The sequence below is a fragment of the Cervus canadensis genome, chromosome 24, assembly GCF_019320065.1.
Source record: "Cervus canadensis isolate Bull #8, Minnesota chromosome 24, ASM1932006v1, whole genome shotgun sequence".
Classification (NCBI taxonomy): Eukaryota; Metazoa; Chordata; class Mammalia; order Artiodactyla; family Cervidae; genus Cervus; species Cervus canadensis.
The window spans coordinates 30,033,139-30,177,317 of record NC_057409.1 but is presented as its reverse complement, the minus strand read 5'-3'; the positions used below and the strand labels follow the sequence as shown (position 1 = coordinate 30,177,317).

The 144,179-nt window shown below is 45.8% G+C and overlaps 2 protein-coding genes and 1 long non-coding RNA gene across 4 annotated transcripts; all 3 read right to left on the bottom strand.

Annotated features, from left to right (window-relative positions):
• Positions 1-26,965: 26,965 nt before the first annotated feature.
• On the bottom strand, positions 26,966-46,859 carry LOC122426119. Of its 2 annotated transcripts, none has more exons than XR_006265124.1 (4): positions 46,757-46,859; positions 36,061-36,169; positions 35,292-35,466; positions 26,966-28,586 (listed from the first exon to the last, which is right to left on the bottom strand). It is a non-coding gene; the product is annotated as an uncharacterized LOC122426119 (long non-coding RNA). The 2 variants fall into 2 exon arrangements; XR_006265123.1 differs by lacking the exon at positions 46,757-46,859 and adding an exon at positions 36,452-38,051.
• A 9,480-nt stretch (positions 46,860-56,339) lies between these two features.
• On the bottom strand, positions 56,340-58,668 carry RPL37A (ribosomal protein L37a). Its single transcript, XM_043444774.1, has 4 exons — positions 58,594-58,668; positions 58,098-58,226; positions 57,462-57,544; positions 56,340-56,464 (listed from the first exon to the last, which is right to left on the bottom strand). Exons 1-4 carry the CDS (start codon positions 58,594-58,596, stop codon positions 56,401-56,403), a joined length of 279 nt encoding a protein of 92 aa, XP_043300709.1. The 5' UTR covers positions 58,597-58,668; the 3' UTR covers positions 56,340-56,400.
• An 11,887-nt stretch (positions 58,669-70,555) lies between these two features.
• SMARCAL1 (SWI/SNF related, matrix associated, actin dependent regulator of chromatin, subfamily a like 1) lies at positions 70,556-121,785 on the bottom strand. The gene is made up of 18 exons (XM_043444773.1): positions 121,546-121,785; positions 119,772-119,807; positions 118,529-119,367; positions 117,865-117,915; positions 113,959-114,198; positions 111,317-111,367; positions 103,730-103,916; positions 101,169-101,319; positions 100,083-100,241; positions 98,383-98,448; positions 89,893-90,033; positions 86,344-86,562; positions 81,584-81,654; positions 77,599-77,701; positions 76,110-76,292; positions 75,005-75,105; positions 73,946-74,042; positions 70,556-70,831 (listed from the first exon to the last, which is right to left on the bottom strand). Exons 3-18 carry the CDS (start codon positions 119,307-119,309, stop codon positions 70,619-70,621), a joined length of 2,814 nt encoding a protein of 937 aa, XP_043300708.1. The 5' UTR covers positions 119,310-119,367; positions 119,772-119,807; positions 121,546-121,785; the 3' UTR covers positions 70,556-70,618.
• Positions 121,786-144,179: the final 22,394 nt, after the last annotated feature.

Sequence of the window (144,179 nt, the reverse complement as noted above, 5' to 3'; positions counted from 1 at the left end):
TGGATGTGATGGAATTCCAATTGAGCTATTTCAAATCCTGAAAGATGATGCTGTGAAAGTGCTGCACTCAATATGCCAGCAAATTTGGAAAACTCAGCGTGGCCACAGGACTGGAAAAGGTCAGTTTTCATTCCAATCCCTAAGAAAGGCAATCTGAAAGAATGCTCAAACTACCGCACAATTGAACTCATCTCACACACTAGTAAAGTAATGCTCAAAATTCTCCAAGCCAATCTCCAGCAATACGTGAACTGTGAACTTCCAGATGTTCAAGCTGGTTTTAGAAAAGGCAGAGGAACCAGAGATCAAATTGCCAATATCCGCTGGATCATCGAAAAAGCAAGAGAGTTCCAGAAAAACATCTATTTCTGCTTCATTGACTATGCCAACGCCTTCGACTGTGTGGATCACAATAAACTGTGGAAAATTCTGAAAGAGATGGAATACCAGACCACCTGACCTGCCTCTTGAGAAACCTGTATGCAGGTCAGGAAGCAACAGTTAGAACTGGACATGGAACAACAGACTGGTTCCAAATAGAAAAAGGAGTATGTCAAGGCTGTATATTGTCATCCTGCTTCTTTAACTTATATGCAGAGACATCATGAGAAATGCTGGGCTGGATGAATCACAAGCTGGAATCAAAGATTGCTGGGAGAAATATCAAATAACTCAGATATGCAGATGACACCACCCTAATGGCAGAAAGTGAAGAAGAACTGAAGAGCCTCTTGATGAAAGTGAAAAGAGGAGAGTGAAAGTTGGCTTAAAGCTTCAACTCGTGCTAGAGAATAGAGAGTGCATTCTTTTCAAAAATTTTCTTTTTATTTTTTTTTTTCAGATAATTTTCAAGAAAACTTAAGATCATGGCATCTGGTGCCAAGCGTCACTTCATGGGAAATAGATGGGGAAACAGTGGAAGCAGTGGCTGGCTTTACTTTTTTGGGCTCCAAAATCACTGCAGATGGTGATTGCAGCCATGAAATTAAAAGACGCTTACTCCTTGGAAGGAAGTTATGACCAACCTAGATAGCATATTAAAAAGCAGAGACATTACTTTGTCCACAAAGGTACGTCTAGTCAAGGTTATGGTTTTTCCAGTAGTCATGTATGGATGTGAGCGTTGGACTATAAAGAAAGCTAAGTGCAGAAGAACTGATGCTTTTGACCTGTGGTGTTAGAAAAGACTCTTGAGAGTCCCTTGGACTGCAAGCAGATCCAACCAGTCCATCCTAGAGGAGATCAGTCCTGGGTGTTCATTGGAAGGACTGATGTTGAAGCTGAAACTTCAATACTTTGGTCACATCATGTGAAGAGCTGACTCATTTGAAAAGACCCTGATGCTGGGAAAGGTTGAGGGCAGGAGAAGAGGACGACAGAGGATGAGATGATTGAATGGCATCACCAATTCAATGGACATGGGTTTGGGTAGACTCCGGGAGTTGGTGATGGACAGGGAGGCCTGGCGTGCTGCAGTTCATGTATATTGAACCCTGTATGGGGTCACAAAGAGTTGGACACGACTGAGAGACTGAACTGATCTGAACTGTGAAAACAACTTCTTGGATTCCTGTAGCGCCTTTCTCTAGGAACCCAAATGGCTCTCACCTATGGGGTCTCCCTGAGCCTTGCGATAGTCCTGAGAGGGACTTAATAGCAGCTCTAGATGCCGTTATGAGAAAAGAAAGAGTACAATCCTGGAAAACTAAGAGGTTTTGTTTTTTTTTTTCCCCTAAAATCACACCATCAGGTAGAACCAGGACTAACTGTTCCGTCCAGTGCAATATATCAGGAAAGTCTGCCAACTCGTATTTTATAAACATTCTTACAATGTTTACAAGATGTAAACACCTTACAATGTTTACAGAAGAGATTCAGATGAGATAGAAGGAGGAAGAGCTGTCTGTTCTATCTGTGACCAGCCACCAAAGGGAGTTACACAATCCTCTGTGAGGCTGAAGGATCTAGGGATGCTCATCATGCCAAGAGTGCTCCCACTGGAACAATAATATGTCTACTGCCACACCATAACTCTAACCAAATGATGTAATCAATTTCAGTGTTAGAGTCATCAGATATGATTATTAGCAAGGACAGCATTATGAAATATTTACAGTGAAGCCATTAAAAACAATGGGGCATATCTATCTATGTGTACTGAAATACAGTTTACTAAAAAAGTGCAGAGCAATGAAAAAATGGGAAGATCTGGCAATATTAAACCTGCATCTGTCTCCTCAGGCCAATAATGTATAAAGCACAATGCTTGCCTTAAAGAGGCATCCATGCTTCGGTGACCGAGAGGTAACAAATCCACCTACCAATGCAGGAGACATAGGAGAATTCGATCCCTGGGCCAGGAAGATCCCCTGGAGAAGGAAATGGCAAACCCCACCCTCAGCCAGTATTCTTGCCTGGAAAATCCCATGGACAAATGAGCCTGGAGGGCTGCAGTCCATGGGGTCACAAAGAATCGGACACGACTGAGTGACTGACCACACACAATGCTTCTGTTTGCCCACCTCCCCTTACTGTTCTTTTTTAAAAGTAAAGTTTAAATAGTAGAAGTACTGTATCCACAGATTTTAAAGTACCACTGTACCAATGGGGATACAGTGAAAAGTCTCCTTTCAGCTTCTATCCCACAGCCAAATAGCTCCCCTCTTTTATAGCCTTCCAGAGATATACTATACACAGACAACCAAATACACACACACATATGTACTATACTCTGTTTTGCTTTTCTTTATGATAAGTCACTAAACTTCCTTTGATAACTCAAGGAAGTTATCTAAACTTCTATGAAGATAACTAAACTTCTGTGATAACTCAAGAAACTTCCTTTCTTTATGATAACTCACTAAACTTCCTGCTCTTTACCTTGCATTTTCTCTTAACATTGTCTCTTGGAGATTAGTTCATATCTGTATAAAAAAGAGCTTTCTCATAGCTTTTTCTGTTGTTTTTGTTTGTTTGGTTTGGCTGGAGGTGGGATTGTTTTTGGTTTTTTTTTAACTGCTGGGTAGAATTCCTTTCTATGGATATGTCATAGTGTATTTAACCAACACTCTCCTGATGGACTTCAGGGATATTTCTAATTATTTGCTATTATAAACAATTCCATAACAAATAATCATATGCAAGTGGTATCTCACACATAAATAAGAATAAATTCTAGCAGTAGAATTTCAGGGTCAAAAGTCTGATGTTAAAATGAAGCTTTTATAATTATTTACTTATTTGGCTGCACTGGGTCTTAGTCACAGATGTGAAGTCTTAGTTGTAGCATGCAATATCTATTTCCCTGACCAGGGATCGAACCTGGGTCCCCTGTATTGGGAGTGTGGAGTCTTAGCTACTGGATCACCAAGGAAGTCTCTAAAATGAATCTTTTCATTGCAGAGGACAAACCATGGTATCAGAAAGATTAAAGATGGCTCTTGCTACACTTGCCACACTATACTAACTGACCCATATTGATGTCTTGTATTATCTTTTCCACCAGACCATAAGTTCAAGTAAGACAAGAATCTGTCTTACTTATCACTGTGTCTTAGAACGTAGTGTCAGTAAATAGTTGCTAAAGGAAGGAAGAGGGGAATAAAGAGTTATTCTAAATGGAGGCTAGTCCTTGGGTATGGTGGCCTCAGAAAGGTCCTGCTTACCCAAAGGCACTGATTTTTATGACCTAATCAAGTAAGAAGCCACCAGGCTCCCTAAAACAGTCTCCAAAGTACACTAGAGGGAAAAATAAGAGAAACTCAACACCAAGGTCAGACTGAAGGAGAGTGAACATATTTCCTTCTGAGACAAGGAGCTAGTTAGATGCTGCTCTCCTAGCTGGCCGGAGTGAGAACAATATTGTGGACGCCAGACTCTATTCCAGGAAGGGAAAAGTTGAGCCGAAGATAGAAAGATGGTCCATCAGGGGAAAAGATAATCAACCCTCTGGCCTCATTTTAGTTTTAACTAGATCCACATTTGCTCCCCAGCTTGGCAGACTGATGTTGACAAATGCCTTCTGTTTTCATTCAGATATTCCCCAGATGGTTTCAGGAGTCCCTGAGAGGTATGTTTTGGCACAAATCTACCCATAGGATCTTCAAGAAATCTCATCCCTAAGCAAATTCAATACAGTAAGTCCCCTACATATGAACCTACAAGTTGTAAACTTTCAAAGATGCATGCGTGCATTCACATGTCCAATCATGTAAGATAGTTCACATGTCTGACATACATTGTCATGTGCATGCGTTCCCTACAAGTGGTTGTGATTTGTGTACTTCGCTGTTTAATACTGTATAAACTACAATAGTACAGTGTCTTTATTTCAAGCCCAGCATGTCCAGAAGCAAAACGGCAGATAGAATGGAACCCAGCAAGGAACCAGAAGCCATGCCATCAATGTAATCAGGTACGAGTGAAATTGCATCTTGCCCTCCACCTTCTGTTGCTGATGATCCTTCAGCTCTACCATCTCCCACCTCTTCTCCCTTCTCCAGGCAGTAACACCTGTTGCCTGTTCACTTGAGGCCAGCCCCTGTATGGCAGCTGTTGTTCTGTACTACTGTACTCTTCAAGGTACTGGACTGTAAGATTTAAAATGTTTCCTATTTTGTGTGTTTGTTTTTTATGTATCATTTGTGTGAAAAGTATTATAAACCTATCACAGTACAGTACTATATCACCAACTCTGCTAGTTGGATACCTAGGCTAACGTTATTGGACTTAACAGCGCACTCCCAGAATGGAACTCATTTGTATGTAGGGGACTTACTGTAAAAGAAAATTAACAAGTCCATGGTGCTAGCTAGAATTTTCTCCAAACCTCATGTTGAGGCCTGACGCATTTTTCAAAAACAGAAGTCATCAGTAGGCCCGCAGTAAAATTTGTTGAATCCTATGAAAGGATGAAGGCAGAGCATTGAAGGTGTCAGAAGATGACTAAGGGTTTGAGAACCTCCTCCCTCCAAACCCAATAAAACCACGCTTGGGAGGAGGAAGAAGAAGAAGGACCAGGGAGAGAGGTGGCAGGAGAGAGATGGCTCTGACTGGAGAAGGTGGATGAGCCTGGAAGGGAAGTGGGAGAGCCGTGAGGCAGAAGCTTTCCACACTGTGGTTCAGAGAGTGAGAGAGAGGAAGGGAAGGCAGGAGATGGGAGAAGATGAGAGAAGAAGAGGGCAGAAGACGGAGGAAAAGAGGGAAGAAAGGGAGAGGAGAGGAGAGCTGGGGACACATGAAGACCTGCTGGGCTCCCCGGTACCATCTCCCCAAGCTGGGACGAGTGAACATCTAAATCTTCATGGAGTCTGTGAGAGGCTGCCTCCTGGGAGGTTATGGAAACAGGGGCTGCGGGCAGGCCAACTGGAGAGGCGTTTCGGCGACGGTTTGCCCTGGTATGTGAAAAATTTTTCCTGCTTAGATAGTTGGCAAACATTTTAGAGGCAAAATGGAATTTATTAACAGAAAATATTTGTCGAGGATTGTTCCGATTGTTTCTTCCCCCCCTCTATGTTCTATTCTTTCTTTCCTTTCTCTCTCTCTCTTCCTCTTCTCAGGGTGGAGGACTTCAACTAGATTCTTTCATCTTCGTTGGCAGTTTTGATCTTTCAGCCTGGCTCGCAGGGAGAGAGAGTTGGCTTTAAGGGACATGCTCACCTCCCCACCCCTAACAAGACAGCTTTCTTCTCTATAGGCAGGTGTTCACCTTTCTGCCCTGGAAGAGCTTGAGCTGATGTGGAATTGTCTTTCTGGAGGAATTCCTTCTGTTACCCCTGACATGGGCTTGGAGTCCCCCAAGAACTGGGTCTGAATCTATAATTGCTATTAGTGCTGTGGCTTTCATCTTTTTGAGCCTCCGTTTCCTTAGAAATAAAATGGGGTAGGGGGTGGAAATAATCCTTAGCTCTTGCCACTGTTGAGAAGACAAAATGGGAAAGTGTTTATTTTATTAAGTGTCTGGTACAGGGTCTGGCCCAGAGTAAAACCTCAGTACATGTTAGTTCTGCTCCTTCAATACAGGACAGACATCGTGGTAGTAAACTGCTCACAGGGTTAATCAATTTCAGCTTAGAAGATGGCACTTTGGGTATCAGTCAATAAAGGAGAGAGACCCAGCCGTGATGAAACCTTTACATTTAACCCGAGGCAGCAAAAATGGACAATGTTCATTGAGAGTTTACTAACAACCAAGTGTTCTAAAAACTTTATGGTGTTATTTCACCCACCCAAGTACCCTCCTATTTTACCAAGGCTTATGGTATAAAAGCGACTGAACCAGCATTGAACCCAGACCGTCTGCTTCCCCAGCCCACTTCCTTAACCATCATGGACGCTCCATTGCTGCAGCAAATGAGAGGGAAATGTGGAGTCATATTCTTGTGGATTGTACAGGCTTGGAGATCAGCTTTTCCAGATCTGTTCTGAGGAGGAGGGAAACGAAGCCCAGAGACAGGAAATTCTCCCTCAGGGGCCATGGAGCTGGTGATGCTGGAGCCAGGACCGGAAGCCTGGCTTCTGGAATTTCGGGTCAGTGCCTGCCACCTAGAAAGAGAGGACCAGCTGAATCTGCTGCGGGGGAGAGCCAGCTGGTTGGTCACATTGTCCTTGAGGGTGGTGGGTCTTGACTGAGAGCCCCAGATGGGAATGTAAAACTTATTTAACCCACCCCAGACCAAATGTTTTCCCAAGCACCTTGGCTGGGTGCTTGCCATGAGGGAGGCACGTGGGACTGCAGACACCACGGAGGAGACTGAGGTGGAGGAATCCTCACTTGGGGAGCTTTGGTCCACGTTACGCTCATCTCTGATGAGCTGGAATGTTGCAGCTGCAGGAACATGACTCCAGAAACCGTTGTTGGGCTCTGGGTGAAGATGCACAGGAGGAGGAGCCTACGGGGAAGAAGGGTCAGGAAAGACTCATTTGCAATGACCGTAAGGAACCATGGGCAGGGTTTCATTGTCTCCCATCTAAGCCATACCTGTACACACAGGAACAGCCACACCAGTTCTCAAAATATTGAAAATGTCATGTACCACTTGGTAAACAGCCAATGCCCTGAGCCCCACTAGTGTCTCAGGCCACAGTACTCTCTCTCCCAGCAACTTCATACCTCCCTCAGGTCCAGTAACTAAAGACTTTGTGTTTGCCCCACCAGAGGTCCTCGGAGAGTGGACTCCTGCCTTCGGAGCTGGCCATCTGTGAAGACTGGTCTAGGACTAAACTCATTCTTGGTGGTGGTTTAGTCACTAAGTCATGTCCAATTCTTGCAACCACATGGACTGTAGCCCGCCAGGCTCCTCTGTCCATGGAATTTTCTAGGCAAGAATACTGGAGTGGGTAGCCATTCCCTTCTCCAGAGGATCTTCCATACCCAGGGACTGAACTCGGGTCTCCTGCATTGCGGGCAGTCTCTTGCATAGCAGGCAGATTCTTTACTGCCTAAACTCATTCTTACTGTTTTTAAATAGTTCGAATGTCCTTCTCCAGATGAAACTACCCAAATGGAATGAGACATCTAAACAGAGCCACATGGGGTCCATCTGGGGTGGCTCCCTGGAGGACAAATCTTGCAAAGGAAATCTGAAGGGGTAAGAGATGCAGTTTACTGGCGGGGAGAGTAAGGGTTTGGACAAAAGCTCTGATTAAGAGGCAATCCTTCTGCGCATGCCGGGGTTTAAACACAGGCTTCAGGCACCCCATACACCCTTATACCCTCAGCTACCCTCTGGGCCCCTCCCCTGCGACAGACCCTGTGGGCAAGCCTAGCAGCCGGTGGCCATATTATTAATACTCCTTGATCTGCCCGACTCCCCGTGGCTTCCCTGCCAGCGGCGCCCTCCCTCCCCTCTTTGCTCCTAGACAACATGTGCTGGAAGAATGCAGGTCCGAAGAGCCACAGAGGGCTCCCCAGCAACTCCTGAAATTCCCTGCCTGGCAGGGTCCTCCAGAGGTTGTCCAGGCAGGGCTATGGGTAGGAGGCTTTCACCAGGATACAGAGATTTTGCATGGAAAGAGGTTCAGTAACTTCTGGGTGATGGTGTCCTACATCTTGTGACAGTTGGAATGGGTTCCTTAAGGCTTCATCTCAGTCCCTTCTATTCAGAGGGAGAAAGAGTGAACTGGAACAGGGAAGAAGGGAGAGGCGGGGAGGGCCAAAGCCATGGCCTCTCCCTCTCTTGCTATGATGGGCCAGGTGGGCAGTTGAGTTGCCTGGCTGTGGAGCTGGGCAGCCCTGGGCTCACATCCGGGCTGTCCCCTTACCAGCGGTCTGATTCCCACATGTTCTCTAACCTCCCAGAGCCCAGGTCCTTTTCTTTCGGTTGTGCTGGGTCTTTGTTGCTGCACAGGCTTTTCTTGAGTTGCAGCAAGCAGGGGTTAATCTCTGATTGCGGTGTGCAGGCTTCTTGCTCATCGCAGTGGCCTCTCCTGTTGTGGAGTATGGGTTCCAGGGCATGCAGCCTTCGGTAGTCGCGGCACATGGGCCCAGTAGTTTCGGCTCCAGGGCTCAATCGTTGCGGTGCTCGGGCTTAGTTGCTCCACAGCATGTGGGATCTTCCTGGACCAAGGATTGAACTGCATTGGCGGGGAGTGTCTCCTGCATTGGCAGGCAGATTCTTTACCAATGAGCCACCAGGGAAGCCCCCCAGAGCCCAGTTTCTTAATCCATGAAATTGGAATAATAACTCAGGATCCTCGTAAGGATGAAATGAGGTAATGGATGGAAGGCATCTACCCATGGGACTGTTGTTAGTTCCCTTTTCTTCCTTCCTCGTATCAAGTTGGGTAAGAAAACTCTTCCAAGCCATTCAAATATTCATGAAATAAGCTAAGGAGTTTCTCCTGCTATACTTTAGAACAGAGTTCCAAAACTCTGTAGTTTTTTCTACATACTTTCTCGCATGCATATCTTCACCTGGTCTTTTCTTTCCTTGGGTTCACCCTCCCTGCTCCTCTCTTGGGAATAAAAGAATAAGAGATGCCCAATAGTGAGCAGACGGTTCCTGAAGCCAAGCAGAAATTTCAGAAGGGATGGTTTCTACCTTTTTGTACTGCATATCAGAAGCCTCTCCAATGTTTATAGTGTTCTACCTGGAACTTGACTTCTGGGAATCAAAGTAAAAATATTTGAAGATCTAAAAGGTTCAAAGATTTAGAGATTTATGTTTAAGCATATGAGATGTGTGTGTATATACACACACACACGTCTGACATACATAATCATTTGACATTTAAATTGCGATATACATATAATATGATATATAAAAATAAGCTAAAAGTCAAGTAAAGGCTGAACAATTTAAATAATAGTACTTATTTATTTATGCTAGGACATTATCTAGCCATTAAAAATTAGGTCTGGTGCACCCCAAAGTTCATAAAAGTATGACTTACACTAGTCAAGATATGGAAGCAACATAAGGATCCACCAATAGATGAATAGATAAAGAAGATGTGATATATATATACAATGGACTATTACTCAGCCACAAAAAGAACGAAATTCCACCATCTGCAACAACATGGATGGACTTGGAGGGTATTATGTTTGGGGAAATAAGTCAGACAAAGAAAGAAAAATACTGAATGATATCATGCATATATGGAATCTAAAAAACACAACAAACTAGTGAATATAACAAAAAATAAACAGACTCACAGATTTAAAGAACAAACTAGTGGTTACCAATAGGGAGAGAGAAGAGGGTAGGGACAATATCAAGGGTAGGGAATTAAGAGGTAAAAACTACTATGTATAAAATAAATAAACTACAGGGATATATTGTACAGTACAGAGAACACATCCACTATTTTATAATAACTGTAAGTGGAGTATAACCTTTAAAAATTGTGAATCACTATGTTGTACACCTGAAACTTATATATATTGTATTAAATATATTATTATATAATATATTATATATATAATAATAAATATATAATACTATATTAAATACAATATTATATATAATGTATATAATACTGTAAATCAACTGTACCTCGGGCTTCCCAAGTGGCTCAACAGGTAAAGAATCTGCCTGCAATGCAGGAGATGCAGGTGACATGGGTTTGATCCCTGGGTCAGGAAGATCCCTTGGAAGAGGAAATGGCAACCCACTCCAGTATTCTTGCCTGGGAAATCCCATGGACAGAGAAGCCTGGTGGACTATAGTCCAGGGGGTTGCAAAGAGTCAAACATGACTGAGCGATGGAGCACACACACACACATTATAACTCAATTTTTAAAAAAGGAAAAAAATACACTGGAGTGAAAACAAAATAGGTTTGGGAAAATATTTAGTGAGAGAGAGAGAGACTCTTAAAATAGAAAGTACAGTGAAAAGTCAGAATACAAACTGTATTCATGGCATGATATCAAATATTCAATAGATACTGAGTACAGACAAAAGGCTGGAAGGAAATGCACCGGAATATAAATTCTGGTCAATTCTGAGTGTTGGAATTAAAAGTGAGTTTTATTTCCTTCATTATACACGTTATCCATGTCATTGTGTTAACAGAAAATTTGAAAAATGCAGAATGGGATCACCAGAAAGGGTTGATTTGCACTTTTAAGTATCTTTTAAAAAGAATGGGTGGTTTCTAACAGACCCACCAAAACCATCAGTGATCAAAATGATCAGCTCCTCTACCACCTGCTACTTACCTCCAATGTTTGTAACACCATCCTCCATACACACCTACACACATACAAACATGCGCCGACCCCTGCCTACACACGCGTGTGTGCTCATTCACTCAGTCATAGCCAACACTTCGTGACGCCATGGACTGTAATCTGCCAGGCTCCTCTGTACATGGGATTCTCCAGGCAAGAATACTAGAGGGGGTTGCCGTTTCCTTCTCCAAGGGATCTTTCCAACAGTACGTGCACGCATGTGTGCGTGCACACACACACACACACACACACACACACACAAAGAAACCAAGGATATGCCCACCTTAATCTCTTGGGGTTATTGTAGGAACCCTAGGCTGAGGATAAGGCATCTGCTGGAAGGATGGAAGAGAAAAAATAAGAGGGTGGGACGTGCGGCTTGTGAGAGAGGAGTGAAATGAGAAGGGTGGGAGAGTGGACTTCTAAAATAAAATTCCTGCAAATCACCATCTTCGTTTAGAAAAATGAGCTGAGGTTTTTCCAAAGAAAAGGGAGTCAACAGGATGCTTGGGGTGGCAGCTGTTTTTTTGCAAAAGTAGAAGCAAGGCAGGTTGATTGTCTAGAAGGATTTGAGGGGCTTGCTCCCTAGCACCAGGAACACTAGTGTTCTACTGCCTGACAACAAACCACCCCACGACTTGGTGGCTGTAACAGCAACAAGCTTTATCGTGCTCAGGTACCCTCGATTTGGGCGGGGTCTGATGGGGGCAGCTGACCCCTGCTCTGTACCGTTGGCTGGACTGGCTGGACTGGGGGCTCCAGGACGGCTCGCTCATGGGGCCGGCACCTTGGCTCTGGGTGTTCAGCCTGGGCCACGGGCTCAGAGCATCGGTTCCTCCCCACGTGGGTCTCTCCTCTTCACAGACTGCTCTGGCTTTCCGTTGGCACAGTGGCCGGCTTCCAAGAACCAGCGTCCCAGGAGACAGGAAGTGGCAGCTGCCAGTTTCTGAAGACCTGGACCCAGATATGGGCACAGCGCCTTGTCTACTGTATTCATTTGCCAAATAGTCACAAGGCCAGATTCAAGGGGAAGGGAGACAGATCCTGCTTCTCAGGAAGAGGAGGGTCAAAGAATTTGGGGACCATGTTTTAAAACTGCCACTGAGAAGAACAGGCAAGATTAGTTTTCAGGGGGTCCATCCAGACTAAGCTGTTTATATTATAATGTCAGGGCACTCATAAGGGTGGATGGGATAAGAATCTGTAGGGTGAGCAACGTTGCATCATATCCATAAAGAAGCAGTCTGCTCTGGCCTGGAAAAAGCAAGCAGAGTCTCTCTTTTTGGTCTACTTCCCAGCCCCCACCGCACACATCGCTTCAGTCTCTGGTCTCCTTTTACTTTCCCACGCACCCTGACGACTTTGGACAACCTCACGATGGTCCCCAGGGCTGTGACTCCTCAGATCCAGCTCTGGGAGCCAGAGAATGTCAGGGACCACTCAGGTGTCCCTGGCGGGAGAAGAAGAGACCACGTCCTCTCCGTGGGCAGGAGGAGGGGTCCCGGCGAGAGGTAGGAAGGCGCTGATGGTGCTTCGTCCAATCAGTGTGCAGCCCGAGAGGCCCGCTCTTCTCGTGAGACTTTAATTCCCATAAGCCTCTGAGAAGGGACCTCACCAATGGAGTCTGGTTCCTCGTCCTCAGAGGACACTGAAGCTTAGGGCAGGGCAGAGAGTGCCCGGAAAAGCAGGACTAGAACCCAGTTCTCCAGACCCCGAGCACAGCGCCCTCTCCACCAGCCCACCTCTTATGGCATTTTCATCCCCTACTATGGAGTTTCTACTGTAAGCGAGGCACTCACGCGCCAAGGGGCTCATTTTTGTTGAGAAGATGTTTCCAATTCAGCATCTCCATCCAGCAACCCCTAGTAGGGCATCTAAAGATTTCCTCTAAAGAGGCCAGGAGCTCAGGAAAGAGCTGCAAAGCCAAGGCATCTGCTTCCCATCCTAAGCTTACCACCCCCACCCAATCCACCAAGAGTGAGACTTCTCTATAGTCACAGCGCCATCTTCAAGGTGGGAACCATACTTTCTATGACACGATGTAGTCAAGGCCGATACCCAGTAACAGCCATGCTTCCAGGAAATTAGGTAAAAAGGATGATAGTTTTATAGCAGAGTCCTCAAGTCCCCTTCCACACCACACACACACACACACCCACCCATGTCCCATGCTCTGGGTAAGATGCACAGCCTCAGTGAGAATGTCGCTGTCTCATTTGAGTATTGTGGCTGGCACAGTGGTGGGAAGACTGGCACCTGAATCTGGGCATCTGGGCACGAAATCCAGGAGTGTTAAGAGTTCTCCTCCAGCCATATCGCACACCCACTTGGTCACCCCACAGGCTGTACAAGTCGTAACCTGCCTCAGGACGCCCAGAGGAAGGGACAAAAGTGAAGGCTGAAGCTCCGCTGGGGACTGACTTGCCCAGACATGCCGCTGCAGGCAGCAAGGCCCTGTGCCCCTCACCCTTCCCCTGGCAGAATCCACCTTCCCAATATTTTTGGTTTAATAAACCATTTAACAAATATTTATTGAATATCAATCATGTTCTGGGGACTGTTACAGTCGCTGGGAATGAAATGAAAAGACCAGGCAAACAGAATCTCTGCCTTTGTGAAGCTGGTGCCTCTGAGAGAAGACAGGAGGGAGTCAGAGGTGGAGAGTGCTATCAAAACGGCGATATGGAGGAGACAGAGGTTGCTGGGGGCGCTGCTCTAGATACCTGGTCTGGGAAGATCTCCCCGCGGAGGTAACTTTGAGCTGGGACCTGAATGAAGTCTTGCAGCCATGAGACATGGTGGCAGCAAGACCTGAGCTGAGGGGACAGCAGGCATTGATGCCCCAAGATGGGGTGGGGGGGGACATGTAAGGGTTGGTATTCGAGGCTGGCATGAGGTGAATAAAGGGAAGAGAAGTAGGAAATGAACCTGCAGAAGTAACAAGGGCAGGACTTCCCTGGTGGTCCAGTGGTTAAGACTTCGCCTTCCAAGGCAGGAGGTGTGTATTTGATCCCTGATCAGGGAGCTAAGATGCTACATGCCTTGAGTCCAAAAAACCAAAACAGAAGCAATATTGTAACAAATTCAATAAAGACTTTAAAATGGTCCACAATAACAACAACAAAATCTTAAAAAAGAAAATCGTTGGAAAAAAAAGAGAAAAAAAGAACAAGGGCTCCTACTGCTCTCTCTATGCTGGTGAAGAGGTAATGCACTTGTGTAGGGCTGACTGTGTGGCAGGCACCTGTCTTGCTCAACTCCCAAAACCGCCCCAGGTGGGCACATTCAGAAACCCCCAAGAGGACATCTAAACATCTCCTTTAGAGAGGCCAGGGCCTTCCCTCATGGCTCAGATGGTAAAGAATCTGCCTGCCATGCAGGAGACCTGGGTTTGATCCCTGGGTCAGGGAGATCCCCTGGAGAAGGGAATGGCAACCCACTCCAGTATTCTTGCATGGAGAATCCCATGGACAGAGGAGCCTGGCAGGCTACAGTCTATGGGGTCTCAAAGAGTCGGACATGACTGAATGACTAACCACAACAACAGCAGAGCCAGGAGCCAAGGAGAGATCTGCAAAGCCAAGGCAAACTGCTTGCCATCCCCCAGCTCACCACCCCTACTGGACACACCAGGAGTGAGGCTTCTCCAGTCACAGTGGCAGCTTTGGTAAAGGTGGGAACTGTGCTTTTTGTGCCGTGATGTAGCCAAGGCTGATAGACCATAGCCGTCCAGCCTAAATCCCCAAGCACCAGACTGTGTCCTCACCCTGTCGGGACATGAGAAAAGGTTTGGGGAGCATTGCCACTTAAGACAAAATTTGCTTTCCCTTCCAGTTTTGAAGATTCAAAGTGCATTTTCCATCCATTTAGTAGAGAAAACCTTCTACTGAGCTTTCCAGCCTTCCTCTCTTCCTCTTGTTCTTCTGTTGTTTCCTTTTTTCTTTACTATCTTCCTCATCTATGCTTGAGTGCTCTCTCTCTCTCTCTCTCTCTGTCTCTCTCTCTCTTTCTCTATCTCACACATCTTTACAAGATCTAATAGAATGAAATACTCTTCTTAGGGGGTCATGGGAGAATTTCTGACATCTGGGAACCTGAATAGAGTATGTGTATTTACACTATATATATTGAGTTTTATCTCAAGAATTTGCTGTTCCTTTGGTTACCACCTAATTGGATGCAAGGTCAGGAACACTTTCTGCTGTGGCACTGGACTTGATAGACACACTTCTAGCTATCACAGCCTCCTCCCTGGTTATTCAGTTCAGACATGACATCAGACGTCCTTGGACTATTTCTAAGTAAAATTTTAGAAGAACCATGCTTCTGAAAACTAAGATCATAGCATCCAGCCCCATCACTTCATGGCAAATAGAAGCGGAAAAAGTGGAAGCAGTGACAGATTTTATTTTCTTGGGCTTCAAAATCACTGTGGATGGTGACTGCAGCCATGAAATTAAAAGATGCTTACTCCTGGGAAGGAAAGCTATGACAAACCTGGACAGTGTATTAAAAAGCAAAGATAGCACTTTGCCAACAAAGTGAAAAGTGAAAGCTATGGTTTTTCTAGTAGTCAGGTATAGATGTGAGAGTTGGACCATAAAGAAAGCTAAGCACCGAAGAATTGATGCTTTTGAACTGTGGTGTTGGAGAAGACTCTTGAGAGTCCCTTGGACAGCACGGAGATCCAACCAGTTCATCCTAAAGGAGATCAACCCTGAACATTCATTGGAAGGACTGCTGCTGAAGCTGAAGCTCCAATACTTTGGCCACGTGATGCGAAGAGTCAACTCACTGGAAAAGATCCTGATGCTGGGAGAGATTGAAGGCAAAAGGCAAAAAGGGCAGCAGAGGCTGAAATGGTTAGATACCATCACTGACTCAATGGCGACATGAATTTGAGCAAACTCAGGGAGATAGTGAAGGACAGGGGAAGCCTGGTGTGCTGCAGTCCATGGGGTTGCAAAGAGTCGGACATGCTGAGTGACTGAACAACAACAAATGCTTCTGAAAAAAATAGGACATTTTAAAAAAGACATCAATCATAAAACTTGCTCCTACCTTCTTTGAAAAAGATTAGCATTGGAATAGATCAACCTGGGATTTCAGTTTTCAGGGTGGGGTTAAAAGAAACACATGTATGGTGTCAGTGCTATCAGTGATTCTAAACACACATCAGTTTCATGTGTCGAATGTTTTTTCTGATTCCATGCATTTATGAGTGCTCTATGCCCCACCTTAGAACAGAGACATAGAGTCATGGAAGATGCTTCATTATCAGGCAACGCTGGTTTTGAATCCTGACTCAGCCACTTACCAGCTCTAGTGTAAAAATACTTCTCTGAGCTTCAGTTTCCTCATCTATAAAATAAGAGAAAAAAAATATCCAATTCTTAGGGTTGAAAAGATTTGATGAGATAATGTCTAAAAGCCCTGGATACATGTTAATTTTCCTCATTCCCACATCCTTGCCTTGGGAGCAGAGAGATGATTCAAACAGGTATTACCACACCCTTACCATCAAGACGATTACAACGTTGTTGGAGAAGACAACGCTTAGTAATACAAAATAGACGGCCAAATTGGTGCAAAGTTGGAAATAATCAACACAGAGACAGTAAGGGCATAAAGAGGGTGACTCGATAGAGAATGCTTCACAGAAAAGAGGGGACTTGAAAAGCTGATAGTTTGAGGGACTTCCCTGATGGTCCAGGGGATAAGACTCTGTGCTCCCAATGCAGGAAGCCAGGGTTTGATCCCCGGTCAATGAACTCGACCACACATGTGGCAATTAAGAGTATGCATGCCGCAACAAAGATCCACAGGCTGCAACTAAGACCCGGTGCAGGCAAATAAAGAATTTTTTTTAAAAAAAAAGAAAAGAATCGGTTGTCTGGAGCAGAACTAAAACTGGCACTTCAGACCCGGGTGCAGAGGGAAGAATCAGACTAACATGTTTGAGGTAGAGGAGGTGAAGACAAGACTGAGCAGAGGAGAGAAGCCATGGAAGGGAGCCGTGAAAAATGATCAGGCAGCAGAGGGGCAGGGGCAGGACTCGGAGATGCTGGGAAGCCAGGCAGAGGCAGGTGGGCATGACTTCATTGGAAACGGGGGTAATTGCAGGTTCTGCTATCATGAGGTCAGCTTGATGGAAGGGGTGCCTCAAGGCCTCCCGTATCCCCAGACAAGGGGCCTGCAGGAGGAGAGTCATCCACCGCGGAAGGGATGGGAGGTTCACCATGGCAGAGACGTCCGGGGCACAGGGGGGGAGGAGCAGGGAGGACCCCTGGAGTGAGTCAGGGCAGCAGCGAGAGTATGCTGACCACACGGAAACTGAGAAGTTAAGGAGGAGGGGCCAGAAGGAGAAAGCCCTGCCATCAACGTTGGACAAGTCGATGCAAGAGCCCTCATGTGGATGTCTCTGGGGCCAGGTCCCACTTGCTGCCCCTTCTCTCACTTCCTTCCAGCATCACGTTTTCTTTCTTTCTTTCTTTTTTTTTTTTACTTTTTATTTTGTATTGGGTTTAGCTGATTAACAAACAATGTTGTGATAGTTTCAGGGGAACAGTGAAGGGACTCAGTCACACATATACCTGGTACCCATTCTCCCCCAAACTTCCCTCCCATCCAGGCTGCTACATAACACTGGGCAGAGTTCCCTGTGCTATAAAGCAGGTCCTTTTTAGTTATCCACTTTAAATATAGCAGTGCGTACATGTCCATCCCAGACTCCCAAACTGTTCCTTCCCCCCTTCTTTCCCTCCTCCCTCTCCCACCGGCAACCATAAGTTCCTTCTGTAAGTCTCTGAGTCTCTGTTTTGTAAGTACGTCCATTTGTATCATTTCTTTTTAGATTCCACATGTAAGGGCTGTCATGCGAATATTTCTCCTCTCTGTCTGACATATTTCACTCAGTATGACAATATCTAGGTCCATCCATGTTGCCACAAATGGCATGATTTCATTCTTTTTAATGGCTGAGTAACAGCATCACGTTTTCTAAAACCTCAACTGAATTCATCACTAGGTCTGCCTGGAGGCAGGAAGGTATATAAGCTGTCCAGAGGAAGACAGAGATGTGCTCAGTCAGTCAGTTCAGTCGCTCAGTCATGTCCAACTCTTTGCAACCCCATGAACCACAGCACGCCAGGCCTCCCTGTCCATCACCAACTCCCGGAGTCCACCCAAACCCATGTCCATTGAGTCGGTGATGCCATCCAACCATCTCATCCTCTGTCGTCCCATTCTCAACACACATCTAAATCTTGGTTGGATCCCTGACCTATGCAGCTCTCGGTCCCCCTAGTCGTGTTCAGACTCCCTCCCCTTTTGGCAGAAGAAAAATCAGAGTTTCTGGAAAGGATGTGACTGCATGTCAGGCAAAAATCTCATGACTCAGAGAGAGTCAATGCCATAGAGGATATTAGAATCCTAAGGTGACATTGTTATTCAGTCACTCAGTCATGTCCAACTCTCTATGACCCCATGGACGGCAGTACGCCAGGCTTCCCTGTCCTTCACCATCTCCTGGAGTTTGCTCAGATTCATGTCCATTGAGTCGGTGATGCTATCTAACCATTTCATCCTGTATCTTAGAATCCCAAGGTGACTTGGAGCTGATCTTTATGGGCTCTTGATACTCTCCTTCCTTGATTATGTGCATTCCAACTTCCTCCTCTCAGCTAGCTGTAGCTCATCTTTTCTCTTTCTGTGAGGTACCCTTTGATGAATGGTCAGAGCTCGCTTGCACGGATCCTCTGGCCCTTGCATCCTGCCCCCAGGGAAGCCCACCCTTATCAGCTGCTGCAGCTCCCCGTGGCTTCTGCTGGCAGAGCTCTGTGGGATTCTGGGCACCGGAATAGCAAGCAGGCCTGGAGGCAGCCAGCATCAGGAATCGAGGAAGGGAGTTCCAGATGGAAGCAACAGAGTGTGAAGATGCTTGACTGCAGGCCAGCCCTGGGGTGGGGGGAGGTGCGGGGGCTTGGAATGCCCTAAAAGGTTCCAGACCAGTGGAGAGAGGCTGCTAGGAAAGGCTGAGAGCATCGGCACGCAGACCCAAAGGAACGTCTGGTATTCAGCCCCTGTGTTAATAAGATTTGGGGAATTACAGACTCCCCAGGATTGAAATCACCCTCACCCTAAGATTCTCATGTCCACCCTTGAGCCTCCTGCCAAGATGACCAAAGTGGTGCTTTTCAAACAGAGGTGGAAATCTGCCACAACTCTAATGGGTCTTTCATTCAAGATCCCCCAGTACTTCTGCTGCTGTCTATGAAATGTCGAGAAGGATAGGAAATCCAACTTCAGATTTTTCTGGACAGCTAGAAGGAAACAGGTGAACACAGAGGAAATGATTTACATCCATTACAAAGAAATGAATCAAAGCTAGAGAACAGAAAGAACTTCTCAGGAGTCTGAGAGGGTGTGAGGTACAGACGATAGCCTCAAAAGCAAGTTTGCATGTTCTTTTACGGAAGAGACAAGCATGCTGGGCCTCAGACCCCTCATCGATAACTTGGGGAGACTATTCCTTGCCTTTATTACTTGATATCACAGAGAGTAAAGTCCACTTTGGATGCTATGGAACTTGACGTCTTCAAACGAATTTTCTCATAACTTCTGCAAAGTAGAGGCTTATGATTCATGAGGTAATCCAGCCAAGGACAAAGAAAAATGAGGGCCCTTCAGTCGTAGATCATCTTACAGAAGCACTAGATGGGTAAATGGGGCCAGAACCATCTGTAAAATGCTACCAGACCGGGCTTATCCTGTCAGCTGCCAACACCTCTGCTTTCAGAGGATAACTTGCTTCCTCCTCACCAAAGCAATCATGATTTGACCACTCCCAGGACTTGGTGAATCCAAGTACTCCAAGACCACCTCCTACTAGCCTCCATCAGAGCTCCCAGGTGGCAGGTACAGACTGCTTCCGGCAGCAGCGACCAGCCTCGTGCCCAAATGGAGGCAAAGCGAGAACAGAAGGAAAGCCTGAGACACCAGCTCAACCTGAGGGTTTCAGCCACAGCTGAGGGAGCCGCACAGCCCTCGTGAGGTGCCCCAGTGGTGGGAGGGAGTCGGGGTAGGCTAGGACTAGTGTAGCGTCTCCTATCCCTACCTCAACCACAGTAGCTCCGATGTCCTTGGTCTTACACACTGGGATTCCATATATGCTTTTGTTTACTAAGGGGGTTCTGAAACTCTAAAAATGTTGAAACAACTCTGTCTGCACTAATATATTCTATAGGTAAAGAAACCAAAGCCTCGAAGTGTAAATGAACAGTACTCCAGACTTCTTTAGAATCAGATACCAAATCCAGCAGAAGAATTCTGCTGGGGTAAGTGCCCACGCTGCTGACCCCAAACTAATGTAACATGCACATAAAGCCCATTTAGCCTTATATTCTTGCTGTTTCTTCAGTTCTCTGTCTCCTCAATTCCTAAGTACTTCTAGGACAGGTAGAGATGCCATTTAGGAAAACGTCCCCTGTGCTCCCTCTGGGGCACTGCAGACACTCCTTCAGTTCTGTTTTGTGAATCCTGCATGATGAAAGCACTATACTGTGGGTAGATCTAGGCTATGTACATCTTGAGGGCAGGGACCGGGTCTAATTCCAAAAGTCTGTATAGTCTACACATTGAGGACAGTGCCACTAACTCAGGAGAGGCTCAGTAGATGTGGTTGTTGGAAGGAAGGAATATACTCTGCACAGACAATCTTTCCATTTCTCTTCCCTTAGCAAGCTAACCTCCATAGTTTCATCTTTTTTTTTTTTTCCTTCTTCTTCTTTTTCCAGGTTACAGAGGGCAAATGCTGTAAATTCTCTCTAAGGGAATAACTGGGCAGATGTACTTGGGAACATTTAAAAAACTAGGTTGGCATCGGAAAGGAAACAGCCAATATATTTAGCTACCCATGGCATGCCAAGGCCTTATTGAGACAGAAATAAGCACCGTAGGAGGAATCTCAATTAAATATTTTTCTAAGCAGTCAGTTCTGGGGCTTTGCCTGAACATGGATATAGAGCTGGGGCAAAGTACAGGACAGAGAGCCCAGAGGATTTTGAGGGGGGGCTTCAGAATCGTTTGGGGGCTGGGGTGCTTGCTAGTGACCCCAGGACCCCAGGGGTACGGGGCCGACCTACTTCCCTGGTCCAGAGAGCAAGATACCCTCCTTTCAGGCATTTTCCAGACTCCTACATGGAAGGGACGCATCGCCTATTCTTAAGTGGCATTGTACCTCTGAAACAGTCTATGAGCGCTAGAGTCTTTCCAAAGCTTTTTCCATTAGTTAGCTCTCCCTTAGGGTGTTGCCTTATCGAGAGATAAGTTTCCTGGAATGACCTGAGGGGAAACAATGACACTTTGGGCGCAGAGCTCCACACACATCCTGCTTATCTTTGTTCAAATATGCACTACTTCAATCCAGTGGCTCAGAATCGACCGGCCCCAGATGGCCTGGGGTGTGGGGACACCGGGAGGGGAGCGGAGGAAAAGAGGGTACCTGGTGGGGGCACCGGCCATAGGCAATCCAGTACAGAAGCCGTATCCATTCGTCTGCCAGAGTACACACATGTGAATAATAACACATATCTTTCCTTTTTCATATTTGGGATCATACTGTTTTGCAAACAGCTTTTCTCACTTAAAAACGTATCATCAACATTTTCCCATGTCATTGAGTGTTCTCCTACGGAGCGATTTTTAACATCTATATTGCAGGCTCTCATTTGGAAGTCAGACTTGATCTAGCCAGCCTCCAGCTGTGAGGCATTTAGATTGTTTCCTGTTCTTTTAATGCGAAAATGAACACCCCCAGGGCGCAGCCTTGTGTTCATTTCTGGTCATTTCAAGAGGCAGAATGGCCCAGTGGTTAAGAAGGGCCTCACAGCTGTTGTCCTTGAATATCAACCCTTTGCTCACATGATAGAATCTCTCTGGGCTTCATCTTCTTTATTTGTAAAATGAAAACTTATTGTAAAAAGGACAAATAGTACTGGCCTTATAAGATTGTCCTGAGGGGTAATTAAATTCATGAATATAAAGTGCTGATCAAAGAAAACTGCTCCTTGTTACATGGCAGCCTGGATGGGAGTGGAGCTTGGGGGAGAATGGATACAAGTGTATGTATGTCTGAGTCCCTTTGCTGTCCACCTGAAACTATCACAACACTGTTAAACAGCTCAGCCAGTTCAGTCACTCAGTCGTGTCTGACTTTTCGACCCCATGGACTGCAGCACACCAGGCCTCCCTGTCCATCACCAACTCCCGGAGTCTACCCAAACTCATGTGAGTCGGTGATGCCATCCAACCATCTCATCTTCTGTCATCCCCTTCTCCTCCTACCCTCAATCTTTCTCAGCATCAGGGTGTTTTCAAATAAATCAGCTCTTCGCATCAAGTGGCCAAAGTACTGGAGTTTCAGCTTCGGCATCAGTCCTTCCAATGAATATCCAGAACTGACTTCCTTTAGGAGGGACTGGTTGGATCTCCTTGCAGTGCAAGGGATTCTCAAGAGTCTTCTCCAACACCACAGTTCAAAAGCATCAATTAATCGGCTCTCAGCTTTCTTTATAGTCCAACTCTCACATCCATACATGACTACTGGAAAAACCATTGCCTTGACTAGATGGACCTTTGTTGGCAAAATAATGTCTCTGCTCTTTAATACGCTGTCTAGGTTGGTCGTACTTTTCTTCCAAGGAGCGTCTTTTAATTTCATGGCTGCAATCACCATCTGTAGTGATTTTGGAGCCCCCCAAAATAAAGTCTCTCACTGTTTCCACTGTTTCCCCATCTATTTGCCATGAAGTGATGGGACTGGATGCCATGATCTTAGTTGTCTGAATGTTGAGTTTTAAGCCAACTTTTTCACTATCCTCTTTCACTTTCATCAAGAGGCTCTTTAGTTCTTCTTCACTTTCTGCCATAAAGGTGATGTCATCTGCATATCTGAGGTTACTGATATTTCTCCTGGCAATCTTGATTCCAACTTGTGCTTCCTCCAGCCCAGCGTTCCTCATGATGTACTCTGCATATAAGTTAAATAAGCAGAGTGACAATATACAGTCTTGACATACTCCTTTTCCTATTTGGAACCAGTCTGTTGTTCCATATCCAGTTCTGACTGTTGCTTGCTGATCTGCATATAGGTTTCTCAACAGGCAGGTCAGGTGGTCTGGTATTCCCATCTCTTTAATTGGCCATGTGCATGCTAAGTCTCTTCAGTCTTACCCAACTGTTTGCAACCCTATGGACTGTAGCCTGCCAGGCTCCTCAGTCCATGGGATTCTCCAGGAAAAGTACTGGAGTAGGTTGCCATGCCCTCCTCCAGGGGATCTTCCTGACCCAGGGATCAAACTGGAGTCTCTCACGTCTCCTGCACTGGCAGGCAGTTTCTCTACCACCAGCGCCACCTGGGAAGTGGGCTATACACCAGTATAAAATTAAAATTTTTTTAAAGTGTAAGGTACTAAAAAAATGTTATCCTTAGCACAAAGAACTCTGCTCACTATTCTGGAATAACCTAAACCGGAAAAAATTTTGAAAAAGAATAGACATATGTACAAGTATAGCAGAATCACTTTGCTGTCCACCTGAAGTTGATTGTTAATCAACTCCAATACAAAACAAAAAAAAATTTTTTTTGAGAAAAAAAAAATGCTATCATTGACACTGTGTTGTTGGTTGAGAAAGTACTCAGTAAACTTCTGTATTACGTCTTTTGGGTTATATTCTTCAACAAGGAATTTCTGCATCAGCAATTTTATAATGTTTAGGCCTTTCCTCTATGTCTTTTGCAGCATCCCCTCCCATGGGACCAGGTAATGCTAAATGTTTCCTCAGGTCCAGACCTCAGTAGCCACCTTCCCTTTCACCATATCCTTGCTCTCAGAGGTCTCCACCCCCTCAGCTTTCTGACACCTGTGGTTCTCACTCATCACTAACATGCCAATCATGTCTCCACATGGGTGTCCCACCATCTCAAATCTCCAAGTCCGACACCAAAGCCACCACATCCTGCTCCCTCTCCTCCACCTCCCCAAGGTTGCTGGTTTCCATCTTCCTGTCATCAAAGCTTGAAAATTCAAAGACACCCTGAGTTGCTTATCTTCTGATGTCTAAGCAGTCATCAGACCCACACATCATTTTTTCTCAGTATCTCCTGCAGTATCTTTCCCATTGCATTTCCAACACTATCACCCTTAGTCAAACTTTTATCATAAGGCAGATCCTCTTGCCAATCAGCTCTCTCCTCCCGCATACTCCTCCTTTGATCAACTTCAGGATGTATCTCTAGATACCCAGCCACACCCCTATTCAAGGATCCTCTGCAGTCCTCACTGCCTGAGTGAAGCCCACAGGCCTCCACTTGGTGTCCAAGGACCTCAAAGACCTGTTCTATATTTCCAGCGCTGTGTTCTGGACATTTTCTTGTCCAATTTTCTTTGCCTGGAATATCCATTTGCTCTAAATCTTATCCATCCTTCAGATGATTCTCTTCCCTGAGGGCTTTTCCAGCCCACAATAATAAGTTGTTTTACTTGGGACAGTTGATCTACAGGCAATAGTTTGAGAAACACTCAAGGATATTTTCTAGCTCTCCTCAAAGGAAATCTATGGGCAGAGTTGCCAACAGGGTCGACAGTAGCAAACACTGTTGCTAACCAACATCTATTTCTTTCTTCGTATGTCCTAACTGAACTTCAGTATTATTCAAGTCCCCACCTCTCCTTCACTCAGCCATGCGCTCTAGGGAGGCCGACCTCGTTTCTTTTTTTTTTTAACACCAAAAACATTTTTGTATTGGGGTATAGCCAATTAACAATGTTGTGATAGGTTCAGGTGAAAAGTGAAGGGACTCAGCCATACACATACATGTATCCATTCTCCCCCAAACCCCCCACCTCTCTGACCTCATTTCTTAACTGGAGGAAGTAGTGATTAAGGACACAGGCCTTGGGGCCTGAGTTCAAAGCTTAGTTCTGCCACTTCCTAGCTGCGTGGCCCCTGGGCAAATTATTCTAACTCTGTGTTTCAATGCCCTCAGGTATAAAATGAAGATACTAACAGTACTTCTCCTAGGGCTTTTTTTTTTCTTTTTTTGACCATGTGGCACAGCTTAGAGGATCTTAGTTCCTCAACCAGGGATCAAACCAGGCCCGGGCGGTGAAAGCAGAGTCCTAACCACTGGACGACCAAGGAATACCCTCTTAGAGCATTATGATACAGGTTTAGCACTTAGCACAGTACCTGGCACATAATGAAAGTTGTAGGTATAGAGTACTTGCTGTTTTCAGCCCAACTAAGATGATCGGGCCAGCATAGCATTCCCAGGCCACTTGTCCTTGCCTGCTTTGGGGTAGCCATGGAATCCCAAAAAGTGCTGGCCAAAAAGTCATGAGGGTGTCTGCTGGAGATCTTCTGGGGGAGATTATCCTAACTCTTAAGACACAAGATTTTTTGACCCTTTATCCCCTGCACTACAGCCATGTCTGAAGTCTAGGATGAACAGTCTCAGGAGGGTGGGCCTCTGTTGACTGAACGATGTCCTCAGGGACCCAGACTCTCTCCTCTCTCTGTGCATCCTCTTCCATACACCGGTTTCTTCCGAAGAGCCAATTAGTCGTAGCAGCCCACTCACCACGTTCCAGGCACAGTGACAACCAGAGAACTAGCGAGATTTCCCTTTTTCCTGGCTCATTAGGAGAAACAGAAGCTTTCCCGTGGGCTGCCCAGCAGCGCCCCTTGCCCCCGCCTCTGCCCCCCTTCCCTGCCTCATTAGCTGGAATTGTGTCACGTGCCCCTTTCTTGAAACAACCAATGGCAAAAGAAAGAAGCCGTTTTGTTGCCCAATCAGGGCAAGCCTAGACCTGGGGGCGGGGTCATCAGCCACAGACTATAATGCCGCTTCTGGCAGCATCTCTACTGGCTCCTTCTTATCCACTGGCAGTGGTGTCAAGGTGATGGACTTCCGGGTGAGTTTCGGGAGGCCTGACTTCCGGCCTGGCACTCTTGCTAGCTAGCTGGTTGACTTTGAACACGTCACTGCACTTCTCTGGGGCAGTGTGCTCAATGGTAAAGCCTAACCCTGCCTTCTTGTTCTAAGAATCCAAGAAGAATATGAAGACAGCACTTTGTGAGCTTAAAGCTGTTCTATAAATGTAAATAAAGTGTGAATCTTAAGGGGCAGTTTTCCTTCTTCATGAATCCATTCCCTTAGGTAACAGATCTCTACAGCCTGCAACCAGCTCAGGGAGTTGGAATCTGTCTCCCTCCTCCTCTTGGCTGCTCTCTAGGAGCTGCCTCGGCTTGGACCCCACTGTTGTATCAGCAGCCCCATCACAGGTCAGCTGTCTATCTCCACCACCATAACCACAGGTCTTCTTTGGACTGAAGCGTCTTTATTTTTTGGCCATGCCACTCTGTATGTAGGATCTTAGTTCCCTGACCAAAGATTGAAATCATGTCCTCTGCAGTGGAAACGTGCAGTCTTAACCACTGGACCTGCAGGGAAGTCCCTGGACGGGAAAGTCTTTAGGGAAGAAAACTCCTGGCTCTTTCAGTTATCCAGGTCTATGTGCCGCAAATCTCACTGCCAGAAAGGCTGGGATGTTGCCTTTCCATCTAGAAGCTCTAGGCCGTCTTCCTCTTGAACCAGTCTCCTGAGACCTGAGAAGGCCAGACAGGAAGGTTTTAGAAAGTAGCTGTTAAAAGCATGGGCTCCAGGGACGTCATTGGTGGTCCAATGGCTAAGACTCCTTGCTTCCAGTGCAGGGGGCCTGGGTTTGATCCCTGGTCAGAGAACTAGACCCCGTATATTGAAACTAAGAGTTTGCATGCTGCAACTGAAAGATCCCACATGCTGCTTTGAAGATGGAGGATTCTGTGTGCTGAACTGGACCCAGTGTAGCCAAATGAATTTTTTTTTTCTTTAAAAAAGCATGGGTTCCAGAATCAGGCAGTTTCTCAGTTAGAATCTAGATCTCGATGCTCAGTGACTAGTTGATCTAAGCAAATCATTTAGCCTCTGAACTTCAGTTTCTCCATCTTTAAAATGAGTGTCTGCTTCATAAGGCTGCTCTTAGATAAGATGAAATATGTAAACCACTTAGCCCTGGTTTGTGCCTGGCATGTAGCAAGAACTCAACAAGCAGCAGCTAGGCTTTCTAGTCTATTTATGACAATTGTTGGGGAAAATGAATCCTAGCTTCTCTCTGGTCCTTGAGAAGGTGGGAGCCTTGGGAAGAGGAGAAGGAGATGTAGGTTCCAGTCCTGGTGCTACAACCATGAACAGTGTGGCCTAGGTCACCCCATTTCTCTCTCAGCTTCTGTTTCTTGATCCCTAAAGTGTTGGGAGTTGATTGGAGCAACTCTCAGGCTCTGTCTGAGAGCTTATGTCTGTGACTTCCGAGTTTTTCCATGACAAGACTTTTAAAGTCTCCTTCTGTCCATCTGACTTTCCGAATTGGCTCCCAGGATGGTGTCCAGACATTGGTTCCTGGCACTCCTCACCATTTTCGGACACGGACACTGCTTCTCCAGATCAGTGCTGCTGCTGCCCTTTCACCTTCATCCAGGGCTCCGCTTGGGTTTCTTGGAGGAGACGCTATCCTCACCCGCCACCCCCACCCCAGGCCACCGTGTCCTTTCACTTTCTTGTCTCCTGCCAAAATTCCTGGCTCCCTAAGCCAGGTAGGAAAGCGGTTTAGTTCGACCCAATCTGGCATTTTCTCAGAACCTCCCCTGCCTCTGGCACATTCCTTGTGTTTGGGCAGAACCCAGAGAGCTAGAGAATTCCTCTCCCTCCTTAGCGTGGGTCCCTGTGTTGGCATGCCAACAGCCCCAAATATTTAAAGCAATCATGAAAATGAGCTCAGAGTCCCATGCCAGAGCCTTGAAAGGAATTAGGCTAAAAACAGGACAAAGGAAGAGGTGAGGCCAAACGGAAAATGCCATGAAAGGCACTGCCCAGTGTGGCCGGGGCCCAGAGCCCTCCTCACTGGCTTCATTCATCTGCAGCCAGACCCTGTGCTGGGCACCAGTGATGCAGAGTTAAATGCATCATCACTCCTGCCCTCGAGGAGCAACTAGTTCAGCCAGGGAAGATATTCACACAGAGTGCAGAGTGGCGAGTAGAGACAAGACGCTACCAGAGGCACAGCAGAGCCACCAAGGAAGGGGGCATTGTCTCAGCCCAGGAGGTCAGCAAGGCATCTGACGCGAGCCTGACTTAGGACAGCCATTCTCCAGGAGACAAGGCAGGAGATGTACTTTCAGGCAGAGGGGAAACGTGCTGGAGCCTGAGATAGGGTGGAGGAGAGAGAGAAAGTGCTCAAGCGTAACTGCTTTGTAAAGACCGGGTGTCTCCAGCAGGCATGTTTATGTACAGGCAGTGTGCAGGACAGAGAACAAAAGTAGCCTTACTATTTAAGATTTTTTAAAAATGTTGAGATGGACACCTGGACGCACACAAACAGAAGGAAAGTCTTGAGCAGAAAGGCTGTATCAGAAGGGCCTTCGAGTGCGAGCCGAGCATGGTGCCTGTGTCGGGAGCTGTGCCCTCAGAGCAGCACCTTTCCTGCGATCAGTCCAGGGAGACTGAGCTCCTGCTGGGGGGGAGGTGGGGTTTCCCAGGTCACTCGTGTGATAGAAGAGAGGCAGCTTGGCAGACGGGAAGAACTGGCGGTCCTCCAGACACCAGGCCCCGCCGCGCAGGGAAGGCGCCGAGGTCAAAAGCAGATGCCCGAGTGAGCTGTGATGAAGAGAGCTCCAGCAGGGGATGGGAGAGATGGGGCAGGCCCAGTGCCTCTTCCTGCAGGAGTGCTTCCAAGTCCTCACAGCAGGGGTGGAGAGCAGCTTTGATCTGAATCTTGGGCAACCAGTGTGCCGGGCAGTCACGGAGAAGCTTCTTTTGGAAAGAAATGAACAAAAAAAAAAAAAAAAATGAACAAAATGAAAATGACATACGTGAAATGACCACTAGCTGCTGTAAAAAAGGAAAGTTATGACCAAGACATCTGCTAATAACAGTGGTGCTGTCAGCAGCAGCAGCATCTTTATTTAAGTGGCTCTAACATTTACTCTGTGGGAGCTAAGTCCCTCAGTCGCGTTCTCTGCGATCCCGTGGACTATAGTCTGCCAGGCTTCCCTGTCCATGGAGTTCTCCAGGCAAGAATACTGGAGTGTTGTGCGTTGCCATTCACTTCTGCAGGGGGTCTTCCCGACCCAGGGATCAAACTGTGGTCTCCTGCATTGCAGGCGGATTCTTTTACCATCTCAGCCACCAGGGAAGCCCAACATTTACTAAGCATCTACTATAATGCTTCATAGCACTTAATCTTCACAGCAACTTCAAGATATCACTATCCTTACTAACTCCATTTTACAGAGGAGGACATATCTCCTCAGAAACCTCAGTGAAGGTCCAGAATGCCCTAAAACCAGGCAGTATGCAGTTAAAAAGTAGAAAGTGTTGCAGGCTGACTTATGTCTTACCCTCTAAATTCATATGTTGAAGTCCTAGCCCCTAGTGGTTCAGAATGTAACTGTATTTGGAGAAGGGGTCTTTAAAGAAGTAATTAAGTTCAAATGGGATCAAGATGGACTCATTCAATACGACTGATGCCTGATGAGAAGGGGAGATGAGGACACAGGCAGGCACAAAAGGGAAAATCATCTGAAGATACAGGGGAGCAGATGGCCATCTATAAGCTCGAGAGAGAGGCCTCAGAAAAAACCAAACCTGTCAACACGCTGTTCTTGGACTTCCAGCCTCCAGAATTGCAAGAAAATAAATTTCCATTGTTTAAGCCTCCCAGGCTGTAGTGTTTGTCATGGCAGCCCAAGCAGACTAATAGAGGGAGCAGGAGCCCAGGCGTGCCTTAGAGAAACCAGGTGGCTCAAGTCTGCAGGGGCACTGACCGCCACAAGCCTTTGCCTTGTCCTTGGCTGAGGACCTCTTAGCATCCTCAGCTGGGCACTGGGGGTCTGCAGTGGCACGGCAACAGTGCATTGATGGGTGTCTTCCTTGACAATATCAGGGCTTGAAATCAATGGGATGAGAACTGAGCTTTAAAGAGACTAAAATACTAGCTCTACAACAAAGCAAAGCCATCATAATCTTCCCTTTATACACCAGACCTCCATGAGAGGGTCAGGGGAGCAGACTGATGTTTCCATTTGCTTGAAAAGCAAAACTGGCACCATGAAGGAATTCATGTTCTCACCTGCAATAGACCAGAAGAGCCCAGAGGCTGGACCCTCATGAGAAACATGACTAGGATTGGTTAGTAACTAGGTCAGCAGTCACTGTGTCTGGGTTCTTGAATTCTTCGAAGCAAGTTAATCATTAAAGGGAAGAGGTAAAAATATAGTCTTCAAGTTTGGTTAAACTAAAATTGGTCTAGTCGAGAAAGGGAGGGGGGAAGAGGGTTTCAGGAGTTCAATCAGCCCCTGATACAGGTGCTGTGGATACTCAGGTTGCTCTGGAATCTGCAGTCAATCTGGAAATTACCAGCAGTACAGAAGGCTCTAGCTTATAGGACAGTGGGACATGGAGGTGGAGGAGTGAGGGAAAGGAGTCCAAAACTTTAAGAAAGCTGGATTTCTGGGTTGAGAGTAGACTTTAAAGTAGGCACAGACTACTTAGACAAAGAGAAAGCTAGCCAAAGAAATAAGGAGGGGATGTCCTGGAGGAGGTGCTCTGTGAGCTGGGGTCTGGAGGAATAAGGATATGGAGCTTAAAGGGCAGAGGAAGATGCTTTTTCTCATAGGAAGTGTGAGAGAGAAACTCAAGAAGGTTCAGCTTTAGGAAATCCTCAACAAAGCATTTAAAAAGAGAAGCGGGGGCTTCCCTGGGAGCTCACTGGTAAAGAATCTGCTGCCAATGCAGGAGACACGGGTTTGATCCCTGATCTGGGAAGATCCCACACGCTGCAGGGCAACTAAGCCTGGCCCCACCACAACTACTGAACCTGTGCTCCAGAGCCCAGGCACCACAATCTTGGAGCCCGAGCACCCTAGAGCCCGTGCTCCACAAGAAGAGAAACCACCGCAATGAGAGGCCCTCGCACGGTAAAGAGTAGCCCCTGCTCACCACAACTAGAGAAAAAGCCTGCCGCACAGCAACAAAGACCCGACGCAGCCATAAATAAATAAATAAAACCACATTAAAAAAAAAAAAAAAAAACTAGAAGAGGATGGGATTTCCCTGGTGATCCAGCAGCTAAGACTCTGCACTCCCAGTGCAGGGGACCTGGGTTCAATCTTGGGTCAGGGAACTAGATCCCACATGCAGCAACAGACATCTGACACAGCCAACTAAATAAAGAAATAAACAAACAACTGATCAGGACCTTGGAGGTGTGTGTGTGTGTGTGTGTGTGTGTGTGTGTCTGTGCACGCGAGCTGGGATTTTTTTTTTTTGCTGTGCCACATGGTATGTGGGATCTTAGTCCCCAGACCAGGGATCAAACCCACGTCCCCCGCAGTGGAAGAGCCGAGTCCCAACCACTGGACAGTTGGGGAAGTCCTTGTGTCCGGGGACTTTAACGGGGAGGACCACTTGGTCAAATGTCACTGGTGAGAAATGGCGCTAACAGGGCCAGAGATGATGACTGTGAGGTTTGCAGAGAGCTGAGCTAAGGGCGAGCAGAAATAAAAGGTCTTGAAAGAGGCCTGCTGGATTTCCAATCAGACCTGGAGTGTCAAGTTGCAGCCCCAGTGATAGTCTAACGTCTCGTATTTCTATTTGATCACTTCCACACTTAACTTCCTGCGAGCCGAGCACGCCATCTGCACAATGTTGGGCCAAAGAAATAAAACCCGGGAGGAAATTGCACTCTGGTGCAGCATAATCAGCCCGATATGCCTGGGATATTAGTTGAGACATGTGTGTCTTCACTCATCTAAGTATTAACATCCTGACTGTTTCGAAGCAGGATGTTTCCCATTTGGTCTGGCCCAGAGGCGGCTCCAAAATCAGCCGTGAAGTGGCAGCTTTCCGGTCTCTCCGTGCTCCTCTCCCCGGCTCCTAAATCGTATTTCTCCCAGGTCGCTGCCGACGATTCCCATGTGTTGACAGGTTATGCGATTCAAGGCAAGACACCAGCAGGAGTCCGGGTCTGAGCAAGAACCAGGCATGCGGCAGGGAGGCAACGTGACACGAATGTTAAGTGACGGGGCAGGAGGTGACCTGCCCACTCTTCCAGCCGGCTCTCTTCTTGGCCTTGCTGACATGTCCTCTGCAGCCCATAGGGGCAGTGGCCTATCTCGAACAAGTTATGCGAACTCTGCAAACCTTAGTTTCTTCCTAAGGCTTTCTCTAGTTGCAGCGTGAGGGCTCCTCACTGCAGTGGCTTCTCTTGCTGCGAATCATGGGCTCTAGGCATATGGGCTCAGTGACTGGGGCACCCGGGCTTAGCTGCCCCTCAGCATGTGGGATCTTGCCAGACCTGGGATTGAACCTGTGTCCCCTGCATCAGCAAGTGGATTCTTAACCACTGCACTACCAGGGAAGTCCCAGGAATGATCTTCATTTACAAGACAGATTTAACCCTTCACAACCCTATAAGGCAAATTCCATTTTTATCTCCACTTCATAGAGGAGGAGGCTAAGGCACAGAGAGGTTGTGTAATTTGCCTGTGGTCACAGGGCTAGTAGATCTGGGAATCCAACTCAGGCAGCCCGACTCCAGAGTCTAGGTGTGAATACATAAAGGGTGAATTAAAAAGCTGGTCTATTGGTGAACGGACAGACCGAGGACATGGATCCCAACAAGCTTCAGGAAGGTGCTTCAGGAAGGTTTTCTAAGCAGCACATTGATGACTTGAGTGCTGGAAGTTCTCATCCCAGCCCCACAGTGCCCAGTAACCTCAGTTATAATCTAATATTGCTGTGCAGTGGCCTAGCCACTCCGAGCTAGAGGTGAAAGCTGTCTCCCTTACTGAAAGAGGCACAGTGTAAGCTATAATTTGGAAAGTTAGAACTGGAAAAGACCCAGAGGTTGCCTAATCCCTAATTGTACATTTGCAGGAACTGAGGCAAGAAGCAGGAAGTGATGGAACCAGGGCCCACAGTACCTGCTGAGACAGAAACCGCATCCCTGCCCAGCACCGTTTTCGCTACCATGTGGCCTCTGCTTCAGGCCAGGAGAGAGTCCTATTTGAAAGTCAGAAGAGCAGTTACAGACAAAAAATGCAAGGTTTTTTTTTGAAGAAGAAGAAGAGTTGAATACATGAATACATGGCAGAGTGTTTTACAACAGGAGGTCTTCCTTTTTTGCAAGAAGTTCCTACAATACACGAGTTTGGTGAAGTCATCAGGCTTCATGTGTCCTCCTGCCTGAAGCCTCAGGTTGATGCATGGATGCATAGAGTGGGCAGGACCCTTGTGTGCACCCTCCTTGGCCAAATGGGCTACTTGCTGTTCCCTAACCGTCACGGTCAAGAGTGAAGTTTCTGGACTTGGGGTACTTTAGACCAATGGGTCAAGTTCTGGCTCCCATGTTAGTCAGACCTGAAAGTGAGTCTCCATCCTCCTCTGATCAGGGTGCGACCTCTGGCAAGTCCCTTAACAGTCTCCCTGGCTCCACTTTCCATTTATCAAGTGAGGAAATAATCTCCTGCTGGGGTGTTATATACATGAGATTAACATATGTACAGAAAGACTGTAGCAGAGGGCCTGACACTCAGTAAATGGAAACAGGACTGCCTCCCTCGGAGGTCTTATTCTGCATGCTGATTTGATTTATGGTTGTTTGGGTTTACTTCTTATCTCCATCTTATCTTACTGGCAGGAATTAGGCCAAGTTCATCTCTCCATGCCTACCTCACCCTGAGCCCCACACAAAATTGGTGCTCAGTGAGCATGCATTCAACTGGAGTGGCCTGGACACACAAATACGATGAGTTCATTGTAACCAGAAGCAAGGGTTATAGCTTTTGTAAAAAGCCTATGGTGACTGCCTTTATAAATAGGCTTCAAGAGGTTCTGGGTAGAAATGGAGAGTGGGGCATTGCTCGTGCTGACAGAAAAAATATGCACAACCTAAAAACCAAGTTGTGCTTTATTCAGCGGGGCATTTTGAGGCCTTCAAGCCCAGAACACAGCATCTCAGATAATGCTGAGCAAACTGTTCCGAAGAGGCAAGGGCGGAGCCAGGATATACAGGAATTTTTGCAACAAATGACCAAGTATTTGGAACGTGAAAAACTTACTGCTAATCAAAGAAAACTAGACATCTTAAGATGCAAAGAATGAGATGTCTAGTTTCAGACATTTAGAATGAGAAGATGCAAAGTCTGGGCTCACTGAAATCATTCCTTTGACTTGCACCTCAGCTGCCTGGGGCCAGTATTCTGTGCTTTCTCATCCCGAGTTTCCTTGGGGCTCTCCATCAGGACAGCTGTAACGCGGCGGCTGGATGGCTGCATCATCCTTGGTTTACTGATACGGCTGGCAGTAGTTTAGTTCACACTCACAATTCTCGGTACTAGTTTTCTTATGGGTGATGAACACGATAATGGCAACCCCCACCGACAGAGGACTTCAAATAGTCCACTTCTTCACCCCCTCAACCTCATGTCATGCTCACTGAGCTAGACATCGTTATCCTTATTTGAGGAAAAGGAAACTGAGGCTCAGAGAGACAATGTCATCTGCCACAGGTCAGATGCCAAAGGTTAGAGCCACGGTTTGATCCCAATCCTGACTCCCAAGTCCATGTTCTCCCTGTCTGCCCTCCCATGTCTGCCCCTGTGCCTGTTTCTCTATGGCCATCATGCAAAGAAGGGATTTTAGATTTTTAAGCTGTTGGGGAAAAAAATCAAAAGGAGACTAGTATTTGTGACACATGAAGATTATATGTTATTCCAATTTCTGTGTCCATAAATACAACTTCATTAGAATACAGCCACATCTTTTTGTGTATGTATTGTCTGTCTGCCTTTGTTCTAAAATAAAAGTATTGGAATATTTTCAGGAGAGACTGTTGTTCCCTAAAGCCTAAAATATTTACTACCTGGCTCTTTACAGGAAGAGTTTGTTGACCCCTGCTCAATGCCATGCTACCTCTTCAAGATAAACCTCCTACAAAGAAAGTGTCCCTTTCCATAGACATGTCACTACAGAAAGAACACTGACCCTGTAGCTATCAATATTGGTCCTAGATCCTGCCTTTCCCAGTGCATGCCAAGCCAGCCCTGGATTCTCACAGCCATCACCCAGCTCCTGGTGCGATTCAAAAGGCAGAGCTGGGGGCAGCCTCCGGACCCTGCCGGGCAGGGACAGGCTGGAGCAAGCCCGGAAGGAGAAAGAAAGGGATTTAGACCCAGAAGTCAGCCCGACTTCTTTAATACCTTCGTCCCCTTGATTCATGGTTTCCTGCCACATCTTGTTCACCTGTGAACGTGCCCGGGCCCCAAGCGGGGACAGGCAAGCCAGAACCGATGAAAGCACAGGGCCCGTGCCCCACGACGTTTCTTCAGCTCCCCCCCTGGAGCTGGATGGAGGCCTGGCTCAGAAGAGCCTGTCTCAGGGGGGCCTCAGGCTGTTCCCTCCCTGTCCTCATTTGTGAAATGAGAGCTTGGCTTGGCTGCTCTGTCCCCCACCTACCTGACGCACCTGCAAGAAGCAGGCCTGTCCTTCACGTTGCATAACCACTTTGGGAGAGTCCACAACACCCTCTGCCTTTCCACTGCACCCTGGGGGAGAGTTCCAAACAGCAGATTTTGCTCTCTGCAGCACTCCTTCATTTAGCAGGAATTTTGAGCACCGGCTGCATCCAGCTCTGTAGGGATAGGAAGGAAGTAAAAGTAATGGAGAAGCTTTCTGTTGGTTCCAGGACACAAGATGCACCAGATGGAGAAGCTACATGACAATCCCAGCAAATTCAGATGCCTCATACAAAAGCTGAGGGCCAGTTTTATATTTGGCATGCTCCGAGTACTTTCACATCCATGCTTTCACTTAAACCACAAAACACTCCTGTGGGCCAGGCATCCTTAGATCCATATTAGAGATGAGGAAACTGAGGTCAAATGGCTGCTAAGAGGTGAAGCTAGGCTTTCCATGCAGGTCTCACTGGTTCTAAAACCTGTGCATCTTTGATAAACGGAGCTATCCACACAGGGAGAAGTTGGGTGCCTGAGTGGGTACAGCATGGCAATGTTAAGACAAATTCCTTAGAGAAAAAAGTCTTAACTGTGCCCTTACAGAGCAGTGAAAGAGCACCGAGACAGCAATCAAAATTCTTCCAGACCCAGCTCTGCCTTTTAATGAGCCCTTGGGTGAGATTTTTTTTTTCATCCTTGGGGCTCAGTCTCCCCTTCTGTGAAACTGCAGTGGGGAAGCTGAAGCAAATAATCTCAAAAATACTACCCACCTTCACTGCTCTCTGTACCTGCTTCACAGGTGCTGCGCTTCAGCCCAAAGTTCATCCTTCAGCTATGGCCCTGAACCACAGGGCTCAATCCGACGGCCAGTATCAGAACCTTAAAAAGACAGAGAAGGCCTCGTAAAACTCAGATAGGTGAGCTACATGGGCCCATCTTGCCATGAGAAGGGAGTGGAAACCGGGTAATGGGGACGGGGCAGGGGACAGAATTCTGTCTTCTTCTATTGCTTAAACTTCTCCCCCCCACCCCGCCTTCCCCCACCCCCACCTTTTACATTTTTGAGTCATGTAAAGGTGGTACTCATTCAAAATATAAATAAATATATACAAATAGAAAAAAGAAAAGGAGACTGTTTACAGAAAATTATTAAATACTAACGAGGTGATACGTGGATATAGCAGCAGTCATGAAGGTGCTGTGCAAATGATGGGCACAGAGGTCTGCTGTCCTATGTCGCACATGCATGTGTTCTAAGTCACTTCAGTCGTGGCCGACTCTGCAACCCGACGGAGCATAGCCCGCCAGGCTCCTCTGTCCATGGGATTCTCCAGGCATAAACTTTAGAGTGGGTTGCCATTTCTTCCTCCAAGAGATCTTCCTGACCCAGGGATCGAACCTTAGTCTCTTCTCCTACATTGGTGGGTGGGCTCTTTACCACTAGCGGCACCCGGGAAGCCGCGCTCTGCCAACTGCCTGCTAGTGGCACCTTGTTCTGTTTCCTAGTATTTGACTGATTGATTGTTGATCACCCTTTAAGTCTTATGGAGTGAAAAACAAAGTGGCGAGAGAAGAAAACTAAGCAGCAAGACAATTCACAGAGTTTTAGATGGAGAAGAAACGGAGAGGGCTTCTAATTCAATGCCCTCACCAAACAAAAAGAAAGTCCTGGGGAACGAAGGAGGGCTTGAGGCTTGTCAAGGCTCGTCTGCAGGACGGCAGAACTAAGACCTCCCTAAGCTCTGGGCCCATGTTCTTCTGGAGGCTCTATCTCCTGTCAAGCATGTCCAAATGCACTCACATTGAATAAATTTTGTTCCTATAATTGCTAAAGCATAATTCTAATTTTGCTTTTGAAGTGGTTGGACTGTTAGTAACATAAAATTTATGGTTGCTTATGATTCCTGAGTATTTGAATAATTGTGTTCCTTGGGATTCCTGCGAAATGTGAAAACCTCAACTAAAAGTTGCTTTCCTAGGAAAATTCTAAATGCTAAAGTCTATAGTTACTGAAGGTAACATATGAAGACGTTCTAATTAAACATAATAACTTTGACTTTGGCATTTCCTTTGGTATCTTCTTTTTTCGGGACTTAAAAGTTCCCTAATGCCTCCAAAGCTCCTAAGTAAGAGGGGTTGTGAGCTGATGGCAGCAGAGGTAGGAACCCGCGCCCTCTACCTCCCGAGCCAACGCCCCCTTTGAGAACACCGGTCCTCAGCAGGGAAGAGGGACGCAGCCCCCCTCCACGGCCACTGGCACCGTCAGACAGTCAGTTTCCTGCCCACTCCCACCTACACAGATAACGATGATGGTAGGGGTTATGGCAGCCCAGAGGGTCGTCCCCCCACCCCCCCCCCGCCTCCATTCCTGAAATAACCGGCTGTGGAAGAGGCTGCCCCTCCCTCTTTCAGCGCCTCCCTCCCATTAGCCCTTCCGGCAACTCCATAAATCATCCAGGCGCTGTACAAAACCCCTTTCCAAGGTTTCCCAGAAAGAACCACTATTAAGTAAAACAAACGGGGGGAGGGGGGCGGGGAGGGTGGTGCTTCTCAGAGGCTGACCCAGGCCCGAGGAGAAAGAAACCAAGAATGTAAGCTGGAGGCTGCACGCTGATGCCGACCAGACCTTGGTTTTTCAATGACAGCGCTCGGGGTTGCCTCGCTTTCATTTCCATTTGAAGTTGTGGGGCGGGGAAGGAGGAGGAGGAAGGCTTTGGAGTGGGGGTCAGTGTGGGGAATAATACATACAGATGAGGGTGAGTCAAGGCTGGAAGCATCCAGATGACCAGGATGAAACGGTTGCTGCTCGTAGAGCCACAACTTCTCTGCTCTTTAGGGACCCAAGAGATGACTGCAGAGACATGAAGTCCGAATCTGTCTGTGTTTTATAGGATGTGGCCCCACAGGCATAGCTATGTAACCTCTCTTACCCCTATACCTCAGAGAGCACACAGGAGACCGGATCACCCGATCAGACATGGACTTACTCTCCTCGGTATGTACAAGTGTCAATGCATTTTTCCATCGAGGGCATCTTCTACCCATTTAATTAGAGCCTGTACTTCCTTAGTGCTTAGCGTATGTCCTCTGTGAGGTCCCAGAAAGCACTGGCCTTAGCTTACTTCATGTAAATACAAGGAAATAGCATCAACAGCTAACATTCATGGGCTCCTTTCTTGTGCCGGGTATTTTTGCTGAGCACTCCATTCTTGTCTCATTTCAGTCTCAGAGCAGCACATTGAGTCAGGGTTTGTCATTATCTCCATTTTACAGATGGGGAAACTGAGGTTTGGAGAAATTAAATATCTCCCAAGTGCCAAACAGCTAGGGTCTGGAGAAGCCCAGGTGGTCTGGCTCAAGCCTACCCTTTGTACCAGTCCCCTTCACGGCCTTGTTACCTGACTTCTGACTGCTATTTCAGGTTTGGAGGTGACATGTTCTCATAGTCCCCTGTGGGCTAAGATGAAAAACCCTCCGCAGGGGAATTCCTTGAAGGACTAGGGGTTAGGACTCCACACTTTCATTGCTGAGGGCCCAGGTTCAATTCCTCGTCGTGGACCTAAAACCCACAAGCCACATGGGGCAGCCAACCAAGAAAACACTGCACGGGACTCAGAGTGGTCATTCTAAAAGCACCGTCCTCAGGGCCTCTACGTCTCCACTCTGACTCCACCCCACTCCCCCATGGCACTTTCCTACCATGCAGCTGGCACCAGCTTAGCTTGACACACCCTCTGTACTTTGAGCCTCACATCTACCCTGTGAGGTGTACGGGCAGGGCAGGCCTTTTATCCCCACTCAACACAGGGAACTCAACGTGACAGGGTTGGAGCATTTGGTAGAGCTGGAATTCTAGCCCAGTTTTCCAGGGGCAACACCATCCCCTATTGCTGATTCTACATCTCAGGGTCATGACAGGGAAGGTGAGGAGACTCCCCATGGTCCTTGGGTCTAAGGCTTGCCCTCCTCTCACCAGAGGTCAGCAAACCATTCTCTGGGATTCTCCAGAATGACTGACAATGGTAATTTCTTCCCAACCAATTCGCTTCCCTTATTTATCTGTTCCTTGGTCTTACACTCAAACCACAAATGTGCCCTTGGGGAGAGTAACACACTAACTGCCTAATTCTTTCATGTTGAGAGAGTTCCCCTCCCTTTGTGATAGATAGGAGTCCACTGAGCTAAAAGAGGCCAGGCCACAGGGGTCTGGAGACAGCAGAAGGGAGGTGGGGACTGTAAGCCATAGAAAACTCCTTTATAATTGTGCCAAAGTTGGTCCAGCACACTCCAGACAGCTTGCTGAGTGGAAGAACGAGGACTCCATCTTCTCTTTGAGCTTCTCTCTCTCCCTCTCACACTCATTCTTGCTGACCTAGCAGTGTTAAAGCATGCCAGGATTCAAGAGGGGGTTCAGGAGATCGGGGTGGGGTTCATTGGGGCTTTCCTGAAGAAAAGCCAGAGACAGTCTAGTTATTAAGGAGGTAAACCATTCACCAGGGTCTTAGGAGTCAAGGAAATAATTCCAAAGACTACATTCTCAAAGTTCATCATTTTTTAGCAGAGCTGGGTTGTTGTTCAGTTGCTCAGTCATGTCTGACTCTTTGCAACCCCATGGACTGCAGCATGCTAGGCTTCCCTGTCCTTCACTATCTCCTGGAGTTTGCTCAAACTCACGTCCATTGAGTCGATGATACCATCCAACCACCTCATCCTCTGTCGACCCCTACTCCTCCTGCCCTCAATCTTTCCCAGCATCAGGGTCTTTTCCAATGAGTTGCTCTTCAAATCAGGTGGCCAAAGTATTGGAGCTTCAGCTTCAGCATCAGTCCTTGTAGTGAATATTCAGGATTGGTTGCCTTTAGGATTGACTGGTTTGACCTCCTTGCAGCCCAAGGGACTCTGAAGAGTCTTCTCCAGCACCACAGTTCAAAAGCATCAATTCTTTGGCACTCAGCTTTATTTATGGTCCAATTCTCACATCTGTACATGACTACTGGCTTACCAGCTACCTTATGTGACTGTGGGCAGATGGCCTATTCTCTCCAAACTGTTTCCTCAATTGCAAAATGAGGCTATAAGAGGCCTACCTTCTCAAGATTAGGTAAAGATCAAATGAAAGAAAGAGAAAGTGTTAGTGCTTAGTTGTGTCCAACTCTTTTCGACCCCATGGACCATAACCTGCCAGGCTCCTCCGTCCATGGAATTCTTCAGGCACGAATACTGGAGTGGGTTGCCAGTCCCTTCTCCTGGGGATTTTCCCAACTCGGGGATCAAACCCAGGTCTCTTTACCATCTGAGCCACCAGGGAAGATCAAATGAGATCATATAAATTCTTTGTCAACTCTAAGCCATCATTATTCCTCATTCACTGATCACCTTTACCCCTAATTGGCTGCCGTACACAAAGTAAGTACCAGCATCTGCCATTAAATTGTTTTACTGAAAGAGATAAAAAGGCAACACAAATTGAAAAAATAGTTAGCATAAGAGAGCAAACTTGGAGAGACAGTTCTGGATGGAAGTCAACAGCAGCCTTGACAAAGAAATGCCAAGTTCTCTAACCTTTGCACTATACCTCAAAGGGCATTGGCCCCTGACTCACAGGTAACACAAATATTTTTTACTCCAATGTATTTCTTCATTCAACACACTCATCGCATTCTCCCTGGGTCCTCTCCATGTTTATCAATATTATGACTGCCTTTTAAACAGAAACCCAAGTGTGATAAAAATATCACAGGCTCTTATTTAAAATACCAGTTTCTGGGGTCCATACCTAGAGACTCTGGGGTGAGCCTCACAAGTTTGCACTTCTGGGCAACCCCAGACCCATCCTTTCAGACCCTCTGCACTGGTTAAGCCCCAGAGGGGATGGGCTGTGGTCATTAACTACCCAGTATATTGTTAATGCCCAGCACTCAGAAAAGATGCTTGCTAATAAACTAGACACGCCAGGAAGTCTGAACACTTGCTTCTTAGAGAAGGTCACACTTTGTCCCCAGTATCATTTCACAACTTCAACCAGTTGCATAACTCCTACCCCTCCTTAAGAAAGAAATTCCAGCCACATCAGTTTTCCCATCGTGAACTTTTCTGACACCCCCAGGCTGGATTAAGTGAACCTCGTTGTGGTTCCACAGATCCCAGACCAGACCAGCACTTACTTTATATTCTATTTGTCAACCTCACTGCTAGTCTTTCCCCCACTAGCAAGGAGTTTGCTCTCTTCCTAAGGACAGGGCTGTGTTTCCTTCTCTTTTGCATTTCCACCATCTAGACCAGCGACCGGCACTAAATCAGCCGTGATTAATGAAATGAACCATTTTGTTCAATGGAATAGGATGGGACAGGTTGATAAACACTTTGGGGTAGAAGAGAGACAAGACCCTCTGTATGTTCTAGTACAAGGACCCTCTCCTACTGGGATGAGCCACATGATGTATGTGGCTGGTTTTCAAGGAATGGAGGTTTTGTTCTCATCTGTGGTTTAAGGATTTCAAGAAATTATTTCAAGGAATAGGGCATCAAGAGATGCTCCTTTTAATGCTGTGGATGTGTCTCTTAGTTTTTCATACCAATTTTCACACCTTGAAGCAGGTGTTACAATCAGCTCATGTCAGAGGACCACTCACACTAAGATTATATTTGTTTATATAGGAAATCATTATATACTGTGCTACTCTTTACCCATATCTGGTCATCTCCCATAAGGGGGTTATGCCTACCCACATTGTGGAACTCCATATGGCCATGTGACTTACTCTGGCCAAGAACTGTGGGCAGAGGTGATCAGACTCACCCCCAGAGGGAGGCTGTATTGTAAAAGCAGGTCCCAGAACAAAGAAGATAATGATAGAAGCAGAGCACCAACTGACCCACAATGGATACAGAGTGTGGGCAAGAAATGAACATGTTTTTGCCATAAGCACTGGCATTTAGGAGTTGTTGCTGCCATGTAACTTGGCCTTTCTTAGCAGATGCCCACATGCTCCCTTTTTTAATCAATGAAAATGTTCACACACAACTAGGCTCATTTTGTGATTTTAAGAAATATAATTCTTTGTTTTTCCTTTCTGGCCATGTTGCACAGTTTACAGGATCTTAGTTCCCCAACCAGAGACTTAACTGGTGAGAATGCTGAGTCCCAACCATTGGACTGCCAGGGAAGTCCCAGAAAATATATTTCTTAACATACACCTCTGCGGGCCTCAGTTCCCATGTCTGTAACATACCAGAAAGAAGAATAACATAATATCAATTGTTAGTTAAATGTTTATCATGCATCAGGCTGTTCTTTGAAAAAGTATCCCATTTTATCCTTACAACAACCCAGTGAGGTAGGTGTTATCATCCTCATTATACAGACAAAGGAGCAGAGGTTAGGAAACTTGCCCAAGGATATAAAACACTGAGACTAGTTAATGATGGAATGCAAATAATCTGGCACCAGAGTCTGGTCTCCTGACTTCTGTGATACATCTGTGGGCTCATCTCTAAGATCCAGTCTGTCTGGGACCCATGAAGGCTCTGTGACGTTGCCATATGGTAACAACTGCCCTAGGTCTTCAATTTTGAAACCAAGACCCATTTCACCACTGCCCTTCTCTTGTAGGTTTAGGAGATCATTTGTGATGTGCTTTGAACGTCTTGGAGGAAGGCAGCAGAGGCATGGGGGTGTGGGGTGGAGTGGGATGGCGGCGGGCCGGGGGGGCGGGGGGGGGTTTGCCCCGGAGGATGCGCCGCCCCCACGGGGGCAGGGTCCACTCCAGTTATTTTCCAAAGTCGCAGTCTTACTGCATGAGAAATGTGCTGCCAAGGCAGAAGGCCGTCCTGCTCCTGCCGGGAGACTTTGATATACACGTGGAAATGGCTCACTGGAGAAGCAGGAGCCGGGGAGGGGAAGCTTCCCTTGGGGGAGGTGGGGATGAGGGGTGCGGGCTCGTCGCGTGGCTCTGGATTCAGGTCTGCAGCTTCAGGTCGCAGGGAATTTGGTTCATTTAATCCTAATAAACCTCACAACAGGCACACCTCAGCCCCCTAAGAAAGGAGGAAGGCATGAGTGGGAGGCCAGCTCCTTTCACAGAAGGACACTGGTGGAAAACACACAGACTGCCCATATCTTGAGGCCAGTTAGACCCTGCAAGGAACCTACATCCATCTCCCTTCTTCTGCTATTTTGAGAAGACATTTCCATTCTCTGTGGTCCTCTCTCCTGATGACCTGGCTCTAGAGGGTGATAAAAGCTCGAGTCCAGTTGACCTGAAAAGAAACTGGTTCCTTCAGAGGGACTGAAATGCCAAACCAAGGGCCTTCAGAGTCTCTCAGCTCAAGGGCAGTAATGAAGCTCTCTCCCATTAACCTGCGCCCCAAACAACCCTGAGCTCCTTGCAAAGCTCTTGCAGATTCAATCCTGGGTTCTCGTCAGGGACAGAGCCCTGAATTAGACTTCTGGCTCTGTCGTCATCTAGTTGTATGACTGAGGGCAAGCCACTTTGCTTCTCTGAATCTGCACCTCCGTCTCTTTGAAATGATGGAGTTGGAGGAGACAAGCTCTAAGGATGTGCTCCTAGCAGTGTGTGAGTCTAGGATGCCACGAGGTCTGCGGTTCTGGGACCAGATTGGCATAGCTGTCTTGCCTGACCATTAGCAAGAATAGCAACATTGGTTTACCCTCTCCCATACACTCCATCTTCCCTAAGCGTTATTGGAAGGCTAGTGACTCAATTTCTGTCCCTCGTCTACCTTCCAGCCACATGTAACTCTCCTCCTGTCTCCACTACCAGTGTGTACTGCCTGTACAGATGGATGCCACCAAACGTCCTCAGCCACTTTGTTTTGACCCTCAGCAGCTCTGGCAAAGGACATGATAGAATTGCTGTTGGCATGTATATGAGAGTTTCACTCACCTGCCTTCACCTCACCTGTTAGCTGAGTTCATGGATATTTGGTTTCCATTTTGGTATCTAAAAGAGTAGAGCTGAAGTACAAGAGGGACAATCTGGATATTTTAAGGGCCCCAAGGAATATGATTTGAGTAATCCCTGTGTTTTTCTACAAGAAAGTGTTCTACCAACCCCTGATGGTCAGCAACATCAACAAATCCACCCTCTGCTCAGGCTCCTCTGATCACAATCCCAGTGCCCCCCATTCAGCTGCTCCTCACCGCGCCTTCCTTTGGGCAACTAAGTGCTCACTCCCTTCCCTGCAGGGGAGCGTCCTGCGGTACTGCCCCCTACCCCCAGCCGATCTTGGCCCTGACTCGACTCATTGGTGCTGACTCAAAGAAAAGAAAAGCAGACCCCTCAGGCAGCTGGAGGGTGGACCTGGGCCAGAGCCTGCAGGAGTGGGCGGGAGGGCCAGCAGAGGCGGGGAAGCCATCAATCAGCCTGTCACCGGGTCTTCGCTGGGCCCCTCCCCCACTCCCTACCGGGCCTTGGTCCCAGGCCCAGCAGCACAGCGGGGTCCCAGAAAAGGAAGGGGAGAAGACAGGCGTCTTTATTTTGTAGCAATTAAAGATGTGAAGATGGAGCTCATTCCTTTTGGGGGTCCTTCCCCCAGTGAGGTAGCCCACCATCGCTCACAGGAGCACGGTCTGAGCACCGCCAGGACAGGCCACCGCGGTGAAGCTGAGGGAAAGGGGCAGCCAGGGTAGAGTTCTGAAGCTGTATTTGCAGATTCAGACAAAAGACTAAGATAGTGTCAGCTGTTCATAAAAAAGAGAGAAGGCAAATGGAAATTATGAGGAGAGTGTAATGCCCCCAAATCCACTCCCTAGGTACCACCATTGCCTTCACCACCCCCCACATTCCTCTCCTATACGCTTGCCTTGCTGGGTACAGGGCGACCGACTCCTTTGAGTTAAAGCACTGTGTTTTTAAAATGTCCCTACTAAAACGATGCTACTCTAAGAGTGTCATTTTAACCCTCTTAGAACCCAGGAGTGCATTTGCAGAGAAGGGATACAGGCCTATAAAACATTCAGGGACACAGAAAAGTGACTTGAGGATGAGGAGGCCAAACTTTAGAAATCCAGAGATCCCTAAGAACGAGACTCCTGACTCAGCTGCTTACCGGCGTGTAACTGAATTGGGGGCAGTGAGTTCCACAGTGAGTCCCGCAGGGCTTGGTTTCCCTGCCTAGTGAAGAGGAGTAAAGCCAGAGCCACACAGGGCCTCGTGAGAGGAGGCACACGGCTGCACTGCACAGGCACTTCTGTCTGGGAAATGATACATGGCTCTGAGTGAAAAATGGGAAGAAATGAGCTCGTGGTGAAGGAGCACCAGAGAAGCCGGCACTTTCTCACTGTCTCCTGCTGAGTCCAGGCTTGATGAGCAAAACTTACCAAGCGCTCCCTCTGCTGTCCATCCTTACACGCACCTTCCTGCATCAAACATGATATGCCCGCAGTCCTGAGTCTGAGGCTTGGAATGTGCCCGTGACCTAATTTAATCGGTGGAGTCCTGTTCGCAGTTTATTAACATTACTTCTTGAAAACCTCCTTTCCTTTCCATTCTGTTGTTCCCTCCCTAACTTTATGCCTTTGTCTCAGGCCTAGGCCTCCCACCACCAAAATCCCTCATGGTGCGACATGCTCAGGAAACCTCAATCTTTTATCTGTAAAAGTTTTCTCTGAGGTTCAAGTCACTAAAATAACAGAGCTAAAGCTGGAAAACAAAACTTCTAGGTCCAAAGTTCATCCTTTTTCCACATTCCTATCTCTCTCTGAAGTGTGTGACCTTAGACATAACATTTAACTTTTCTAAGCTGCTTTTTCCTTGCCTGGGAAATGGAGGAAAGAACTGTATTAATCCCATGAGTCTGGTGAGAAGAGAAAGGGAGACAACACAGGAGCAAAGGAGAGTCAACAACAGAGAGAGCGTGACCAATACTTGCTATGATCTTCCAGCACGATGCAAGTTCAGTGCTCAGAGTGGAAACCGAACGTGAAAACAGATAAGACTGGAAAGGTAAACAGGAGTCCAGTCCAGAAAAGCCTTGAAAAATATGGCCCCACAGTCGCTTGGTGCAGGCTGCCTCGAGGATTGCATGAGCTCACACAGGTCAACAGTCAGACTCCCAGCAAGGCCACGTGTTAGGTATTCCTGATAAAACTCTCCTGCTGCTAGTCACAACTTGAAAACGCAAGCAGGGAAATTTATAAGCAGGACAGCCTTGAGTCGATGAGTTAAGGAATAGTGGTTTGGGAGGGAAGAAAGACTTAGAAAAAAAGAACATCAGGAAAGAGAAGTGAAGCCCCACATCAACCCTGTAACACTGGCCTTTGGATCTTAACAAATGACACCACTTCATGTGCACACCCAGGCACACACACAGCTCTCTCATCAGAGATGAGCCCCTCATACTGGCTCCCTTTTCAGTCATACCTCCCCTGAGCAACCCACTGGCTCTGCCCCGTGGTGGAGCCACGAGGGCATCCCCCTGCATCAGGGTAACCTTTTGACTTACTCTGGGGGCTACTGGTTTGTGTCTTCATTGCTTTAGTTACTCAGTTGGAGAGTCCAGGGTTGTGACAGTGTATTTAATACGTTCCTCCTGTACTGACCTTTTTAAAAGAGAAAAAAAAAATTCTTGAAGAGTCTGAAAATGTGGTCAAGAGACCTGCACACCTTAAGTTTGAGAAATGCTTCATAAACAAAACCTTATTCAATTAAATATATTTCAAAGATGAATTAACACTACAAAAGAGTTGTATTTACAACTGGTAAAAATAACTTTATTATTAATGAAAATACTAAATTAAAACTTTCTCTTCAAACTAGCAAACCCTAGAAAATACATCCAAGTTCATTTTAATTATAAGCAGTTTGTTTGTCCCAAAAGACCTAAAATTATTAAATCCTTCGGTTTCTTTCCTTACTTAGGCTGCTTGATATTATGGAAATTTTAAAATAACTTAATACTTACTACACTGTAATTTCATACAAGCTCCTAACCATTTGATATATGCCCTCCAGATGAATCTTCCAAACCTTACACTTCATCGCCAGGCTATGTTACTTTCTTCTGGTTATCCTGTATCACCCCCTAGCGTCATATATGTTGCTTGCAGCCAAAACATGATGACAAATCTCTGCTGTGTTGAAGGAATGAGTATCTGTAAATAACTACTTTCTTGATTTACAGATTAGGTTCCCAAAGAATAGATATAAACCCATCAGGTTCCAAGGCCAAAGTCACTATATACTTGCGTGCTGTGCTTAGTCATTCAGTCGTGTCCGACTCTTTGTGACCCCATGGACTGTGCCCCACCAGGCTCCTCTGTCCATGGGATTCTCCAGGCAAGAATACTGGAGTGGGTTGCCATGCCCTCCTCCAGGGCATCTTCCCAACTCAGGGATCAAACCCCAGGTCTCCAACATTGCAAGCGGATTCTTTACCAGTTGAGCTACCAGGGAAGCTAAACCTTCAAAAACATCTAGAGAACTAGTGACCATACCATGCCACCTTATGAAATCTGTTCCCAAAGTCACAAAACAAATGGTGAATATAGTGATATACACTCAACAATGATTACTCCTGTTTTCCCCTGCTGACATTTCTAGAGATATATCAGTGTTTAATGCCGTCCAGGAAAATGGAGCAGCAGGCTTCAGTAACAGAGAACAAAACCATAGACAGAGCAATGGCTCTAGTCTCTTAAAAAGTTAACTTTCTAGAAAATGATTAGCATCTATTACATCTTGAGCTGCTGAAATATTTCTTGGTATTTTTTTAGTTTTTGCTTCATAGAATTATTATTTAGAAACTAACTAATTAACATCTTTTCTAGCTTATGACGACTCCAACTTGCTGGGTCTTCTTGCTCCTTGGCATTGACTTTGTAGAACTTATCAGTTCCCCCTATTTCCTCCTGGTTCTTCAGTTAATTGTTCAGTATGCTCCTCAGGAACATCTTCAGAGCCTACTTATCTAGTATTTCGTATCTTCATCAGTGGCCCAGAAATGCTAAAAAATTATGCACACATTTCTTTTTGTTTAATGATATAAATGTCCCTCTTTGCTTCTAGCAATGCTTTCCTGCCTCAAAGTCCACCTTGTTAAATAATAATACTGCTTTCACTTCATGGATTAGTGTTTTCAGGTTATAACTTTATCCTTTTACTTTAAACCTCTCTGTATCTTCATGTTTTTAATGTCTGTATCCTTAAATTTTATAATTTATATCTGATTCTTTAGGTCTTTCTTTAATCTTTTCCTATTCCTTTTAATTGCTTTTTAATTCTATTTCCACTGTGTTAATTTGTTAGTTATACATTATTTTCGATCCATTAAATGATTCCAGAGATTACAACATATACTTGATTTGTAGTTTGACCTCTTGCCAAACGATCCAAGAACCTTGGAACATTTTATTACTGTTTATCCTTTCTCAACCTATATGCTGTTGCTATATTTTAGTATTACCCCAAATTTATTAGTGCAGTCTATATTTACTTATACAGTCTATATTCACTTGTATTTACTTACCTATTTCCCCTTTTTTGCTGACTCTCGTTATTTCCTGCATCTTCAAGTCTTCTCACTTTCTGTCCAATAGGTGGATCTGCAATCATAAACTCTGTCTTGTTTGAAGTTGTCTTTCTTTCACTTTCGTATTTTAAGAATACAGCCACTGAGTATAGAATTTGAAGAAATTTGAAGATACAAATCTATCATCTTGCAGAGTCTGTTGTTAAGAAGCCAGCTGCCTTAGTGCTGCTCTGTTTCTGCTGCTGCTGCTGCTAAGTCACTTCAGTCATGTCCGACTCTGTGAGACCCCTGGACGGCAGCCACCAGACTCCCCCATCCCTGGGATTCTCCAGGCAAGAACACTGGAGTGGGTTGCCATTGCCTTCTCTGCCATTTTTGCTACTAGCGCTTTTAAGATATTCCTTTTGTCTTTGGTATTCATAATACTATGAGATTCTTAGGTGTGACTGTCTTTGTGTTTATTTTGCCTAAGGCTTACAGGGAGATTCTTGAATCTGTGGCTTGATATATTTTTATTGATTTGGGACAATTTTTACCCATTATCATCCCTCCTCTTTCTCCTTTTGGAACTTGTTACACACGTATTAGAACTCTTCATTTTAGCTCCTGTCTCTTATACTTTTTTGTTTCCTTTCCCTTGTTTTTGGTGCTCCTGGATATGTTTTTTATTTTTCTAGCCACTGATTCTGTCCCAACCTGTATATAATTTGTTGGTAAATTCATCTATGGAGTTCTAATTTTAGCTAGTAAAATTTTCAGTACAAGAATTGTCTTATTTTCGGTTATAATATTCTTAGTCTTGCCTTTTATTACCTTGTTCACATTAAGTAGTTACTTTTAAGTTAGTATCTGCAACTCTACTGTTTGGATACCCTCTGGATCTGTTCCCATTGTCTATTGTTTGTCTTGGTTTTTTTAATCAAATTCTCATTTCCTTGTACACTTGGTTGTTTTTACTTGCATTCCAGGTATCATATATTAAAAAGCATAGAGATAATTTGAAGTTCAGAATATCTTTTCTTTTTTCAGAGAATATTTACATTTGCTTCCCATAGGCAGCTAAGGCAATTCTAAACTAACTAATCCAATCATGGATTAAGATGATTCAGAGCTCATCTGGCTAGTTTATTTCTTGCTGTCTTCTACTCCCAGTGTGTAGCCTGCTGGAGTTTTACTCCATACTGGGATCTCATCCAATCAAAGGAAGAACCTGGGCAACTTCAGGAAATCTTAGAGGCAGAAATTCATGATCTGCCTTTACTTCCACCAAGAGACTCAGTTCCAAATAAACCTGTGTCTGACTGCCCAATTTACAAATTCCCAGAAGAAATCAGGTTTGATCAGTTCTATCAGTTTGTATCATGTGACCAAGGGAGAGGATCCTGCTATTAGTAACCCCACCATAAACAAATGGAAAGAAGGTAAGTTGCTCAAAGGAAAAGATTTGGGAAGACAAAAATGTTTTATTACAGAACATTAGGAAGAGGGAATCACAGAGAGATGGCAAAAGACAGGGAACAATTTTGGAGGAAAATATGATTTCTGCTCTAGATACGTCAAAACAGATTACTGTGAAACATCTGATTTGATCAGGGCCGCAGCAGGAAGCAGATGGGACTCTATAATGGGGTAACTGAGGAGAGCTGAACAAAACAACTGAGGTCAACAACTTGGGTGGGGTTAAGGGAAAGCAACAACGGATGAAGCCTCCCAGGAGTAGTTAACAAGGGGAGGAGTCATTACTACACTAGGCCTCCAGCAATAAAGGGGAGAGAGTGGGTACTAAATCTCAGAGCAGCTGTAAATACAGGGAAGAGCCACTGAAGAGAGCTGAAGCCTTCAGCAGGATGGTCCACTGTGAAGCAACTCTGCAAGGAGGAACAGGGGAGATAAACATCATGACTCCCCTTTCTTCTCGTCCGCCAAGTCTTCTCCTGTTGCCTCCTATTTACTGAGCCTAACCAGAAGGCAGAGAACAAGTCAACACACTGCTACAGCCTGTGAGGAAGAGAATCTCCTGGAGCAGAACTGGGTGGTAGAGATGATGTATCTGGAGAGATTCCCTTTTCTGCTTGTTGCTTCAGTGGCACAAAGAACTCAAAATGATCAAAGAACTGCCTCAAGACTTCAATTTAAATAGAACTAAGACTGTGTTCCCTGGAAGAATATTTCTTCCTCAGGGGCATTAAGACCTTGAAACCCATAAAATTCAAGGTCACAAAGCAAGAGAAACAAAAAATGCCTTCAGCGGGTCAACTGGTGTAATCCTCAGTGGTGTGAGTTCCACTTCAATCCACTGACTGACCCATGCATCCTATAAGGGAGAAAGCACCGTATACTGTTAGATTTAAGGCATATACTGTATCTTGTACAACAGTGCCTAGCCTCACAGAAAGTTAACTCCCAGCTGGTCCTATAACTGAGCCTTTGGCAAGCTATCAAAAGTCTATTAAGCAAACTATCTCTAGGTAATGGGACACATGGTAAAACACATGACCTCCATGCGTGCGAGTCAATTGCAGCAATTCCTTCACTTTCTTCACTGTCAGAGACACCGTATAGGTATCACAGTGATGAATTAGGTGTTCTCAAAGCCTATCTACACTGATGCTGGGCAGACATGTTGTAGGCAACAAAGACAAATCCATACCCATAATACCTGTCTATCTCTAAGACAAACTGCGGTCCTTTGCACGACGGAAGTCATCCGGTATAATCACTTGGCCAAGCGGCACCCCCTAGGGAATGGTGAGTGTCATTGTAGCTCAGCATTGGCCTCTTGTTGCAATATGCCACTGAGCAGAGCCAACAGCCAGGTCATCCTTGATAAGGAGAGGTCCATCTTTTTGAGCTGACACACAGGCTCAATCCCCACTATCGTGATTGTTTTGTTCATAGACTACTGAACAAGCCCCAAGGTAGTAGCTGGTGAAAACTGCTGACATCCACAGAATGGGCTATCTTATTTATCTGCTTAGTGAAAACAATATCCACAGTGAATGCTTTTTGTAGGCATTCACATAGGATCTAAATATAAAGATATATCTACAAACTTATCCCTGCAACATCCTTGTCACCAGTCTTTTTTTTTTTTTTTTAAAGTATTTATTCATTTGGCTGCACCAGGTCTTAGTTGCAGCATGTGGGATCTAGTTCCCTGACCGGGGATCGAACCTGGGCCCCCTGCATTGGGAGCTCAGAGCAGGGAAGTCCCACCAGTCTTTCTTATTTAACTCCTGGACCAGCTGCTAACCGAGCTGGTTAAGTCTAAGACATTGGAGCAGGTTTAAGTTGTGGTCCAAATCACTCTTGACATTTAAGTTTCTACAACCTAGCAAAGTGAACATTCCATTCTAGAAGTCTGCTGCACACATCTGATTTTATAATTTTACAGAACACGTAACAGATGGGCAGTTTCAGATGCATAGAAACTTTATGTTCAGGCATTCTACCAGTAGCAAACAAGAGCTACTTTTCCAGTGAATAATAGATGGTAGGAATGTCTAGCTCCAACCCTATTGCCTGTGATTCTTCTTTGGAGCATCACTGAGCAGCTCTACCCCTGGCACGTGCAAGGTCACAGATGAAATGGCAGAGTAACCTGGACAATGACTTGGACCTGTTCCAAAGTCCTTTCTCCAGTCTCCACTCAAAACGGATTGCCTTACAGGTTTCTCAGTAAATGGGACAGGTAAGCACTCAAATGTGACTTGTTTTGCCCTCCAAATCCAAACAAGTCCAATAAATATTATGCTTTCTTAATTAGGGGTGGCCTAAAGTGAAGAAACTTGCTCATCACTTAAGACAGGCAGTGTTATCTCAATTACATGTCAAAGGCATGTAAGGTTCACAATACTTTCTGATTACACTTTGGTCCAGTTATTTCATCAGTGTAATGGATTACGACCTGTTTGAGACACCAACATGATCAAGACCCATCAGAATTATGACAGAATGTGAACTGATAGCCTTGAAGTAAAGAATGTATACTGCTATCCCAGTAATGTGAAGGCAAATTCTGATTACTTTGCATATAGGGATGAGGGGAAACATTTGTCAGGTTAATACCACACCAGGGTCAGAGGTGTTGCTTTCCTCCAATATAGTACTACATTTGTTATCAGAGCGGAGATTGATTATGACCAAGAACACTGCTCATGACAATTTCAGTTGTTTGGTGATTATCATTCATCAGATTCCTCATGTATTCCTTTTACTATCTTGGGGTGTGTTTGAGGTGCATGGGGAGTGGAGGAGCAGAGGAGTACAATTCTAGGTTTGTGCTTGACCTTTCCAAAACCTAACAGCCATCCCTCCATTGGCCAAGGAATGAAAGAAAGGACTTCACCAGTTACTAAGTATACTTAGTCCCATCCTACATTCTGGGAACGAGATAAAAACCTTAAGGTGGGAGGCAGCATTCCACATACCCAATGATGATTTGACCCAATATACCATCTGACTTCCATAAGCTCATATTCTGACCATGGTCAACGGCTTTCAGATTTCCACAATTTACAGCCGGTACTTGTAGCCTAGTTGTAATGGTCTACAGTGAGTTGCAATTTACAAGGTGGTTTGAGGGACAGATTTAAATTAGGGACAAATGTTAAATTAGGTAAGTTAATAAATTAAGTTTGATGTTACAGATACTTGACCTTAATTATAGCCAATCTGATTCCTCTGAGAATTTTTCCAGTCATGTATAGTTCTGATGAGACTGTCTACTAAGATGCCAAGGGTCAGAAATGCAACCCCAGTTAAGCCACTTGGGATAATGCTCAAAAGACATTAATATTTTGCCTCAGTTCCTCCACTGCTGTGAAAACTGCCTTGGTTTCTTCATCTTACAATCCTAGTCCTTTTCTTTCTGCCTGTGAAGCACTCAATTATCCTCCAATAAATATCCCCTTTGCTTTAGTTAGTTCAAGTCCGTCTCTTACAATCAAAAAATTCAAAACTTAAACAGGTAGGAATTGGGGCAGCTCTGTAACCTTGGCAGGAGTCCATGAACTTTTTCCAAAGCTTAGCATTATCTCGGTTATCATTTTATTCAGATTCTCTAAAAAGCAATGATGGCTCCACTTAGCCTATTATGTGTCCAGCCCTTTTCAATAGTGCTTAGGGAAATTCTTTCATGACTCATGTGCAAAAGCAGCCAAACTGTAACTTGTTTTCTCCAGATTGGAGTAAGCTAAAGTGACTAATGTACAATTAGAAAATACTAAGCGAAGCTCCTGAAAGTTATTATTACTTGATCCTAATACACGTCCTAGAACTTAACCCTTGACAGATTGACATGACTTCATACAGGTTAACACAACCACAGGTAGACACAATGCAGTAGAGTAAAACACATCTTCTCCTTACAGGAAACACACAAAAAGCCCCAAGAATTTTAACTGTAGTGTGCTCCAGATTATGGGCATGCCATATGGTTGTATGCAGGCAGACACACCCCCACACCCACAAACCGAGCATGTTAGCTTCCTGTATCAAAAAATCTTGCTTTAGCCCCTCTATCCCCCCCCTTGCATCAAATGTACCTTGTAACACTCTTCCTGGTTCCCCACACCATAACTCACTCTTCTGTCACAAGCAGTTTCCCTCTTGATTCCACCCGAAGGGAGATATGCTGGAGATACAGCACCACTACCTCCAAACTTGACACTCTCTCTCCAATATCCACACCATTATTGAGTGTTGTGAGGCCAAACTGACCTAACTTGTTGAGGGGATAACCACTATATCCTTCCACAGGTGAGAAAACTGAAGAAAGACTAAACATGTCCAAAGGTCACTAGCTAGAAACTTAAATCCCTACTATTGACTCTAGAACCCATCTTTTTAACCACTATGATACACTTTCTTGTTTTTGTCTTTTCTGATTTTGTTGTTTCCAAATAAATTTTGGGAATGTGCTCGAGTTCAGGTAAAGAAAAATTAGATTAAGACTGAAATTGCCTTATATAGAGAATTACCTTGGAACACTTTTACCACATAGTTTTCCAAACCAGAGCTGACTGTAGCGTGACATTCACTTGACCCCTGACTCATTTTGACTCCTGTATCCCAAAACATATGATCAATGTTTCCCTTCCCTGTTGTTGAATTTTGGCCCATAGTACTATCAACAAAATGGCTTTTGGTTTTTCAGAGGAAGATAGTTAACATGAATCACAGCTTTCCTCCCAAAATTCGTTCTCAGCCCAGTTTTGGGTTCCAAAATTATCTCTAGTACTCATCTCTTACTGATAATCCTTTAAAACAAAGCTCAAGTATCCCCAGCTCTCACCTCCACACTCAAAACAAAACATGCACTTAGCTGTGTTCATGTTTCTGGCAACCTGTATACATGAACAATATTTAGGGTACAATCAGATGGCCTGTAAACGTAGAATCTAGTGAGGAACACAAGCATTAGTCTTTATATCCTGATGCAAAGTCAATTAAACAACTTAAAAGGCTCAGAAAACTGCTATAGAAACAAGCTAGAGGGTGAGGAAGCAGATTAAGGGACACACTCCTGAGCTCATAAAACACAAGGCAGAGTATAGTGATAAAGCAAGCATCAGGAGTCAAAAGCCTAAATTCCAGCCCTACCCCCACCAGCTGCCTCCTATAGTCTTGGAAAAGTCACTTTTAAGCTACAAAAATATTTACTATTTCAACAGCCTTCTAGTTGGTCTCTATCTCCAACTATCATCAAAAAAAAAAAAAAAGAAAGAAACCCACAAATGTATCCAGGATTATCAGCTCTGGAGTCAAGAATGCATGACTGTTGAAATACCAGCTTCATGATTCACAAGTCATATAACTTTGTCATGTGTAAATGAAGTTATTATCTACACTTCATTAATTTGTCATATTAAATGATACTCCTTGCTTAGAATACCCAGACACGACGTAAAATGTTACCTCACCACTTACAAAATTCTAATTCTCTACTACGTACTTAATCACACCCAAATTCCAAGCCAAGTTAACACAAAAGCCTTCAGTTATAAGACTCCAAATTAGAAATCCCAGCTTCCACCATATACTCCATTCCACTATCACGCACTGCTCAGCAAACTGAAGCAGAACAGGTTAACCATACACCTACCCAGGCAGTTTGGTGGAACTGGCGCCTCTTAACCACAGCCAAAGAAGCCTTATTCACCTTCCTATGCTAATCCAAAATCCCATTCCTGAAGGCCCGTGTCAAACATTTCAAACAAGGGCAAGGTATGATCAGACAAAACACCACAAGTTAACAGGCAGTATATGTCATCTTAACCTTTAAAATACTAAAAAATATGTATTAACTGTGATTTAAAAGTTGCATTTTTGGGACCAATCTACCTCAAAGAAGTCTATCAAGAACAGACCCAGGCTCATAATCTTATGTCATGCATCATTTGACTACCGAAAAAAAAGCAACTGGATTACAACCCACCTCAGCATACTTTCCCCAAGAAAAATTTAAAGGATTTTAATTAAGTCCTTATTTTAGAAAGCAAAAATAATGCAATGCAAATAAGAATGTCTAACCAATAAAATTAACAAGCCAAAGTAATTTTGTTACATAAATTAACCCATTTATTATAGGCTAGCAACATTATCAAATGGTGGTGCTTCTACTGGTCCTTCAATTCCTTCAGTCTTCTGATGGCAGACTTTACTGTGACAGCAGAAGTGGTGCTGTAAAGAAAAACAAATTTGGTTCCAAAACTAGTTAACATGCAGAATGGCAAATGAGAATATGCCTCATTTTTACATTACAATCCTAACGATGACATCTACTGGCAATCCCATACATCTGACTTCTCACAGACAGTAGAGCATGAAATTAACAGGAAGGAAAGATTGGGAGAGGCTGACTAAACTCATTAAAAAGGAACGGACAGAATGTCAGAAGTAACTAAAATTACAAGATGGTACAATGAGAGATAGCAAGAAAACAATGTCTAAGGCGGCAAAGCTGACTAAAGCACACTGTGGAAGTGACAAAACAATGTTTTACTACAACACTCAGGCACTGTACCTGAAAAACATAACCACTCCATCTCATGTGGTAGATCAAAGCTAATTCATTTATCCATCACAAACAAGAGCACTCTCCATTTTCCCTTTTGTCCACACAGAACCCCAACAAGGTGCTTATATATATATATATATGTCCACATTATCAACATTTTCCAGTATTTTACACTGTTTCAACTTTAACAAAAACCAAAAATTTCAATACACTAGCCAAATCATTTTACTATGTGACTAATGTACTGGACAGCATGAGTTTACAAACTGGTTAAAGGGAAACCATGTCAGCCTTCAGGTTCAGCAATTAATCTCCTAGAGGCCTTCAAGGATGGCTTGAATTTCCAGAATTGGATAAAGTCCAATATAATCAATAACCAACACAGTAGGTACGTCTGCAATTATCACTTGGCCATTGTGAGTCACAAAGCTGAAGAAGCACAACCAATACTGTTTAGAATAGCAAAGGTGTGTTGGCCAGATGGCCTCATATGTACAGCAATAAGCTGACTTCTTAATTTTTACAAAAACAGCCTGCCATACAAGCGATGTTCATTAGTCAGCCCAACTAGCAGATCTGTTAAAATTAGCCCATCCAGCGATAGACCTGAATTTTGACATGGCCCACACACTTTCAAACACCTAAAAGAAATGGACTCACTTGTAGGTCCAGGCACCACCAGCTACTGTTTTCATGCAGGAACCACAGTGCCAAATGCCCACAGCTCTTCTCTTCATCTTGGTCTGTAAAAGATAATCGATTTTTCCTATGACCAAAGAAAAGCCTTTTATATTACAAACATCCAGGAGTCTAATAACACAAGGAAACCAGAACTGGTGTACTTTGTGAGGTTATTTATATATATATATATATATATATATATTCTAATTTCAGGGTCTCTGGTGCAAAATTTGCATTCACCATGGTGACAGAGCCAAGGACGTGAATGACCCGCCCTCTTCCCCCCACCTCCAAAAACAGTATTTCTACACACAGTGAACAAAAATCTCTAGCAACACCAGCAGACAAAAGTTGACAAAACCATGTTCCACAAGGAGGTTTGACTTAGGCTGGGGCTGTCAAATAATTTTTCCTCCTTTAGCTCCCAAATGGTTTTCTTTAAAGGAAAAGTGTTTGACAAAACCCGAAGATATAAACACTCTTATCTCAGAACGAGTCACCAACGGTGTGCGCAGCGAACTGCTCAACAACTTAGAACCAGCAAACTATTTATAAACTTCCTTCAGGAGAGGACCCGTTTCGGAAGGAAACCATCCCGTCCTCAGACCATCTTACTTTGCCACAGAAAGAGCAGGTATACTTGGCGTGCTGGCTGATTTCAATTTTCTTCACCATTTTCCTGAGGGAGGCACCATAACGGGTCCCGTATTTGCCCACGATTCCGACCTTCTTGGTGCGTTTCGCCTGTTAAGAACGAGTTAAGACAGAAAACAGAAATATTAGAACCCAGGAACGGGGACTTCGCCACTCCATCAAGTTCCGGCGCCTCCACACGCCATTCTTCCATCTGCCCACCTAGCTCTCCCCCTCCCACCCCATCCCCGTAAACCCAGGGCCCACGGTGGGCCCGGGGGCACCCGGTGAACTCAGACTAGACGCGCCAGCCCCCGCCAAACCGCTCCAATCTGCGTCCCAGAGGACAGGCGAGGGTACGCAGGCCAGGGCCACGGGACAGAGCGGGCGAGCAGAGGCAAATTAGGGCAAAGAAACCAAAAAAAGGGGGCAGATGCAAGCGGATAGACGTTTAGGCCTCATCCTGACCAACACTCACCATGTTAACGCAACCTAGACCCGAGCCCAAGAGGAAGATGGGAAGTGCGCAGGCGCGGTTTTAGGCCGACAACAGGAAGTGGTGGATGGGAGGCCCATATAGGAACTGAACTCTATGGTCTGGAGGTTTTCTCGCTCCAGTGCCTTCAGGGTAGTTTGGCGAGAGGCGTCTCCGACAGGTTTACAGTCATTTAGAAATTGTAGCGACAAACTGTAGCAGAAGCTCTTTCACACATCGACATTATCGTACATATATCTCACGATGTCCTGCAAAGGAGGTAAGATTTCCTCCATTTATAGACAAGATTCAGATTTTTAAGTAATTTGCTCACTCATTGGCACTTAAAGAGAAGTGCTTAAAATATGATTTCAGATCTCACTGCTTTCTACATTATGCCTTCTAAAAGCGGCAGGCCCTGTGGTTGTGGGTAGTGGGGATATTTAAACTGAGTTTTGTCTTTATATATTTCTGCATTTTCTAATTATTTCTTAAAATGAGTATGTATTTATAACTGGAAAAAAAATTTAAGTCCATTAGAAATGTTTACACCTCACACTCAGATCTTGGTTTCTAATATCATTCTACAATGAAAGGAGCCAGGACTCCTTGGAGAAATGACGATTCCAGGACTGCTGAAGGACATATGCAAGATGAGCCTGGAGTGCTGTTGTGCCAGAAAGTAAGGAAGTGCTTAAAAACCAAAACAAAAAACCCTACTGTGATGAAGCTATGTCAAAGAGACAAGGTAACCAACTGAAAGAACTCCCACTGGATAAGTCTGGAAATTTTTGAGCAAAAAAATCAAGTTTTGTTGATTTTTAACCCAGAGTAGAAAATAAATGTCCATGAGCCCATGCGGATGTGAATAAATGATTGAATAAATAAATAAATGGGGGAGAAGAGGCAACTCACTCTTGCAGAAGAATTCTAAATAATTTATGTGCATTCTCTGCTCTCTAAGAAGGGGGATATAACTCCTCACTCCTTAACTGTGGGCTGTGTAGAGTGATTCCTTCCAAAGAGCACAATATGGGAAAGCGAGGAAAGAGGAACCACACAGTGGAGAAACCTGCCAAACACTAGCAAAGCCGAGTCAAGGTCAGTATCAACAGTTATAAATCATGGCGATAGCGTGTCCCCCTGATATGGTGCGATGACAGTGGCACTTTACTTTTGTGATCTTCCTCCAAACCCATAACCGAAGTCCAATCATGGGAAAAAGAAAAATCAGACAAATGTGAAGTGTCCTACAAAATTAATATCATAAAAAAATAGAGAGTCAGAAATTGTCACAGTCAAGGGGAGCTTAAGGAGACATGAATGTAAATGTAAAATGGGATCCTGGAACAGAAAAAGACATTAGGTAAAAACTAAAGAGCTCTGAATAAACTGTGGACTTTAGTTAATAATAATATATGAATATTGGTTCATTGGGGGCTTTCCAGATGGTGCTATTGGTAAAGAATCCACCTGCCAGTGCATGAGACATAAGAGACGTGGGTTTAATCCCTGGGTCAGGAAGATCCCCTGGAGGAGGGTGTGGCAATCCACTCCAGTATTCTTGCCTGGAAAATCCCATGCACAGAGGAGCTTGGCAAGCTCTGTCCATAGGGTCGCAAAGAGTCAGACACGACTGAAGTGACTTAGCACGCATGCACATATTGGTTCATTGATTATAATAAATGTACCATACTAATGTAAGATGTTATAACAGAGGAAACTGGGTTTTTTAAAAGTATATGAGCACTGTCTACAATCTCTTAAATTTTTTTTTTTAGGCCATGCTACACTGGCATTTGAGATCTTAGTTGCCCAACCAAGGATCAGACTGGTGCCCCCTTCAGTCGGAGCATGAATTTTTTTTTTTTCCTTCGCTTCACTAACAAAGATTTATTATTTTTGTCTTTCTTTTTAATTTAGTTATTTTTAATTGAAGGATAATTGTTGTATACTGTGTTGGTTTCTACCATATATCAACATAAATCAGCCATAGGTATACATATACCCACCCTCCCTCTTGAACCTTCCTTCCACCTCCCACTGGGAGCAAGAAGTCTTAACTACTGCCATTGAAGTTTCTCTTCATTTTTTTAAAAAAAATATACTTATTTATTTATTTGGGTGTACCAGTCTTAGTTTCGGCATGTGGGATCTAGTTCCCTGGCCAGGGATCAAACCTGGGCCTCCTACACTGGGAGCATGGAGTCTTAGCCGCTGGACCCAGGGAGGCCCCATTTTTTTTTTTCTTTTTATAGATCTTAAACTTTTCTAAAAAATAAAGTCTATTTGAAAAAAAAAAAAAAAACGCAAGCCAAGATCACCACAAGATCAACTCCATGAAAACAGAGCCTCAGTTGTCCACCTTTGCATCCCAGGACTGAGCACGGAGCCTGGTGTGACAGTGCTAATGGATACATGTTGCGTAGGGAGATGGTACCTTGCATGGTATAATGTTGATGATGAGTTTTTAAGGGGACTTTTATTTGTCTGGGCTTCTCTGCATTTCAAGGTCAATCCACTTATGTTAGAACTAAAAAAGGCTTTAATATAGCCCCAAGTGGAAACTGAGGTCCAGAGAGGTCCACGTACTTGCCCAAGGTCATAGAGCTAATGAATGACTTCCAGACCAGTGCTCTTTCTACTGTGTCACAAGATCTGAGCTGTTTCCTCAGCTGCAAAATGAGTATACCATAACTTTTAAGGTTCTTAAAAAACGAAAGTGTTAGTCACTCAGTCATGTCCAACTTTTTGTGATCCCATGGACTGTATGTAGCCCGCCAGGCTCCTCTGTTCGTGGAATTTTCCAGGTAAGAATACTGGCATGGGTAGCCATTCCCTTCTCCAGGAAATCTTCCAGACCCAGGGATCAAACCTGGGTCTCCTGCATTGGAGGCAGATTATTTACCGTCTGAGCCACCAGAGAAGCTTAAATAACTTCTATGAAGTGCCTAGTGAGCATTTCTAAATGATGGTTATTATTGTTGAGATGATGATACCTGATTTCAATATCTCTTGATGCTTTATCAGTCCTATTTTCTGTTCTCCCACACTCAGGGAACTACAACAGATTTGTTTTCTACTTTTACCTTAAAAATATGCCCATCTGTTTTCTCTTTAATTTCTCTAGCTTGAATACAATGAGACTATTAAAGTCTTGGCTATTGCTACCTGCCTCATGGGTACCACTGATGGAGTGGGGTGTGCTCAGCATCCCTCAGTTTCACCAGAGGCTCCATTCACATATTCTCTGTGCCTCGAGGATGAAGGATGGCAGGGGGCCAAGGGAATAAGTTTCTCTTCCCTTAGAAGAGAAACACACTGCTTTTGGGGAATGATTTCTGGAAATTTCTTTACCCAAACTATGCCCTGCCTCCAGAAAACTATAAATTAAAATATATTGCAAACAAATGGGACTGGTGAAACAGTGTTGAGGAACAAGCACTGGGAAATTCCCTAGTGGTCCAGTGGTTAGTCGCTCAGAAGTGTCCAACTCTTTGTGACCCTATGGACCATAGTCCACCAGGCTCCTCTGTCCGTGGGAATCTCCAGGCAAGAATACTGGAGTGGGGTGCCATTTCCTCCTCCAGGGGATCTTGCTGACCTAGGGATCAAACTCGGGTCTCCCGCATTATAGGCAGATTCTTTACCGTCTGAGCCACCAGTGAAAGTGACATCTTGGGCTTCCCAGGTGGCACTAGTGATAAAGAACCCACCTGCTCATGTAGGAGATGCAAGAGACACGGGTTTGACCTCTGTGTAGGGAAGATCGCTTGGAGGTCGTGACAACCCATGACTTAGCATGCATGCCAGTGGTTATGAGTCAGCACTTTCACTGTGTTGTGGCCTGGGATCAATCTCTGGTCAGGCCCAGCCAAAAAAATAAAAAGAAGCAAAACAAGCGGTCTCACGATCCTTCTGTTCAGTTATTCCAGTTTGTGCCTCTAGGTCAAGCAGGAGCTGGGTAAGGACAGCCAGCCTGGCACTGGGGCAGCCTGAGCTGAGGTGAGCTCTCCTGGGTTGGGTCTAGAGTCTAGTTTAGATCATCTTTTAGTGCATTTACCAGCTCCCACCCCATCTTCTGTATAGCCTTCCCTGTCTCTGACCTTCAGAGGGATAGAGAGAGAAAAAGCAAGAGAAGAGAGAATGCATAAGTAGAAATGCAATAGAGTGGCTGAAAATGAGACACTCCATTATAAAAGGAAATTGTTCATGTTCAGAGCAATTTTTTCAAAACCAAACAATTCTCTTTAAATAGCAAGCTTGAGGATGTACAAATAGCACTCTCATGAAATCAGCTCTAAGTGGCTTCAGAGAATTGTGCGTGGAGTCTCAATTTGTCTTATCTGTGGGCTCATAAATCTCATCCCCATTAAAGGACCATCAGGTGTACAGGTTGTTAACGGTGATGTGTGCCCATAGAAGTCTCCGTCAAAAGCTCTGCTGGGTCACTCCCACTCCACCCGAGCCAACAGAATTCGCTTTTTGCTTTTAGAAAAATAAATAAAAGTTGCTTCCAGAGAAGAGTGCTTCTAGCTGTTTCATCAACCAGTTCTCTTGGGGGCATATGGAACATTTTATATTTGAAAGGAATCTGAGGTGCGTGCAACATCCTACGTTCATCTCATGGTGCAGACAGAAAGGGCTTATCCCGGAGGCCTAGGCCCCTGGTTGTTTCTTCACTTTGTGCTTGAAGAGCTCTTTGTTCACTCTTGACTGGTGGCCGCAGATGAAAGTGAAGTCTGCACAGGACTGTTGAGAGGGCTGCAGGCCCAGCTCGGCTGGGAGGGACTGACCAGCAAGAGGAGGGCAAGGCTGCCAAGGCCTGGACACCTGGGAAGAATTGGGTGTCAGAAATGGATTCTTTCCTTCCTCCCTTCTCTCTCCACATTTACTGCATGGCATGTAGGATCTTAGTTCCCCAACCAGGGATGGAACCTGTGACCCCTGGAGCGGGAGCTCAGAGTCTTAACTGCTGGACTGCCAGGGAAGTCCCTACTTGGCCACTCTTGAAAGGGATAAAGGAGATCAATATGACACAAAGGCCAAATATGTTATGTGTAATAAAAGGAGCCATTGACAGTAGGAAGAGTTTGATATAATTTTTATAAAAACAAATTTTATGTATATTTACACAGATTTGTTTGCATAGGGAGTAAGTTACCAGTGGCCTCATCCCAAATTGTTGAGTTATCCGAAAGAGTTATCACCTCTAGGAAATAGGGCTGGGAGTAGGGTGGGGATGTAGGACTTTCATTTTTGTATTCAAACATTTCTAGATTAATGTTTACATAGAATTTATAATAGTGAATAGAGCAGTGGATGAAGGGACAGGCTTTTCAATAAGTGGTGCAGAGATAACTGCATCTTCTTATGGAAAAAAATTAACCTTGATCTTATCTCACCCCTTGTACCCCAAAATAAACTTCCGGTGGATTGTCAATCTAAACATTAAAAGCAAAACAATAAAGCTTCTAGAAGGTATTGTATTTGCAACTTTGGAGGTCATGGTTACACAGGTGTTTATTTTATAATATTTTGTTAAATTGTAAATCTGTTTCATGAACTCTTTTGCATATTCTATTTCATTATCCTCCCCCAAAAAAAGGTTAGAAGGAAGAGTAAGAATGCCTGGTACTTAATGTATCTGTTGAATGGTTTGGGGTAGGGGGGATGTGGGCAGAGGGTGTCATAATACCCCAAAGACTGTGACTCACAGGCTTCTCAATGCTGTCTGCTATGATGAGGAATCCATTTTCTTCTTGGAAAAACCCCCTACCTTGGAAAACATACCACCAAAATAAAACTTAGGTGCGAGAGACTGTCAGTGAATCCTCCTTAAGCTTCTAAGCTTTTTTTTAACCTTGTAATCCTGAACTTGGTAAGAAGTCAGAGGATAGGGTGAAAAAATAAGATTGGACTTCTTTTCATCCCCTTTGCAGTTTAAAATTCACTTGGAAAGAGCTTCAGAAAACATCATTTCCAAAAGATAAGAATGCACAGATAAGGCAAAACCCAAGAGTCAGCAGTGAGGGGATGGCACCTCCAGCTGTGTTTCTCAGCTCTCCCTCTGACCTAGAAAAAGGCTTGTGGGAAACCGAGTAGGAAAAGACATGATTAATTCACGCACAAGTGGATTGAGGCCAACAGGATTCCTTACTGCCTTTCAGAGTCTTCCTGATGCCGGCCCTGGAGGCAGAAATTAACCAGGGTCATTCAGGGAACCAGACTTCACTTGACAACCTGGTGAGGAGAGGCAGAGACAGCTGCAGAGGGCCTTTAAGGGGAACACTGTTGGCTGGGATAAGAGTGAGATGAGATGCCCCCAGATTTTCTTCATTCCGACTGACATTTCCAGAAAACATGGTGGATGGTGGTGTGCGTGTCTGATTGAGCTGCAGAGTGAAGAAGGAGAAGAAGTTAGTGTGGAAATCCTTCCTTAAACCTGAAGGTATTCACTATCTAAATAAGCCCAAATATCTTTTACTGAATCACACAGAAATGCCTGGACAGATCTCAACACATTTCAGAGATACATTTGGGGAGGTATAACTTAAAATATATAGGCTGCATGGGGTAAATGAAATTTGCTTTGGAGGACTTCAGGGACATCTTGAGGGGAGGGGGAATTTTTCTCCAGAGTAGCTGAAACTGAAGTTTAACTGGAGGCCTCAGATAGCGGCTCAACAGGCCATCTTATTGATACTAAGACCACAAAGGGAGAGTGGGTTCAAATTCAAGCACCTCCCACTGGCAGGCACTGACCTGACACCTGGAGGTATCTCAAAGGCAGGCCCCGGGGTGAATGCAGCAGGTTATCTGTTAATTTGATTTGGAAGTGATTCTTCCAACTGGCACTATGTTTCAGAATCACCTACACATTCATTTTTACTTAGGAGCGTACCCCTCATATCCTAGCCACATTCCTGGAGAAGAGATTATTAATGGAAGCAGGAAATGAGGTCCTAAGCAATGAAAGAACTTGACCAAACAGCAGCATCTGGCGATGTCCACAGACTCACAGGAGAGGGCTTCTGAACATTTCTCAAGCTGTGTGATTTAAGGGCATCATGCAGAGGCTAAGGAGAGGCACTGGGACGTGCCAGGGAGAAATGCTTCTTTCTGAAACTCAGGATCTGACCATGATCCCAAACCTTTTTGCTTCCGGCGCCTCAACTCATTTCAGCAATTTGTCCTTAATGAAGAGACTGTATTGTTTCCACTAATGAGCTCCCAGGATGGCAAAAATCACATGGGCAAACTTACTGTAGGATTGTTAGCATTTCTTTTCACAGACGTTCTGTCCCCATTGGGCCAGCTCCCAACAGGCCCCCTGGTGCATGACTGACCTTGTCCTTCTCCATATCTGCATCGTTCAAATGTCCACTGCAGATGGACAACAGCCATGGAGTGATGTAATTGGCTGTCCAGAGCTATCGCTCATGAAGGGACTTAATACAGCTTATGTGATGAAACAGCAGCCTCCGCTCTATGTTAATCACTCTTAGAAAAATACTTAAGTTCCTGTTTGGGAGGAAATGATAGTAAAATTTAGGTAGACCACCATTTGTCCTCTGGAAGCTTCCAACAAGATTACTCGTTATTAAAGACAAATGTGTTCAGGTGGAACAGCTCGCAAAGTTAAAAAATCAAATGCAAAGCTGGCAGTGAGATGGTGTGAGACAACCTCAGGTGGCCCAAAGGAGAGCCCAGGCAGGAGTTCTCTCCCAGGCCTCTGGTCCTGGATTTTCTCCAGACAACCACAGGTAGTTCTTATGTCAGTGGGTGATGAGGAAACCAAAGTCCGGATTATTCACAGAGACCTGGGACCCCAGCAGAGAATTCAATGGCAGGATAAACCGGCAGGTGCAGCCTCAGCTGCTAATCCCACAATCCCTCAGAAAGACCGAAGCATCATCTCATGCTCCTTAAGCTTAGGTGTTCAGGTGGACTTTCTAAAGAGCTCTGACCCTGTGGGGAAGTCAGGAGCAGCAAATCGATAATGGTGATTAATAGGAAGCAGTCATTGAAGCCCAGGTTTGACCCCAGAAAGCAGCAAGGTCAGCGTCTTCCTAGTTATTCCCTGAGGCTGGAGTTTACAGAGGACGTGACCCTCAGCCCAGACTGTGCTGAGAGATCAGAGAGCCTAAACAGCGGTGAGGGGGCTGGGTGGCTCCCAAGGAGCCCCTCTCTCAACTGCAGCGGTCTGGGAGCCCAGGAAAGGGCACTCAAACGGATGAGAAAGAGGTACATCCCCCGAGGGTCTCGTCCTAGTCTGATGAGCAAAGAGCCGACTGGGGGCCTGCAGAGGGACCGGTCTAGGTTCACGGCCAGCGCTGGGCCCCTCGGGAGGGAGGCTGTCTAACACGCTGCTCACCATGCCCCCGCCTCACCAAGCACTGTGGGTCTCCGTCCCTGGCCAAGGGGCACCCTGACCTCTAGAGTGGGCCCTCGAGGGGGCCTGGCTGCCGCACTGCTCTCCCTCTTCCAGGCCGAGACACCCTCGGTTCAGCTTCTGCATCTACACAATGAAAACGCAGCTACCTCCCTCAGGGCTGGGGTTCACCGTGTCGATACATGGAAAGCGATCGGCCTGGTCAGTGTCCCCCATCTGCAGCACGCTGCAGAACCGTTCGGGCCTGACCTTCTGTATGGTTCCGGGAACCCTGCTCAGCGCTCTGTGGTCACCTACATGGGAAGGAAATCCGACAACGGGGGGATGTATGTATATGTTATCGGGGCTTCCCTGGTGACTCAGTGGTACAGAACCTGCCCACAATGTAGGAGACACAGGAGGTGCAGGTTTGATTCTTGGGTCAGGAAGACCCCCTGGAGGAGGGCATGGCCGCTCACTGCAGTGTTCTTGCCTGGAGAATCCCATGGACAGAGGAGCCTGGTGTCACAGTCCCTGGGGTCACAAAGAGTTGGACACGGCTGAAGCAACTGAGCATACATGTCTATGTGTAGCCGATTCACTTCGCTCTACAGCAGAAACGAAAACGCATCATTGTAAATCAGCTATACTCCAATAAAAATTAATTTAAAAAAACCATTTAGACCTAAGAATCTACACTAGCAAATGCGGGGCTCACTCCAAGCCAGCACTTGACACCTGACCCCTGGCTTTGCACAACACCAATTAGAGCAGCAATACCTTTGTTTTTGAAACACTTAAAAAAAAAATCCACTTCCTGGACTCCCATTTGGATCCTCTTCTCCTCTTCCCAACCCTATATGTGGAGTGCTCGGCTTTGGGTCAGATCTGCTTTGCTCCTGAAGCCACCAGCCCCCTAGATGATCCCATGCAGCCCCATGACCATAAACACCATTCTCATCAGAGGAAGGCAGAGTCAGAAGACTCAGATACTCTACTACCCACAGAACACGTCTGCTTGGATGGACCTTGCTATGGCTGGGTTTTCCAGAAGCACACTGAGACGGAGTTTGGGATGCAAGAGGCGTATTAGAGATGGCCTGTGAAAGGAAGTGGGAGGAAGCAGGGCAGGGCAGAGGGAGGTGAGCTGTGAGGCTGAAAATCCAGTGTGACGTGGGAGTTGTGCTGTGAAGACCGCCCACTGGTGGTGTCTTGCATCAGACTCACCTTGCTCAGTCCCTGATGCAGGCTGCCCCGGGAAGGGTGTAATCAAGGGTGCTCTGCCGCCTGAGACTCACTGGAAGTGGTGGCCAGGTGGAGGCTATTTGCTGAGTACCCTTTCACAGCTGGGCAGCAAGGTCCTCCTCCAAAGGAAGCTGGGCAGGAGTCGCCAGGACTGCCACAGCTTGTGCAGGGGCCACCGCAAACTCAGCAAGTCCACAACCAACCCTGGACTTCTCCCTGCCCCTAGCCTCTACTCCCCCACCTTTGTGTGTGTGTGTTTGTGCTGGCTCTTAGTCACGGCATGCAAGGTCTTCAATCTTCACTGCATAGCATGTGGATCTTTAGTTTTGGCATGTGAACTCCTAGCTGTGTAGTGTGGGATCTAGTTCCCAGCCAGGGATCGAACCTGGGCCCCCTGCATTGGGAGCATGGGGTCTTAGCCACTGGACCACCAGGGAAGTCCCCTTCTCTCCCATCTTTTCAATCTCAGAGTGGCCAAGAGTCCTAGCACTTTGCTGAGGCCAAACCCCCAGGTCTCAGAATTGACTCTTACCTTCCTCAAATGCCCATGGTCAGTCCACGCACAAATCCTTTCAGCTTTACATCCAAGATCTATCCAGATTCCAACCGCTCCTCACTTCCTTCACATTGCTCCCTGTTCAGCCACCCCCCAGAGTGTCCCCTGTGGTCAGTGGCTAGAGCCCAGTAGCCCCTCCTACCAACTGGTCCCTCTGCTCATCCTTCCTGATCTATTTTCTACAATCAAACTGGATGATCTTTTCAAAATATAGTCAGACTGCCTCATACACCTGCTCAAAACCAGTCAGTGGCTTCATGTTCAGGATGAAATTAAAAAATCAACCCGTTACCAGGACCCAGAAGCGCTACATCATTTGGACTCGGTCTCTCTCTTCCATGTCATCACCTTACTCTTCCCACGTGCTACTCCACTCCTCTCTCCCCTCTCTAAAGCTGTGGTGCCGACATAGGAGACACCACACACAAGGGGTCACTGGGCGCTGGAAACGTGGATATTCAGACTAAGATGTGCTGGTATGAGTGTCAAACATACACTGGATTTTGAAGACTTGGTATGAAAAAAAAGAATGAAAAGGTTCAGACTTCCCTGGTGGTACAGGGGACAAGAATCCGCCTGCCAATGCAGGGGACGTGGGTTCGCTCCCTGGCCTGGGAAGAAGCCACGTGCCTCAGAGCAGCTAAGCCCATGTGCCACAACCACTGAGCCTGAGCTCTGAGGCCCACGAGCCGCAATTACTGAGCCTGTGAGCCACAATTACTGAAGCCCACGAGCCAAGATCCCACGCTCTGCAACAAGCGCAGCCACCACAATGAAAAACCCACACATTACAACAAAGAGTAGCCCCTGCTCGCCACAACTAGAGAAGGCCTGTGCAAAAGTAATGAAGACCTAGTGGAGCCAAAAAAAAAAAAGAAGTTTATTAATTTTTTTAATAGTGATTATGTTGAAGTGACAGTACCTGGACTGTACTGGGTTACTAAGTTGGCTCTTCTTTGTTTTTAAAAATACTCTTTAGAAAATTAAAATCACATATGTGCCCTGTGTCTTGTTTCCATTGGACGGTGTTACTCTACACCAGGGGTTGGCAAACTATGGTCTGTGGTCTAAATTCTGCTCACTGCCTGTTTCTGTAGGGCCTGTGAGCCAAGTCCAGTTTTTATATTTTTAAATTGTTGAAAACAGAAGAATAGTAATTCATGACATATGAAAATTATATGAAGTTCAAAATTCAGTGTCTGGAACGGAGCTTTATTGGAAAAGAGCCATACTTGCTTGTTTCCGGATTGTCTGTGGCTGATTCGGCACCACAAGCAGCACAGCTGAGTGGCTCCAACACAAACATCCTGACCCATAAAGGCAAAATTAATTACTCTCTGGCTATTTCTAGAAAAAGCTTGTCAACCCCTGCTCTACACGCTTAGCTTACTCTACCTTTCTTCATAGAAAAATACTGCCTCTCCTGTTAATATGATAACCTTGGCAAAAGCGTGTACTTTTTTCTTCTTTGTTCAGTGACCTGCTGCCAGCACCTATGACAGGGCTCTGGCACATATTAAGTGCTCTATAAATATTTGCTGAATCAATACATTTAAAACAAATCTAGATTTCAGGGGCTGTGGAGGAAGCACCTCGTTAATTAAAGAACATGATTCACTACTACTACGACCTACTTTCTGTTTCTTGGTAGGTCAAGCTAAGGTTAATTAAGACCCAAGCAAACCCACACATAATGAAAGGAAATGCTGACACTTGGCCTGGTAACCCACTGGGCTTGGAGACAGAGACCAACACTGAAGTAAGGACAATATGCTTCAAAAAAAAAAAAAATGCCTTAAGTTATTTTAATAAATGCCATGATTTTTTTTTTTTTAATGCTTTTCCCCCTCCTCTTATAGAGGAGAGGTAAAGCTGTCCCAGTTATCAAAAAATTCAAATCTCTTCTTCTTCACTGGGCTGCCCGTCAATGTGCTTTCATCCAGCGTGTCTCCCGTGTCCTGGGAACCTGGATCAAAGGACTCTGCTGCCTCCAGGAGCTCCATATCGCTTCCGTCTTCCTCGAAGGACTTCTGGAATAGGTCGTAGATCTTCTGCTGCTTTGAGTCCTTCATCAGAGGAAGAAAAGACATCAGTACCCAGACATTAACATTGACTTTTCCTCCACCTCTGTGGGACCAGCTCAGTAAACTATTTATCACTTGAGCAGCCTTACTGCCTTCATGTCTGGCTTCTTCTCTGCTGCTTGTTGGGAAAAAAGAAAAAGAAATGGTTGTGAAAACAACAAAGGACCTGCTCTCACACTAATTTATGTTGGGAATGCGTCTCCCTTCTAACTTTACAAATCACTATTTCAATGAAAGAGCTCCCAAATTCTCACTTCCTCCAAGGCCTTTTTCCACTAAGAGGTTAGTTAAACTGCTAAGTCAACTGCCAAATCAGTGTGTTCAGCCCTGGTTTATACCCGATTTTCAGAGTGGTTATAAAACGCACACTTAGCGTATTGATAAGTAGATACATGCACCCATTTCTGACTACCCTAAAGTTACAATGATTACAACTGTGCCTCTGTGTTGATGACAACAGTGTAGGGCTAAAATCATACCCAGTGGTTACTACCACAACACAGGATGGGCTCGTTCTCACCCCTCTGCTGATCTCTTCTGTCTCAACTCCCAGCCCTGACCATCATTCAACCCAGAGGCACATATTCAGTGTCTCCAGTGACCTCCCACAGGTCCATAAAACCAAACCTGTCTAAAAACCACAGCCGTCTTGCACCTCAGTCCTACATCTCCGAACCAGCTCCTGTTAGCTGGTTTTGATGGTCTCCCACTTCTCACCCAGTCCCTCCGGCTTGTGATCACTGGGGTGTCCTGATTCCGTATCTCACACATCAAGGTTGGCTTCTCCCTCTGATCCCTCCTAGGTACCTCGCAGGCAGTTTGTTTACTTGGGTCACGTGGCTCTGTACCTGCTGGAACCTGAAATGGCTTCACTGCACTTCCTGCCTCAGGCTTCTTCCCACATCGCGGGCCCACAAGTCTGGCCCAGGCCTGACTTTTCCCTCTGGACTGCCCTCTGCTAAGATTCTCCTGTCGCGTCACTGGGCACCCTGTGTCTACCTCATCAAGTCTGCTTCCCTGGTTTTCCAGGCCCTTTGTAGTCAGGTCTCAACCTAATTGGCCACTCTTTCTGTGCTTTCATGAAAGCCTTCCACGTTGGTGACACTGAGTTCTTGAAAACTGATCCTGCAAGGACTCTAGATGATTCAGTAACCTGGGCCCTACATTCGTGCGCCATTCAGGATCCCAGATATTCAGATGGGGCGTGACATTAAAGTTGATTAAGGTCAGCCTCATAGCAGCCCTATGCCCTCCTCTACGATAACCTTCATCAAGCTTCTGTCCGGGTAACTAAAAGTTAAGGAAATGCTCACAAGGCAGCCTACTCCAGATAGGAGTAACTGTCCACGTTCACTGGAGTCTGTGGTGGCAAAGCTATGTGCTAATCTGGAGCACACACAAAGGGAAGCAAATTCTAAGATCAGACAAATATTTCATTTCCCCTCTCAGCAGGCAGGCAGATATGACCTTTTTTGCTTTTGGCTCCTCTACAAGGAGGCAACATTTTCTTGTCCTAACAGTTGATAAAGTTTTCAGTTTTAATTACTAATCTAAATATTGATAAACTCTGTATTATCTTGCATTTGTATTTTTAGGCAGAAATTCTTAATTAATTCAGAGCAACTGAGGTTCAGGCCAGTATAAATAAATGAGTTATAAATAAACCTATTCTCATTAGTTGAGAATCCTTTAAAAATAAGGCTCTTTCTTTTTAAAGGGCAAATAATAAGCAAGGCTCTGTCAAAACAGTCATTGTTCAACTGAATTAGAGAGTTCTTTAAAAAGTTTAAAAATAAAGTTGTTTTTTAAAATTGGCTTATTAACTGTAAGGATAATTTACATTATAATTTATATCTCCTCCGAGTCTAATTTATCCCAATAATTACATCCTGAAAAAAGAATTTAGTTTTAAGTAAATGTAAAGATCACACCCTCAGGCAAGTCTTAGAATCACCTACAAGGCTGTGCTGATTTAACTCAGCTTTGATGCTCAGTGATTCCACAGGAAGGCGAAGCCACCTCAGTTTTCTGAAGAGCAAGGCTGCCTTTCAGCATGAGGCTCAGACCTCTGTCCAAGACCTCAGACCATTGTCTCTTTAGAAACAATCCTCTCAGGACCTCCTGAGTTCTCACCTTCCTCGTCAACCACCTGAGTAGGTGAATGAAGACCAGCCCTGGGAGTCTCTGCACCTCTCGTTCCTCTCTTCCTGGTTTCACAGAAATGGAGGGAGAAGGGCTGTGGCCTCCATGGGGCTGGAGAGCTAGGCCAGGGCAGGCCTGCTGGGCCCAGGCTGTTCTCGCCAGAGGCAAGCAGATCTCCTCTCAGCCCCTCTGACAAGGCCCAGCTGCTCATGGAAGGATGCTCATGGGCCTCTTACCCTCCATGATAATAAGAGAGGCTGTCACACAGGGAATGCTGGCCGAGTCTGGAAGCCTTCTGTCTTGAGCTGGCTTCACATGACCCGTGACTGTGGGCCAGTCTTGTGTGAAAGCGAAAGTGTTAGTCACTCAGCCGTGTCCAGCTCTTGGCAACCCCATGGACTGTAGCCCACCAGGCTGCTCTGTGTATGGAATTCTCCAGGGAAGAATATTGGAGTGGGTAAACAGATTTGCAGGGCAGTTGTGGGCTAGTCTTACTCCTATGCAGATCTCTGTTCACCCCTTTATAAAACAGGGAGACACTGAAGATAAAATGCAGCGACAGAGGGGAAAATAAGCCACATGAAAGCAACACCCTGTGTGAAACAGTCCCCACTGTGTGCTTGGGACCTGTTCCCTGGCTGGCCTGCAGCATGGTGCTGCCATGTACTTTTTGCAACAATTTAGCAGTTTCCATGGGGAATTTTTTGTCAGTTTCTCATGGCCTGATGACAGCATTTGGAGGCCTTGGTTTTAGGAGGATCTAGGAGGCTAGTGAAAAGCAGCAGGAGTTAATGTCAGCACTTCTCCATAAAGGGATGCACACACGGATTGACCTGAGAACAACTGCAGCTGTCATTTCGGCTCTCAGGCTGGGGGAGATTCCAGGAGTGATTCACACCTTCCTATTCCAAACCTCAGGATGCCCCAGTGCAGGGAGCCATGGGCTGGTGTTACCTTGTAGAAGTAATCTGTGGCTTCTGTCATTTCTGAAAAATTGGTCTCAGAGAGCCCGGCTTCACCCAGAACTTTAATCTTCTCTTGAATCAGGGGCCTGTTGGGGAAGAAAGGAGCTGCAGCGCATGGACCCAGCACTGATCATAAGACCACCCCCCTGTGCTTATGGGACAGCTTACTGTCTCACATCTCTGCAGCTCGCCAGGCACGAACACCCATCCTGCAATACCTACTTCCTCTCTATTGTAAACCAGCCAAGTCAGGGCTCAGATATCAGACTCCAAGTTCTTTCTACTGGGAGATGTGTAGGAAATAAATGCCATTACAACAAAATTTTGGACCTTGTGCTATTATGAGCTGCCTGAATAACAAATCCACTAACAGACAGGAAAGAAGAAGCAAGCCACACACAAAGTAAAGGTAAGATGCCTCGGTCATCATGCTAGAAAGACAGGTAGGCAGTGGAAACAAATCAGATAATCAAGAAACTTATTATCAGGAAGGGAGAAATGGAACTGGGAGGGAGCCTTTTCAGATCTTTCTCTTAGGTAATGGATATGAAACTCCACAGAGTTGAAAATTTTATCCCAGTTCTGCTAAAAAAGCACTGCATGACCCAAGTGAGCCACTTTCTTTGGATGGCCCAGCAGCAGCACTGAAGAGGTGGCCTTAACGGTACCAGCAGACGTCACCAGGGGACAAAGGGGGGGTTTCCCTGTCTGAGCAAGTGCTTTCACGTCTAGGAACAGAGTGTTTTACAAACAAAATTCCACATACATTTCATCCCAGTAGGTTTTCCTCCCTTTTCTCAGGTCAGTGGGAAGGAGCCACATCCTCTTATTCCCGCAAGGTTTCCTCATCCCCTCTCCCCCACCCCACTGCAGCCACAGTAATGCTGCGCAGGGGGCCAGACAGGGTCATGATGAAAGCGGGAGGGCACTACTAGCCAAGTCTTCTGTGTGGGTCCCTGGAGAGCTCCCCCAAAGCAGAGGCTCTCAGGGAGCAAAGAAAAGACATCATCAGTGTCAAGCCCAACTGCCCGGCCGCTAGCGGCCTCACCAGAGGTAGTCATCGGCCGTGCCTCTTGCCACCAGGTAGTGGATGCTCACGGAGCTCAACTGTCCGATGCGGTGCACCCGGTCCTCAGCCTGCATCAGCACCTGCGGGGGCGGGGGGCGGGATGGAGGCAGGTCAAGGCCACTCGGTCCATCACAAACCCTCCTCACTGTGAGTCACACGGCTGGGGGCCTGCGAGCCTCTGCCCACAAACGACTTGTCATCTGACAAAAGCGAGACGCAAACACAGCACTGGGCAACACGGGGAACTCAATCTGCAGCTGCGGCTGTGGGCAGCTCCCCAGCGCTGGGCCCGGTGCTGGGCACTGTAGACAGAAGGCAAGCGTCAGCTCTGCCACTAGCCATGACAAAGGGGACCCGGCATACTTTCTGTCTTCCTCCGTGGAATGAAAAGTTATCTTCTAAATAGATAAAAATACTGTACCCGGGCAGAGGCCAGAGAGGATCAGGGGTAGGGTGGCTTTTTTATACCGTGGTAAACCCTACAACGAACAATGAAACCCACCAGCCAGTTTCTATTCTAAGATGCCTTCAGCCTCTAAGCCCCCCATCATCATTAAGGCCATTGCCAGCCTGTAGCAGTGAAAGCCACACCCCATCAGGACGTCAGGAGGGAGAAAACTTTACGAGTCCCAACAAATGTCTTCTGTCTGTTGCCACAGCAGTCAGCTCATCAGATAAGGCCAGTGGGCACCGTGGCCATGTCCAGGGAACACCCACCGTGGTCGCCCTGCTGTGGCCCCACCACTAAAGCAGCTCCCGGGGGTAGTGGATAAAAGGGGCTCAGGCTGGGAAGGCAGAGGCCTGGGACCGGGGCTGCCATGTGCTCCCCTTAAGTGACACTATGCTCTCTGAGCCCCCAGCGTCTGCAGGGAGAGGTGGATCCGGAGGTTTCTTCAGAACGTCAGCCTATCCACTGATAATGAGATGGAGTCGATCATCCTGCTACACAGCAGGGTGCTGTGAAGACCTAAGATCTGTTTGTGAAGCTCGGACAACGAGGGGCCACGATGCTAGCACCAGGGACAGCGCACACAAGCCCCGCCTCTCGCCTCCCCCACCCCGCGGACGGACGCGCGCCCCTCACCCCTGGGTTCCAAAACAGCTCCCCGAACACCACCAGGTCAGCCGAGGAGAAGGTGAGGCCCATGTTGGCGGCGGTGATGGACAGCACGGCCACGGCGGGGCCCGGGGACAACTGGAACTGCTGGCAGAGGTCCTCGCGGTCGGCCGAGGAGGTGGAGCCGTCGATACGGATGTGCTGCACGCGCTGCGGGAACAAGGAGGGAAGTGGTTGGGCAGGGGTGCGCAGAGAACCGCGCTGCTGGGGCGCTCCGAGCTCCAAGCTCCAGTTCAGGCACCCTCTGAATTGCTTTCGGAGTTTCTTTCTGGCCTTTCCTTTCAGATTGAACCTTGTGTTGACAGGACTGTAGGTTCGTGTTTGTATTAAGCAATAATACAGAGGGATTTCTTGTCCATTACCCCAATGATAATATTGGTAAAAGTTAAAAGTATTGTTAGTCGTTGGGTTGTGTCCAACTCTTTGCGACCCCATGCACTATAGCCCACCATGCTCCTCGGTCCATGGAATTCTCCAGAGTTCTCCCAAATACTGGAGTTGGTAGCCATTCCCTTCTCCAGGGGATCTTCCCTATCCAGGGATCAAACCTAGATCTCCTGCATTGCAGTCAGATTCTTTACTATCTGGGCCACCAGGGAAGCCCAATATTGGTAAAACTATAGCCTATTATAATAACCAGGAGACTGACTTTGATACAATCCACTGACTGTATTCAATTTTCCATTTTACTGAGACTCATGTGTATGTGTTCTATACAGTTTTATCCCACATGTGGGTTTTCACATATCTGCCTTCACAGTGGAGACAGTGAATGGTTCTAACCACACAGGGATGCTCTGTGGCCCTTTTATAGCCCTGCCCACTTCCCTCCTGCTTCTCTCTCACCCACCTGGTCCCTACTAATCTGGCCTGCATTTCTAAAATGTTCCATGTCAGGAATGCTATATAGAGTCAAACACTATGTAAACTGTGGTTTCTACTCAGCACCATTGCCCAGAGACTCATCCCAGTCATTGCATGTACAGACGGATCACATGTACCTATAATTATACCTCAGTAAGGCTCCCCTGGTAGCTCAGACAGTACAGAATCTGCCTGCAATGCAGGAGACCTGGGTTCGATCCAGGGGTCGGGAAGATGCCCTGGAGAAGGGAAAGGCCATCCACTCCAGTATTCTCACCTGGAGAATCCCATGGACAGGGGAGCCTGGTTGGCTACAGTCCACGGTGTTGCAAAGAGTTGGACACGACTGAGCAGCTAACACTTTCACTTTCAAAGCAATTAAAATTGAAAAAAAAATTTAAAAGGTGGGTTAAAACAAACATGTTCATGGTTCTAAAAGCAAGAAAAATCCTTCAGAAAGTCTTCAGCAATGGTTCCAGAAAACTTCTTCTCACTGCTTTGCTCACATCTGACCTCGGCCTGCTCAAAACAACTCAGCAGCCAACGCACAAACAAGAAAAGCATCCTGGGCTGAATTTCAAAGGGTGCTTACCTTCCTCTCAAGCTCCTTAGTAATTGCATCCAGAACCACCTTATGGTGTGCAAATACAAGAAACTTCTCTCGTCCACTTTCCAGCAGGTCCAGGATATATTCGCTGCATTTAACAAAGACAACAATAAACTGAAAACATATGCAATCTGACTGAAGTTAGTTACTGACAAGTGACTGCATCTATGGCAGACACCTTTGGGGTACCGGGCTCCCTGGCCCATCCACTCCCTCCTCTGAGAGCTGACCTTTCCCTCCTGCCCTCAGAAGGTGTAGGGAAGTCATCTTCTGCCATGTACAGAATTCTTCCATACTTTTTAGCCATCTCCCAAACACAAATAAGTCGAAGTATCTTTATGTTTTACATGTTTCTGAGAGGTTCCTGAAACAGTCTTATAACCTGAGACCACACTAGATAATTAACAGTTTTCATTTGGCCGCTACCATCATTCAAGTGTGTTTTGAATAAAAACTGAAGTGCTGTCTATAGATATGAAAATGCCTGGGCCGGGATTAAGGGATTCTTGACAGTAATCAAATTTCTGGCAATGTAGTATTAAGAAGTAAGGAGGAAATGGCAACCTTCTCCAGTATTCTTGCCTGGCAAATTCCATGGACAGAGGAGCCTGGGGGACAAAGTCGTCATGTTGCAGAGAGTCAGACACCACCGAGCATGCACCCGCACACATGTACTCATACTCAGGGGACAGTCAGGGATAGCCCTCCAGCTCCCTTCCACATCAGACTGCACACCAGGGCCTGCAGTTAAGGCAGTGTTAAGTGAATTCTTTTCGAGGCCAAGGAATAGGGGGTGAAAAGCTCTTATTTATGTGGTCTTTTTTCCTCCCTTTAATTTATTTCTCTTCTTTATCCACTGTGGGGTTTTTTTAAGTACTTATTTTTAAAAAAAATATTTTTATTATTCTTATTTACTTTTTGGCTGTGCCATGGGATATGTTGGATCTTAGTTCCCTGATCAGGAATTGATCCCACACCCCCGCATTGGAAACTTGGAGTCTTAACCACTGGACCACCAGGCAAGTCCCTATCCATTGTGTTGTTTTCTTGACTTTCTGCTCCTTATCTTTAGCTGTGGCCTTAAAGGAAGGCAGTGACCCCTGAGAACTCTAGGGAGGAGGGTCACTCAGTCAACAGACTCTAAGGCTTGCCCGGGGCACCAGTGCCCTGCAGCAGGTTCCCAATCTCAGTACAGGTCAAGGCTCCTGCACAGGTAGCAGGAAGGTGAGCCTCAGAGGACAGGACATACACATGGGTGTCCGGGCAGAGAACAGACACTGCTCTCCTTAGAGGTTAAAATCTCCAAGGCTTCCTGTCATAGTATGGGCAGGTGCTGAAAAGGTACGTGGACGGTCTTCTAAACATCTAACAATTATTTTCAAAAAACACTATGGTCAACCATGGTATGGAGTTGAGTTCAATCTGTGAATACACTAATATAATCTAATTAGTTTGAGAGACATAAAATTTGCCATGATATAAGCAAAAACATTTATTACTACATCATCAAAAAGTCACAAGGCCATAAAATCAACTCGCTCAGGCCATAAACACCACGGCCCCCAATTTTCTTAATGCCTTTCTCCCCTCTGCGTCTCAGACGTGGCACCGCTGCTCTGCCTTCCTCACGTCCCGAGGCTACCAGGCTGGAAATATCTGCTGACCACGATAACCTTGGCTTTATATTGAAAGCTGTCCATTAAAATGAAAACCAACAGCAAAAAAGAAAGACAGACAGAAAGAAAAGCAACTATCAGAGGAAATTGGAGTTTTAAGATTTATAATCTAATTTATACTTACTAGCTGTGTGATTCTGAAGTTTAAAGATTTACATGAGATTTACTCAGTTTCTACATTTTAACTTATTCTACTGATCTCAAGAGAAGCTGTAAATGTGAAATGAGTTAATAGATGTCAGAACTGTTGGAAACTATAAATCAATATATAATCTATCATAGGATTTTGAAAAAGTATGTATAAGATATGTTAGGGACTGAATGTTTGTATCCCTGCCCACCAGCTCATATGTTGAAATCCTAACCCCCAGTGTGATGGTTAGGGCTTCCCCGGTGGCGCTAGTGGTAAAGAACCTGCCTGCCAATGCAAGAGACACAAGAGATGAGGGTTTGATACTTGGGTCAGGAAGATCCCCTGGTGGAGGGCATGGCAACCCACTCCAGTATTCTTGCCTAGAGAATCCCGTGGACAGAGACGCCTGGTGGGCTACAGTCCATGGGGTCAAAGAGTTGGACTGAAGAGACTTAGCATGCACACACACAATGTGATGGTACTGGGAGGTGGCACCTATGGGAGGAGATAGAGCCAGTGTTCTTACTAGAGAGAGCCCCGAGAAAACCGTGCCCCTTCTGCAAGGGAGGACACCGCAAGAAGACTGATGTCTATAGGCCAGGAAGAGAGCTCTCACCAGACTCTGAATCTGCCAGCACCTTGAATTTGGACTTCCTAGCCTCCAAGACTGTGAGAAATACATGTGTGTTAAGGGACATGGCCTGTGACAGTTTATAGCAGCATAACCATACTAAGCCAAGGTATAACCAAAGTTTCTTCACGAGATGGAAAAATGGCTAGATTTAAATTTCTAGGGGGAATGGGTGGCTCTGAGCCAGCACTCAAGGGACCCCGGGTTTTGTAGGTCACAAGCTGGGCAGAGGAAGGGCTGACACCCTTGCCATCTGTTATCCAGCGGCACCTGAGAAATGGGTTGGTGGGGGCAATTCCAACTGGTGTCTGAAAGAGTTTTCAGGCTGTAAAAACCACACCTGGAGTTCATTAGTCTCATAGCAGCATCATAAATGAAAAGGGTAGGACCCAGAGGGTGAAGGAGGGCTGCCCAGCACTCAGTGGTCCAAGTGGAGAGCCTGCAACTGGAACAATGAGGTGAACTCACTCTCCAACCACATCTGAGGATGCAGAGGGAGAGGCCGGGGAGGCTGGGCGACGCGGGGGCTGAGTGAGGGGCCGGGCAGGCCGTGAGGCTCAGTTTATCCACGAAATTTAACCCACGCTGAATTCCTTTCATTGTAACCTAATCACTTGGACCGTTATCCTGCCGGAGTCTCACACAAATGTTAAACAATAAAAATTAGGCAAGCTGCATGTCATTAGACTCGCTTCAAGCTTCTATCACAGTGATATGTGAAGAGCAGTGGGGGTTTCTTTCTTTAGCAAAAGCAGACGATTTTTTTTCAAGTCATCACTGAATAATTTTAAGGACAGAAATGATCACTTCAGCTTTAGTTTAAAAGGCGGAAGGAGACTCAAGTGTGACAACAGCCACTTGCCCATATATTTTGAACAAACCCTGACATTCACGTTCTTTCTTATTTAGGAAAATAATGGCTGAAACATGTCTTTGGAGAAGACTAGAGACTCTCTGAAATTTAGCTTCTAGGTCTTCTATGAAACTCCTAATTTCCTCCTACAGGCAAGTGAGCACAGTTCTTGGAAGAGGAACACTTTGCTTCAGTGTTTGGGTCACTCTGCCCTCCTTAGAAGTGGCCACAGCTCCACTTCACTTGGGTTAAGACAGGATCGCTCAGGGACCTCAGTCACATCCAGGATGTATTCCAGCTACAAGCCTACTTATAAGCCTCCTGAGCCATGAGGCTGTGGTGCCTTAAACTGTATATTCAAGGCAACTAGGATTCAAGTCTCAGATGATAAAGAGTCTGCCTGAAATGCAGGAGACCCGGGTTCAATTCCTGAGTTGGGAAGATTCCCTTCCCTGGAGAAGGGAATGGCTACCCATTCTAGTATTCTTGCCTGGAGAATTCCATGGACGGAGGAACCTGGTGGGCTACAATCCATGGGGTCGCAAAGAGTCGGATATGACTGAGTGACTAACACAATCATTTCTTACAGAACGATAAAGCCATCCAGATGGACTAAGGTAACAGGTGTTTCTTTTTAAAAAAGAGAGAGAGAGAAGTGACACTTGGTGACCACTTACATGACAGATGGGATTTTAGCTTCAGCAGTTCTGTTGAAGAAGAGAATGAGGGCTTCTTTTTGCTGCTGCTTCTGTGGAAAGAGAAAGGGAAGGTTTAAAGTCTCCCACTCTGAGAACTCTGCAACATGCTGACGTAATTATTGCCACCACGAGCTTTATGGGTCCCAATATCATGTGGCAGAGCCAAGAGTCCCTGACTTATCTGCTTGCTTTAGCCACGCTGTGGGAACTGTCTGGACCTTGAGAGACATGGCGTTACAGGTCCTCCATCAGCCTTTGAGAGCTGTCGTGAGAATCCAATGAGGCAAGGAACATACAAGCTCTATGGAAGGACATCTCAGGTGGTACCTCAACATCCATACCAAGCTCAGGTGCTCAGCTGAAAGGAACCTTGCTAAGCACACCTGTTTACTACAGCTATCGCAGCCTGGTGACAACTTACACGTGACACTGTTCCACGAAGTTCCCCTAGTCCTTTCCTCCTGCCAAGCTGTGTGCATACCCAACTGACTGAGCTCACCTCTAAGAAGTGCTGAATCAATTCCAACTGACCCCCACTGTATTCAAATATCATCTCAATACTGTTATTCATGTGTTTCTGGCCTGTCTCCCCATAAGGCAATTGACTTCCCTGGAGAAGAAACCATATTTTCTTTAGCGTTTGCATCTAAATAAATCCCACTAAGGAATGCTAACACAGGAGGTGCTTAAATCGTTTCATAATAATATGAGAGAACAGTTACCATCGCTCCTGGGCTCCCAGAGATGACAGGTACTCTTACTGGCCTTGGTAGAGCCGCCATCCCCTTCCAGTGTGGGTTTACAGATGCTCCCCTGGCTTGGGCCTGGGCCCTGTGAGGCCAATGACTGACACGGCAGCTCCCTCATGGGACAAAGAGATGACCCAGCAGTAATAACTCCCACGGCCCTGGACTCATTATAACTCAGGGAAGCAGCCACAGCGGGACATACCTTAAATGATGGACGCCACAAGACGAGGGGAAAAGCTACCTAAATGACATATGCCAAAATTATCAAAAGATGGGTCCAATCTTTTTTATAGTATAGTGATAAAAAAACATTTGATAAATGCTACATATTATAAGCACTTTTATTTATCAGGCTTTATACAATAGAAAGCTGCTGTACTTTTAATGTAGGAGAAATTAATAGTTTGTCTTTTTTTTTTTTTAAAAAAAAGAAGCTCCCCAAACTGAGTAGACATAATATTGGCTCAATAACTATCTTACTTCTTTTGCCAGCCCTGGACTGGGAAATTTTAAATAACCTGCATTCTTTGTTCCTGCCTCTTAGACTTTTATTAAATTAGATCCACTGGGGTTCTGAATTTCTTTCTCTGTGTGGGAATTTGAATGGATTGTCAAACAGCAGAAAGGTGAGCTGATACCATCCCCAGGAAGTCTGTGTGGACCAGTTCCATTTTTCTGCTCCTGGTCCTGCTGATCAAAAAACGGCTTTAGACAAAGGATGATTAGAGTCGGCTTTTCTTAGCCGGTGAAGAGCTATCTATTATTTCGGCTGAAAATGAGAAAAAGCTTTCGCTGTATGTTATGTTTTATAAATCGGCTGCTTCACCTGGGCTTCTGTGATTTAAAGCTTTTCAAAAAATGTCGGCCTCTGGATGGGAAGGTGTGAGGGAACAAAGAAAGAACCGCCTTTTAACAGGTCAGCAGTGCTTTGCTTGAACCACCATAATGTGTAAAATCGCAGGGAAACTTGGGGCTGCAGAGTCACTATTAAAAGTGGGGGTGGTGGGGTCCTTTCTGCAGACTCACAGACTAAACCCACAAAACCATGATTCTCCAGTTTAACTCTTTCAATTCAGGCATTTCACAGCCAGTCAGGGCTTGGAAGGCATGTTGATGGCTATCTGGTCCAAGCCCCCACAGACACTGGTTCTATTTCCTGGGTTAAGTGGGGCATGGACTGCTCCCAGTTGGATCCATGGTTTGCAATGCACTAAATCTGTGGCTTTATGGTAAGAAAGCTTCTGATGTTCTAAAGGCTCATGCTCATAAATTCATTTGCTACTTGGATTTTCCATTATAAAAAATGAATTTACATTAAAGAAGACAAAACAACATTTTCCAAGAATTTTCCTATCAAAAAGAATATAGTATCTTAGCACATGCTGAAGGCAATCTTTATCTATTCAATTTCTCTCTCTTAAAGATAAACTTAAATTTCCCATGACATCAAGGAAGCACAGAGCAATTCTCAAGCACCGTATTGAGAACTCAAGGGCTCTTCTCCACTGGATTCTTGAAGAATTACAATGCAATTTAGGGTTTGTTTTCACAATCTGCAACATAGTTTTAAGACTCTGGGGAGAAGAAGCAGTGACAACAATCACACAACAGGTGGGATTCAGGGCAACTGCTACCAGCCCTTTGTACTTTTCCAGCACCAAACCTAGGAGGCAGGTTGTGGCTTCCCTTTTCAGGGAAGGAAATATCAACAAATCCCAAAGAATTTAAGGGATCTGCAGAGCCAAGGGGAGACGGAAATGGCAACCCACTCCAGTGTTCTTGCCTGGAGAATCCCAGGGACAGAGGAGCCTGGTGGGCTGCCGTCTGTGGGGTCACACAGAGTCGGACACGACTGATGCGACTCAGCAGCAGCAGCAGGAGCAGCAGCATAGCCAAGGGGAGTCATAAACATCCAAGATTCCTGATTTCCATGGCTCAGCCTACTCAGTTTCACATCATTCCCTATTACTCAGAAATCAAATGTGCAGGTTACACCTGAAATCATAAAGGGCCACTCACCTAACCACACACATTGGCATAAAGTTTAAAAAATCCTTTCAAACCTTGCTGCACTAAGTTCAAGATTCCCATACTTTTTTTTTGGCTATTCTGCACAGTTGACAGTTACCTCTTGACCACTTAATATGACTTTCCTCCTCAATTCAAATCCCCACTGACTGCTTTGTCAGTTGCCTACACTCGCTGTTCTCCATCTGGTTCAAAGTGAACCTGTACAGGCAAGGCTGTTCTCTGGAGACTCCCATGAAATACTGATAGACTCTCTTCCACCACACATACAAGGAACTAAAATACTTTATAAAGCATTTTATAAACATTCAGACCTTTGCATCTAAAAATAACATGCATCTGAATTTTTTCCACTAATAGTATGTATGCTATACATGTTCATTGGTTTTCTTGTTTGGTAGACTTCACTGATGGGCAAAAATTAGCAGACTTGTTAATGGCTTAAGAAAGTTTTAAGAAAAAGCTTAAAATGGAGAAAAAATTTCCATTCATTGAGTTTTTATCTCTAAAAATTAGAAAAGGCCACTGACGCTGATTCTAGCAACAGAGCACCTTAGTTCTGGTAGTTCCACGGAAATATAATTTGAGAACCATTGGTCTGTATGTCCACAGTGATGTTATGGAATTTTATTTGAAAATTCCACAGCAAAGAGATTATGCCTGCTCATTTCCTCCAGGCCACCCAGATTATTGTGTATAACACAGCATAAATTAAACACAGCCAGACAAGGTATTAATATCAGTGCAAAATCCTACACTGTTTCTTAAAAGCTACTAGCCAGTTTTGCTCATCATATGGGAAAATAACATTAAAAGAAAGAATCACGCATTCTGTCTCTTGCCATTTTATTTATTTTGTACTCTCCCAGGAGGCTGGTATCTCATGGAGATCTATGTTTCTGTATACAGGGTAATACCAAGCCCAGATAATGCTTTATGATAATGTCAAAAAATGTCAATGACTGTTATTTTCTTGGGAATGAAAATTGCACGGTTTTTATCCCATGAGGACAAAAACGGAGCTGGTGTGGATTACTTTATAGCACTTTGCACAGTGGGACACCAAAGGCAGATATGAAACGAAAGTGTTTGGAAAAGATGAAGCCACCGTAGTGGAAAGAGCCCTAAAATACAGAGCTAACAGGCTTGGGGACAGCCTCAGCTCTGCCGTGGAGTGGGTGTGAGACCTTGGTCGAATCCCAGTCTCTGTAAACTTCAGTTTCCCTCTCTACAGAATGGAGGTGCCAACTTCCTGCCAACCATAGATGACTGTAATGAGGACTAAAGAGTAAGAGGGTTTGAAAACTCTGTTATATAAATGTTAATTTGTTACTTTGATTAAAGCAAGTGACATGGATGGTTAGAGGGTTAACTGGTACACCAAATACCCTTAGGACTAATTTCTAACACCTGTGACTAGACAGTGGTGGTTTAGTTGCTAAGTCCTGTCCGACCCTTGCAACCCCAAGGACTGTAGCCCGCCAGGCTCCTCTGTCCATGGGATTTTCCAGGCAAGAATACTGGAGTGGGCTGCCATTTCCTTCTCCAGGGGATCTTCCCAACCCAGGAATCGAACCAGGGTCTCCTGCACTGCAGGCAGATTCTTTACCAACTGAGCTACAGACCTACCCTCAAAATATACTAAATGCAAGTTCCTACTTTCTTTGAGGCATTCAGAATATGTGTCACCATCCTGTCGTTCCCCCGGGGTTTATTTTTATAACTGTCCATCAACAGTGATCTACCCAAGGAGAAAGCTGAAAACTCATGAGAGATTTGGGGAGCAGACTAGATAGGCTGAGAAATGACGCGGGCTCACCATCCTGGCCCTGGGAGGTGCGGAGAGGTTACAGAAAGACAATGTCAGGGGACTCTGGTCACCCCCATGGCACCTCTCACGTGAGGGAAGGAACGGCAGTGCCCACGTGGACTTCCACATCCCCACCTGCTGCCCTGACTCACAGTTTTGTCCTTGGTGGTCATCTCCTTGGCGGCGGCGTCCAGGGCGGCTCTGGTCCTGGCGCTGATCTGGCCTGGGGCGACCACCACCATCTTGCGCTGCTTGGCTGGGAGCTGGGAGAGGACGTCGCCCTTGAGGCGTCGCAGCATGACCGCCTCCTCCAGCAGGAGCTTCAGCTCCCCCAGGTTGGAGGAGCCGGAGTAGTCCCATCCCCAGGGCTGCTGTGGAGGCAGAACCGAGACACCGCTCCTGAGACTCCTCAGGACCCGGGGACCGGGCTGTGACCCCCAGGGACAACTTCCTCACAACGTTCTCTTCCCTGGCCTTGTTCACAGAACTTCAGCTGGCTTTGAGGGATGAATAAAACCTCCAGGAATACAAATGAGACACAGCAAGGGAACAGGGAGAAACAAAGTTGGGAATGAGGTGAACCAAAAATGTGTATCATGGCATCCCACAATTTGGTGCGAAGCTTTCTAGCAGCAAAGGCAAGATGTCAAGTGGTTTGGTGCCCGTTACATTCAAGAACAAGCGAGAGGGACGCCCCTGGTGGTCCAGTGGCTAAGACTCCTTGCTTCCAATGCTGGAGGCCTGGGTTTGATCCCTGGTTAGGAAACTAGATGCTGCAACTAAGACCTGACTCAACCTAATAAATATTAAAAAAAAAAAAAAGAACGAACGAGATATTCAGCTTGTCAGGCTCTTCCCATACATCAAATGCAGAAAGACTCTTCCTCAGGGCTTCCCCCACAGAGCCCACTGCCCAAGGTACTAGATGATGCTGTGATATCTTTATTTGATGGGGTTAACAGCGATTTACAAAGCTGTGCCTCCCCAGGGTGGGTTTCACCAAGCATGACCTGGTGGATGCCATCACAGAGGCCATGGTGATGGCGTGGTGGGGACAGAAGGGGAGAACCCGCAACACATGCAGTCACATCTGGCTGAAACCAGAGGTGGGTTTTAGGGCACCCAGGCCGTCCTTCAGAACAGTGGTTCCTTCATCCAGCAGCTCACAGGGGGCAGTGAGTGAGAATGCCTACTTCCTGCCATACAGCTAGAGGGGACGTTACCAATTAAAAACCCTGCCCTTCGCTAACAATCTTACCAGAAACAGGACTGACTTCTACAGTCTTGTAGAAAATGAGGGAGCCGGGGAGCCTGCTGCCTTAGGGTTTCAGCTGCTCATTTTCCCTCATGCCTCACCCCACTCTGTACTGTGAATCACCATGGGCAGGGGGCTAGGCTTGCTTATTTTTGAGGGCCAGTGGACCTAGTATAATGGTGGAGATGTGGCAGGTGTCCTTTGCTAAACTGGGAACAGGAAGAGACAGCCAAAGGTAGAGAAATAAAATGATCAAAAACTGCTTCTTTCTTTTAAAAAAAAAAAAAATGCTCTGAAATCAACTGGAAGTTCTCAGCAAATGCCTTCACACTATGGGGTTGAAAATGAGCTCAGTATGGGGCGTTCTCTTCAGTGGCTTCTCTTATTGCAAGAATCTGGCCACAATTGAAAAAAAAAAAGTAGATCTGGCCCACTGGCTGCATTATATTAAAATCATGCCAGGAACAAATGGATATCATAATTAATTTATGTATCATGCTCCAACATTCTAATATTATCAGCTCTTAATCTTGCAGGTTAAAACCTGATAATACCAAAGGTTTTAATATATGGAATAACTACACTTCAGCAAGCTTTTACTGAAAACTTATCAGGGAGCAAGCATTGGGCTAAGTGGAAGGAAGGATATATTGGGCTAAGTGGAAGGAAGGATACAAAGATGGGGAAAGCACTAACTTTGTTTTCTCGGGTGCTGGGGCAGCAAGGAGGAGGGAAAGGGTGAATTTGAGGATGTGAAGGACTGTGGAGATGGGGGCCAGGAACACAGGGAGGGATGGTGTGGTGGTAAAGGCAATGAGCTCTGCTTCTAGCTCCTACCACCCCTGGCTCAACAAGACACCACCAGGGACCAGACGGTCAAGGAGAAGATCCTTTGCAGAAAGTGGATCGCTTGCAAAGAGGACAGAGGTACAAATCACACATTGGAGTTCTGAGTGATCAAGACAACCGTGTCCAATCTAATTTGGACTGATCCACAGGGAAACTTAGTTAAAGAAGAGTACAGCTTTAAATACATTCAAGGACAGAAATTTCTTGCCTCAGTGACCAGCTAAAAATGGGGTGCAATTAACTTTGCCAGGCTCCACAAGTTACACAGTAAGTACTTTGTTTGAATATAAGTGGATATTTTTAAAGTACTTGGAAAGCTTTTCTCTTTTCAGGAAGTATTTTAAAATAAGGCAGATGATCTTTTTTATGTCATGAACTTGCAGAGCAAGGCTCTTCTCTCCCAGGTGGCGTGGGGGGCAGTCACTTCTCCAGAGTGTCAGGGCCAGCCATGCAAACAGCAGCTTGGCATATCTGTGATTTGGTCACCAAACAGGAATCCTTGAGGTCTGAAGTAACGAGGCTTTTGAGTCCAGCCAGAGCCTCTGCGACAGGGGCACCACCCGCAAGAAAGAAGCCGGCAGGAGAATGAGTAATTAACTAAGGGGGAAGTCTGAGGGCTTCCTCGGTAGCTCGGACAGTAAAGGGGACATGTGGCATCCAACTTTTTTTTTTCACTCTTTTATTTCCCTCATCATTAATTTTTTTCTTCAATTAAAAAAAAAATTGAGGTTTTAGAAATCACGATAGCATTTGTGTTTATAAGGTTTGCTCTGCCCTTTTTGGAGAAGAGAAGCTGTGTGGACTCTGGCTCTCTGAACTGCAGCTCCAGGGGCAGTCGCTCCTCTGGCTCTGTATCCACAGATGAATCATCTGTAGGTCAGAGGCTTCCGGCCTGCGGACCAGACACGCTTCACCATCATGAGTCAACATCTACGAGCCAAGGGGCACTGCTGTGAGCCCTCCAGGGCAGCCTGAGACCACGCTCCCCACTCCGCCTGTTCAAAGGCGTCCTCTGTCTTCTGTGCGCCAAGTAGGAGGGCCTTGGCTTCAGCCAAGCTCACCTCAGTGCCCTCCAGTCGGGCAAGAGCTGCAGACTCTCGGGGCTCCAGGCACCTGTGCACCGCCCACTGGTTGCTTTACCAGAAAATACTATTGAGCATTAGAACTAGGAGGGGCTGCTCTTGTCTCACCATAGAGGACACTCCAAGGTCAGAGTGAGGGGCGAAGCGGAGCTAAAATCTGAATCCAGCTCCATGGCTGGCCTCTTCTGACCACACCACGGCCGAAAAGAAGGAACAAGAAAGAAACTGTGACGGCTGTATCTAAAATGGATAACCAACAAAAACCTATTGTATAGCACATGGAACTCTGCTCAATGCTATGTGCCAACTTGGATGGGAGGGGGGTTTTGGGGGAGAATGGATACATGTATAGGTATGGCTGAATCCCTTCACTGTTCTTCTGAGACTATCACGACATTGTTACTTGGCTATACCCCAATACAAACTGTTTTTGGTATTAAAAAATAATAAAATAGGAAAGTGTGACAATCAGGGTGAAGGGTGGGTGGGGAAGAGAGGGAACGGAGAATAAATACCCGCTTGGCCCCACAGTAGCGAAGTCCAAAGGCATGGAACTGAGGGAAGAATGTCGGCTTGACGGCGAGGATCTGTGTGTACAGCTCTGCTGGCCGGGACATGGCTGGCGTGCCCGACAGTAAGATCACCCTCTTGGCAACCTAGAACACAAAGAGCCAAAGATGCTGAGGACCTGCAGAGGACATGCAGGGCATGGCCCCAACACCCTCCCACTAGGAGTTGGAGCCAATGACCCCGGAACAGTATATTCCGTGGGAGGAATCCTGCAGGAAGGAAGACCTTCGCTTCCTGGCATTCTGACCGTAGGTGCTTCCTAATTCACTCATCTTAGATCCAAGGCAGATCTAGATTCCAAACACACTAAGACTCGCATCACTCCAGGGCTCTGTGTGGCTGCAGCCTGGAACTCTAGGCGAAGGTACCATGATCAGACAGAAAGAACACGTGTACTTTGAGAACCTCATGGTGGGACCCCTGTAAGAGGCTGGGCGTCATCTTCTTTGTTTTTTTTTAGTATGTCCTTGCATTTTTTTTTTTTCATTTATTTTTATTAGTTGGAGGCTAATTACTTTACAACATTGTAGTGGGTTTTGTCATACATTGACATGAATCTGCCATGGAGTTACATGTATTCCCCATCCCGATCCCCCCTCCCACCTCCCTCTCCACCCGATCCCTCTGGGTCTTCCCAGTGCACCAGGCCCGAGCACTTGTCTCATGCATCCAACCTGAGCTGGTGATCTGTTTCACCATAGATAATATACATGTTTCGATGCTGTTCTCTCAAAACATCCCACCCTCGCCTTCTCCCACAGAGTCCAAAAATCTGTTCTGTACATCTGTGTCTCTTTTTCTGTTTTGCATATAGGGTTATCATTACCATCTTTCTAAATTCCATATATATGTGTTAGTATGCTGTCATGTTCTTTATCTTTCTGGCTTACTTCACTCTGTATAATGGGCTCCAGTTTCATCCATCTCATTAGAACTGATTCAAATGAATTCTTTCTAATGGCTGAGTAATATTCCATGGTGTATATGTACCATGGGCGTCATCTTCTAAGCTGCCTTGGCCGTGCCCTCGGTCCACATCTATATAAGCACTTAGCCCCTTGCACTGAGTTCTATCTTGTCTGACTCCCTCAACTAGACTGCAAGCTTCTTGAGATCAAGGACTGAGCTGGGTTCCCTTTGATTTGCTGTAGCACAGTGGCTGGTATAAAGGAAGCACTCAGTAGGTATTCACTGTATGCCGAAAAACATTCACAAGGAAGCTAACAGTGTCCTAGGGATGGCAGAGTAAACATGAAGAATCCAGCACTGGAAGAGGAAGCATGGGAGACTGCAGCAGCTCTGAACTTTTTCCAGGATGGATTTCTGACACCCAAGCAGAACCTGTGATCAGACAATGGCTCCTAGGACCAGCCCTTTCTCACTCCCAGGATAAAGAACCCATGATGGCCTGTGTGTTAAGCCTCTATTTGATTTTCTTTAGAGGAAAAACAGATAAAACAAAAACAAAAAATGTGGTCACTAACCCAGCTGCACAATGCTTTGAGCCTGGAGATCCCTGATTCAAGTTTGTTTTGCGGTTAATAAGGACTTTAAAAGGTGGGACCTGGATCCATCTCCCCTAAATGCAGTCCAGGCCTGCAGCAGCCCGCTCATCTGAGGGCAGGATGGGTGCAAATAGTTGGTCGATTCCAATGACAGGCTTCAGATTCCTCATTACCCTGACATCCACATGACCCAAGGAGATCAGACCCCCAAATCCTACTTCTTACTCAGATGAGAAAGAGGGTGAGATTAAAAAAAAAAAAAAAGGAGACACTCCCCACTGGACTAGAGCACAGAATAGTCAAAGATCACTGGAGGCAAAATCCATTTCAGCTCTGGGAGGGGACCCTACTGTGGGGCTCAGTTGTCTAGAAACAGCTTGCTAACCACTGTAACCTTGAGTTAATGACAGCAGCATAAGGCAATCACATGCAGTCAATCACCTAGGGGAGGAAATTAGGTTTTCAGATGGATACATGGCCTCATAAAAATAAATAAATAAAGGTGCAACAGAGGGAAGAAAAATGATTCTTTATAAATATACAATATATACATTTCTCAAGATGCACTTCTGCCCTCTGAGCAACCACCAATACCGAGTTCCATTATGACAGGAGAGCTATGAATTTCTCCAGCTATAATTTTCCACAGTTCAATTACCCAGGCCTTCTAATTTCCTGCAAGGTTTGATGTAGATTCATTAAAATAACAATGAGCTTCTTGAATGAGGCCTGTAGCTTCGCTTGCCTTGGCTCAAGACCATTTCAATGAAACGGGAGAAATGAAAAGTCTTATCAGTAAGAGCAAATCAGCTCATCATCCCAAACCTATTCCCCACATCGTTGTCATCACCGCTGCTATAGCCTGGGGATGGAGTCTGGGTAGCAGCTCACAGATTAGCTGATGGAAATTAACTCCAGGGTTCTCTGCCAGGTAGTTACAGGCCAGAGTTAATATGGAGTCAGCCTTCCCATATACTGTCCAGACCCTATAGGGGATGATGGGACCGATGAAAATGGATGCTTGTGGGTGTTAAAAAGCAGAGGCAGCATTATGGAAAACAAAAAAGGCCAGCTTTGAAAAGAAACCAATAGGGTGTCTCATCTATTATGGAATGATTTAAACCATTCAGCCCCAACACGTTTATTGTCATCACTGTCATGCATAAGGCTGTTAATAGTGCCCGGCTGCTCAAGGTTTAGATGTCACCCTCCACCTCTGGAACTCCCGGTTTAGGAAAGTATAAATGCATACAGCTACACAAATCCACACTAAACTGAATGCCTTAAGTTAACTCTTACCAAAACCAAGAAACCCACAATGGAATAATGCAAAAAAAAAAAAAGATTTCTATTTAGTGTCGAGAGAAGTCAGGTGATTCTCACGAGCAGGGGGTTCCTCCTGCAGACAGCCTGATCACCCTGGGGAGACAGCAGGCCCTCCAGCTGATACCACTCCCCCTCCGACCTGAAGAGGCAAAGAGCCATCTCTTCAGAACGCAGAGGGACTGGGTTTCCTACTCCCTGCTTTTATATCACAATGAAAAGATGGCCACAGGGCTTTCCTGGTGGCTCAGACAGTCAAGAATCTGCCCACAGTACAGAAGACCGGGGTTCGATCCCTGAGTCAGGCAGATCCCCTGGAGAAGGAAATGGCTGCCCACGCCAGTATTCTTGCCTGGAGAATCCCATGGACAGAGGAACCTGGTGGGCTATGGTCCACAGGGTCGCAAAGAGTTGGACACAAATCAGAGACTAACACACTTCACTTGCTCTGAAAGAGTGTTTATTACAGGGCTTCCCAGGTGGCACTAGTGGTAAAGAATGCAACTGCCAATGCAGGAGACAGTAAGAGACTCGGGTTTGATCCCTGGGTTGGAAAAATCCCCTGGAAAAGGGAATGGCATCCCACTCCAGTATTCTTGCCTGGAGAATCCCATGGACAGAGGAGCCTGGTGAACTACAGTCCATGGGGTTGCAAAGAGTCGGACACTACTGAAGCAACTTAGCATGCATGCAGTACTGCATATAACACCCAGAGCCTGGCTACAAATCTACCAGAAGGGAACGGAGGATACACATTACGACAGATTTACGCAGTAGAAAACTACCTGTGAGAATGAGATCCTGTCATCAGTAATGAAACGGAATGATTACCAAGATACATCATCAAGGGGAAAAAGAAAGGTAAAAAACAGTGGTAGAATACTCTAGGGAGGGAGATAGGAAACACACATCATGTCCTGACATGGGCACAGACCAATTTTTAGAACTAAACCAAGGGACTGGGGATTCAAGGTGAGCACAAGTTATTTTTCATTCTACACTCCTTTGTACTATTTGAATATGCCATCTGGTGAAACTGCTTTAATGAAAAAGGAAAAGAAAAAACTCATACACCTTAGATCACTATTCTCATCTGGTCTAGCCAATCAACAGAGATGAAAGGACTCACACAGCAAGACAAACAGCTATTTATTAGGAAGGATGGTGGGATTCTTTCTTTCTCTACAGAAATAATCTAACTGGTTTAACAATAAAAAGCACTGTAAATAAAACACCACTAAAAAAAACTCAAACACACACCTCACAGCTCAACAGGGAGAAGTCTGACACCCTTCAGGGCTGAGGTCACGTGGAGAAGAAGACCGTGTGATGATTTGGGCTGAGCAGGAGTGAAGATGGTGATGCATGGCCAGACTGAATTTCAGAGGCAGCTATCACAAGGTAAAATCACTACCCAGAAATTCTGAATGTAGGAATTTGTCCTAAGAGGACAAGGTATACAAGCTATGAATATATGGATGGTGTTCACTTGCAGAATTATTTATAATAGCTAAACAGTGTCCCACGCTAAGGGTTAAATTATGGGATGCGTCCATACCACAGAATGTTCCTAAGCCATTAAAAACGATCTTGTCCTACAACTGACATGTTAGAAAAATAACCCAACTGTTAACAGAGGTTTTCTTTGTTGGGAGGGATGAAAGGTGATTCTATTTTTTTTTTTTTTTGTGGCCATGCCATGCAGCATTCAGGATTCTAGTTGCTCAACCAGGGGTTGACCCCCACCCCGCCAAACCCCCACCCATGACAGTGGAAGCTTAGTATTAACCACCAGATCACTGGGGAAGTCCCAAGATGATTTTAGTTTTAGTTGTGTTCTCTATAGCTTTCTGTCTTGCTGGCTTTCACACAACTGAACAACATGGGTGTGACCTGTACAGCTCCACTTAAGCAAATATTTTTCAACAGCAGGTTGAAAAGTCAATCACACGGATGAATCTGAGGATGTGGGGGAACTGCAGATACGGAGGGCCAACTAACTATAAGCAAGTTAAAGGCGGAGTAACCTCCCTCCACGTTGTTCAAGGGTCAACGGGAAATGAAAATAGAACCACTTTGTTTAGCAGCCTGGGAAAACAGTGCCACAGGGAAAGAAAGATGCCACCTTTCCCAGGGTACAATGACACCAATTTCCTACAACACGTCCTCTGCATACAGCTGCTGTTTCCATCCATGAAACCCACATGCTCAGGCCTGGCTGTCTCACAGACAGTGGGATGTAACCTAATTACCTCATCACGAACATCTGCTGAAAATCTTGACATACTAATTAACAGAATGTAGTTCTAAGAGATGCGTGAGTGGAGTGAGGGGACTAATCAAGTGGTATTAAATTAGGCCCTTATGTGGCTTTTCAAAGGTATTATTTTACTTCTTCCCAACTCTTTCTTATTCCAAAAAAATACCTAGATTGACTCACTTCCTTAGAGCATCGAGATCAATGGTTCTCAAGAGAAATGGGGAGGCGTAATTCCCTCCTCCTGCACCTGGGCTTCCATGGTGGCTCAGCTGGTAAAGAATCTGCCTGCAATGTGGGAGACCTGGGTTCGGTCCCTGGGTTGGGAAGATCCCCTGGAGAAGGGAAAGGCTACCCACTCCAATATTCTGGCCTAGAGAATTCCATGGACAGTGGAGCCTGGAAGGCTACTGTCCATGGGGTCGCAAAGAGTCGGACACAACTGAGCAACTTTCACATGTCACAAATGCCACCTGGGACACTTGGCCATATCTTGAGATAACTCTGGTTGTCACAACTGGGGGTACCAGTGGCATTTAGTGGGTAAAGGCCAGGGGTGCTGTTAAACATCCTACTGATACAATGCCTAGGATGGCCCTGTGGACAACAAGGAATTACCCAGCCCAAAATGTCAACAGTGCCAAGGTCAAGGAACTGTGATCTAGATGAAAATACAGCAGAGAGATGACAGGTCTGATCAACAGAATTAACACAGGATGCCTCATCCTCCACCCCTACTCCAAGGTGCCAACAGTCCAGCACCATGCAAAGTCAATGTTATGGATGACAATGGTTTTGAGACACCCATGAACAGGCTATATTCATGGGTCCTATTTTGAAACATTAATTCACCCAAGTTCTAGGGTAAATCCAGAGTAATATATACAGCTCGCAGTTAAAAATTTGTTTTAAATGTGTCACTTTGAAATATACCCAAGATATGAAAAATATTAACACTGTTTAAAAGGTCTGGCTCAGAAGCACATATTTCAGAAACCAATATTTAAGTCTGGCTTGCCTGCCAAGCGATGAGTGCATTAACAAGACAGTGGCTAAGAAGCTTTCCCAGTATATCTTTAATGATAGCATCTACCTACTGTGCAGTTTCTTTTGTCTAGACAATCAAGGGTACAGATTTAATTTTAGTTATGGCTGTTAATATTGAAACCACAGTACCAAAGTCTATTAACATTTTTCAAAAGAAAACATATTAAAACCTCCCAAAACAAGAGTCACCACTCTAGGAAAAACATTTCATTTATGCGTGTGCAGAAAGGGCTCTTAACCTATAAGCATTTACAGGTAACTTGAGCGGAGAATGAAGCTTTAAAGTAAAGTACCTTTAAGTCTGGAGCAAACACAATCCTGCTTTGGAAGATGTATCATGTTACCAGTTATTCCGAATGCAAAACAAACTTGAAATGAGTAGATACTTGAGTGTGTTTTGTGGGCAGTCAGAAAAAATTTTCAAGTGCTAGTAAGTTTCACCAACATTTAGCATATTAGTTTTCTCCAGTTTAGTACAATAAAGCTTCTTTAAGGGAATAAAAGCTGCAGTTTTAAAACGATGGTGCAACCCTAAGGCCACCTTACTAGAGCCCAAGATAAACAGGCACTTTTGTTTGCTCAGTTCATACAAATCAAAGGAGATTGCTCCAGAGTCATCTGTGAGATATCTTCACCATGTTATGAGAAAAAAGACTACTTTTCCAATTGTACAATATTTTTCTCCTAAAGGAGGAAAAAGCTCACTACAAAAAAAAATGGAAGGAAATTTGGGGCTTTCCCCCTGTTGGGAGTAGAGGGACTGGAACACACAAAAAAAGACACCAAAGTGTGTGACACATGCAACATGGCACTTATACTGCAGGTCAGAATACAATGCTTTTGGATCGATTCAAAGCTGCACTATACACACACCACACACACACACACTACACACACAGCACACAACACACTACACACACAGATACACACACAACACACTACACACAACACACACTACACACACAACACACAACACACACACAACACACAGCACACACAACACACACACATACACACACTACACACACAACACACACATACACACATGACACACAACACATACTACACACACAACACACACTACACACACAGATACACACATACTACACACTACACACACAGATACACACACAACACACTACACACAACACACACACAACACACAAACAACACATAGCACACACAACACACACACATATACACACTACACACACAACACACACATACACACATGACACACAACACACACTACACACACAACACACACACTACACACACAGATACACACATACTACACACAACACACACACACCACACACAACACATACATACACACGACACACACAACACACACATGACACACACAACACACACTACACACACAACACACATACACACACAACACACAGCACACACTACACACAGCACACACACACACAACACACACTACACACAACACACACATACACACACAGAGCACACACTACACACACACATACACACGACACACACAACACACACCACACACACACCACACTACACACACAACGCACACATATACACATGACACACACACCACACACACACCACACACACAACACACTACACACACAGCACACACATACACACACACACACTACACACACACACAACTTCTGCCTGGAAGCCAGGACTCAAGCAGACAAAAGACTCAAGACGGTTCAGACCACCCCAGAAAAGTATGTGGACAGCTGACCTTTCTGTTAACAAATCAGCCTTAGGATGGCCCCAGAAAACGGTATCATCTTATTAATATTTATAAAGCAGGTCTCAGCTTTGTGGCAGATCCCACAATACCCAGCTGATACCCACACTTAGTTCTGAGTCTGTATATAACTGATTGCCTTGGTTCCCAGCACCCCAAGAGCTCTGCCCCGCAAACCCCTGAGCAGACAGGCAGGTCCTCCTGAGCAGTTAAAGCAGGACACTGCTGGAGGCTGTAGCTCTGCCTTCTCCAGGAGAACCCCAAGGAGGGTCCAGAGTGAATCCTGACCCGACCCGTGACCTTCAACAGGTCTTCATGTATGACAGACAGACAACTACTCTGACCCCTAGCTCCTCAGCAGGACGTTAGGAAGAAAAGTGAATCCGGGACCGAAGTCCTAAGTAGAGATGCCCTGAGTCAATGCTAAGTCATGTCCGTGGCCTGCAGCCCCAGCCTTGCAGCCCCTGCTCCCCCTGGACCCCTGTCGAGCCCAAACAAAACACAGTGCATCTCAGCACCCCGTGGGCTCAGGCGCCAGTCTGCCCTCGGCGGCACTCACCTTGAGGAGCGGCACAGCTGCGCGACAGCGGGCAGTCTTAATGTTTTTGAGGAAGTGGGATTCATCCTGTAAAGAAACAGTTGCATAAGTGGACAAGGCCAAACTCTGCGTGGACGGAGAGAGCGCCCACGTCAAGCCCGACCCTGGTACAGCACTGCCCCTCTTGTTCAGGGAGACGGCTGTGGGCGTGGCTAAGGACCAGGCTCTGGGCATCTTCTCCGCACGGTCGTAGGCAAGTCGCTTCATCGCTCAGGGACTTTTCCACCTGCAAAGTGGGGCCCCTGCCCTGCCCCTGCCCACTGCCCCTGCCCCTGCCCTGCCCCTGCCCTGCCCACCTCGCTGGCTGCACTGAACAAACCTCTCTGCTGGTTTCTAAGCCACACCTCCCACTAAGCAGTGTGCTGAGGACCTGGGTGTGTCCTATGCCGTCTCCTTCCCCTCCCAGAGCACCTCCTTGGCTCCCACGTCTCTGAAGGCACTGGGATGGACTGTGACGATCTGCGTGTGCTCCTGTGTCCTGCTGGCCTATGGCTCCCTGGATGCCAGGGGCTGACCTCCTCCCTCCCTGCCCGCAGCAGTGCATGGCCCTGCGCAGGGGATGACCCTCTAGTTGGCTGAGCAAATGGATGAAGGCGGCTCCCTCGCAGTCAACCTGCTGCTGGGAAACCCGAGGCAGAGCCTCCACTGCAGCCTCGTTGATGCGTATGTCTCAGAGGCTCACCAAGAGCTTTCTAAGAGCCCTTCCCTTTCGCGCTCTCTAGATGAGATGTGTGCTTGACAACACAAGGAGCAAGGTCTGGGGAGCCACTGTTGACAGAGAATCCTATTTTTAGAGGAGGGAAATACCATTGGCAATTTTCCAGTCACACGTTTGCATAAAGACCCTTTCATGTCACCTGGAGGCATGGGGTTCGCCTGCTCTGCCAAGAGGAGAAGTGAGGATAAACTTGCATTGGAATTCATCCATTGCATGCTCCACCCCAGACCGTCTGTTACCTGGACTTAGGGCGTGGGCTGGCCGGATATGGGCGGGGATGGGAGAGACTCGCACCTTTTCAGGGTTATATTTGTGAGCCTTGTGGACACGCTGAGTGCTGGAGAGGAGGCCAGCCTCTCCAGACTTTCCTTCCAGAGCATGAGAGGAGTTAGAAGAGGGCAAGTGGCAGCTACAAGACATACTGTCACATCTGGGAGCAAGACTCTGAAAGCTTCTCCAAAAAACGGTAACGAGTGCTTTTGTGTGTATGTGTTCATGGTGGGAGGGAACATCTTTATATCGGCTGAAAGAAAATCTATTAGCTGTTTGAACTGCACGCCCGGGTCATGCCGAGAAGAGAGCAGCAGATGAAGGTGCAGGCCCGTGCTGCCCAGGCTGTAGTTCCTGGAGTTCTGGGCTGTCCGGGGTCCACGGGCTCCATCGTGACCCCCCGTGGGGAGAAGAGGCGGGCTGGAAACCCCCAGCACAGACCCAGCAGATCACCATTTTCCAAAAAGCCCCCAGAAGATCCTAATATATAGCCAGGACTGAAAATTGATATTTGAGAGAAATGACATACCAGTTCCTCACAAAATGAAGCCAGTGATTTCTCTTCTAGAAACCTAGGGAGGCTCCATGAGATTGCAGATGTGGACATTCATGGAGCTTTCAGGGAGAGTTTCCTCAGGGAGGAAGTTCTGAAAGACTTGGTCGAGTCACTTACAATGATGACAACTTTAAAAGGGGGTTTTAGCTGCTTTTCTAACTTGCTCAGAAGATCAAAACTGACAATGTTGACCAAGCCGTCTGTCAGGCGGTCCTTCCCGGTCACCACGACATTGATGTCGACTGGGTTCAGAGATGGCAGCCACCGACGGAAGGCCTAGAGGTGACAGGAGAGAACAAAACCCAAGTGAGGCTCTGGCCCGGCAGCCACCAGCTGGGACCCCTGCTAAGCCATCACTGACTCTCTCCAGGTGGACCGACATGAGCGCCCCCTGCCGGTACACTCAGTCTCCACCATCCCCCCCACCCCCCTGCACTTGTCATACCCCGTCCCCATGAACGGCCGCAGCCTGAGGAAGCCGACAGCTGCCTCTGAGTAGCATGAAGCTGGGGAAAGCTACAGACCATGAACCACGTCTTCCTTCCTCACCACGTCTGCTTATGGAGAGTTTTATTCATTTCACAGGATCACTCTGATCCCTGGGTTTATGGTAGACAAGTTTCTGGCTGAGCAGCAACATAATGGTCGTGTTGGGTTCTTCAGCCATAAAGTTGCCGGGCAGACAGAGCACCTCCCGCCCATACCACCTTGCTACTCGGGTGTAAAATCCCGAGCCCCCAGTTAGGAGGTGTGACCTCAAGGTCCCGGAACCGCCCCTCACTAGCAGTAAGCGTGGTGCCTAGCCTCTTTGAGGCGCAGTTTTTTCATCTGTCAGTGGGGTTAATATCTCGTGTCTATTGCACACGGTTATGTAAGGATTAAGGGAAATAAAAGGAGTAAAACTATTCTGAAACCTAAGTGAAAGCTGTTGTCAGCAGCAACACCAGAGGTGCTCAGGAAGCGTCTGTGACAGACGGAGGTGAGTTGGAGCTTGGAAAGACTGTTCCTCTCCTTCCTGAAGGCCTGGCCTGATCCCAACTCAGAAAACCAGGGGCCTGGCCTCAGGAGGCTATCTCATCTACCTTCTCGCCCTCAGCTGACACAGAGCTTCCGAGCTCCCTGGGTCCTGCCCCCGAACAGTCATGTGGTGACTCTGACTCTGAGGAAAACTGTCCTTGTTAACGTGCTGACAGCAGAACTGACCTGCTCCCAGGTGAAGCGCACGGATGACGGTACCACCACGAGCAGCGGCCACTCCTTCCGGTAATAGGCCGCTATGCAGATGGCTTGGATGGTCTTCCCCAGGCCCATGTCGTCGGCAAGCAGCAGGCGGCCTCTTTGTGCTATAGCGAAACTGAAGAGGACGAGGTCAGGATACACCACGGCACACCCCCCAGGGCGGCGGTTAAACTGCCATCGCACATCACGGGAAGCCACACCGCTGCTTGGGGGGGCTACCTGTTCATGAGACCTCTCCCCCAAGAAGAAAGACAGGGGCCAAACAGGGGGCAGGGTGGTAATAGTCTAGAGAAGACTACAAACAGGCACAACGTGCTCTGCTTACTCACTCAGTCGTGTCCAACTTTTCGCAACCCCATGGACTGTAGCCTGCCAGGCTCCTCTGTCCATGGGGATTCTCCAGGCAAGAATACTGGAGTGGGTTGCCATGCCCTCCTCCAGGGGATCTTCCCAATCCAGGGAGTGAATTCAGGTCTCCCACATTGCAGGCAGATTCTTTACTGTCTGAGCCACAAGAAAAGCCCATGAATACTGGAGTGGGTAGCCTATCCCTTCTCCAGTGGATCTTCCCAACCCAGGAATTGAACAGCAGTCTCCTGCATTGCAGGTGGATTCTTTACCAGCTGAGCTACCAGGGAAATGTGTAGTCAAAGAGTAGGGAGAAGCTCCAAGGCCATTAGGTCATGGGAGCGGAGTGGGTGGAGTTTCCAATAAGATGAGTTGCTCTCTGCCTGGTGCAGGTGAGGCCCACGGGATGGAAGGGAAGAGAGTGGGAAAGCCTCCGTAAAGAGGGGCTGGGAGGGCCGCGCTTGTCAGGGGAGGATCTGTTGGGAAGGGAAGGGAAAAAGGAAAGACGGTGGGGTAAAAATATGGCTTTTCTCAAGGTCAGACAGGACTCTGTATGCATAAGCGTGGCAAAGACAGAAAACACTGGAGAAAAGGATGATGTCCAGAGAGAAGGATGGAGCAAGAATGTTGGTCTAGGAGGGGCACTGTGGCTCATCACCTAGCAGCCTGCAACCGTGACCCTGACCCTCCAGGGCAGTAGCCCTGGCTAACAGTTTGTGAATAAGGCATGGGATTACTATTCCACTCCTTCGGAGCCCCACTGGCCTGGGTTGGGATTCCAAGTCCAGCACCTGGGAGCTGTGTGCCTTTATGCAAGTGATCTATACCCTCCTCGTGCCTCAGCTATCACGTGGAATAACAGCCAGACCTACTCCAGAGAGAGTTGCAGGCATTCATAATGTCTAAAAAACTTAAAACAGCGCTTGGTGCCATCATAACTGCTGGGAAAGTGTCTCTCTTATAACTAGTATTCCCCAAAATGAGAAAAATAACAAGACACAGTGACAGTAACTTGCTTGACCCACACGATGAATCAAAGAAAAGCTAAAAGGATCTCTGAATGCCAGATACCTGGTTTCCGGCTCCAAACACCAATCCTCTTGCATCAGAATTCCTGCAAAACTGATCATTTGCTCAGGAACCTGATAATAAGCCAGCTGACTAGTTCTTCTCCTTTCCTGCTTACACAGAAAAGACACAGGACATCCCCTCTTCTGATCAGCAGTTGGCATGGCCCACAAGAACTCCAAGCTGCACAAGTCTTTCTGAATTGCCTGAAAACAGCATTTCTGCCCTTTGGAAACCAGTGACCAATCAAGTTGGGAAAGTGAGCAGTGGGCCTGTGGGTGGCATGAGACGAGGACACATACGTTACTTCTTACACTATTTCGAGTGGAGTTTGTGCACCCTTGTCATCCAGAGTCCCGATTAACTTCATTTCAGTCGCTCAGTCATGTCCGACTCTGCGACCCTATGGACTGCAGCACACTAGGCTTCCCTGTCCATCGCCAACTCCTGGAGCTTGCTCAAACTCATGCCCATCGAGTCGGTGATGCCATCCAACCATCTCATCCTCTGCCATCCCCTTCTCCTCCTGCCTTCAATCTTTTCCAGCATCAGGGTCTTTTCCAATGAGTCAGTTCTTTGCATCAGGTGGCCAATATACTGGAGTTTCAGCTTCAGCATCCGTCCTTCCAATGAATATTCAGGACTGAATATCCTTTAGGATTGATTGGTTTGATCTCCTTGCAGTCCAAGGGACTCTCAAGAGTCTTCTCCAATACCACAGTTTAAAAGCATCAATTCTTCAGCGCTCAGCTTTCTTTATGGTCCAACTCTCACATTCATACATGACTACTGGAAAAACCATAGCTTTGACTAGACAGACCTTTGTTGGTAAAGTAACGTCTTTGCTTTTTAATATGCTGTCTAGGTGAGGGATTAATTTAGGGAATTAACTTAGGGAATTCCCTGATTAACTTAGGGAATTTGAAATCAATGGTTACAATCAGGCTTTGGTGATGGCACACTTGGGCTGTTTAATTCTAATCCCTAGATGCTTTCAGAAGGTTGTGAAAGAGGAATATTCATAAAAGAGAGAGCCTCTGAACCTAGTTCATGGTGATCAATAAACCTGAACAGGAGAGAGAGCACAAGAAGACAGAGGAAGAACCTACTTGACTCCAGCTCTCTGAAAGGGCAGCAGGCTAGACACGAGCTTGGAATCCACCCTGGACAGGTCTGCCTCGGGGACATCTGCCACGGGAGAGAGAGACGTCTTCTGGAGCTGAGCGGCGAAAGCCAGGGTGAGGGTCTTGGGCAGAGGATCCAGCTGAACTTGTGGAAGGCAGCGCACTCTTTCCACTAGAAAGAACAGAGGTGTAAGAATTGGAGTATTAATGCCCAAGACTTCTGGGAGAACAAGAAGGGGCTTTGGGATACAAAGTTCAAGGACTGGAATTCTGCAGTGTGACACCTTCTTCAAAAAAGTGACTGGAGAGAAAACTGGGTGCTGACAGATGCATGGCAGAGCACCAGTTTTCTCCCTCTGCTTCTCATGTCTGCAAACAAGAGGGTGTTCAGGAATGCAAAACTGATTTTCACTACACTACACAGACACTGGAAAGAACTAACATGTTTTTGTGACTGATCTTTTTTAACCTAAAGTCATTTAAAAAATTATTTTAGCATTCCCTTTCAATAAATAAGGACCCTATTCTTCAAAAATTAGCCCAGTTAAAGCAAGACTTAGAATGAATAAATCTTGCCTTGTTTTCATTCTCCTTATGTTTTATTTTGGTTTTGATGTTTGAAGAGATGGAGAATTTTAGGCTACATGCTGTCCACAGTCAAGAAAGCACTGCAGTCCATGCAGAGAAACTGTGAGGTGTTTCCAAGAAAGAGGAGTAGCTGTGGCAGCCTGGATGGGAGGGAAGCATGGATACATGTATATGGCTGAGTCCCTCTGCTGTCCCCTGAAACTATCACAACATTGTTAATTGGCCATATTCCAATACAAAATAAAAAGTATTAAAAATAAATAAAAGCAAAAAAAAAACAAAAATAAAATAATGTCATAAGCCGGGAGGTGGGGTGGTGGGGGAGGGAGAAAAATCAGTGGGACAGGAGTGCTATTTACAAATACCAACAAAGGGCAGAGTCATGTAAAGGCCACCGACTGAGAACTATGCACATGGCCTTGCACTTTGGACATTTTCCATAAGAGAAAAAGCATCTCCTCTTGGGAGAGGTGGCCTGTGGACCAAATCAGCGTACTTGTTGTTCTGATAAATAAAGTGTGTGGAGACAGCTGTGCCCAAGCGTGAGTGGACAGTCAATGGCAGCTGTCCTGCCTGATGGTGCAGCTGAGTCACTGGGACAGAGGGCACAGCCCACAAAGCCTGAAATGTGAGCTGTCTGGCCCTTTACAAGAGAGCTTTACCAACCCCTGCTTAGCTGAGAGTCTACACTGGGAGTGGCCACGACTCTCTTTGAACTAAAGCTTGTATTTCAGGGTCTTTCCTTTCCTTCCACATGTGCTGCTTCCACACTCCAACGTAACGGATGGAGAGACCTCATCTAGTCACAGCCATTAAACCAGCTGGGAAAAACAAATGACCTAGGGTCTACATGGAAATGAAAGCAAAGTAATCGCACTGATTTTTCTTTTTTCAAGGAACTGAGCTTCACCTGATTTCAAAAGAAAAAACAAAACACAACCTCTTTATTCAATAAAGGAACAGGAAAAAAAAAAACACTCAAGTTTCAAATAAAACAGAATTCTGTATGGTGAGGGAAGGCAAGATGACATCAGTTAAAATTTAAAGTGAGAGAAAAGACAGAGCCTGAAATCCCTGGTAGTAGAATATCATTAAACTACCAGTCACAGGCTGTGGTCACAGCCACAGTTGCAGCTTTCAAGATGTCTTCCTTTTCGTCATTTCCTTCAAAAAATCTAACTAGAAAAGTGACCACTGTCTACAGATCCTCGATTGCTCTTTACCCTTTACCTCTCAGGGGCGCCCCGGGAGAGCCGTCGTAACCCACCAAGGGGCTCACTGGATTCTCCAGGAGTCCAGGCGAAGGAATCAAAGAGAGAACTTGGGTCCATTTCATTTCTACCCCATGTCACTTGAAATTCTAAGGCTGACGGTTCTCTGTTCCACATGATCATGTGTTCTTAATCTCCCCACAAAGTATTCCAAAAGCCTTCGGCCACAACCATCAACTGCCAGTTGCAAATACTGAAGTGAACATGGAGGCTGAGCTATCTACCACCACCTTAAACTGTGTTGCATTTTCAATATATTTAAATCCATTTGTCTTTCCCTAAATATTTTGGTTGTTGTTCATTCACTAAGTCGTGTCCGAATCTTTGTGACCCCATGGACTGCAGCACACCAGGCTTTTCTATCTTTCATTATCTCCCAGAGTTTGCTCAAATTCATGTCCATTGAGTCGGTGATGCTACCTAGCCATCTCGTCCCCTGCCTCCCCCTTCTCCTCTTCCTTCAATCTTTTCCCAGCATATTTCTGGGAACCCTTTGTATGAATAGCATCACTCTGATAAGAAATTAGGTAATGCTGATGGCTTTAATAAGAGAGAGAGTGTTCATATTGATGCCGACATACACTGTAAGCTTCCAAATTAAATCCGAGCATGCTGATTTCTGCACACTTCAAGAGTATGAGCACTCCATGTGCTTTCAGAACCCATTTTCATTTTAATCCTAGTGATCTTCAGCACTCGGGTATCTGTTGAAAGCTAAGAAACTGCTGATGATCCAGCTGGGGTGAAATGCAAGGCTTTGTACACATTATGTCCTTTCAGCCACTCAAGGGGGAAAAAAAGCACCCTCTACTGTTTCCTATCGACTGCCAGCTCCCCAAATCCTACGCTGCTGGTTCAGCCCACAGAGTGTGTTTCGGAGACTGCCTGAATTCTCTGTCAGCGACTCTCTGCTACCCTTTCCCTGCACTGGGAGATCAGATGGATGTGCTATCTGGCTTCATGAGTCATCGAGAACTCGTTTCTGTAAAACAGCTCTCTAGCAGAACGCTGCCGGCCCACATGGTGGAGAGATGTGGATGTGAATGTTTTCAAATAGCAGCCGACAAAACGAAATCACTGATTTGGGGACGCAGAACCCTTCTGGACTGTGACAGGCAGGGGAAAACAGAAGGTCTGCTGCCAATTTCGCTGTGGCCGGGAGGCCATGAGTCATCACTGAGAGAAGAGGGAGAAGGGACACTTAGAGGAGACTGGCCTGACCTGGAGACTGAGCAGCCACTGTACCTGCAGCGGGCACTCACATGCTCAGGTCTTACTGTTGTTTCTTAGTTAGTTTCAGAAGCACATGGTCACTAGCTCAGGTCAATAATCTGATTTCACATCCGAGACCAGGGGTGGGAGAGAGCTGCCGACTCCCCAGGTTTATGGTCTGTTACCAGCACTTCATCTCCCTAGTCTCTTCATTCACAGACCTGGCTTCTCCATCTAGCAGGTCACATCACAAACTCAGAATTGCAATTTTAGTCAGACTTTACTGTGACCCTGAAAGGCTCCTGACAAGGAAAACAACTGTATCCTTCCTCTGGGTCTAGATTTTCCCCAATCTATGAAATGGGGAAAGGAAAAAAGGAAAGATATACTCAACTGAATGCAGAGTTCCAAAGAATAGAAAGGAGAGATAAGAAAGTCTTCTTCAGTGAAAAATGCACAGAAATAGAGGAAAACAATAGAATGGGAAAGGCTATAGATTTCTTCAAGAAAATTAGAGCTAGCAAGGGAACATTTCATGCAAAGATGGGCACTGAAATGGTATGGACCTAACAGAAGCAAAAGATATTAAGAAGAGGTGGCAAGAATACACAGAAGAACTATACAAGAGAGAACTCAATAACTCAAATAACCATGAAGGTGGGATCACTCACCTAGAGCCAGACATTCTGGAGTGCAAAGTAGTGGGCCGTAGCATCACTATAAACAAAGCTAGTGGAGGTCATGAAATTCCAGCTGAGCTACTTCAAGTCCTGAAAGATGATGCTATTAAGGTCCTGCAATCAATATGCCAGCAAATATGGAAAACTTAGCAGTGGCCACAGGACTGGAAAAGGTCAGTGTTCACTATAATCCCAAAGAAAGGCAATGCCAAAGAATGTTCAAACTACCACACAATTGCATTCATTTCACAAGCTAGCAAAATAATGCTCAAAATTCTCCAAGCCAGGTTTCTACAGTACGTGAACTGAGCGAGAACTTCCAGATGTTCAAGCTGGACTTAGAAAAGGCAGAGGAACCAGTGATCAAATTGCCAACATCCACTGGATCATAGAAAAAGCAAGAGAATTTCAGAAAAACATCTACTTTTGCTTCATTGACTACACTAAAGCCTTTGACTGTGTGGATCACAACAAACTGTGGAAAATTCTTAAAGAGATGGGAATACCAGACCACCTCACCTGCCTCCTAAGAAATCTGTCTGCAGATCAAGAAGCAACAGTTAGAACTGGACATGGAACAACAGATGGATTCCAAATTGGGAAAGGAGAACATTGAAGCTGTATACTGTCACCCTGCTTATTTAACTTATATGCAGAGTACATCATGCAAAATGTTGGGCAGGATGAAGCACAAGCTGGACTCAAGATTGCCGGGAGAAATATCAATAACCTCAGATATGCAGATGACACCACCCTTATGGCAGAAAGCAAAGAAGAACTGAAAAAAAAAAAAGTTGGCTTAAAACTCAACATTCAAAAAACTAAGATCATGGCATCTGGTCCCATCACTTCATGGCAAATAGATTGGCAAACAACGGAAACAGTGACAGACTTTCTTTTCTTGGGCTCCAAAATCACTGCAGATGGTGACTGCATCCGTGAAATTAAAAGACGCCTACTCCTTGGAAGAAAAGTTATGACCAACCTAGACAGCATATTAAAAAGCAGAGACATTACTTTGCCAACAAAGGTCTGTCTAGTCAAGGCTATGTTTTTTCCAGTAGTCATGCATGGATGTGAGAGTGGGACTATAAAGAAGGCTGAATGCCAAAGAATTGATGCTTTTGAACTGTGGTGTTGGAGAAGACTCTTGAGAGTCCCTTGGACTGCAAGGAGATCCAACCAGTCAATCCTAAAGGAAATCAATCCTGAATATTCATTAGAAAGGCTGATGCTAAAGCTGAAGTCCAGTACTTTGGCCATCTGATGCAAAGAACTGACTCACTGGAAAAGACCCTGATGCTGGGAAAGATTGAAGGCAGGAGGAGAAGGGGTCAACAGAGGAAGAGATAGTTGGATGGCATCACCAATGCAATGGACATGAGTTTGAGCAAGCTCCAGGAGATGGTGAGGGACAGGGAAGCCTGGCATGCTGCAGTCTGGGGTTGCAATGAGTTGGACATGAGTGAGTGATTGAACAACAACAAAGAGACAAGGAAAATCAGTGTTATATTCTATGAGCCATTATCATCCCTTCAGTCGTGTTCAACTCTTTGCAATCCTATGGACTGTAGCCCACCAGGCTTCTCTGTCCATGCGATTCTCCAGGCAAGAGTATTGGAGTGGGTTGTCATGCCCTCCTCCAGGGGATCTTCCCAATCCAGGGACCAAACCTGTGTCTCTTACATCTCCTGCATTACCAGGTGGGTTCTTAACCACTAGTGCCACCTGGGAAGCCCATCATTACAATGAATGCAAAAAAAGTAGTCCTAACTCTAGAATTCTTAAGTCAAGGTCCATGGAATTAGTAATATAAAAAAACAAAAATCTTTACATGTGGAGGTCCAGTGGTTACACATCTGCCTTCCAATACAGGGGATGAGGGTCTGATCCCTGGTCGGGGAAGGAAGGTTCCACATGCTGCGGAGCAACAAGGCCTGAGCACTGCAACTAGAGATGTGCAACGAAGACCTAGAGTGCTGCAACTAAAACCCAAGGCAGCCAAAAATAAATAAATAAAATACATGTTTTTTTTTTTTTTTTAAACCTTACACGTGGCCTTTCTGTGCATTTTTCCCAGTGAAGACTCCATTGTTTCATCACATATTTCAATGAGTCCATGGCCCACAAGACTTGGAACCATTTTATAATACTACATGAGCGGCAAGTCATGGTTTTTCAACATTACATTCATCTGCTAATGCTGCAAATGTCTTGCTTTTTGTTGTTCCATAAAAGTCAAAGGCTTCATAGCTCACATATTTACATGTCTTTCTGTGGTTGAAAGACAACGGGTTGAGAGAGAAAACCTCACTTTGATTGCTCATCAAAAATTCAGCTTTGGCCAAATAATTTGCTCAAGCCACAATTTCCAAACAGTTGCAGCCAAGGAGTCTCAGATAAATGTCAGCCACCCTTTTTGCCTCAGCTAGTGGCTGCTGATACTAAATAAGTAACTCATCATATTCAAACTGAACCCTGAGTTTGCAGCAAGTCTTCCCTCAAGGAATCGAATGCTCTTTCCTCATATTTAATTTCTGCCAGTAGGATAGATATGGATTAAATACCTTCCCTCCCCCTTTTTTTTTAACTGAAGGGCCAAGTGGGACCCAGAATATTGAGCTACCTACCTGATGTCACACAGTAAATCACATAAGAAGGAGACAGAGGGAAGAGACCTCTTCCTTAAACCCCCAGCCTGGTGGACCCCTCCCCACCCCCACTGCGCTGGAGAATGTCTCTCCCGGCCTGACAGGTACCATCCCTGGGACCAGAAAGTTCTCAGGGGTCAAACAGGGGGAACCCGTGCTATGCCAGCTGTACACCCACTGCAGGATCTGAGGTCTGGAAGACGGGTGACAGACGAGCACTCCAAGACAGGCTGAGATATGACCACATCAGCCCACCGCACCCCTTCCTCAGGCATACTGGAATTCATTCATTGCCCTACCCAAGCAGAGCACAGAGAAGCAAAATGATAAGCCCAAACTGACTTCTCCTTCTCATAGTTGTATCTGTACACATAGCCCTTCGTTTGGTCGGGCTCCAAAGCGTGTACTAAACACCGATGTGCCCTGGCCTCGGCTTCTGCCTCTGGCAGAACTCAGCCCATCATGAAGCCTGTTACTACTATAGCTCTCCTGCTTCCACAGACCATCTGGTTCGAGCAGTAAGTGGAGAGCCCGTTCTTCCAGGGGATCTAAAGTAGCTTCCATCTAACCTCGGCAATCCTAGCTTGCCTCTGATTCCCAAGAGCACGGGCCTCAAGTATCTGATGAGCACCGCCTCCGCCTGATGGAACATGTGGCCTGCATTTCCTTGAGCTGTCATAAAGCCACTATCACAGGGCGCAGGGGCATGGCTGAGAACATCTTTTCCTTTCCCAGTCCTGCACACGAGCATGTCATGTTATTGCAGCGGAGGGGAGGAAGGAGGCGATTCTTTTAAAATATGCTATATTGGGGCTTTCCTGCTGGTCGAGTGATTAGGGGTCTGCTTGCCAATGCAGGGGACACAGGTTCAATCCCTGGTCTGGGAAGACCCCACGTGCATTGGGGCAAATGAACCCACGTGCTGTAACTACTGAGACCGCGCTTCAGAGCCTGTGCTCCGCAACAGGGGAAGCCCGCACGCGGCAGCTAAAGAAAGAATAGTCCCTCACCACAGCTACAGACAAGCCCATGTGCAACACTGGAGACCCGGCAGAGTCAAAACTAAAGAAATCAATCTTCAAAAAAAAAAAAGAAAACTACATTAAATTCGAGGCCTGTGATTAAGGCTTAACAATAGCATGATATAAACAAGCAAGGTGGGCAGCTCACTGAGTTTATTGTATTCCTCCAGGAGAAAGCTCCACTTCCGGGTCTTGACATCTGCAACGACAAGAGACAAACAGGCAAACGTGACAGCCTGCCCTCCTGCAAGGTCACCACACTGACTGATTCATCCCCTGGTTTCAGAAAACCCCAGGAAGCTCGGGCGGTGGCCACCTCGTGCTGACCTTGTGCTGGGCAGTGGGGATAGAGAGACTGAAAAGCCCTGTCATCGAGACTCACAGAATTCAGGGAGGAAAGACAAGCAGACGTGGAGATGGCAGTGGGTTGGTAAGGGTGGGGACGAAGGGAGTTACATGGACAGACGACCAGGGATGGCCTAGCAGGTGAGAGATGCCCTGAATCTCCAAGGCTGGGATACTATAGCTTGTACTTATTCAGTGCTTACTTTAAGCCAAGAAACTTCCATGACCATGTCCTTGGCTCCTCAATGCGCTGTAAGCTGGGCACCATTATTAGTAGCTTCAATTAGTACATGGAAAACAAGCTACATGTGTTTGGAGTGGTCAAATCCCAGGTCTGCCACTTCCTGGCTGTGTGACTTTGGGCAAGTTACATAACTTCTCTGTGCCTCTGTTCCCACCATCTGCAAAAGGAGGCTCCTAGAGCCCCTGCTTTATAGGGTTCTTGTGAGGATTACATAAAATTTAAATGTAAAATGCTTATAAAAGCATGTCTGGCAAACAATGCACTCAAAAAAAGGTAAATGATAAATTATTATTATGATGATGATGCCATCTCCTGATTAGTGGAGTATAGCATAATCTACACACGTTATTAACTAAGAAGGGTGAGCATTTCCCTACCCAGCACTGACTCATTACTTCCGGTTTTCCTACCAATCTACCTTCTGAGAAAATCAAGTAAGCTCCAAGTCAGTAAATGCTTTCTGGGTAGTACAAGAGAATTCTCTGTCTGGTCACTGAGGAAGCAAGGTAGTTAGGGAAAAGGCATCATGGACACCAAGTCCATGTCAGGAGAGAAGCTAGGTGGCCCAGGTGTAATATGACAGAAAGACCAAAAGCAGACAGCCCACTCCTGACGTGGGAATAGTGCAGGAGGCCCTTTCTGACAACAGCTGGATCCTGACGGCGGCAGGGCAGCAAATGGAAAGGTCCGTGAATAACTGCTATGGTGAAAAAAAATCCAGTCATGGTGTTTTTAACATCTAGTGGTCGGGGCAGGGTTTGGGCATGAATATTTTTGCTGTTCTCATTCCTCCACAAACAGATCATGTCAGGAGTGTGATTTCAAAGGCCACACTTATCCGAAGTCACAGGTCATCAATACTTGCCTTTTGAGGGCCACCCCAAGCAGAAGTCAAAGACCTCAGGGGTCTGGGGGCGGATGAGGACAACACTCTCTGGACTTGGGCTGGGCCCTGTGCATCACACCTAAACCCTACTCACCAGCCTGCTCTCACCCGTCAAAACTCTATCCATCTAAAGGATAACAAGGCAGCAGCCAGCATCTCCCCCTCCTGAAGTGACCCCAACCTTGAGGAAGGCTCGCTAAGCAAGTCACTCCACAGAGGCTTCATCCACGAAGCTGCCTGAGTGTAATGTCTCAAAGGCAAGAGGTTTAAAGGTCTGCTTTCCACCTGTCTGTGCGTGCTGCGCTAAGTCGCTTCAGTCATGTCTGACTCATTGCAACCCCATGAACCAGAGCCCACCAGGCTCCTCTGTCCACGGGGATTCTCCAGGCAAGAATACTGGAGGGGGCTGCCATTTCTTCCTCCAGGGGATCTTACTGACTCAGAGATTGAACCCGAGTCTCTTCTGTCTCCTGCATTGACAGGTGGGTTCTTTACCATTAGCGCCACCTGGGAAGCCCTTCTAACCTGCCTAGGGAAAAGCCAAGGAATACAAGAGCCACACTACTTTGTAAAGCAACAAGGCCCAAGCTAAGAATGAAACCCAGAAGTTCAGAATTCTGCTCCTTATTATGATGTGGCAGCTTTTGAAGAACCTCATTAAAAAAATTAAGCAAAACTGCTTTGTTTTGTCTGGTGGTTTTCAAGCCTGGCTGATTATTAGACTCACCTGAAGATTTTTTTTTTAAATGCCAATATTCAGGGCCCCACCTCAAGCCAATTAAATCAGTTGCTCTTGGTGGGAACCCAGGCATCAACATTTACTCTGGGGGTTGGATAGGCCAATCTGTGATTCACCCACTGCTCCAGGTGGTTGGGAGGCGGGCTCAAGCTTGAAAACCACTGTCTTAGTCTATGCAAAGAGTCGGACACGACTGAGCAACTGAACTGAACTGAGTCTACTCAAAGGCAATTATTTCTATGACAAACACCTATTTTTCAAGCTCTCCTAAGGACAAAATAAAACTAAATAGGTTTAAGTGGTCACAGCAGGAACTTACCTGCTTCTACCGAACAGCCACTGCCCAGGTGACCAGGGAAGGAGTCTCCTCCTTGGGAGGCCTTTAAGGACAAAGCAGACCCCACTACATGCTCAACTATCGGTAACAATTTAAGGAACACTTTTCCACAGGAAGAAGAGCAGGTTAGGAAGGCTTTGCCAAGAAAGTCACTTCTGAATATTTAAAGAGACGGGAATACCCTGCTCTGAGACCATGGGCCACTCTGCCTTCTGGGAATTAGGCAACTAACTACTTGCCGTATTTTCTGGAATCCATCTGTTTAAACAGTGCAATCAGGTCTTCGGAATAGCCGATGTCTGCCTCGAAGCGGGCCCGGGAGATGAGCACGCACTGCCCTTTGACAAAGGCCAGGGAGGGAGCTGCAGGAAGGCCGGTCTTGGCTATAATGCCACTGCTGGTGGAGGCTGACTCCACGTGGCCCTCAGCCCCTTCCAAAGGCTGCAGGGTGATCCCCGGGAGGCGCTGGGCTGCTTTCACTGCAGAAGAAGAAAAGGACAGAGCTGATGACCTGGTAACTTTTAAGGCCCTGGGATGCTCAGGCAAGTAGGAGAGGAGGCAGGAGCAGGGTGACAAGGAGGTTTGCTAGGCAGGCAGGAGACAAGAGGTGTCGTTAGATGGGGAAGGTGAGCAGGTGAGCTTTTACTGGATGTTCAGAGAGCTCAGGATTACCTGAAAATAACTCTTCTATTCTTTAGGTTTTCCAATTTAAAACTTAGAATTCAGAAATGAACAGGGAGAAGAGGGGTCTCACCAGGATGAGTAAACTTATTAGATAATTTCTGCAGCTATGTCAGAGAAGCCACTGAAGGAAATCAACACTCCTGAAATCAGCCCCTTAACCCTGTTCCCAGGTCACTGCTCTGTCCCTCACTGGGAGGACAAGGAAGGAGACACAGGACTGTCAGGCCACAAATGCCATTTTGAATCTTATTTTCTCTATTACTGCAGCATTTTATAGATTAATAGATTTGACGACATAAAACTAAACAGTCAAAAAACGCAAACTGAAATGAAAGGCAAAACTACGGGATAAGGATATCTGCAAGAAATAGGAACAGAGCTCATACTTAAAAAAAATACTGAAACCACTAAGATAGGTTAGGTAACCAACTCAAAAAGGGGAAAAATGACCAATAGACATTTGAGAAACATGCAACTTTGCAAATAATCAGAGTAATAAAAAGCCAATTTTTAGTTATAAAACTTGCAGAATGAGAAAAATTGGATATCTGAAAATCTTCTGGAAAACAATCTTCCAACACAGAGCAAGAGCTATAAAAAGTCATCATCATGATTCAACTTTTGGGAAATCTGTCTCAACTAACACAAAATGAAAACACAAAAATTTATAGACCAAGGTGTTCCTTACAGCTTTGATACTAGGGAAACTGGAAGCAAATTAATATTAAACAAAAAGAACATGATTTACCCAATTTATGACACATTCTTACAATGGAAGGCTATATAGCCTTCCATTAATTAATTAATCTCCCATATATAGCCATTAATTTCTTTGGAAGAAATTTTGGAAAACAAAAAGGTACAAAAAACAATATTAAATCATCTTTTGGAGGGCAAAGTGGTTCAATAACAGACATGAACATTTTCATCATTCGGAATGAACTGTTTAACATGCACCATTAAAATAAAAATGCTTTAGAACTTTGCTGGTTGCACAGTGGATAAGAATCCGCCTGCTCATTCAGGGGACATGGGTTCAACCCCAGGTCCAGGAGGATCACACATGCCTCAGAGCAACTAAGCCCGTGCGCCATAACTACTAAGCCTGCTGCTGCAACTACTGAAGCCTATATCCCAGAGCCTGTGCTCCGCAACAAGAGAAGCCACAACAACGAGAAACCTGCGCACTGCAACTAAGAGTAATCCCTGTTTGCTGCAACTGGAGAAAGCTCATGCACACTGCACAAAGCAATGAAGACCCAGCGCAACCCAAAATAATACATAAATTAAAAATTAATAAAAATGCTTTATGCAGGAACACTAAGTGAAAAAGGCAAGATAAAAATTGTATTAAATATACAAAACATTGTTATTTTAATGCACAGGCAAAAAGGCTGGAAGGAACAAAACTAAAATGCTAATAGTGAGTGGGGACAGATGGGGGGCAGATGAGGGGACTGGTTTTTCTTCTTTTGTGCATTGATATACTTTCCACATGACCTACAAAGAGTGTGTGGTAGGGTTCAAAGAGTGTGTGGTAGAGTTAAAAAGTCAAAGTTCAGAGGTGAACCCAAACGAATAATAGAAAGACTGACAGTCTTCATAAATTATATTAATGAAAAGTATAATCTACTAAGATGACACAGAAATCATGAACCATCTGAAAATGAAGAAAGAAGGATACAGGCACAAATTCATGATTGCTGCAAGGGTTTTCAAGATATACTTTGGCAGAAGCAGATTGTGTGTGCGAAACATTGACAAGGATACAGGGAGGTAAACAGTTCAGCAAAATTCATCTGAAAGCTACACTGAGAATTTTGTCCCCAACAAACAGTTTAAAAAAAAAAAAAATATGTGAAGCATTACCAGAAATAATCATACTGCACAGAAAACCTAAATGAATTTCCTAAAGCAAATAACATCCAAGTCACCATGCATTATGGTCAGAGGACAGGAGTAAAAAGATGACAAATCAAACAAAACAGAGACTTTAAACCGTCTCTGTAGGTTACTTTTGTATACACGTATAAAAGTATAAGAAAAAAAAAAAAAACAACAGGACATGAAAAAAATTTCCTAACAGTGGAAATCACTGGTTTAATATGCACCAATGCAACACCAGGTATCAAGACCTGCGGTGTTAACTCAGAGCACTGTCTCTCCTCTTCCTAACACGCAATAAATGGATTAAAATAACGGTAAGGGCTTCCCTGGTGGCTCAGTGGTTTTGAATCCGCCTGCCACTGTAGGCGATCCCTGATCTGGGAAGATCCCCCACGCCGCAGAGCAACTAAGCCCGTGTGCCTCAACTACTGAGCCTGTGCTCTAGAGTCCGGGAGCCGCAAGTACAGAGTCCACAGGCCACAACTACTGAAGGTCACTCACCCTGGAGCCCGTGCTCTGCAACAGGAGAAGCCACTGCAATGGGAAGCCTGCACACCGCAACTAGAGAGGAGCCTAAGTAGCAATGGGCACCTCGCATGGCCAAAAATAAATAAATAAATAAATAAAAGAATAAAAGAAATAAAATAATGGTAGAAGTGAGCTCTCCCAAACCTAATGGTGTACATTTCAAGTGGAGGAGGCCAAAAAAAAAAAAAAAAAACCCACACACAACACAGGAAGCTCTGCAGGGGGCTGTCTCACCACTTCCAGAAACTATACTCGTGATTCTAGAGAATTCTACTTCACGCCCCAAATCTGTGGAGGAGTAACCTCCCCGTGGATCCTCTGCTTTCCCCTTTCTGAACTGGGTGGGGAGAGAGAGGGCACTGGCATGGCCAGCGAGGAGGAGCAGAACGGGGCTGACACTGACCAAGTGCAGGCTCCAGGCATCCGAAGGCGACAAAACCTTGGTGCGGGATAGTCAACAAGATCACAGAAGACAGGAGTGGTGCACCTGGGGGCCCTGACCACCAACAGATGTGGCACAGCCTGGCACCAGCCAGGGCAACGCCCCTTCTCTGCGCCCTCGGGTTTGTGTTGTTGCTGAACTGTTCCTCTTCCTGGCAGCAGGGCCCGCGCAGCTGCCTGGCATGGCTGGAGCCCACAGTCTGGTGGGAATAGGCACTGTGAAGTCAGATGGGCTGGGTTTGAATTCCAGTTGCACAACCTATTGGTTGTGTGTGATCCTATGTTAGTTACAGAGCCTCTCTGGACCTCAGTTTTCCCATCTGTAAAACGGTTGTTATAAGGAATAAAAGAGTTAGCAAATATATAAGGGGCTTAGAACAGCCTTGCATGTATCAGGTTCTGATAAGTGCCAGCTTTTGTTAATATGATCAGTGATGTCCTCCCAAGGACCTGCCTCACTAGGCTGGCCATGGTGAGAAGAGAGGAACATTGGGATGGCACTCCAAAAGCCATGTGAACCACCAGCTAGACTACCTCTGCTACTTCAAAGGAACTCCTCAAGAGCAGCATCGCCCTGCATGAGGGGGCACTACACACCTACTTACTTAGGGGACCATAGTCGGTCATGCTGAAGTTCCAAGTCTTGGTGGCAGGATCTGAAATGAAACAGAAGTACCCGGTTTGCCCACAATAAGGCCAAAGACTTGGCAGGAGTTGTACTTGGACATTCAATAAAGGTTTGTTGAACGAGTGAATGAACAAATGCACACGTGCATGCTAAGTTCAGGACAGTTAATTGAAAAGCCCCTGCTGAGGTATAAAATCCCCAGAGAGGACAGACAGCAAACATACCTGAGGATAACCACTTTGGTTCTGCCCTTCTGGATGAACCAACCTGAGCATGCCACTTCACCTAGCTGAGCCAGTTCTATCGCCTTTAAAATGGAAATATCTGCTTATCATACACACAAAAAAATGCTGTTTGGCTTAAGTGCTACAATGCACGCAAAGCACCTGGCAGCAGGGGAAAGGGCCTGTGAATAACTATGCATCCATTCTCCACATGGCCACGAGGCAGCCCCCAAGCGCGGCAGCTTTTGGAAGGGATGTCTATTACAAAAGGAAACATGAACTAAAATAGAAATTTTTTAACAACTGGATGGACAGAATGTGCCAATGCATCTTCTTCATATTTATGAGAAACTGTTAGAGACTCTAGAAGCAGGGGGAAAAAAAACATCTGAAAGAACCAGTTGGAAGACTCATTACCGTAACTTCTGCTGGGCAGACTCTTAAACACGGCAATGAGCGCCTCGTTGTACCCAATCTTCACCTGGAATCGCTCTCCGTTCCGGATACACCTTCCCTGCTGGGAGCCTGCCACTCTGTGCGGCGGGGTCCCTGCTTTCTGTTGCAGTCTTCCTTCTGACCTGGGCGTCGCGCTCCCCGAAATGTTCTGCCCAGAGGTGGAGGGTCTCGCCATTCTGGTCTCTAATTCAGGATCCCTAGGGGGCTGTCCAGAGGAAGAGGCTGCTGTCTCCTGGAAATTCTTTGCTTTGGCCAAAGGCTTGTGAGTTGTGTTAGCAAAGGGTGTTGACTGGGTCTCATGTGAAGCCTGAGGATGACCTTGACCTAATTCACAACCCCAGAGCTGTTGGCTGGGGACCCCTGGAGGACTGTTTGCCAGGGGCGGGGAGATCCCAGCGACAGTCACTTGATTTGGTGGGTGGTGGCTTGGGCAGGCTGTGGGCATCTCTTCTGGCCTCTGCCACATCCCCTTCGCCTGCTCAGAGGTGTTCGGTGGAAAACTGTGGGGATTTTGAGGTCTCTGGTCACCATGAAATGAACTGCTGGGATTTTGTTGTTTGAAAAAGATGCCATGGCTCCCTGACTTAGAAGGATCTCGGGGGAGGTTTTGGGATGGGCCCTGCTTGGACTGGGCAGGTTTCTGATGCTGTTCTGCTAACAGTTTCTCAGCTCTTCGGGCCAGAGCCTTCTGCCGATTTGCTTCAATTTTTTTCCTCTGCTCCTCTGTAAGAGGCAAGGACATTTTAATAGGGAGATGCTCATGTAGGAATGTCAGTCTGTAATCGGAAACTTGGCAAAAGCTGAGAAAGGAAAAACAACATGGAAATAAACATTAATTTTTTTAAATTTTTTTTGCTTACCTTGATTTCAACAAGCTTTTGTCCCAGGAAATGCACAAGGAGTATTAACAAAGGATATATTAAAATTTATTTCTATAATTAAACATACAGACACACACACACATATGACAAAAACCATGACCCTGACAAAAAAAGCAAATAGCAAGGTCAATCAAATCCAAAGTCGAAAAGGTATTTCAACTGCAATATTTTTCTCCCTCTCATCCACCAACCAACATGAGTTAGTTGTCAGATTCCAAGCAAGTTACGCAGTGCAATCTAAATCCATCAGATAAAGAGAAGGCAGCATTTCAAACTAGAAAGGATAAGGGATTAGACTGACATAGACCAAAACAACCACATACCATGACGTGACATTTATAAAATAGCCTCTTTCCAACCTGGAAGAAGGAAAAAAACATTAACGTCACATAGTCTGCACTCTAAATTCACCCCTCAAACTGAATCCTTTTATCATTCCCAGCAAGGCAATCTGCAGGTGGTAAACCCACGACCAAGGAGTAACAAGTGACTCTTGGAAAAGTAAGGTGAAAACAGTAATACATGCTCATTGTACAAATCCAGATGCTACATATAGATGTAAAGAAAAGAGTAAAATTAATCTGTAATCTCATTATCCATCAATAACCACTGCTTGTAGGTGGCGGTTTAGTGGTTAAATTGTGTCCAACTCCTGTGACCCCATGGACGGCAGCCTGTCAGGCTCCTCTGTCCATGGGATTTCCCAACCAAGAATACTGGAGTGGGTTGCCATTTCCTTCTCCAGGGGATCTTCCCCCACAGGGGTCAAACCTGTGTCTTTTGCATCGCCTGCATTGGCAGGCAAGATTATTTACCACCAAGCCACCAGGAAAGCCAGCTAGTGTTCACAGAGTACAGTATAATTCTTTTTTCCTATCCATATCCTTAGATACAGGTCCTGTATTTTGGAGATAGATAAATTTACGACAAATTATATGGGCTTCCCAGGTGGCGCTAGTGGTAAAGAAAAGTGAAAGTCGCTTTGTCCAACTCTTTGCGACCCCATGGACTATATAGTCCATGGAATTCTCCAGGCCAGAATACTGGAGTGGGTAGCTGTTCCATTTTCCAGGGGATCTTCCCAACCCAGGGATTGAACCCAGGTCTCCTGCACTGCAGGAGAATTCATCAGCTGAGCCACCAGGGAGACCGGGTTCTATTCCTGGGCCGGGAAGATCCCCTGGAGACGGGATAGATAACCCACTCCAGCATCCTGGGCTTCCCTCGTGGCTCAGATGGTAAAGAATCCACCTGCAATGCGGGAGACCTGGGTTGGGAAGATCCCCTGGAAGGGTGGTAAAGAACCCACCTGCCAAAGCAAGAGCCCTACGAGACGCAGGTAATCTCGCCTGGAGAATCCCACGGACAGAGGAGCCTGGTGGTCTACAGCCCTTGGGTTCACAAAGAGTGGGACACAACAGAAGCACAGCACAACAGGATCTTTCACAAACTGTCCTGTATCCCAAGCCTGATTTTTCCCCCAATTAATTTACTTAGGTCCTTTTTCCAAGAGCTGAGCCACTTTTACAATACTCTAAGCCCAGGCGCTTGACACCAACTTCTCTGGCTTGATTCAGAAGAGTGGGCTCTCAATGGGCCACGTAATGTTTACAGTGATGACAAGGGGGTAGGGATGGGGAACTCTGAGAAGGGCCTAGGGTTAAAAAGGTTTCCTTCCTCCTGCGACTGTCTTTGACCAGAACCCCCAAACATCTGTCCCCAGGGACCTCCCACTTCCCCCAACCGCCAACAGTTAGGAAGGCGTTAGAGAAAGGCTTTGTTCCCGGGGCTCCGCTCAAGTTCTCAGGTTCCCTGAGCAAAACACTCCTGCCTAAACTTGCCATCCAGGGCTTTGCCGCGGCCCCAAATCCTCCAGGTCCAAGGCCTGGTGCGCTGATTCCACTAGCCAGGGGAGACGAGGCCGTGGGATGAGGTCCCATTGATCAGCCCCAAACCATAAAGCCATCCCACAACACGGAGGCCCCTCTTCTTTTTGCTAGGACCTGGGTTCCACCCCATTTGGGGGCGCGCATCTCCCCCCAGACTTGGCAGGACGGAAGCGCCATTCCCACCCCTATCATCTCCACTTGGATTCACCCTTTCCGTTGGCCACTCCCTGCTCCATGCTGGTCTGTGGTCGCGTCCTTCTCCGCCGCCTTCCTCCCGGTTTACCTTCCCGCCGACTGAGACCTAGACTGCGAGCTTCATTCGCGCTAGACCCCGAACCCAGGCGCGTCTCCAAGGCCCTCCCGAGCCAGGGTGCTCTTCCGGTGACCGGTTAGGCGCAGGTACTCGAGTGCTTGCCAGTTCGCTCGCCTTATTTCAGTTCCCTGGCCTGGGTCGCTCCCCGAGGAACTACATTTCCCAGTGGGCAAGGCGGAGCGAATTGCGCTTTTTAAAAAGTTAAGAGTTCAGGAGGCAGGAGGCCGGAGCGGTGCTGCAGGGCCTTCTGGGATTTGTAGTTTGAACTAGGAGCCTGGTGAGAATTCGGAGAGACGCAACGTCATGGGCGGGGTGGAAACGGTCCACCCTGGGAATTGTAGTCCTGGTTTCCCTGATGCTGAAGCTGAAGCGCCAATACTTTGGCCACCTGATGGGAAGAGCAGACTCATTAGGAAAGGCCCTGATGCTGGGAAATATTGCAGGCAGGAGGAGAAGGAGACGACAGAGGACGAGATGGTTGGATGGCATCGCAGACTGGATGGACATGAGTTTGAGCAAGCTCTGGGAGACGGTGAAGCACAGGGAAGCCTGGCATGCTGCAGCCCATGGGGTCCCAGAGAGTCAGACACGACTGAGCGACTCCAAAACAACAGTTCCCTGAAAGGTTTCACCAAACTCTGGATCATTAAACCTGAGTTGTTGAGGTTTCCAAAACTGAAGTCTTACTGTGAAGAACTGTCAGACTGGGGGTTCTTTGTTTGTTTGTTTTTTTCCATGCTCTTCCTTATTTTTAGTGGCACCCAGGAAGGAAGCAGTATGAGCTGTGCAAAATGTACAAAATCATATTAACACAAGAATTTCATTTGACAAGTCAAAGATACTGCATCTGTGGCTAATCTCATAGTAATATGGAGAGACGGGCAGTCGGATTTGGTAGCCCTGGAGGGCCCGTTCCTGATATTGATAACTTTGCAATTTAAGCATCACCTGCTGTTCCAACGCTGACCTGACCTTCTTGAACCAAAAGAGAATTAGCATTGTCATCACTGTCATTGTCATAATCATCCTTTTCATCTTCAGTCGTTGTGCTGAGCATTTAATCTGAATTGTCTCATTTAATCCTCACTACAATTTTAAGAAACACACAGCATTTGTATTCCCCTTTTACAGAACAGCTACTGGATAACTTTTTCAAAGCCTTATTAGCCTATTTGTGGTTCTGACTCTGGAGCCCACACTTTTGAGAGAAAATTAGTAACCTGACACTATCAGAGTCAGTTTACCCCATTTCTGAGCACCAGTGTGAGCCCCGTTTCCATTCCATAATCAACTCCACTATTAAATATTGTTGGTAAATACAATATTCCCCTATCATCACTGTACACATGAATATTGCTATTCTGTTTTCAAACATGGCACATTTAAAAACAAACAAATCTACTTAAGGATCTGGAAAAATGACTAAGATGTATTGTTAAGGAAAACAAAGCACATCAACGCATATAGTTTGATCCATTAAAAAAAAAAATCCTTATCTGTCAGTGTGTGTAAACTCAGTTCACAACCAAGGGAGGATGGGGTACACTAGTCTACTTTTTAATCTAGAATTTCCTGAATTACTTGAATTTTCTTAAAATAATCGTATAGAATTTGTGTGACTTTTGAAACAGTGAACCAGGTTTTTTAAATGACAAAGGCACTGGCCTGTCTTACAGGCCTTGAGTGAATTTCAGCAGTAGATTCAAATCTCAGCTCCACCTCTTGCATTGGCCAAGTCAACACAGTGACCCTACCTCTATTTCCTCATCTGTAAAGTTACAATAAGAAAACAGTACCACCTTCTAAATCTTCTTGTTGTGGTAAGGATCAAATTGAGAAAATATAGGAGAAGTACTTAGGGAACTGTGAAATCTCAGATCAGATGGGAGAGAGACGTTGCTATTATTTGAGATACATCTTCTTCGGTTCAGTCACTCAGTCGTGTCTGACTCTTTGCAACCCCGTGGACTGCAGCACGCCATACTTCCCTGTCCATCACCAACTCCTGGGCTTGCTCAAACTCATGTCCATCGAGTTGGTGATGCCATCCAACCATCTCATCCTCTGTTGTCCTCTTCTCCTCCTGTCTTCAAATATCTTCTTAGGTCTTTCATTACTTGTACCCAGAAGCCATTTCCTACTATGTAGTGTGAGCAGAAATGAATGAACATCTTTCTTTGCCCTTCCTGTCCCCCAACAGAGTCAGTTAATTTGCTAAAAAGCTGGGTGCTGGGCACTCCTCCCACGTCCACCACCCATTCATACGACAGTCACTGCCCTTGGCAGTTGGCTCACTTGTAAAATGACATATTGCCCTTTGATGTGTGCTAAGCGAGCATGGGGACCAGTGGAGCTTGGGTTCTAATATTCCTATAGATTCATGGGATCAAATCCTAATTCGGGAAGTCTAGATTAACTAAAAGATGTGCTTACTGTTCTAGCACAAACATTCTAAAATTCTAAGAATAGGAACTTAGAATAAGAATTCGGTTTAAAAAAATTGTCTTCAGAAAGTAAACTAATCAAACACCACTGAGTGTTCACATCTGCTTTGTCAACAGCGCCACTGATTGAGTACTGTTATATGCAAGGCTTCTTTGTTTAAATTTCTGTACTTCCAAAGTTCTTCAGGCAGCTTATAGTAAAAATTCATTCACTGAAGAGATCTTAAAGGCCTGGAGGAAAACATGGGAAGCAAAGATGAGAGGGAGAGGTGAGAGTAGCTGTGGAAGCTGAGCTCCAATTGACTCAGAGCTTCCTCGACGCTACAGCAAAAAAAAAAAAAAAGAAAAGAAAACAAACTGTGCAAGGCCATCAAATGAACACTACACAGCTGAAACTCCCAAACACCGGTCAGCTGGGCAGTGTCCACTGGTTTGAAACATTGCCTGGTTGCCTTATATGCACACAAATAAAAGGAAAATGTGATAAGTAGCTTGTAAAGTTATTTTTTTTAATGATTTATGTAATTATATAAAATTACATAAAATGGCTTGAAGGCTCATTTTGTTTTGGGTTGGCCAATAGTTCATTCAGGATAGTGCAGGAAAACCCAAATGAACTTTTTGACCAGCCCAATAGTTTTTAGAAGTTTAACTGGTTTTTCTTTAGGAAAGTGAAGAATGTCATAAATGTCTTCGTTTAGCAAAATTAGTTTTCCTTTCAAAAATACCCAATAATGTTTAGTCTGTGAAGTCCAAAAATCTGACAGACACAATTATAAGGGATTCCAGTGATAAGATCCATTTCCTGTTCCTCCAAAAGATTACATTATTTGGAGGATAGAAGACAAATAACTAAAATTGTCAGATTTAGCAAATGTCCCAATATTTGTCCCCAATAGTGCATGGGACATGCTTTTATTTAAAAGCTATTATTTATCTGAAATTTTAATTTAACTGAGGGTCCTATATCTTATCTGACAAACCATAAAAACAGTCCACCCCTTTTGTATCTGTGAGCAGTGAACCAAATGCATTGATAGTGTAGATACATCATGATTCACAAATACATTGACATGGAATTTTAAAGCTGGAATTAGACTATCTGGTTTTGCAAATGAGGAGACAGAGGCCAGACCAGCCGCAGGTTCAGACAGCACCTTTGTGTGTTGTGAAAACACCCAGAGGATTTAGCTGTGCCTAACAGCAAGGGTCAGGCAGAGGTTGGGCTGGAATGGGGAGCATCAGTCCCACCGCAGGACTTTTTCTGACACTAGTTAAACATACAAGTAGCTGTTGCATGCTTGCCCTTGCCTAGCAGTATGTCTGGGTACCTACTGCAGCCCTTTCCCTGGAGCTTACACGCTAGTGATGCAGGAACTGGGCTTACCCCTTCCCTGTTTCTGATCCCCTAGTGAGGGTTCGACAGTCCTTTGGGAAGGGAGTTTTTGACAGGCACTTCAAGGGCTTGCCATCACTCAAGTTAATTACACCTAAGCACTGTGATAAGATTTGGGAGCAGATGCAAGACTTTGCGTGGATAAGGAGGCTGTTCCCACCTGCCAGTCAGTGAAGGTATTTGCATATCCAAAGCACGGAGGAGCCATGTGAAGGTTTATAAGCCAAGAAATTCACCTTCCTTAGTGGTTGTTCCATTCTGATGGACTTAATTGCTTCAAGTCTGACAGTTGAGGTTTTCTCCCTCCTCTCATCCACACCCCCCACTTCCTTGCCCTGTCAAATCTCTAAATGTTGAAAGACAAAAACTCAGTATCATTTCTACACTGTGCATTCCACAGTTAGGTGTGAATGTTCTCCGAGCATCTTAATTTCTCATAAAGATGAGAAACTATTATTCTTGCCTGGAAAATATCATGGACAGAGGAACCTTACAGGCTACAGTCAGTGGGGTTGCAAAGAGTTGGACACGACTGAGCAACTAACACACTTTGGTCTTAGTGGCTGTGATTAATTCACAAGCCTCTCCCTCAAACCTGGCACATTTCTGTTGCAATGACTTTGCCAAAAGCACTCCCCATCCAATACCCTGCTCCAGTTTCTTTAAACCTGTGAAATTTTAGTTTTCTGTTTCTGCAAAATCACAAACTCCATTTTATGCATCCATCCTTTCATATATTCATTTAGCAACAATTCAAGGACCTGCTATGAGCCATACGTATGCTGTGCAAAGGCCCTGGGGTTGCCACAGTCAATAAAAACCCAGAGATGTCACCCTTTCTTCTTAAAGCTTACAGTCTGGTTGGGGAGGCGGACACATACACTCAAAAAGGAAACGAGCTAAATAATAAGACTTTGAAAAACCTAAAGAGAGGGCCCAAGAAAAGACAGAAGGAACTAGTTCTGAGTGGTCAGGAAAGGCCTCCTCAAAGGGAGGCACTGAAGCCGAGGAAGCAGAGGATGAGAGGAGGCAATCATGAAAATATCGGAGGGAGGAGGGTCCTGAGACCAAGGGACCCAGACAAGAAAGGGCTGGGTGCGTCTGTGGAGCTAAAAGAAGGCTAGTGTGGCTGCAGGACAGTGGGAGGAAAGGCAGGGGGCAGGCGTAGGGCAGATAATGTCAGGATCCTGCGTGAATATTTGGATTTTGTTTAGGGAGCCGTGGGGACCCACTGGAAGGAGTCACCCTGGAATAGCATGCTTTGGTGTCTTAGGAAGATTGCTCTTGCTGCTCAGTGGAGATATCCCTGGAGGAAGGGGAGAGTGCCAAGAGGAAGGCCTTTTGGGAAGCCATGTAGGAAGGGGTCCAGACCAAAGAGCATGGTGGCCTGGCGAGATGGTCATGTTAGAAAGGTGGTGGAGGAAGACTCCAGCACCACGTCCCCTTCTCAGGGAGCCTGACTGTCCGAGGCCAGCACACAGCATGCAAGGAGAGACCCATTGCTCACCTCCCACTGGTGGCAATGGACCTGAAGTTGCTTAGAAAGCTGGGGGAGCAAACAGAACTTTCTTACACACTGCTGTGTTTTTCTGTATACTAGGGAGCTTCTTTACAGAAATATGAATTGGAAAAATTTTGTTCTTTCATGGTGATTAAAGGAACATGGGGGCAAAGAGGAGATAAGTAGCTTGTTCGAGGATATAGATAACATTGGAGCCCAAACTTGATCTCAGATGTCCTGCCTCCTACTCTTTATCCAGGATGCTGCTCCGTAGGTGGTACAACAAGGGAAGAACCTTCAGACTTGGCTCCATATTCTACGTTTGATACACAGTACATAATCCACCCCATGGGAAATTGCCCAGGTGGTAGCACACAATTTGTGTTTTGTTTTGTTGTTTAATTGCTGAGTCGTGTCCGACTCTTCGGGACCGCATGGGCTGCAGCATGCCCATGCAGCATGAAGGACAGGTTTCCCTGTCCTTCACTGTCTTCCTGAGTTTGCGCAGACTCATGTCCATTGAGTCAGTGATGCCATCCAACCATCTCATCCTCAGTTGCTGCCTTCTCTTCTTGTCCTCAGTCTTTCCCAGCATCAGGGTCTTTCGGATTAGGAGTCATTGGCTTGGTGCAGTATCCCTGAAGGCCACCAGGGGGCGAATGATAGTCCATGATCCCAGCCTGTGTTACTGTTCCCATCACTCTGTCTGGACGCTTCTTGCTTCCTGGTGGCTCAGCTGGTAAAGAATCCACCTTCAATGCAGGAGACCTGGGTTTGATCCCTGGGTTGGGAAGATCCCCTGGAGAAGGGAACAGCTACCCACTCCAGTGTCCTGGCCTGGAGAATTCCATGGATTGTATAGTCCATGGGGTCACAAAGAGCTGGACATGACTGAGCGACTTTCACTTTTCTCTGTTTATGCTTTGCCTCTTACTATTTCTTTCTTTTTTGTATTGTACAGTATTACATTTATCACCTTTTTATTCTTCCCTTTTCCCACCTCTGTTTCTCTAACCCCAGCCTGCCCACATCATGGAAATAAAACAGAACATTTTTAGTAGTTTGTTGTATGTCATGAATTTCTCCTGGTTTCCAGTTGCCAAAGACTGTGAACCCAACAGTTTATATTTCCCTCCTCTAGTCTTTCCCTGCTTGCTTAAAAAAAATATTTATTTATTTGGATCCGTTCTGCCAGGTCTTAGTTTCAGCATATGTGGGCTCTAGTTCCCTGGCCCGGGATTGAACTCGAGCGCCCTGCATTGAGAGCACAGAGTCTTATCCACTGGACCACCAGGAAGTCCCTTCCCACTCATACTGGTTTGATTTTTACTTCTGCAGCCGTCAGTTGCCTTCCCTCCCTTCAATAGAAAAAGAAAGGGGATCCACTCCTGATTCAAATGAAACATCACACATACAAAAGGTCTTTCAATCACTAAGGAATTTCAAAAGTAGGGGTCAATTTAAGTGGCCTTGAGGGCTGCATGCTGTCTCCACTGTAATTAAGACAGCATGTAAATAACCATCCAAAGTGTGGGATTCCTCTGGATCTGGGAAACACACCTCTCCTTCTTACCCTGACTCCAGTATTTCACATTTTTTACCTGTCAGACGATTCTCCTTAGTGTCCATTCCAAATTCTCTGCAAGTGTAGTTCTTTCTGTCTGTGGGAGAGAGAGAGAGAGAGAGGGAGGGAGCTGCTAGCCGTTTTATGTTCCTGTTGACCTGGGGGCTTGCGATCAATCCCTTCCGCAGAGCCAGGCTGCAAGCTGCAGGGTGAGGCATTAGGCTGGTGAGGATGCAGGTTGGCCATCTGCTGCAAACAGAGCTATTTCCATCTGCATTAGAAGGAGGCATGCTCAGACGAAATCACAGAGCAGGAACAGTCCCATATATCACAAGGGTAAATTATCCTAATTGAGTGGTTAAGAGAACGAATGCTTTCTAGGTAGTTTACAGTAAAGGACCTCCTTCTCCTGGCTGCACTAATAGCAAACCACCGGCCGTCAGATCCATTTGGGAAAGAGCATTAGCACCCAGTCCACTCACCTCCTTGGTCCTACAGCCCCTGTTTCCAGGAAATCAACCTTTCTCTAAGCAATCAGCTCATTATGATTTGAGTTTTATTTTGCTCTTGTAAGCTACTGAAGGAGCAGGGACTTTCTCCTTAACCCTACTTGTGCAGCAAGTGATGTGTAGTCCGGTAAGTATTACATACTCAAGTGTTTTAGACTCGGGCCTGGAGTCTCAATTTTCAAATGATGGAGATAAATTCCCAACCTTCTGCTACCCTGTTTCCATTTAAACAGGAAACTCCAGAATTCCTTCTCAGCACCCTCTCTAGCTTACTATAGGCACCTCCTTCTCTGCTTGTCAACAAATGAAAACACTGATTTGCTTTTTGAGCAATTTAGAAGTCCTGTTTCATGCTATCAGCTGGAGAGATAGTATTTTAAAAAATTAAAAGCAATATATTTTTTGAATAGGCAATACATTCACATGATTCAAATTCTATGCACATGTAAGATCACATATCGTGAAATGCTTTTTTCCAGCTAGAAGCAGATTTAACATGAAGCTACATGAGTTTCAGCTTCAGGTACTTATTTGCATGGGCCTCTTCTAAGGCCCTGTTAGGTACCTGATTCTCTATTCATTTTACATGATTTTTTCTTTAAAAGCTGTCCTGACCAAACTGTATGAGTTTCAGAGCCTCCAAGACTTGAATCTGCCTCTGCTTGTACCTCTGGCTTTTAGCCTCCCTGCCCAGCAGTCAATATTGGTCATCACATTAGTGCATATATTTCTGGGTATATTTTAGGTGTGTTCTAACTCACGTCAGTCGAGTCCAACTCTTCGTGACTTTATGAACTGTAGCCCACCAGGCTCCTCTGTCCATGGGATTCTCCAGGCAAGAATACTGGAGTGAGTTGCCATGCCCTCCTCCAGGGGCTCTTCCCCACCCAGGGATAGAGCCCAAGGATCGAACCTGCGTCTCTTATGTCTCCTACATTGGCATGCAGATTCTTTACCACTAGTGCCACCTATGTAAGTAAAAACATATTTAACCCTTGTTCCTTTTTCTATAAAAGGTAACAGGCTGGACACGTCATTCTGCATTTTGATCTTTGCATTTGTTTTGAAGTAAGTTACTTTCTTTGTATTTTGGCTTCCTCCTTTATAAAATGGAAAAATTGAGTCTATCCCAGAGACTTACTTTTAGGGTTAAATCAGATCATATAAAGCACTTAGCCTATCACCTGGAACATAGAAAGTGATGTAAGCTATTATTCTGGAGTTAAAGCTTAAAATGTTCTACAAAGCTACTCTAATGAAAATGGTGGTGGTACTGATAACATAATAGCAAATGGATGAAACAAAGTAAGAAGCATCTATTCTTTATTATTTGCCTGCAAGATGCCAGTTGTCCATGATTGGAACTATTGTTGTTTAGTCCCTAAGTCCTGTCTGACTCTTTGTGACCCCATGTTCCTCTGTCCATGGAATTTCCCAGGCAAGAATACTGGAGTGGGTTACCATTTCCTTCTCCAGGGGATCTTCCTGACCCAGGGATCAAATCCATGTCTCCTGCATGGCGGGATGATTCTTCACCCCTGGGCCACTGGGAAAGCCCCATGATTGGAAGAGAAACATAAAAATGTTTGTCTCCAGGAGCTTCTAGTCTAGGGGAATAGGAGATGTGTGTCAAAATGTGATTTGAAAAGAATGCATTGGTGTGAGCATTGGTGAGGAGCTCGTTGCTGTCTGGAGCGATGGTGGGTGCAGAGGGCCCACAGGACAAGGGAGTCGAAGTGGATGGAGTGGTCCCTGAACTGGCTTTTGAAGGACAAGTAGGAATTTGATGCCCAGAAATTACTAGGGGAAAATGGTGGCTCCGAGGATGATCCAACCTGACGGAATCACAAATGCTGGAGAAGGGACTTTCCTGGAGATCCAGTGGTTATAATTCTGACTTCCAAAGCAGGAGGTGAGGGTTGGACAGAGGAGCCTGGTGGGCTACAGTACATAGGGTTGCCAACAGTCAAACATGACTGAAGTGACTTGGCATACACGCACAGGAGAGCTAAGATCCCACATGTCTTGTGAGGGAAAAATGAAAACATAAAACAGAAGCAATATTGTAACACGTTTAATAAAGACTTTAAAAATTGCCCGTATCAAAAACAAACAAAAACTGCTGAGGAAAATTGGGTTAATTAAATGAAGTGATGTTTCAGAGAAAGTTATAGATGGACAGGATGTTCTCCTGAATGACAAGCTCTTTGGGGGAGTGCCTCAGTAGGGCTGTGCTACGGGACTCGGACTGAATTTGGCCTCTCCACCTAACTCCCAGCTGAGCTGAAGGAGCGGAGTATCAATATTCACAAATCCGATCCCTCACGAATAAACTCCAAGTTTAAATCTTTAGCTCAATGGTGTCAATAACGTGTTCTAATTACATTTGAAGCTTTGAAAGTACGGTTCTGTATGATAATTGCTGTGAAGCAGATTTTCGTCACAGGGACTTATACACTGTAATTGTACAGAAGAAATAGAGAGCTTATTAAATTATGCCACTTGATTGCAACCGCAGATCGTGACAATGCTTGGAACAACAGGAGCCCCAGTCATCGCCCCCTTCCCCACCACCTTACCACCTTTCCAGTGTATCAAGCATATAAATAACATTATACATGCAAAAACCCCCAAGCGTCCTCTAACCACTTCCCACGGCCAGACGGCACTTGGGGGAGACTGAGTGTCAAGCCATGTGTTAGATAAAATGAATCTTACATGTTGATCTCAGAAATTCAAGAGTCCTATGGTTGACTCAGCTTCCAGATAAACCCTGAGACGAACCAGTTCCCTAAGTCTCTGTCATTAGATTGAACACATTTCAGACGTGAAGAGAGAGGGACTCCCTGAAACTGTCCCCCAGCATAAGTAGGGTGGGCCGCTTCCACCCTTTGGGCACCCCTTTTTCACAACTTCCCCTCTCAGTCTAAATCTCCCTTGGCGCCCCCAGTTCTTGCCCAACCAGTGTATACTGCCTGTGTGATCCGCAAGTCATTTAGGGAAAAGCCTTTTAATTAAGAGAAGAGCAACACATTATTCAATCAGAGTCATCTGATTTAACACCCTGCCATCTGGCCAGGACTCCTCCCGCCCCCTCCTCCTCCCAGCCTGCACCGGGGTAGAAAGGGATGAAGGGCATGGAACTTGGGAAGGACCGTCCAAGCCTTTCTGGAAGCAGGGAGATGGTTTTAGGAGGATTTCCATTCTTTGCTGTAGAAACTCACCCTCTGTTTCCTTACCGGTAAAATAGGGGCAGTAACAGCCACCTCAGTGCTCTGAGACGCCTGGTACCACGCTGGCGTGGGGGCAGTGCTCAGGAAATGTACGGTGAATCTGAAGCCGGTAAATGAGGAGCTTTGCTGTGAAGGTGGGTGTTGGCGGTGCCAGCAGCAGTGGCCGCAGGAGTGAGACACGGAAGTTTTCCCCTGGTAAGCCAGCCCCGGCTCATCTCCTTTCTGCTGTGGGCCACAGAGGCACTCCCCGCTCCTCTCTCTGGAAAGGGAGCTCAGGAAATCCATGCCCACCTCTTGCTCCTCAGTTCAGCTCAGTCGTTCAGTCGTGTCCGACTCTTTGCGACCCCATGGACTGCAGCACGCCAGGCCTCCCTGTCCATCACCAACTCCCGGAGTTTACTCAAACTCATATCCATCAAGTCGGTGATGCCATCCAGCCATCTCATCCTCTGCCGTCCCCTTCTCCTCCCGCCCTCAATCTTTCCCAGCATCAGCATCTCGCTCCTATCCCCTCCAAACCTGGATGTCAGGCTTTATCCTGAGACACATGCAGTTGGAGCCTTCCGTGTCTGGCTTTGACGTGATAAGGAGAGGGTTGGGAGAGACTTCGAGTTGAAAGAGGCTAGAAATAGACCTTAGGGGTGTATCTCAATAGGTAGCAGCTCAGAAGAGGACTATGCTAGACAACATCATGAAATAGATGCAAGTTCCTCAAAGTAATATCGCCACCAATGTGACAGCTACGAATGAAGACTAATACAGGGATATAGAAGACTCAATTACCATGCACAGCTTTTACTGTCAGTGATGTGACTTTCCAAACTGGTGAACAACTCCTGGTAAAGCACTGAACAAAATATCAAATACAGTCTTCCTGTGATTGGCGTAGTAGTTCCCTTCTTGGGGTATACTTAATGTATATTAAAAGCCCTTTTAGAAAGTCCTTCTGTTTAGAAGTTACATTCTAAAGCTCAGATGATTATAAATGAGTTTCCAGCTCTGTAAATAGCTAGTGGGACATTTGAAAGTTGTGTGGAGCATAGGGTGAGCCATGCAAAGGATAGCTGCTCGAGTTGCGATAGATCAAGCTGCTGGGGTCCCAGGCTGTCTTTGACAGGAGTGGGACCTGTACCCATCAATGGGACAAACCAAATCACCCCACATTTTTCCAGAGTGCCCCCTAGGGACAGGATCCTATGCTAGGCTAAAAATCAAAATGTGAATCAAATTAAATGTAAAAAAAAAATGAATGAATGACAAGAAATTTTAATGTAAAAAAAAACACCTTGAGACAAGAAATTTTGAGCTGGATATTAAACAAGATGAAAGAATTGTTCATTTTGTTTGGTACGATAACAAAATGATTTTGTGTAAAAATACAGACAGATGTAAAAATGCCAAAAAGGAAATTTCAGTGGTGACCATCTGAGTACAGTATGTCTGTGAGCTTTATAGAAAATAATTCCTGGGGTGGCTGCTCAACTCACAAAGACTCACTCTTTTTTGGGAACGTCCTCCACACAATATTCAAGGTGAGCCCTCCAGGTAGAGTTTGTATCACAAGCTGCTTCCCTGTTCCCTTGCCCCCAACCCAGGTCATTGGTCTGGCTGGAGGTGGGGCACACTCCATCACCCCAGTTGTTACCAAAAGGAGATGAGCAGGGGGTCTGGCTGCTCTGCCGCTCACAAGCCAGTAAACAGGACAGGTTGGTGGAAAGGAAAGTTTGCTTCAATTTCAGATGCTGGCAACTGTCAGTGGTAGAGGAGGGAGGGGGGCAGACATCAGTCCAAAGGCGGACTCCCCGCTTCCAACAAGCAGGGGGTGACAGCATTTATAGACAGGGTCGGGCGTTGGTGGGGGGGTTGCTACACGCAGAAACAGCATAGTCATCTCTAACAATCATCTTCAATTGGTCATCAGTGGTCTGACTAGCATCATCTTGGTTGTCTTAGGTACAATTAATTTTCAGTTCCGGGATGCACTGGTTCCCATTTCTTTGCGATCACTTCTCAGAATTGTGGCAGCTCAAGTCCTGGGCACAGGCTCGTCGTCATATAGTTAACTTCTCCACTTGGTGTTTTGGTATCTATAAGACAGCTCACAGGCTATGGCTCAGACTATTATCTACAGCCCTTGAGAAAGAAATAAAGGTCCTTGACTATGCTTAATGACTACATTATTATTGTTTAGTCTCCTTAGACTGTTTTCCTTTGTTTCAGCAGTTCTCACTTCTCTGATTAAACTTGTTCTTTGACTGAAGCTTTCCACAGGCAAAAAGCAGACAGAAGACATGGTCGCCTTGTTGGGGGCGGGACAAGAATCATGGAGTCCTGCTCCAGTTCACAGTCAGATGCTCTTTCACAAGAACTTGGCATCCTGAACTGGGACTCTAGGGTCTGACAGCTTTCACATTAACAGTGCTCCCAGAGAAGACCCATGGACTTCAGGTGCTCAGGTCTCCAGAACCACTTTGTTTCCCGTCCTTCTTTGAAAGTGAAAAGTGAAGTATTGGTAGTTCAGTAGTGTCCGACTTTTTGCGACTTAGCCTGCTGATCTCCTCTGTCCATGGAATTCTCCAAGCAAGAATACTGGAGTGGGTAGCCATTTCATTCTCCAGGGGATCTTCCCAACCCAGGGATTGAACCTGGTTCTCCTGCCTTGCAGGTGGATTCTTTACTGTCTGAGCCACCAAGGAAGCCCTGTCCTCCTTTGGGTTTGGCAACTGAGTTCTCCCATCGTTTCTGAGACACCATTGACTCCTTCCCCCAAATTCCATTTCTTTGTGCTCAAGCCAGCTAAAGTCGATGCCTGCTATTTACAACTAAAGCATCTTAGTAAGATTTTTTTATCCTGGAGACAAATAGCATATCAGGAGAGGATTTACAGATTAAAGATTGACTATCATAGATTAGGTCCCTTGGAAGTCAGAGCTGTAGAATTATTTGATTCCTCAGTGTGGTTATATTTACAAAAACCCAGCAAAGAAGAAGGCTGTTGAATGTTGCAAATCACTTGTCTTTGCATTTATTGGAAAGTATCATTTAAATAGAATAACTGGTAGCCAGCTTGCAAATGGGCACTCAATGATGCTTGTGGCCTAATGTTCTCCTTCTTCTTTAGAGCCCTTCCTATTGAGTAGGGCTGACTTGTGTAACCAATAAAATATTGCAAGATATTGTGCATGGAATGTGACTCCTAAGGCCAGGCCATAAAAGACTTTGAGGTTTTTCACCTTGTTCTCTCTTGGGTCATTCACTGTAGAGCTGGGATGGTCTTCATGTCATGGAGACCCTCAGGTGGTGCAGCTAAGACCTGCTGCCACCAGGCAGCTCCGACTTCCCAGCCGTGTGAATCGGCTACCTTGACAGTGGATGTTCCAGCTCCTCTCAAGCCCTCAGGTGAATACAGCCCTAGCTGATATCTTGGTTGCAGTGTCCAGCCTGAACCACTGAAACTATGAGGTACCAAAGTATGCTGTTCTTTTAACCCACTGTGTCTTTTTTTTTTCTTTTAATGTTTATTTGTTTATTTATTTAATTTTGGCTGTGCTGAGTCTTTGTTGTTGTGCAGGATTTTCACACGGGCTACCTCCTAGTTGTGGTGCCCAAGCTTCTCATTGTGGTGGCTACTCTTGCTGCAGGCATGGGCTCCAGAGCACACGGACTTCATAGTCTTGTAGCACTCAGGCTCGGTATTAATAGCTGTGGTGCACAGGCTTAGCTTCTCTGCAGCCTGTGGGATCTTCCCAGATCAGGATTCAAACCCATGTCTCTGGCATTGGCAGGCAGATTCTTTACCACTGAGCCACCAGGGAAGCCCAAGCCACTCTGTCTTGAGATAATTTGTTGCAACCTGATTGAGAAATAATCCAAAACACTCAAACTCCTCACCATGATCCATAGGACCACAAATGGCATGCCTGACTCTTCCCAATTATACCTTAGACCTCATCTCCCAGTCTTCTCCCTCTCTTTCATGCTCCTTCGGATACACTGGCCATCCTAATTTTCCTGGAACCTTCCAGCCACACTCAGACCTCAGATACTCTGCCCTTGTGGACTTCTCTGCCTGAATCACTTTTCTCCCAGACACTCAGTTGATTCGCTCTCTGACCGCTTCCATGTCTTGTCTCAGCGAAATCCTCCCTGATCACTGTGCTTAAAATTGAAACTCTCCGCCTCACCTGACAATTCCACCTCCCTCTTCCACTTTATTTTCTTCTTATCCCTTATCACTGTTTAACATATTGTATATTTTATTTATGCATCTTCTTTATCTTTAGCTCCATGAAGACAAGGATTTTGTGGGTTTGTTCATTGCATTCTTATGGTTCAATGCCCAGCACACAGAAAACTCTCAGTAACTATTTGTAAATGAACAATAAATAAATTACTCTGTTAGCCTAAAAAAGTAGAACATATATAGGTTACTGGTAGAAAAATTAGAAATTGTGATAAACTTTTGGGATGAAATAAGAACCAGCATCTGGAAATAACAAGTACTGATATCTGCTGTATATCCTTCCTCTGTGCTCTCATCGAGGCCCTCGGACTTGTAAGGAACAGAAATCCACTCTGGCTGACCCAAACTCAGGAATGTTATCAGGGGTGGCAGTGGGCCCCAGGGAACCCTGCAAGGCACAAAGAATCTCTGGGCCTCAAGGGAACAACACTCCAGCAGACACTGAAGCTGCTCTTTCTGGCTCCGTGGGGCTTGGGGACCCTGCTCTCGTGGCATCTTGGCTTCATCTCTCCATCTGCTCCAATCTTCTGTCTCTGAAGCGCATTTCCGTTTGCTCACTCCTGAGTGCACACGTGGCCCTCCTGTCTGCCCTGGAGCCTCCGGGATTTGTCAGTCTCCCTGCTCCTTCTTTCATTGTCCCAATTCCAAGTTCCAAGATGACTCTGACTGTGCCAGCTTAGGCCAGGCAGTCTGATCAGGTAGACAGGGTCACACAGCTGTCTGAGTTTGTTAGGGCTGTGATAACAAAACACCGTAAACTGGGTGGCTCAACAACAGAAATTCATTGTCTCATGGTCCTGGGGGCCCGAAGTCTGAGATCCAGGTGTCTGCATGATTGAGTCTTCCTGAAGGCTGTGCTTCTTCCCTAGATTCTGGTGATTTGCTGGAATCTTTGGGGTTTTTTGGGTTCTACTGCATCACCATAATCTCTGCCTTCATTTTCACACGGTGTTCTCTCTGTGTGTATATGTTTATGTCCAAATTTCTTCTTTTATAAGAACAGTGTTCTACTGGATGTCAAGCCACCTTAATGAGCTTAACTTGATCTGCAAAGACCCTACTTCTAAATGATGTCACATTCACAGGTTTGGCTACTAGGGTTCCAAAAGCTTTGGTGGGGGAGGGAAACACAGTTCAACCCATGACAGTCACATGAACTTATTAATAGTAGGTTTGTACCTTCAAGTGGGTCTGAGTAGTGGAAGCAATGATATATATGTCAGACCAACATTGTTTTCTGTGTAAATATTTTATTTGTGCAAAAATGGAATCGTACAGCATAGATTTCCGTTAACAATAAATTATGAAAATTTTCTCCTATTGATATCATACTTTACCTTATTTTTTAATGGTTGCACAGCATTATGCTATGTGAAAATACTGAAATTTATTTAAGCAATCCCTTATTATTAGATTTCTTCCAATTTTGTGTTATCTTGTATAACACTGCAGTGAGTATATTCGTCTCTAAATCTTTGTACATGCTGATAATTATTTCTTTAGGATAAATTACTGGAAGTAGAAATAGCTTTCCAAGAGTATGGCATTTGATAAGAATTTGATATTTATTATTAAGCCGATTTCCAGGAAGTTTGTTGTAAATGACTGTCTCCCAACTCTTTGCTAGTATCAAGGAGAGTATTTTTGGTCAAACAAAGTCAAGCGTACAAAATACCTTACAGTGGTTTTAATGTCTATTTTTGGAGTGAGATTGAATTTTTATGCTCATATTCTATAGTCATATGCACTTCTTATTGGGAGGAATTGTCCATTCATTTACTTCCTTAATTTTCTGTTGGAAACTTCTTTTTACATTGATTTGTATTAATTTTCCACCTTAGTGATATTAATCTATTGTGTATTGTAGCTATTTTTGTGGCTTCAGTTAATTTTTTATTTTGTTTACGATGCTTTTAAAAAAGATTTGTTGATTTATTTTTGGCCGAGAGCAGGCTATTTCTAGTTGCAGCAGGTGGGGGTGCTCTCTAGGTGCGGTGCATGGGCTTCTCGTTGTGGCGGCTTCTCTTGTGGAGCCCAAGCTCTGGGCGCATGGGCCTCAGTGGTCGCAGCATGCAGGCTCCGTGGTTGCGGCGCGCCGTGTTCGTTGCCCTGCAGCATTTGGGATCTTCCCGGACCAGGGATCGAACCCGTGTCCCCTGCATTGGCGGGTGGATTCTTAACCATTGAACCATCAGGGAAACCCTACAATGCTTTTGAAATACAGAAAATTGAACTCTAATTTTCCTTTCTGGTTTCTTTCAGTTCTCTTATGCTTAGAGAGTTTCTCCATTCATAGAGGGGATAAACAATCATGTATATTTCTTTTTATCTTTTTCCCCAGTGGTGGGTATTTTTACATTACAAATATTGATCTGTATGCTCTCATTACCTCTGGTAGATTCAATATGACTGCAAATTCCTTGCTGCTGTTACTTTTTAGAGGTGGAATCTAATTCTCCTCTTCTTGAATCTGGCGTTAGTGACTTGATTACCCAATTGAATGTGGGAGGACTAATATCCTGGAAATTCTGAAGCTAGGTTGTACTCTTGCTGCACAGGCTAATGGAATCTTGAGTCTCCATGTAAGAAGTCTGATTACCTTAAGCCACCATACAGGAGAGGTTACGTGTAAACACTTGACCATCCCAGCTGAGCCCAGAATTCTAGCCAGTTGCACCAACACAGACCAGGTATCAGCCAGTTACCTCTAGCAACACTAAATGGAGTGGAAGAATCACCTGGTCAAGTCCTGCCCAAGTTCTTGACCTATAAACTCATGAGACAAAACATGTACAGTTGTTGTTTTAAGGCATTACGTTGCAGTGCAGTTTGTTACACAACAGTAGATAACTGGAACATTACCTCTTGCCTAAGGTACCATAACAGAAGCTGTAAGGTACAGAAAAAAGTACTGTAATTGCCAGAAAATGGAAGAGCCAAGAGCTTCCACAGGAGTATTCTCATCAATTGGTAATGACTGATGATATTAAAAGCAACAAGGTTTGCAGCTGACATGTACTTTGAAGCAGAAAAAAAAGGCAAATAATCCCAACTCCAGCACATTTTGAGAAAAAAAAAAACAAACCTTTTTTAAATAATTGAAATCTACGGAGCAGTTTTAATGTGCCATACCGAGCACTAAGCCCTTGACACAGATTTTCCTCATTTGATTCCCAACAGACTCCCTGTGAGTAGCTGCCATTACTGTCCCCATTTTATAGATGAAAAAATGGAGGCTTCGAGAGATTCAATAACATCTCCATGATTGCAGAGGTAGAACTAGGACCTGAATCCTTGTGTCTGTGGGGCTTCCCCAGTGGCTCAGTAAGCAAAGAATCCGCCTGCAATGCAAGAGACACGGGAGATGTGGGTTTGATTCCTGAGTTGGGAAGATCCCCTGGTGGAGGAAATGGTGACTCACTCCAGTATTCTTGCCTGGAGAATTCCATGGACAGAGGAGCCTGGCGAGATATAGTCCGTGGGGTTGCAAAGAGTCAGATACGACTGAGCATGTGGCACATAATAGGATTTGAATCCTTTTGTCTGAGCCTGCACACTTGGCCACAGGCCTTACCTCCTTTCCTCTGGCTTGGAGTGAGGGTGATACTCTCTATCACCTTGTGGAAAGCACCCCTTTATCAAGGGACAGGTTTGGATGCCTTCTTCCCTACCAGCTCCTGCCATTTAGATGTCTCCAGGAAACTCTCCAACTTTTCTTACAGATCTTATAAACCTGTGGTTCTTAAAGTTGAACCATGATCCTGCAACATGGACAATGCAAAGGAAACCAAGTGATCCATCTGAGCTGGAGATTCAGAGTGACCTTTCCCACCCAGCGTCCTCTGGTTCCAGACACTTGGAGAGATGGGGTGCAGTCACTTAGACAGGAGGTCCTAATGCAAGGGTTCTTGTCTGATTCACCCCTGAAGCCAACACAATGCTGGGCTCCTTGGGACATGTCTGTGCCTCAGTTACAGCAAACTCAACTGAGACCCCAGCCCTCTTAGACCCTCAAATCATTTTGGAAAGTTTCCTAGAGTACTGTCTTACCCAAGTCCTGGAAAAAGGCCATGAGGTTATTTCTTTCTGCCTTATCCCTAAGGACACTGCCGCAGCCATTGACCTCCATGATATTCCTACTGGGTACCGCCATCCATGAGGTCGAAAAGAGTCGGCCATGAGTGAGGGATTGCGCATGCGCGCACCACTGCCTTTGCCACCAATTCTATGTACATCTGTGATCTCAAGGGAGGAGATGCTATCTGCTCTGCTGCCGGGTCCCATGCAGGTATCAGCCTCTTCTCTCAGCCACTACAGCATCACTGAGATCGGGCTGTAACCTTAGGGAGACTTTCCTCTAAGTCTGGGATTAATGAAAGAAATTAGGAAAGCTGAGAATTATCAAAATCCTTTGCTCATCCTTTGGATCAGTTTCCTTCCTGGGCCCCTGCTTGGCTCCACTGACAAAGGGCAGTCACCCCCAGCCCAACACGCACTCACACCAGAAATATCCCAGGACTGTTCTTGGTCTTGAGGTGCCAACTGAGGAAACATTCTATTCAGGAAAGAACAAATACTCTTTTTTTTCTTTTTCTTTACTTCCTTATACAAATCCCTCCTCCTTATATCCTTATGGCTAGCATCCCATTAAATTTGTGCCAGGATGATTGACAATGAGATTATCCTTTGTTTCAAGGACAAGCCCTCCTCTCTTCCCCCAGAGGTATGTGTCTTGCCCAGAAAAGACAACCACAGAATGGTCTGACCTCAGTCCATTCATCTGGTTTCTCCAGTCTTACCCACATGCCCCTTATTAATGAATGGGAATGAATGAACCCACCCAAACCAAGGTACTACCCTGATTCTAACCAGTAAACTCCACACCCAGCATCTCCTTAAGCATTCAGAGGGTTTCCCCTTCAAGGTATAGCCTGTAAATTCTTAGCACAAATCTCAGTCCCGTGAATACCAGCCTCCCCTCCTTGGGCTGTAGTTTGCTTCCGAAACCCAAGCTCATTAATCACTCTGCTGCCTGCCAGGCCCTTCCTGCTGGCCACTGTTCCTCTGACCCTCCCTGTCAATCTGTCTTCCTGGTCCCAGCCCCTGGCAGAGCAAGGAGGGAGGTTGACACCTGTTGGAGTGGGGTGGACAAAATCAATTAACGGGAGAAGATTCTCTCCCACTTCCCTGCCTTGTCCTCCACCATTTCAGCCCCCTACTTGTCAAGAGGATGCTAGGATTAAAATTCTTCTCCCCTGGGATTGGCCAAGGGGAAGTGGTGGCAAGAGGAAGTGGGAAAGAATTTAGGGGAAAACAACAACAGTGGTTGGAGAGCCCTGCAGTGCTCTGGCGGCTCTCGACTGCTGGCTACAGCAAGCCCGTGAAAAAGTTCTCCAACTTGGACCCAGATCCCCATGGAGAGACAACCCAAATGGGAGCCAAAAAGAGACAGAAAACGATGCTTTGTTGGAGGTCTCGTTGCCTTATTTTCTCTAAAGCCCGCCGCCTAATTTCCTCAAGGCCCTGGTCCCAGAAGCATGAATGAAGCAAGTAACTGGTGTCTCAGTTGGACAAAAATTGTAAAGTAGGCCACTCCAGCCTTCTCTGAGCTCCTGGCAGTATTAGCTCTTTGTGCTAAAAGGAGCAGCTGCAAGGGCCTCCGTTCCACTCCTGGGGAACTGGCTTTAACGGTGACCTGCTGGGAACAGTGCTCCATCCTTTGTCATTTAAAGCCTTCACGACTCACATGGTAGGAATTGCAGGCCGGATAAGAAAGGAGGGTGTCCTAGGCAGGCAGGTAGAGGGGATATTTTTAGGCAGCCAGAACCTGGGAGAACCCATCAAATCACAGAGGCCCGCCCACTCCACCTGTGTGTCAGCTTTAAATTTGGATTGAATTTTTTGGTGGCACAAAAGAGTCAGTGCCTTCTGCCACTGGGGGGGACCCATTCTCCCACTTTGCTGTCTCCGCATATTCCGCCTTCCAGCATCCAGCTGGCTCCTGCTCTGCCTGAAGAACAGGCGGCCAGACCAGCCTCGCCAGACTGGCCATCTGTCCCAGCTGAGGGTGAGGGTCCCGCCCGTCCCAGGGCGTCCCAGGGCTGCTGATGCAGCTGTCCCGGAAAGGTCTTAGAGTCTGTGTTCTCACGGATGCCGCTAATAAGATGTGGATGCTGGCGGAATGACTTCTCCCATTGCCAGAAAGCCAGGCCAAGTCCCCAGTCTCTGCCTGTTTCAGGAAACAATATTGGGTAGGTGACCTGAGGGAGACTGAAGGGGGATGGAATTGTCAAGAGGCATGGTCCCTATTCTTGGCTCTGCCTCTCGGTGACCATGTGATCTTGGGAATCATTTCCCTTCTCTGAGCCTCAGTTTCCTCGACCCAGCAAAATGAGAAAGTGAGATAGGATGTATCTGGATTTCCTTCTTATGAATCCAATATCTCCAAAGATGATCAAATAAGTCTTTGTATCATCCAGGCAAAATCTACAATGAGTCAGTGGAATTAGCAACTGTGACAAGTGTCCATATTCGATGCTCATAATATTCTTAATATTTTAGGCAGAAATGTTTTGTTGTATTTGGGGAAGGTGGGCTGGTGGGGAAGGCTGGGTAGTGCCTTATTCTATTTTGCTGGTACAGACACAGCCAAAGGGTTTGCATTAATTTGGGTGGACTGGCATCCAAAGTGCTTCTATCTCTCATCTGCTCTGAGGTGACCGAAGATTCTATTCTTGTTTCATGTGTATCAGTTAGATGATTTTTTATTGCAAGGGATAGAAAACCCAACTCTATTTATTTTTTTTGACACAGCACAAGGGATCTTTGTTCCCCAACCTGGGATCGAACCCATGCCCCCTGCAGTGGAATCGAACCCATGCCCCCTGCAGTGGAAGCATGGAGTCTTAGCCACTGGACCACCAGGGAAGTCCATGGAAAACCCAACTCTAGTGGATTAAAGCTAAGCAAAGAAAATGTATTGCCTTAAGTGCCTGAACCATTGTCACTAAATTACATTTTGTTTCTCACTTCCCAGTCCTGCATTCTCTGTATTTTCTCAAGTCTTAAGTAGAATCTCCCTTTATGATCACAAGAGAACATCCAAAAGCTTCCAGGCTTGCATACAACTGTTCTAAAGTTCATGTCACTTAAGACAACTTGAAGTAAAAGAAAAAAAAAAATCTCAGTGTCTTATGACAAAAAAAGAGAGAGAGAGATAACTTGAGTTGCAAACAACAGGAAATTTGACTCAAGTTAGTGTAATCAGTAAGAAAAAAATTCAGCTCACCCAAAACGAAATCCAAAGATACAATGAGATCCAGACTGGCTAATTAAGTGCCTCAACAGTGTCATTAGGAGCCAAGTTTTTTTCTGCTCCTTGTTTCCAGTATCAATTTTTCTCTTAGAAGAAGAGCCCTTATGGTCACATAATAGCTATTGAAATTTCAAGTGTCATATCCAGACATTGCAAGGTGCAGGAAAAGAAGTAAAACCACCTGTTCCTATGGCTCTTTCTTCCAAAAAACAAAATGTCCCCTAGAATCTCCTAAAAGACTTCTTATATTTTATGGTACAGAATTGCCCCACTTGCCCATTCATTCCTCAACCAACCACTGACAAGTTGGATAAAATTACGGTG

Excerpts from the sequence above, each read along its gene's own strand:
- SMARCAL1 (XM_043444773.1), bottom strand. The coding sequence starts at position 119,309 with ATGTCCTTGCCTCTTACAGAGGAGCAGAGGAAAAAAATTGAAGCAAAT. Across the intron at positions 114,199-117,864 it reads GACCGACTATGGTCCCCTAA|TGAAAGCAGCCCAGCGCCTC; the intron begins GTAAGTAGGTGT and ends CTTCTTCTGCAG. Across the intron at positions 81,655-86,343 it reads TGACCACCAAGGACAAAACT|AAGCAGCAGCAAAAAGAAGC; the intron begins GTGAGTCAGGGC and ends CTCTTTCCACAG.
- RPL37A (XM_043444774.1), bottom strand. Across the intron at positions 57,545-58,097 it reads CCTGCTCTTTCTGTGGCAAA|ACCAAGATGAAGAGAAGAGC; the intron begins GTAAGATGGTCT and ends TATCTTTTACAG. Across the intron at positions 56,465-57,461 it reads GGTGGTGCCTGGACCTACAA|CACCACTTCTGCTGTCACAG; the intron begins GTGAGTCCATTT and ends TTTTCTTTACAG.